We start from the raw sequence: 144179 nt of genomic DNA on the forward strand, positions 1-144179 counted from the left end.
CCTCTTACTTTTTATCTGAAATCCTCTCCAATATTTTTCTAGTTTCTAGATCTGGACAATTTTTCCGTTGTCAAATAATACAAGCATTCACACTTAAACCGTTCAACAGAACACAACACAAAATTTCATCTTCATTCTCATCAAATATATTCATCACTAAGTTATTTAATATATTTTAAATCTTGATAAAGAATTTACATGTCAATTTATTTAATGAATAAATTAATTAAATAATTTAAATTCAACTTATTCAACTGTTGTGTGTCAAAAAAAATAAACATTTAAATACAACACATCATTATTTAATACGTTATTAATAAATATAAATAAAAATTAAATCATCATTTTTACGAAATCACGGTTTGAAGTTTAATTATTTCAACCCGACAAAACACCAGATTTATAAGACATTCCAGATGAAATTCGTCCAATTGTTCTAGGTTTATTTTCTTATGTACCAGAAAAAAGAGCAAAGATAATTGAAATTTGCAATACGTATAATTTTGGATAGAAAAAATGCATGTTCGAAGTTGAACTCAATGATGTTTAATCTATTATTATTATTAATCTATTATTATATTATATTTTTTCGCTGACTCATTTAATACGGTCAGTATTCATGATATTTTTTTTCTAAGCAGTATGTTTCCATAATATTGTTTGAGTATTGCAATTTTCAATTTTATACATAAGCATTTATAATTTTTTGAATATTATTTATCTACTACTTGTTTCAACAATAATACAGTACTTTTGAGAAATGCTTGAAAATATTGCTGAAATATTTGTAATGCACTTGTTCATTCATTACGAAGATAATGAAAACTATTCTTACTATTATTATAATATAATAATATAATTCTAATGACTTATTTAATTTGATACGGTCATATTTTTTAATGATCATTTTGTGATATTCTAAATTTTATTTTATTATTTTAAATTTATGTGATATTATGAAAATTATTTTAAAGAAATTAACAAACAAATTTATTAAATATAACCTGAAAATGTCTAGGTATTTTAAATAATATTAGCACCACAATTTATATTTATATTAATCAAGTATTGTTGTAATTTTATTAAAATAATTTGGTGACCCTTTTCGCACACATGCTCACACACACACACTATTCATACAATTATTTTACAACCTTGTTTTACGTGTTGCTCTGGATGATGACGGTGACAAGAATGATGATGTTGTCCGGGTTGATCAGACCCAATGATGACAAATTATATTGATTACTTCATTCCAAAGCCAGTTAACAAATATACCAGATGGTTCCAAATACTGTGTTGATGTTGTTGGTATGAACAAAATATTGGCGGTGAATTTTCACCAAATGGACACCGTCCTGAATGCCAATAATGTTGTTCAAATAATTTTCACTTGGACAAGTAAATGTAATTGTTGTTTTGTTGTTGTTGTAATAATGTTAATTGATACAATAACCTTCAGGTTAATTGAGAGATTTGTACGTACAATGTATATTTGATTTTATTCAACCACGTTTTCTTTGATTTATTTAATTTTACTTGTGATTGATTGTTACTTGCCGGCACGCCGGTAGTTGCACAAGTGACGGCAGTATGGAAAAAAATAGCACCGTCCCTTTAGACAGTCTCTCCGTCGCCATGTTATTCTCCTCTCTCCTCTACATACAAAAATTCACACATTACACACATACATCAGTCACCGATGTCACATAATGCCACCAATATACCTATATTATTATATGTGACTATGTTACACGCTACAATTTTTTTTAAGCTTTTATAATATTGCTCTAATACGCTGAAATGCAGTTTTTTATATAATAATTTTATGTTTAACAAAATTTTCAAAATAATGTTCGTGGCAATATCAAATTATCAAAAGCCGCATCTATTTATTTATTTATTTATTTTCATTTATTTATTTATTTGATATAGAGCCCAACAGAGCATGCTCCAATTACAGGGCTACATATACATGATTAAGTGATTCTTAATAATTTACAATTAAAACAATTTATAATTAATTAATACTTATAAAGTAATTTGTAACATCTTCCTTAAGTTGAGTATGAGGTAAATTATTGGTTTATATTTTATATTTTATACATAGCAACAAATTACAAACTTCAAATGTCTTTAATATTAATTAAATAATTGTTTTTAATATGAGGTAGCACAAGGACACAATGAGTAACATAGGTATTTGTTATTGCTCGATTAAAATCAATAATTCTGTATTGACACTATTTTCTATGCACTTGTTATAATTATCATAATCCAGCAATATCTTATTTCTTATTGCAATTTTAATTTGTTTCAGTTTATCTTTATATATTAACGAGTGTTTACCTTTAACTAGCTTTCTGATATTATCTTTTTGTTTGATGAGACACCTCAAGTCAGAGGAGTACCATTTGGGATATGTGTATTCAGTATTTTAATTATTGAGTACTGATAACTTACAGTTTTCAGACAATACAGATTCAATTGTTGAATAAAAAAGACCACATATTGTATTGACATCAAGATTATCTGTAACACTACCAATGATACTCCTCCAATTGACGAGCCTCAATTGCAATTTAAATTCCTTAGTATCTAATGACTCAAAATTATATTTACAGTCTTGAATATAAGTTGTTTTTAAATCAGTGCAGTTGGTAATCTTAGTCCTTGCCACTGTCATTAAATTTTAATAGGTGGATGATATTTATCCACAGGTATAACTCGATAGAAATTAACAAACATTAAATCCAGGATCCTCATATTGTGATTCAATATATTATTCAATTGATTTAGTTAAAAAGTGTTTATGAAGCTATATAATGCTAGCAAGTTGTTATCACAGTTAGCCAATTCATTTTTGTGGTACGCCCAATAATTAGGTAGATTAAAATCACCCATAATCATAAATTTCCCTTGAAGATTTAATAAATACATTATTGTTGATGCTCCTGGTGTTTTGATAATATGCCAAAAGGCCAGCTCCAGTTATTGTATGAAGATTAGTATTTGGTGGATTATTAGTTGACATTTTATAGTGAGACTTATTATTATTAGCTGAACTTGATGTTGAGTAGACAGTGGTTGTTGATGGTGTGATTGTTGTTGTTATTGTTGCTGTTGTTGTTTTTGTTGCTGTTGCTGGTGTTCGCCTGAATAAAGTGATTTTCTTGCAACTATTTTGAAGTTGCCACGCACGATTCTTACAGTCTTGTTCACCTCTCTTGATTCTCTCAGTTGACTCAGCAGCTCCTTCCTTCTCACCTGCTGTTGACGAGTGAGGTCGTTGTTGACAAACACTCTCTTGATCCATTGAGGGGCAGACTTTGCTCTCAGAGTCGTGCAGAAACACTGTTTAAACAAGTCACACATATAAATATTTTGAAAGTGTAGTTTAATCATTCTAGGCTTGTTGAAATTGTTGTTAAAATTGCCTATTCTATTAAATGTAAACTTAATATTATTCACTTCTTGACTAACAGACGATAATGATGATATGAGCTCATTTATCTTACTCAAATCACTCTGATAACGTTGATCAGCAGTAAGATTATCATTATCAGCTTCAGGTACTCCAATGATCATTATATTTGACATCCTGTCGAGTCTGTCACCTATTTCATCGTTAATATTATTCAATTGTTAAGAAGACAAATCTTTAATCGCAGAGACTTTGTTTGCCACACTGTCAATAAGATTACGTGACTCGTTAATGTCAGATTGACATTTATTAATACGATCATTTAGTGTGTCTTGTAGTTCAGATAATTGTTGACCAATGCTACTTATGTTATTACTAAAAAGTTCCAACTTATCTTTCATTATGTCACTTATCTCATTTTTTAACTCAACGTTTTTTGCTAGCATATTGTCTCTCAGTTCATCATTTTTTGACATATAACTATTTAATTTCACATCAATAGCATCAAATAATTCATTCTTCAGTTGTTCATTTTTCATAACATGTGTGTTAAGCTGCTCATCAATAATACTGGCTACACAGGATTTTTGTTCATCGAATAGTGCACTTAAACGTGCTAGTAAGTCAGCATTTTCCTTAGATGGTCTAACAGGTGGAAGTTTTAATATATCTCTGATGTTTTAGTTGACATTACTTGACATGTTATTGTTTTTTTTTACTGAGACCATATTAGATGTGGATAAAGAAGGAGTTGACTCATCCATTTTCGCTAGATCTTCAGCAGCGCTAACAGATCCACTGCGGCGCTTTGGTGAATGATGCAGCATGATTAGATGTATGAGACGTTAGCTTAGTAAAAACAAATTTGACCCCGTCCACAGCCAAGCAACAACACACACCGATGCAACAGACAACCAATATACCAAGATGATGCAATATACGTACAATTGAACTTCAAATACTCAACAACAATATAATTTATCTCAAATGCTCAAGAACAACACAATTAATTAATTAGATAGTGTAATGAATATATTGCCAAGATACCATGAACGATATGTCAGTATATCAATAAATAAGACAGCTACATCAACTGGTTACAGAAGTATCTAGAGTCACTGATTTGTACACTTTTCAGCACCACAATTTTAAAACATCTACAGTTCATTTAATGTTAAATAGAAATCAATAATTATTAATTATATCAAATCTGATTTGCTCACTCAATATATCGAGTGTCCCATTTTGATTAATCAATGGATTTTTTTCGAAAAATAAAGCTTAAATTGTAAAATGTTCCAATTAAAAGTTGTAGGGTTTAGAGGGGGAAGTAGAAAAAAAAAAAAAAAATTCGAAAAATCAAAAATGGTGGAGTTTCCGGTATAAACATAGTTTTTTTAAATGGATACTGCATTTTTTTTTTGCACCAAAACGTTTTCTACATCAGAACTAACATTTTTTATTTGAAAAATTTTTCGATAAAATCACTTTTTTTTCGGCCCGATTTTCTCTGTTTATGGATTTTCCTGAAAAAATATGGCTTTAATTAAAAAATGTTATTTAGAAAAGTTTTAGCGCTCAAAAAAACAAAAACAAAAAAAAAAAAAAAAAAAAAATTTAATTTAGAAATGGCAGAGTTTCCGGTATGAACATTTCTTTTTTTTCGAGGTTAGGTGTAATTTTTTTTTATTAAAAAATTGTTTACATCAAGGCTAACACTTTTTCTATATAAAATTTTCCGGTAAAATCGATTTTTTTTTACAGAACTTTGTTTATGCTTCTAACTCCGCCATTTTGATTTTTTTTCGGAAGTTATTTTTTTTTTTTTCGTTTTCGTCTTTCTGGGCGCTACAACTTTTCTAAATATCATTTTTTAATTAAAGCCATATTTTTTCAGGAAAATCCATAACTAGATAAAATCGGCCCGAAAAAAAAGTGATTTTATCGAAAAATTTTTCAAATAAAAAGTGTTAGTTTTGATGTAGAAAACGTTTTGGTGCAAAAAAAAAATGCAGTATCCATTTAAAAAAACTATGTTTATACCGGAAACTCCGCCATTTTGGATTTTTCGAATTTTAGATAAAAAACTGGATAAAAAACTTGAATCACTCGATTATCAAGGAGCTGTCTGAAAGACGTGTGTGCAGTCAGATGGCCATCTTACTCTTCTAATCTATAATCATTGAATAATATCTTGATTGATCCAGGTATCGTTTGAATATTGTTTTAATTGATTCAGGTATCGTGTGCTATTAAAAAAAAAAATCATTGAAGATATTGCTTAAGTACTTGAATTGCAATTCCTGCAGTATTTTATGTCAAAAAAAATATGAAAAGAATTTGATTGTGGCAATGGCAGGGTAACAAGTGCCTTTTTAGATTTATTTACCTGTATATTTTGACAAATGTATAGGATACTGAAAGTGTAGTTAAAATAATAGTCATTTCATATGTTAATTCATAAATCTTCAAATAGGTTAATTTAATAATCGGAAACAAAATAAATATAAGTATCAAAAAATAATGTATTGTTATTGCTATGATCATGATTAATATTATTATTATTGCATTAGTTGTTATATCGGCTATTTGACGAAAAAAATAACGACAAAAAAACAACCACAAAATTACAAAATCCAAAATAAATAATGACAAAATTACAAAATCCAAAAAAAATAACGACGAAATTACAAAATACAAAAAACAAAATTGATATATTAACATTCTTTAAAATTTATTTATATCTACATACAATTTATTTCAATATAAAAAATCAATATAAAAAATAAAGACTGAATGGAAATTGCTTTGGCAATAGAACGTAAATTTTTTAACATACGTCTGTTAGTCATATTATCGATGACTTGATTTACAACATTTTTTATTTGAAAATCCTTTTTTAATTAATTAGCACGTTTATTGACCCTATTATTGATACCAACTTCTAATTGACTTAAATAAACATCAGCTAAACCTTGCTCAACTTGTAAGGCATTTATAAATTTTCCAGTTGAAGCATTGTGTATGCGTACATGGCTATTAAAGTCATGATGCCAGCCCTCCATTCCATTACTGGTTTTTGGTAAATCATGGATACTTGCATCATAACAATTCCGTATCTCGACATCAAATAGTGGCTCATTACGAGACCCATTTCTTTTTTTTTACCAATCCAAGATTGCTCAAAATATTTCAATAATTCAACAAAATCATCATTGTTATTAATAAAAACACGAGAACTAATTATGGTATCGTATGCTCCAACAACAAGGTCAACAGGATTAAATGGCAAAGCTATTAACATTTCAACAGCAGTAGCAAATTCAACATCATTTCCATATCTTTCAGCCAATCCACGTTGATCCAAACGCATAATTGATAAAAAAAAAATGTAATGTTGTCGTTATATATTTTTGTTTCTGTAATTTTGTCGTTATATATTTTGGTTTTTATAATTTTGTCGTTTGGAAAAATATCGCGTTACCGTTATATCTAATAATATTAATAGCTATGTCTACTAATTATGATCATAACAAAAAAAAAAACCTAGTTTTTTTTACAAAAAGAAGCGTCAAGTATTCGAAATCGTTTAGCTATTTTATTGTTTTAATACAAAAAGATGTGGTACCAAAAAAAGTCAAGAATTCAATATATTTTTAATGCATATAATTAAGTCTTAACTGTTGACAAAATTTTAAACTTGACCTCACCTTTTTTTCCCAACAAGAGTGACCCCGCGCCTCCGGCGCGTCGTTGAATATAATATTATGTAATGATTATTAATACTATTTTCTTTATCATAATTGTAATTTTTATTAATCACGTGAAGTATTTTTCTTATTTTTCATTTCCATGAATTACTATATTTATTTCAAGTTTATAATCAATATTATAATTATTGTAATGAACAAAAATATCGTTTGATTATAAACAATCATTAAATCATTTTAGTGGCACCGTTGCCCAATCAAAGTATTGAAGTTATATTACAGCTTTTTATAAAGTCAATTGTATTATTATATTTGATAAAAAAATATAATTAGCAATCACACGTAGCAACCACATGCTAACTCTTTCTATTTATGTTTACTTATTTATATTGTAACGTGATGTTGTCACGTCAACCTTAAATTCTATTTCTTTTCCCCACATTTGTATTGAAAATAATTCTCTTTTCACTCGGCTTGCTGTTCTCACTCTTGCCAAAAGAGAGGAGAAAGAATGAGCCGAGGGAGTGGGAAGAGCGACTATATAGAGAGCTCAGCTCAGCACAAGACAGACAGCGTTAGAAAGCCTGAGAGGCCAAGTTACTCTCAGAGTCAGCGTTGGCCGTCCTTACGATGGACTTGTCACTTGGGGTTTTTCAGTTGCAAAGCCGAGAACCTTAATGTGAGTCCATTTAGGTCGTTCAAGGGTTCAATTCCAATGTTGGTCTCGTCAAGTCAATCCACCAGCTATTAGCTGAGGTTGGCCTGAGAGATTGACATTTGGATGAATTCACCTTTTTACGTGAGTCTCATGAGTACTTTCCACCTTTTGGCTGGAGATTCATGAGACGTTACAGTCCGAAAATTAGTATATAAGTTGTAGTAGTATTTAAGAGATAATTGAATAAATAACCAGTTTATTATTTTATTATATAAAATATCCTGAGTTCTGTCTATTATTTAAATTATTATAGTCAATTTCAGGTTAGATATTAGTGTTAAATTTACAGTAGATTCGAAGTCTTTACTCGGCCCTATCTACCATCACCAGCACACTGAGCGATTCTTGGGTGTCCTCGTAGGCTTTTTAATCATTCATTTCATTGGGGTTATTCGTATTTTAATTGTTTTTCTTGATTTTGTAAAATAATAAATCCTGGTCGTGTACTTTTAACTGAGCCTTTTGTTGATTTTAGCGTAGAAAATCAACCCCCAATAATGATATTTTATTTGTGTCACATGGAGAAAGGGTGACATTCGGTATTAGCCCGAGCAGGTATGTGCGTTTTCACATGAGTGACAATGTCATGTTACAAATGGCGCCCAAACAGGGACCTGACAAAAGAATTTACTCGTAGGTTGTTTTGCCGGGTTCCTAAAAATTAGTTTAGTTAGAATAGTCAAAAAAAAAAAAAATTAAACCGATACAACAGACCAACATTTAAATTTAAGATTTTTGTGGGGAGATATTGTGTGTAAATTTGTGATTTTGTGCGGAAGAAAATTTTGTGGAAAAACAACAAATCGGAAATTAGTAAGTAAGGTAAAATCTTGTTGGAAGTGAATTTATTTACCGATGCCTGGAGGTTTAACGTCATATTGAGCAATTGATCTTAGTCTTGGTCAGGTGAATTTATTTCCCATGCACCGACGTATAAATCCACCTCCAACAAGTAAAAGAAAAGTAGAAGTGACGAGGAGACGTTGGTTTGCTTGTTGGAGTAATGTTGTTGGAGAAAAATGAGATACTTTTCGTCCACGAGACATTTTTCCCAAGCTAACCAACGTAAAAGAATTCCATTGTCATCATTAAGTGTGAGGATTATTTTGTTGGAGAAAAATAAATTTATTTTTCCATCCACAAAACATCCTTTACACGATGACTAATAATTCTAAAAATCAGGAGAATTATTTTTAAATTTATCGAGAGGTCATATTTGACCACTGGTAAATAAAATAATTCGTCCCTCATGATGTGTTAGCCGAATAAAAATTATTTATTCGAAGTCACATACATGGGCGAGCAAAAGTAATTATATATATATTTTCGTCCATCCGAGTTGAGAGTATATGTAAAATAAAGAAAACATTCACATATACTTGTACACTGGAGTTGGAATTATAGAAAAAAAAAAAAAAAGAAGAAAACACACACACATACTTGTCCACTGAGATTGGAGGTACGTGTAAGAAAAAAAAAAAAAAAAAGGAAGAAAATATACCTATATAATTTCCACACGCGTGGAGTTATAAGTATACCTTGAAAAAAAAAAATGTTGAGATACGAGCATCCCTCACTATCCTCATGCGGGTGTCGGTCAGAGTTCATCTGACAGCGCTTAAGACGTGACAAAAAAAAAGGAGCTCGTATCGTGGTATATATAAAAAAAAAAAAACGTGTTTTTCAGTCGGGTACTATTTCTTTTAGTAGTAAAAGAAAATGACTCGAGAAGACGTGAGTATATATTATTAATAAAATTTTTTTTTTTTTTTTTATATATCATGTAAAAGTCACATTTGGAGATTATTAATTCGTTAACCGGTAAATAATTATCCATTGTGTAGAATGATGTTCTAAGGTTAAAATAAAACAAAAAAAAAAAGTCTAGTGGGTAGTATGACATATATAGATATGCAACATAGAAGTTGTCAGCGAGGGAGTGAGAGGGACAGACAATATGTTGAAAACCGGTTTCTTGTGCTGTAGTAACCAAGCGCGTAGTAGGGGAGCTTTGAGTATACAGTTGCCGTCGGACGAAGAGAGAGTTGAGAGAGGAATATGTATACATATACTTTTTTTTGTTTTGCTCACGCTTGCTGATGAAAAAAAAAAAAGTATATATATATAGCTGCCACTAAGAGTGCCACCGGGGTTCTCGGTTATTGTATACCACATTATATATTCTTGGAAAATGATTTTACTTTTATTTTAAAATTAAAATTTATTATAAAAATAAAAAAAAAAAAATAATATGTTAGAAAAAAAAAAAGAAGAGAAATAAAATTTACTCTGAGGGGAGTGTCTTAAGAGTGGACGCGCATGCGCTACCCCTCTTTTGCATCGTGTTCGGGGCCCTCACGACTGTTCAACTTTGTCTGTAACACCTCACTCGTTTGTAAACCTTAGACCAATTTAGTCGTGCTGTCAAGATTTTGTCATATTAAAAATTAACAATGGTAAATCAATGGCTTTAATTTTTTTTTTTTGTTTTATTGTAAAGATAAAAATTATTACAATCCAATAATTTCCAGAGTAATTAATGATAAAATTATAACCAGGAATTATCGGATGTAATAAAGTTTATTATCTAACCTTGGAAGATTTTTATTTCTTGTTCATAAAAATTATTTTATAATCCATGATGGCTGGATGATCGATCCAATGATCACTTCCGTCATCATTGGAGAAAATAAATTAAAATAATATTAATTCTTGTTTATAAAATTTATTTTATAATCCATGATGGCCGGATAACCAATCCATTGATTATTTCCGTCATCATTGGAGAAAATAAATTAAAATAAATTTAATTCTTGTTTATAAAAAAAATTTATTTTATAATCCATGATGGCCGGATGATCGATCCAATGATCATTTCCGTCATCATTGGAGAAAATAAATTAAAATAATTTTATTTCTTGTTTATAAAATTTATTTTATAATCCATGATGTCCGGATGATCGATCCAATGATCATTTCCGTCATCATTGGAGAAAATAAATTAAAATAAATTTAATTCTTGTTTATAAAAAAAATTTATTTTATAATCCATGATGGCCGGATGATCGATCCAATGATCATTTCCGTCATCATTGGAGAAAATAAATTAAAATAATTTTAATTCTTGTTTATAAAATTTATTTTATAATCCATGATGGCCGGATAACCAATCCATTGATTATTTCCGTCATCATTGGAGAAAATAAATTAAAATAATTTTATTTCTTGTTCGTAAAATTTATTTTATAATCCATGGTGACCGGATGATCGATCCAATGATCATTTCCGTCACCATTGGAGAAAATAAATTAAAATAATTTTATTTCTTGTTCGTAAAATTTATTTTATAATCCATGATGTCTGGATGATCGATCCAATGATCATTTCCGTCATCATTGGAGGAAATAAATTAAAATTATGTTATTTTTGGTTTATAAAAATTTATTTTATAATCCCTGTTGTTGAAGTAAATTCTTTTGGACTAATGAACTGATTTATGGTAATAGGTAGACGAGAAGAGGGTAGTTGAGGAGGAGAATACTACTGCAGTATTGTCTGGTAATTTCACTCCGCGAAGTGGACCGATGTTCAGTCCCTTTCCAGATTTTGAAGTGATTGATACATCAGAGCTGTTCAAAGAGATGGACAAAGAGGAGTTAGAAAAACGTCCGCCAACACCAACTATCCAACTGGAGGTTGATTTGAGTGGTCGCGAGTTGAGTGATTTCTCTAAGAAGTCCACCAACAATGAAGTTGTTCCGACATCGTTTCCGGAAGTAGAAAAGGCAGATACCAACTTGCCAGTAACACCAACCACTGTTGATTTGACCAGACAAGTAGTACTTGTTGGTTCAGTACCACCAGCCACATTACTGGCCAACTTACCAACAGACCAACATACCAATTGGCACACCAGCTGACCTTCCTGAGTTGACGGAAGAAATGATGGATACTTTGGAGGCCAGCTCGGTTGCTGTACCAACACCACCACCAATTGTTATTACGTCAGACATCACCCAGCCAGTAAATCTTGCAGCTCCTAGTAAAATACCAGTCCGTATACCATTGGAGAAGCTGCAAGACAACGCCTTGATGCAATTGAAGAACGCTGGTAGATATACTGTCGAGCCGGTCAATGTTGATTGGACAGACGGTCATATTGAACCAGCGGACGACTTAGCCAAGGCGTTGGATAAAGTCGTGCTCGAGGGTGCAGACAAGACGGCTTCTTCTTCCCTTGACACTCCCAAAAGGAGCAAGGCGCACTGCGTACTCTGCAAAGCAAGGGATCATCCCTTTTGGAGGTGTCATCTCAAAGATGAAGCAAGAGAGAAGAAGAAGTTGTTAAAGAAAAAGAAAGCAGAGCAAAAACGTCTGACTTCCAAGGCAATACCAGTGCCGGAACCGTCAAACACTCCTCCAGTGTTTGACGATACCAACTTGTATAAGCCAATTACAATACCGGTATCACCAAGGGTTGCCAGACCAGCTCATCAACGATCACGACGTGTATATGAGGCCAGGGGTCGTTATGTACCTCAAGTAGCACCATATCATCCACCACAACCACAGTATGATCCTTTTATATATGGAAATACATCTGGCAGTGATCAGACCTGGACATTTCCAGCACCAATGCCACCACGGGGTCATTGGGCTTGGATTCCAGATCTCTAAAATAATACAAAAAAAAAATAATAAAAAAAATAATAATAATAATATTTATTTAATTAAAAAAAAAAAAAGAAAATATATGAGGAAATTTATAAAATTTTTTTTTATATTTGAGTAAAGGCCAGTTGATCTGGTTAATTAAATATTAATAATAAATAGTATTACAATGTTTTTTTACACTGTTTAAATTCGGCTGTTGGAGTATTTTATTTTATAAATATAAATCCACCGATCTCCTATCCTTTATTTATCTATTTCAGGAAATTACTCGTAATTATTGTCAAATAATTTTACTTTGATACAAAATTTAAATTACAGCCCAAGATTACATCTGGTTGGGCCATTTACAACCTTGTTATTTCTGTGGAGTAAATTGGACGTGTTGAATATTCTACCAGAAAATTTTTTTTTTTGTGTTTGACAGGAGAGAGAGGGGATGACTGCGAAAAGAATGCCTATAACATTCTTGGGTGGGGGCGAGTGTTAGAGTAGGGATCGGCGCGCGCCGGCTTCCCACTCTAACTACTTTAGACTGGCTATATAAGCTGGGACACAGACAGCCGATGCTCACTCGCTCATCGTTCACTAAACTGCTCGGTTAGCTTCGCATTCAGTTACATTTATTTACTTCGGATATTCACTTAGTCTAACATGGCTGATGGAGTCGAAGAAATTGAACAAAATCCAAGTGGGACTATTCCTAAGACTAGATCGAGGACTCGCACTGATGAATCAGTAGATTTGCAAGGGCAGGCCTCGGGTTCTAGCCAAACGGAGGTACCACTGGATGACACATTAATTAAAACTCGTCGCGGTCGTAAAAAGAAAATAATTGAGCCACCAGTTAACATCTTTATTACTGAACCATCCCCGGAACATGCAGAGGTAGTTACTCGTAGACAACCAACTCGCAGTGTCTCTCCGGTGGAATCAGTACATTCCACGGTATCCGATTCGGAACTGATAAATCCACCGTCAAATAACCAATCAACTGAACCAGTAACTCGTGTTTCTGGTAAACCTACTATTACTTCTACGCAATCCATATTAAATGAACCATTTTCACTTAATATTGGAGGTAAGAAGAGATTGATTCACCAAGTAAATAACGAGCCGTCAAATAATATCACTGATTTCCATGCATTGCATAGGATTCACGGTTATCACGACAGCTGTAATTTATGCATCCAGGAGAGAATCTTCTCAGATCCTCCTCCGGTACAGAAACCGGCAATAAAGCAAGTAATTTCTGGTACATTGTCGTCCCAGGCTACTCAATCCTACGAGTTACCTCGTTTTGATGAGCAACGTCAGCGGAACAATACCGAAATTATTACGCGTCGTCAATATCAGCCACGTACTCCACCACAAGCATTAGAGAATTACCACCCACCTGACTCAGGTAGCATGTCAAATTTATTGAGAGTACTTGGAAGCTGGAAACTTACGTTTTCTGGCTTATCCGGGGAAGATGTGGAGGAATTTCTTTACCGCGTTGAACAACTAGTGACTATGATTTGATCCAGACTTTATCATTCTGTATGAAAGGTCCTGCGTTAACATGGTACATGACTCATGCTGGAGAATTTAACTCATGGGATTCGGCTAAGTCAGCATTTCGTGCAAGCTTTTCCGACCCAGACAAATGAACCTGTACGTGGATTTATCTCTTGTATGAGAGGTCTTTTCCAACGTACAGATCCACCATGGTCCGAAGATGAAAAGGTTCATTATACAATTCGAAATATGTTACCTCTCTTTCAACGTCAGATATCCGCTCGATATTTTCCTACCATGTGGGATGTCGAGATGGAAGCTGTCCGTCAAGAAAATATATCTCAATCATACCAAACGCGCCGTTTACCACCCAGGCCCGATCAATCACTCTGTCCAATTTTTGCTTGCCCTAGCAGTCGCGCAAACTGGTCGGTTTCGCCTCGTAAAGTACAATCCATGGTGGATGATCCAGAATGGACACCAGTGGAGTACAACGACGAGACGGATTTATTAAAAGATGATGATATCCTAACACTCATTCGTGAAGCACTCCGTATCAGGAGGAGAAATGTTGCAGATTCAAAAACCTCAGAGAGAAATAAATCTGTAACTTTCTCCAGTCCAGTGTCTGATTGTCATGAACAACATATGTCTCAATCAGTACAATACCCACCAGACTGTCACGGCTGTAATGTCTTGGAGTGTTGGAATTGTAAGCAACCTGGTCACTTATTCCGTAACTGCAAGGAACCACAGAAAAAATTCTGTTATCGTTGCAGGAAACCGGATGTGACCATGTCTACATGTCCATTTTGTAACTCGGGAAACGCCAACGGGAGCACATAGAGCCGACCTATGAGTCTCCCCAATCCAATTTAAATGACACCTCGGCAATTAACAATCACACGGGAATGAACGTGGCAAAAGTACCTTGGAGACTCGCTTCGAATCATAGGGCTTTATCCATGAAAGAGAAAGAAGAATTGACCAGAGAATTACTTCCTAAGGAGGAGACTCCTGAGGATAATTTATTGGTCAATCACGTCTCATCATCAAAACCCCTAGCTTTCCACCTGGACATAACAGTAGGACCCGTGGTAATCCGAGCTCTCGTAGACTCTGGAGCCAGTCGTACATTTGCCGGGTCGGATGCCATACGCTTGTTAACACAGACGGGTATCGAACAACACATTATACCACCGCGTCACGTAATGACTGCCAGCGGGCAAGTAGAAATGATAAATAAAGCAATAGCTGTGGAGGTCGTCATTGAGGGCAAATCCGTGGAAATGGATGCCCTTATTCTACCTACCTTGTCTGAAGATTTTATTTTAGGAATTAGTCTTCAGGCATGGTTATAGATTTTGGTGACCGATCCTGGCATTATAGAGACGACCCAGGACATACGTATTTATTCGTACCAATTGATAACGTTCGGCAGATAATATATATTAATGGTTTGAGAACTTTGGATCCATCAGAGCAGAGTAAGTTGGAGAGTCAATAGCCCTGCGACGATGCAGAGAATGGCCGACCGCCTGATTGGTCATCGCTATCCAACTGTCGTTTGCTTTACTCAGATGAGCCATCATCATTGCAACCGCAAGCATTTGATGAGCATTTAGAGGGCTGAAGAGAGTTTTAGGAGATCTTAAAGCGTAAAATCTTACTATAAACCGGAGAAGAGTCATTTTTAAGTTCTCCTCTACGGTACTTGGGATTCGTGGTAAATAAAGATGGTTTACTGGTAGATCCGGATAAAACAGCTTCGGTAGTCAACTACCCTCCACCAACCAATCTCCGTGAATTACGACGTTTTCTTGGAATGGCTTCATGGTATAGACGGTTTATCCCGGACTTCGCGTCAGTAGCGGAACCTCTATCCAATCTGACCAAGAAAAATGTAAACTGGATTTGGTCGGAGGAACAACAACGTAGTTTTGAAACACTTAAACATAGATTAACAACCGCACCAACATTAGCTTGTCCAGATTTCTCTGTTCCATTTACCCTCCAGACAGACGCCAGTAGTGTCGGTCTCGGAGCAGTTCTTACACAAGAATTGGGTGGAGAGGAAAGAGTCATTGCCTATGCTAGTCGTACCATGTCTGAAACGGAAACCAGATATACGGTAACCGAGCAAGAGTGCCTTGCTATGATCTGGGCTATTCGCAAGTTCCGTTGTTACTTAGAATGTTATTCATTCACAGTAATAACCGATCATAGTAGCCTCCGTTGGTTACACAACCTACGTAATCCAACTGGACGTCTTGCTCGTTGGTCTCTGGAATTATTGCAATACAATTATAATATCATTCATCGTAAAGGTGCTTTACACCATGTACCTGATGCTTTGTCACGTATTCCAGAAACAGAGCTTAGAATTTCTAGTCTCGAGGATATTGATGACAAATGGTATTGCAGGAAATTCCGGAAAGTTGAAAATACACCTGACTCTCACCCTGATTGGCAAATCGTGGAAGGTCAGCTATATTTTCATCGACCACTAGCACTGATAAATCACGAAATACCGGACCTTACCGCGTGGAAATTGGTGATGCCTAGACAATTCCGAGAACAGGTAGTTATGGAATGCCATAACCCACCGCACTCTGGACATCTTGGCATTGACAAGACGTATCGCAAGGTTTCCACTATCTACTTTTGGCCTAATATGTTTAGACAGGTCGCTGCCATAATTTCCCGTTGCGGAGTATGTCAGCGTACCAAGTCCGATCAAGCTACACCACGTGGCTTGATGGGAAAACGTAGGGTTCAAGAACCTTGGGCAGTAGTAGCCGCGGATATAATCGGTCCCCTACCGAGATCTAAAGCTGGTTATGTCTACCTACTAGTGATGCAAGATCAAATGACAAAATACATTGAATTGGTACCATTGCGTAACGCGACAGGCAAATCTATCCGTGAGAAACTGGAGGATTTGATTGTCTTTCGGTATGGCACTCCAAGAATACTCATTACCGATAACGGTACTGAATTTGTTAATAAAGAAATCAAAGCACTCGCTACATGGGCTGGCATTGAATTACAGCAAACACCACCTTACCATCCTCAGGCAGATCCCGTCGAGCGTGTGAACCGTAGTCTCAAGACAATGTTGAGAGCATTTCTTGACGGCAATCACCGAGACTGGGATGCCTATTTATCGGAATTCCGTTTTGCTTACAACACTGCTTTTCATGATTCCCTTCTAACTTCTCCAGCCTTTGCCAACTCCGGACGTGAGCCACGCCAACCTCACACTTTACGTAACGAGTTGGAGGGCGAGGTGCAATTGGAAAAAATTCCAATGGCCGGATGGTTAGAACGGATGAGAAGGTTAAATATACTGAGACAAGCTTTAATGTATGCTCGTGGTGAGGCAGAAGATAAACAAGCACAATATTACAACGCCCATCATCGCAAGGTTGAGTTTGAAGTGGGACAATTAGTACTAAAGAGGACCCATCCATTGTCTCATGGAGCCAAATATTACTCAGCCGGGTTGGAGAAACCATATGAAGGACCGTTCGTGGTATCACAAAAATTATCACCAAATCGATACAGCATAGCTGATTTCTCTGGGAAGACCGAAAGCCAAGTATCGATATCTGATTTAAAGCCATGGATTCCAGCCTCAACAACATCAAAGAAGAGCCCACCCAAAAATTTAAAATAAAAAAAAAAAAAAAGAAAATAAATATATTTGTTGTATAAAAAAAAATTGTAATTCAGACTTGTTGCAACGTGGTTATAAGTGTTTGTGCTGTTGTTCGATTTTGCAATCGTGTAAAAAAAAAAAAAAAAAAAAAAAAAAGAGAATATGTCATAGGTGGTCACCATACCTCAAACTGTGATGTTACTTTGGTTAAAACTATAAATAATGTACACTGCTGTTTAAGTCATTGAAAATCTGATAAAAAAAAAAAAAAAAAAAAAAACATATATAGACGTACACGCTGTTTAGTCGTCCAAAGAAAAGGGGTTTACCAAAGTAACATTAACTTCAACACATTCAAACCGAAGCCTATCATATCTCATCAATTGGGTTGCGATTGCAGGTTGAACACTTCATCATGAACATAAATAACTAATCATTGCATACTACGTCTGGAAAGATAGGAGGAAATAAGGAGGAGGTTGTAACGTGATGTTGTCACGTCAACCTTAAATTCTATTTCTTTTCCCCACATTTGTATTGAAAATAATTCTCTTTTCACTCGGCTTGCTGTTCTCACTCTTGCCGAAAGAGAGGAGAAAGAATGAGCCGAGGGAGTGGGAAGAGCGACTATATAGAGAGCTCAGCTCAGCACAAGACAGACAGCGTTAGAAAGCCTGAGAGGCCAAGTTACTCTCAGAGTCAGCGTTGGCCGTCCTTACGATGGACTTGTCACTTGGGGTTTTTCAGTTGCAAAGCCGAGAACCTTAATGTGAGTCCATTTAGGTCGTTCAAGGGTTCAATTCCAATGTTGGTCTCGTCAAGTCAATCCACCAGCTATTAGCTGAGGTTGGCCTGAGAGATTGACATTTGGATGAATTCATCTTTTTACGTGAGTCTCATGAGTACTTTCCACCTTTTGGCTGGAGATTCATGAGACGTTACAGTCCGAAAATTAGTATATAAGTTGTAGTAGTATTTAAGAGATAATTGAATAAATAACCAGTTTATTATTTTATTATATAAAATATCCTGAGTTCTGTCTATTATTTAAATTATTATAGTCAATTTCAGGTTAGATATTAGTGTTAAATTTACAGTAGATTCGAAGTCTTTACTCGGCCCTATCTACCATCACCAGCACACTGAGCGTTTCTTGGGTGTCCTCGTAGGCTTTTTAATCATTCATTTCATTGGGGTTATTCGTATTTTAATTGTTTTTCTTGATTTTGTAAAATAATAAATCCTGGTCGTGTACTTTTAACTGAGCCTTTTGTTGATTTTAGCGTAGAAAATCAACCCCCAATAATGATATTTTATTTGTGTCACATGGAGAAAGGGTGACATTCGGTATTAGCCCGAGCAGGTATGTGCGTTTTCACATGAGTGAAAATGTCATGTTACAATATAAATATTTATATTTTATACGATATTTAAATCTTTATATTATTTCAATTAAGTAATATTGATAAATATAATGACGTTCTTGATAAACGTAGTAACCGTAACGTATATAATAACCACACTAACTTTTTTTTTATTTAACTATTAATTTAACATAATATATATTAGTTGTATTCATAAATATAAATAAATATATAAATATAACAATACTATTTTTATTAAATATGAATATATAGAAATTAGTAAAAAGCTGTAATATGACTTTTGATCTAGGAATGACACAACTCAAATTAATTAATTGCCGAAAATAAGCAAACGTAGCGACCACATAACAACACGTAGCAACGTGTTAGTATAAGAGAGAAAATGATAAAATATTAGTTATAAACAAAGGCTAAAAAATTTCGACCAATCACATCACGAATAAAAAGCGGTCAAGTGTCTTTTTTATAATAGGATTTAAATATCATTTATATATTATATATATTGAACCAGGTGGGGTCAAGTTTGAAATTTTGTCAACAGTTAAGACCTAATTATATGCATTAAAAATATATTGAATTCTTGACTTTTTTTGGTACCACATCTTTTTGTATTAAAACAATAAAATAGCTAAACGATTTCGAATACTTGACGCTTCGTTTTGTAAAAAAAACTAGGTTTTTTTTTTTGTTATGATATCACATCTTTTTGTAAAGTTTAAATAATAATATATTTTTTTTCATACGTTGACGAATCAATTTATTATTTACAATAATTTTATAATGTTGTCGAATTGCTCAGGACTTGGAACTTGGAAGCCATATTGCTTTGATTTATTTTGGTTTCTAATGTTTGTCAGAGTGCCCTGAGTTTTTAAGGAAATATAAAAAAAAAACGCAATTTCTGAAAATGATTTTGAAGTTTAAAAAAAAAGTATACATCTAAAAAGTCTGTTTTTTTTTTTAAAAAAAAGTGTGATATTTAATAAAATGATCAGAAGACATAATATATTTATCTGATCAATCATATTTTAAAATAATTTCCCGAGGAATTGAAGGGTTAAGGTTAGCTCTATGCCGATAATATATAGGCACGGTAGTTAATCTCGTTTCTCCCACTTTTTTTTTTTCTCATACTTGACGCGAGGCACTACCGTGCCTCTTGATTAACGGTTCGTGCGTCACTATCTGCAATCATTTTGAGTTTTATATATTTTGTAACTTATATCGAGATATAAGTCTGTGAATTTTTTCAGATTTTCCCTAAGCTTATTTTCGCCACTATTATATCAGGTATTTTACGATTTTTCGGAAAAAATTCTTTTTCAGTCGATTTTATTTGATATTTTTTGCAAAAAAAAAATTCGATGAAGTACCGTGTCTCCTGTAAAAAAAAGTCAGCTTTTCAAAAAAAATATTTGTTTTTTCCGAACAATTTTTAAACCATTGAAAATGTACTTTTTCTTCTAAAAATCGATATTTATGAAACTGAGCATACGGTATCGCGTCAGATAAGCACATCCGAATTTAACACAGTCGAATTTTACACATTTATTAAACACGTAAATTTACACGTTCAAGAATTACACGTAAACACAATAATTGAACACACGTTATTTACACATGAATTATTTCATATTTTCGAATTACACATTATAGAATTTGAGTTACACATGATATTTGATATTAGCTTGCGAGTTACACATTAAATATAATACATATGATCGAGTTACACACCGGTGAAGAAGGTTTTACCTTGCACTTCTACCTCGTCGATAAAATGTAAGGAATTCCTCAAAGGCATTTCACGTGTAAAAAATTCCTCTTGTATCGACAAGATAAAACTGCACAGTAAAACCTTCTTTACCGGTGTGTAACTCGATCATGAGTATTATATTTTATGCGCAACTCGTAAGCTAATATTGAATATCATGTGTGACCTCAATTCTATAATGTGTAACTTAGAAATATAAAATAATTAATGTGTAAAATAACGTGTGTTTAATTATTATGTGTTTATTTATTTATGTGTAATTCTCAAACGTGTAAATATTTAATGTGTTAATTTTTAATGCACTGTAAAGAAAAATTTCTATATTTGATAACAAAACTTCTTGAAGAATTTTCGTTCTAGGAAATTTTAAGTATTAAAAGAAAAAAAGAGTTCTTGTTATGAATGGAAAACTTCTTGTTAAAAGACAAAAAAATTCTTGAAACATGACAGATTTAGATTTCAAATAAAACTGAATTAGTTTTGATATAAGAAAAATTATTCTTGTAACGACAAAAAAATTTCTTGAAATAAATGCTAAAAAGGTCTTGAATTTAGAGGCATACTTCTTTAAAAAAATGTTTTCGTTCTCACTCCAAGAACAACAGTTCTAAATTTTAGAACAAGGTTTCTTAGAAATAATCCAAAATGGTCTTGAAAATAGATGCATACTTCTTGAAATAAATCTTTTTGTTCTCACTTCAAGGAGAATAGTTTCTAAATTTTAAAACAAGGGTTCTTGGAAATAATCAATTTGTGTTTTAAATTGAGAACAAAAGGATTTCTATCAAGTCAAAATTAGATTCAATTAAAGAAGTAAATTTTTACTGATTGAAATAAAAAAAAAAATTTATTGAACATCACTTTCGTTATAAAACAGAAGCATATTGCAACTTCACTTTGTAAACAATGTTTTTTTTTTATAAACTAATAACCTATAAGGGAATCCGAACCCTCGACCGACGCAAACCACGATATCTTAAACCTAACGACTTTCCCACCGAGCCACGAGCGCATGACGTGACGGGACAAAAATTTCTGTTCTCATAAAGCATGACATTCACAAAGAAAGCTTAATTATATTTGAATTGAAAAACTAAAGTTTAATAACAAATACTTACGAAAAAATAAAAAACTAAATTAAAAAAAATTTAATAAAAAACTAATCTTTAGTCAGTATTTATTTTTTATATTATTATCATATTATTAATTATAAATTACCTATAGATAATACAAACATCGAAAAGGAATATTATGTCTCATAAGTTGTTTTATGATACATATAAAAAAAAAAATATTGAAAATAGTAGAATTTTATTAGCTTGTATAATCAGCTTGTGCGTATTCGTAGGTCATGTATTGTCCACTACGGCAACTATGAGAATCAGCGATAAATCGTCACCTGTGAACATGATTCTGAATCTCGTTATCATGAGTAATATATAAATTGAACATATAACAATCAGGATTTTGAATGATTTTTTCATGGATTTTTTTAGTTTTTAGATGACTGCGCGAATTTTCATGGAGATACCACCAACATTGAGACATATATAACGAAAAATTTGCTAAGCTTTTCGGAAATAATATTCAAAAAATTATCAATGTACCTCATTTTTATGCCAATTATTGAAAAAAAAACTAACAAATCAACTAGTTCTTTTAACACGATTGAATTATTTCTCTCAGGATTAAATTTTATCTGTTGTATCGTTTTTTAGAATATATAAAAAGTTTATCGTAATCAAATTTGAAAAAAAAATTTGATATTTTTCTGTTTTTTATTTACGGGTAACTCTTTCACAGGATAATGACTGGACAAAAAGAATAGTGGATCAAGAACAATTTCTAGAAGTACTTGCTAATCATGAAGTAGTAAGAAGAAATTCAAATGGTGAAGAGCAAAAAAATGTTGGACAAGAATTAAAGAATACCAATGCTGAAGAATACAAAGAAAAATTAATTAATGACAATGTTCAATATGGTGAAGATATTCCACCATATATTAGATCGAATACTGTATATCGTCAAGAAAACTCGAGCCTAATAAAATTACGAGTAGCCTAAATCCTAATGAAGAAAATGATGTACTTAAACGATTCCAAAACATAAGTTAAGAACATGAAAATATAGAAGCAGTTCGCAGCTTGGATGTCATTACATTTTCAGTTATTTATATGACTGTTGATCGAATTGATACAAAGAATACAAAGAATGTATACAAAGAATATTTACGAGTAATGAAGGAATCAGCATATATATCATGAGATGCTACTGGTAAATTAGCTACATCATTCAAGTTTCATACAGATCGTAAAACAGGTCATCTGTTTTATATACAGTTACAATTAATTTTAAATATGAAACCATTCCAGTTGGCCAAATATCGACAGAAAAACACACAAATGGTTCGAATAAATAATCAGATTTTATTGATTTTTTTGAAGCTCGTCACCTAATTATTTATTCCGAGAACCAGCTAAATAATAAATTTCGTTACGAATTATATATATCAGAATTTATGAATCTAATTTTCATACATACAGAATTATTTGTTGATGAAGACAATAATTTTGAAGGGATTTATTTTTCTACTCCTGACATGAAATCCTCAATGAGTAATTGGCCAGAAATTGTTTTTATTGATAGCACTTATGAGCTCTTAGAATCGAATTTAGCTGTTATGCTACTTGCAGTTGGAGATTCAGTCGGAGCGACAGAAATAGTTGAAATAGTGTTTTGAAGTTAATAGTTGGTTTACTTTTAAATGAAGATGCTAGCAGTGTATCTAAAGGCGTTCTAGACCAGAGGGCGGTCGAAAAAAGGTAGATCGGCGTGGGGACAGGGGACCGCAACTTGGCCGATAAAACAGAGATAGTGAAGAAATTTGTAACGTGAGATTTCCCAGTTGTCATGTGTCGCTAATGCAGATTTGACGAGATGGGACATATGACATGAGCCATAAGACATGAATAATGAGACATGAGACATGAGACATGAGACATGAGAAATTATATGTTCAAATGACAGAATTCAAATTTTTTTCACACTACATATGACATGTGCCATAAGACATGAGCCATAGAACATGAGCCACGAGACATGAGTTATGAGTCATGGGGTATAGAACGTGAAACATGGTGCTTAGGACATGGGACACAAGAAATTTCACTTTAAAATGACAAAATATAATTTTTCCTGGTCAAATCTGAATTAACGACCCAGGATAATTGAGGATGACAAATTCCTTTACCATCTCTGCATTACCGAAACATGACAATTGGGAAATTTGACGTTACAAATTCCTTTACCATCTCTGTTTTACTGACCGAGTTGCAGTCCTCGGTCCCCACGCCGATCTACTTTTTTTCGATCTTCCTCTGGTCTAGAACGCCTAGATACACTACTGATGCTAAATCAATGAGGTGGTTTCTAGATCTGTTTGGAAAGGATCATGAATCAGCATGTACTCAAATGAAATGTTTTATGAGTGACAGAGATAGGAACATGAGAGCAGAAATGGTCACATATTTGGAAATGAAATTCAAATGTATTTATGCCTTTTTCATACGCTACAAACATTTAAGCGAGAGATAAGAATATCGAGAAGAAAAATTACCGCTGAAGACAAGGAAGTGCGCTTGGAATGTCTTCATATGATGGCATATAGCCAAAGCCAAGATAAGTATGATGAATTATACTTAGAATTTTCAAAAACTGCTCCAAAATCAGTCGAAAATTATTATGACACTAATTGGCACAACTGTACTCATCAGAGGACTGTATTTAGTATGAAATGTTGTGACTTGGGTAATAAAACGAATAACCGAGTAGAATCATTGACTGCACAAGCAAAAGCTTTAATAATAAAACGTAGTACGTTGCCTGACTTTATTGTTCAATTTTTTTTTCTTCTTGAATCTTGAAAAAATCGTGTTGCAATAAGAGTAGCAAAAAATTTTACTACAAAACCAACAAAAGGATTGTACGTTGAGGGAACTGTTAAGCATTCATACATGAACTTGTTGGTTGAAATTGCATCTGACCACGTGTTGAAAGAATTAAGAGCACACATACATCTCACTACAGAAAAATATGATAATGAAGCAAATGTAAATGAGCGAAAACGCCAATTATAGAAGTCGGTTTGAGTGACCCATCCTCAGGACTTCTTGAAATTTTGACAGATTATAGTTCTCGACAAAATACACTTACGAATTTTTTTTTTATTTTCTCGTCATTTATTTTGGCAGTTATTGTATGGGGCATTCTATCAAAATTGGATTTTTTTTTTTTCGGTTCATTTTTTTAGTATTTTGTCGGTGAATCAAAATATAGAAGAAAATCATGTTCCATGTGAAATTTCCTTAGCTTTTCGAAAAAAATATCGCTTTTTTTTTTTTGGACATTTATATGATTTTGCTAATCTAGTTTTTCGCAGAAAAAGCTGTTTAAGTTGCGTTGCCCCAAAATTGACAAGTTCGAAAATATTTGTTTTGGAAAGCTGATAAATTTTACAAAAGATATGTAAAAAAACAATAAAATTAAATTTTCAATTTTGTTAAACCTGAAATTTAAAACTCATGACAAGGTTACGATATCCGTGGAGACAAAATTTTATAACCGATGTTATAACGTCATTTTGAGCCAAAAATAACGGCACAAACGGAATTTCGATATCTCGAATACTTTCCGAGATATTGAAGAAACAAGATATCAAACTTTTTTTCGTTTCGTTATTTTTGATATGAACAAATGGATGAAAGAAACATTAATTTATAAAGCGTTTCTAATAGTGATTTCTACGAGGAACTCTATGGATGAAACATCAATACCATATCTAGAATAGTTTTCGAGATATTAAGCTTCAAAGGTAAAATATATCGAAACTTTTCGGCAATCAAAAAGCACGGTAGTGTCTTGCGTCAAGTATGAGAAAAAAAGTAGGGAAACGAGAATTATTACTGTGCTTATATATAAGCGACATAGAGCAAATCTCTTACCCTCGAAAATCTTCACGCTTTTATTAATTATAAGATAAAAAAATTCAGTAAGATAGAAAAATACCTTTCTGTATTGATCCCGCATGAATCGATATCAAGCTTTTTAATGAAAAAAAAATCAACATTTTTAGATGTATACTTTTTTTTAAACAATAACATCAAATTGAAAAGTTTGCGTTATTTGCTGAAATTTATTTAAAACTCCAAAGCAATCTTACAACTTTAGAAAAATTGAGATTTAGGTTTTCAAAGTCCAGATCAACATTGCCAACATTATAAAATAAAGTTTAGCAAGGTAATAGTAAATAGTGAGAAAAAACCTTCATTTACATTAGTATTCAATATCGCATCGATGGTGCGCGCGCCATATATTGTTTTGTTAATATGGTGTAATGTCCGGTGGTAAAACTCCCGAACTTTCTTATTTTTTATTATTAACAAAATATATAAAATCAGGGTGCATTTCGGCAACCCTAACTCCATCTAACGCACAACAAGTGTAGTGCGCTGGGAGGATTTAGAGGCCTTGCACCCTCGAATAAAATCTAGAGCCGGCACTAATGTCAGTTGGCAACAATGCTTATTTGCATGAAAATAATTAATAATAAATTAATAGAATGAGTGATATCGACAAAATCCTAAAATTATAAGGATTCTGTCGATACCACTCATATAATATTCCAATTATTAGAAATAACATTAAATAATAAATTAAAGTCGGACCATATAGGCCGACTAATAAGACACAAGCGACATAAGGAAAACGGAAAATGAACCAAGGAAAACCGAACATCCCCGAACGATCCCCTCTCACCCTAAAGGATTTTTCCATCGATGAGGATTCTGAGGGATGTTCGATCGTTAGTCGACCAGGATACCGCTCTTCTAGCTCAAAAAGCTTTTTATTTTTTAAGAATGAAAACTTACAATATTTCATCATATTCACTGACCAATCACGTAAGTTATTTTATTACTTTATTTTATTTAATTGATTTGTGGCCAAAGTTATCTTACACGGATATAACATTTAGTTATATATTTTGTCATTTAAAACCATTTTAATATTACCATATTTTACTTGTGAGATTATCGGACCGCATTGAGCAAAAATAAAACAACTGAGCCCCCCTTAAAATGCCTTACCCGGGATTATAATAATAAGTACTATTTTTTTATAGTTCTTAAGGATACAAGAATACGTTTTCGTTGTTTTTTGAAAATTTCGATTATTTTAATTGTTATTAATAAATGAATTTTTTGCAAGTGTTAATTGAAAAAAATGATATCTATTGATTTGCTAGAAGGAAATAAATCATTTTTATACAGATTATTGAAAATAAACCGATCTTTTGAAAAAAAATAAAATAATAAATTTAAATCAAAAATAAGCAAAAGTTATTAACAATCTTTATAAACAAATGGAAATTCTACTACTTTCTCCCTCTTTTTTTACATTTTTTCGTTTACCTTTTTTATTCTCCATTTCATTACGCAACTTTTCACGTTAAAAAAACTCATTAACATTAATATTTAAAGAAGTTATCAATATTTTTCTAGTGCGTCGCGCGACAATTGAGGGTCTGGATGCAATAACACGTTGAGCGCTCGAAGACATGAAAACGCGACGTTGTTTCGGTGAAAAATTAAAATTGAAAAATTGAAAAAAAAAAAAATACAGTGATATAAAAAACTGAAAAATATACATTTTCATTCAAATAAATTTTTTTGTATCATAATTGGTTAATGCAATAAAAAATAAAAACAAAATTTTTTTTTTTGAAAAAAATCTTTTTTTTTAAACATATAACTCGTGATAACTTATTTAAAAATTAATAAATTGACTTGAAAATTTGACTGTAGCTTTATTATAGGCTAGCGATGGCAATAGTGATATTAAAAAACTTATTTATTTATATTGTTTAACTTTTTTTATTTATTGTATTGTGCTGATGGAAAATTTAATTTGTCTAACTTCGAATGAAAAAAAAGTCGAAGAAATTTTAAAATCGAGTAACTTGTCAGTGGCAATATTGTTGAGCAGTATATCAAGAAGTTTTATGCAAATTTTTGGGTATTTTTATTAATTATCTATTGAGTTATTAATTTAACAACAAATTGAGAGCCACCGTTAAGGTTTCCCGCGCAGTACTTTTCTTACTAATTGTCGCGCGACGCACTAGAAAAATATTGATAACTTTTTTAAATATTAATGTTAATGAGTTTTTTTAACGTGAAAAGTTGCGTAATGAAATGGAGAATAAAAAAGGTGAAATGAAAAAATGTAAAAAAAGAGGGAGAAAGTAGTAGAATTTCCGATTGTTTATAAAAATTGTTAATAACTTTTGCTAATTTTTGATTTGAATTTATTATTTTATTTTTCTTTCAAAAGATCGGTTTATTTTCAATATTCTGTATGAAAATTATTTATTTCCTTCTAGCAGATCAATAGATATCATTTTTTTCAATTAACACTATCAGAAAATTCATTTATTAATAACGATTAAAATAATCGAAATTTTCACATGAATTTACGCACTTAATGTGTACAGTGTAAACGGTAAATGCGTACACACACACACACACTTACACTTATTTACACTGTAGGGTTTGCAACCTGACTAATTGCTGGAGTGTTGATTTTAATACTTAAATATAATTGTGGCCATGTGACAGGTTGAGGTTATAAATAAAGTAGTCACTTTTAATCAAGTAATGTTGTGTCTAATAATAATAGTAAATGAATGTATGATATACAGTAATGTTTATTAACTAAGATAATTGTAACTAAATTGACGATAATTATTAATTGACTTTATAATTAGTTTTTTGACAATAGACAAATTTCAGACGTCCAGTCTAGACATGAGAGAATATAGTCGATGCAAGTCAGCGTCTGACATGAATGAAGTAGTCGTAGAAGCACTTAGTAACAACAACAATCGATCGTAATATCGATTGGCAATATGGTGGACTTAGTTACTAGAGTGCGATCTAGTGGGCAATAGACTTACTAAGCCTTAAGGCTTAAGTCACCATATAGTTTAGGCTTTGTGTCCAAACATTCTCCTCCTGTTGACGTTAAGAAAACGTCAACATTTAATCACCTTGAGCCTTGACTGGAAGAACACAAAGTTTGACAACTTGGCGTTTGAATGTAGGTGTAGCAGTTTTAAGTGTAACCACTCTTGGTAACCCATCATCTCCAGGGTGAGCATCAATGATATTGGCCAATGGCCACTTGGTACATGGTTGATGTTTATCAGTCAACAAAACAATAACTCCAACCTTGACAGGTGTAGCCTCAGTCCATTTAGCTCGTACATAAAATTGATGTAAATATTCTGTTGACCATCGTTTCCAGAAACTCTGTGTCAATTGTTCTACAAGCTGCCATTTATCAAGTCGACCAGTTTTTAAGTCAAATAAGTATCCGACAAAACACATAATGGCCTTGAGTTTAACACAGCTTCAACTTGTGTTAAAAATGTCACAAATTGCTCGTATGTCAACAATTGTTCTCCCACAACTTTTATGTGGAATTTAGCTGATTTGACAGCTGCTTCATGTATACCACTGAAGTGCGGTGCTCCTGGTGGATTGAATGACCATTCCACTTTGTCATTTGTTAATGCATGACGGATCTTTTGACATTCACTTTCAGCTGCAGTGAATAAACGTTTTATTTCAGCATCGGCACCAATGAAATTTGTTCCACAGTCACTGTACAAATTAGAACAAATTCCACGATGACTCGTTAATCTTCTAAATGCTGCCAAAACCATCTGCCAAAACCATAAATAGTCAGTGACCAGTTCTAAATGAATAGCTGATGTATAGCAAACAAATACAGCTAACTATGCTGTAAGTTACCCATTAATTGTTGAGCTCTTACTCCACGATGACGTATGCATACAACACACTTTCTGACAAAGTCTCGTACTGGTGAGCGTCCACCAACAATCCAATATTAACATCTAAATGCGTTTAATAATACTTGTGGACCACCATGTAAATTACGACGATGTTCGTAATCCAATAACAATGTTGTCAACAATGATTTTCTTGGTAAAATAATCAAGTGTTTTTCGTCATGAGTGAGTGTGCGTGTTTCAAATGTCCACTTACTCTCAATATGCCATCCATGTCAACATATGGAGTAAGTCTATGTATTGAACTGCTTCGTGAGACGGCTTCTCCCTTTTGCATGGCCTTTAATCCAGTACAAAAGTATTCTGATTGAGTTTGCTTAACCCAATACATCATGTATCTCTTGTAATTCACCAGCTGATAATTGTTTATCACCACATGTATGATGTTTTGTTTCAGGTATTTTCCGAAACGTCCGAGCCTGGCAGTTGCTCTCAACAACTGTGTCAAACTTGAATAATGTTCAATTAATTTGTGGGTAGGCGAAGTCTTGACAACTGATAATAATGTCACTGGTGTTTTCTTTCCCAGGTTTACATCATCACCAAATTCTCGATATGACAATTTTGACCAGTATTCAGCTGACTTTTGTAGCCACGCTGGTCCACACCACCATAAGTTATTTGAACTTAATTTCACGACTGAGCTTCCTCTTGAAGCTATATCTGCTGGGTTGTCTTCACCCGGTAGATGATGCCATGGAGCTTGTGGAATTTTTTTTTTTACCACGTCTTTAATATCCATGACTCGCTTCTTGACAAATTCTTTCCATCTAAATGGTTGCCCTTTTATCCAGTAAAAGGAGATGGCTGAATCGGTCCATAGATGAATTGGCACTTCACCAAGTTTAAGTGCTGCTTGAACATGTTCGACTAGACGAACAAGGCAAACAGCTGCAGACAATTCTAACCTTGGTGTGGTTAATTTAGTCTTCTTTTTGTCTTTTTTATCATTATGACTGAGTGGTACTGACTTTGCTGTGACAATGGTAATTCTTACATTGTTTCGATCATCAATGACTTTGATGTTCACCACTGCACCCAGTGCCACGTTTGACGAATCAGCAAAACCGTGAATTTCAATATTACTTTTGTTGTTTATTGATGTACCAAGCCAACGTGGTATTTCAATTTTTGACAAGTGACCGAATCGGTTTTGATAGTCTTGCCATAGCTTTAATTGTGCTTTATTTTATAAATTCAAATCTCATATTGAATTTTTTTTCATAAAAAAATGATGTAAAAGGTAACAATTCTAATCCTTATCTTCCTTAATCCTAAAATAAATAAATTAAATGCAGTTTACGAGGAGTCACAAATTTTTAGGGGCCCGGAGGATTTCATGTGTTATAAATAGCAATGTCACAATATTGGATCTAATTCAATGATAGCCATCAGAGAAATAAAAAGAAAGAGTAGTGATAGAAGAAAACAATATCAAGTCAACATGCATCAAAAATAGTTCAAGAGGGGTTCATCAAGCCAACACGCGCCCATGCTAGCTGGAGAGAAAAAGCATCGCATAATGTAGAGACAGAATTAAAATAATATATGAATTAATCTCTTGAGAAAAAAAATGTATTGTTACGTACCAAGTTGAAAAATTGAAATTAAACTATGAAATAACAAAAAAAAGAATATGTAAAACCAAAATTAAATAGGCATATAATCATAGAAAAATTAAAATAAATCAACTTGGTATTTCACGTGAATATTAAAAAATCCTCTTATTTTGTTATTCCCTACAGGGTAACGGGTTAGGAGGGAATATGTATGATTGTAGATGTACCTTGATGTAAGAATAATCCGAGACAATTGTTGTTGAGAGCGTGTCAATCTGGATGATCGCCTGTTGATGTTGGTAGTCTCGAATAATCCAAACGATAAAATAAACTCGAAGCACAGAAAACAACACCGGAAAAATGTCATAGTCAATAATTTTATAGTATTAGGAACAGTCAATTTATAAAAGAAAAAATGATAATTCTAGCGCGAAGATTATTTAATTTAAATTCACTTTTAAAATTTTATTTATTAAAAACGTAAAAGTTCGATTGATTTTATTATTTACTTAATTTGATTTGATTTATAAAATTTAAATTTAATAATTAATTTAGATACTGTCCAAACAAAAGTTGTCACAAGAGTGAAGCTCCTTAAATTATAAAATAATAATTCCCATAAAAATTAAATTAAAAAGAAGGGATGATTAATAGTGGGAACATCTTGACCAATTATATTTTACCTGTCCCACGATAGTCAGCATTTAATATTTTACTCAACGAATTATTAGTAACGTCCACGAATGTAAAATATCGAGTAGCTAAGGTGACTTTGAACTACGGTTTGCAAGAATAATTTAAAATAAAAAACATAATATTGTGAGAGAAAAGGTAAAATGTTGATTTTGCTAAAATAATATGAAAATAATTTGAAAAATAAATAGGAAAAAATTTAATTGCTTACTCGGTATTTTATATGCCCTTGAATTTACTTAATATTCAATTTATTTATTTATTTATTTATTATATCAAACAAAAAACAAAAATAAATTTTTGTAAAAAAAGGAGAGTCAAGTATTCGAAATTATTATTATTTTTTTTTTTAAACATACAAAAAAAGAGAATATCAAAAAAGTCAAGTACAAAAGTACCAATTTCTTTAAAAATCATTGACCTATATGAATGGTCTTAACTTTTGACAAAATTTTTATACTTGACCCCGCCCGGTTCTTCCCAAATAAAGTTTCAAGTCTACACACCCACGTAGAAAAATTATATCTGAAATAATTATATCTCAATTAAATCTCAATTTCGACAGATATGGAGGAGATATAAAAAAGATATCGAATATATCTAAATAATATATATTAAATATTATTTTTATATTCCTGGTAGAAAAAATTATTCAATTATTCAATTTAACATTTTTTTAAACAATAAATTCAACATTTTTTTAAATAATAAATTCAACATTTATTTAAACATTAAAAAAATGTTAAATTTATTGTTTAAAAAAATATTGAATTTAAATATATTTATAGTATATATATTTTATATCTCTTTTTTATATTCTGCAGATCTATGCTATATATATTGCATATCTTTTTTATATAGATTATGATATATATATCCAAATAGAAAAATATATAAAATCGGTTATTATAAAATCTAAAAAAAAATCCATAAAATATATATATATTCCATATTTTTTCGTTAGTTTATAATTTCGTTATTTATATTTTCCGACTTTACATGTATATATGAATAATTTTTTCTACCAGGAATATGAAAATAATATATAATATATATATTATTTAGATATATTCGATATCTTTTTTATATCTCCTCCATATCTGTCGAAATTGAGATATAATTGAGATATATTTCAGATATAATTTTTCTACGTGGGCACTTTTATAATTGTTTATAATATTGACGACGGATATCTATTCATACATATATGACATCTTCAGTTTTATATACCATGCAATATGCATTATTAGAAGGGGGATACGCTTATACCCACTCTACGCATTATACATTAAAAGCGCCCCTACATTTTACTTTTCGAACTATTTTACTGACGTCACTTTTTGCCGCTCACCAACGATTTCAGAAAAATTTGAAAAAAATTTTTCACACATTTCTCCGTATGGGTTAATTTTAAAGAAATTCAGACTAATCATAGAGAAATACAAAGTAATCGCGGAGAAATATTTTCACGAGTGGTTGGCTAGGTATGATATTTCAGTATTACATACATATGTTTCATATTCGTTTTAATCAATTTGATACAGATAAAGTGCTTCTACTTTTCACTTTTTATTGATGAGTCTATATTTGTGTGAAAGACTTGAAATTTTATTTTGGAAGAACCAGGCGGGGTCAAGTATAAAAATTTTGTCAAAAGTTAAGACCATTCATATGGGCCAATGATTTTTAAAGAAATTAGTACTTTTGTACTTGACTTTTTTGATATTCTCTTTTTTTGTATGTTTAAAAAAAAAAAAAATAATAATTTCGAATACTTGACTCTCCTTTTTGTACAAAAATTTATTTTTGTTTTTTCTTTGATATCATATCTTTTTGCAAAGTCTTTTGATCGTTTACAATTAAAAATAACAACATATCATACGTCTCGATCATCAAAATAAACAAGGTGTTCAAAGCTTGTCTATTTTAGACTACCCCATGCAAATTTTTGCAAGAAATCATTAATCAATATGGATAATATGGATAATAAATTATATAAAAAAAAACATATCAATTACAAGATGCTGAGTTCACAGCTTTTTTTTTATTTTAAATATGAATTTATATTAACTCTTGGATCATATACCAACAAGACAATGTTCTTTACCATGATCATGTTCTTTACCATAATTGGACGTGCTACGGAACTTGGTCGTGACCAATTACCCAAAGAAATAATAAACCTTCCTTTTGTAATGCTGGTATCCCTGGTAGAAATATTTCTACGAATTTTTCACGAATTTTCTACGGGCTGTCTGCGAATTTTAACAAATTTCTACGAAATTGACCCATGCGGAGAAAAAATTTTTAAAAATCTTCGGAAGGTTTCTCCGTACTCTTAATTATTTGTCTGAGCTTCGAGAAATATTTTGAGGTTTTTTGCCGAATAATTCATAGTGGAAATACTTCTACGAATTTCAACGAACTTTTTACAAATTTCTGAGAATAGTTCTTCTAAAGTTCGCAAGCAATCGAAGAAGCTTCTTTGAAGAACTTAAGAAATTTCGAAAAATGTTCAAAGAAAATCTATAAATTATTTCTACTAATAGTCCAACTTCTCTAAAGCTCAAAAAAACTCGGAGAAACATTCAGAGAAAATTTTGGAACTATGTTAACACATGGTTGACTTTTAGAGAAGTTCCCGAGCAATCGGAGAAGTTTCTCCGAAGGCCAAAAAACTCGAAGAAAAATTGAGAGAACTCCAAAACTATTTTCTCGAATGGGTCAATGTTGTAAAAATTCGTAGAGATTCGTAGGAATTCGCCATAATTCGTAGAAAATTCGAAGAAATATTTCCACCAGGGATACCCAACTGTTGCATTTCATCATCAGACATTGTACCATATGGTACTTTCATATGTATATCCCATGGTGGATTTTTATTACAACTATTTTATTCATCATAATTATGATTTTTATCAATCATTTTTCTTATTTTGAATTTTCATGAATAACCATATATAGATCAAGTTAATAATCAATATTTATTATCGTAATGAACAGAAATATCATTTGATTTATTTATGAACAATCATTAAATCATTTTAGTGGCACCGTTGCCCGATCAAAGTATTAAAGTCATATTACAGCTTTTCATCAAGTTAAATGTATTTTATTATATTTGATGAAAAAAAAAAAAATTAACAGTCACACGTTGCAACTAAACTTTACACACTAACTTTTTCTATTTATGTTTGTTTATTTATATAAATAATTACATTTTATACAGTAATAAATATGGTGACGTTTTTGATAAACATAGTAACCAAACTGACTTTTTTTATTTAAATATTAATTTATCTATATATATTATATGTATTCATAAATACATAATACTTTCTTGATATTTATAAGAAAGAAAATAATAAAATATTAGTTATAAATAAATGCTAAAAATTATTGACCAATCAAATCACGAATAAAAAGCGGTCAAGTGTCTTTTTTATAATAGGAAAAAAAAATATTAACAATATCATTATTATCATTTGATAAATCCAATAATTGACTTGTTGAATTATCAACTTCATACTGTACATATCTGTTGAAAATTAATTATTAAAATTCAGTACCACTATCAGGTACAAATTTTGTAATTTAATATGATTTCTTTTTTTGAAAAAAAAAAACCGATTATTTTGTGTAAAAGCTCCTGTTTTTATAAAAAACGTAATGAATTAATGAATAAATAATTTAAAGTTTATTATCATACAATTCATTTTTTGTTTAATTAATATTTATAAAAATTATTTATTTATTCAAATATATAAATTTTTAAAATTTCAATTAGTATATTTTATGAGGTTAAAAAAAAAATCAAGAAAATGTGAGTTCTACTGCACGTAGCCATTTTAGCATTATTTGAAAGAAAAAAAAATAATGAAAAAATAGACGCACATATGAAAATAAATTATTGACCAAGTATAAATAGCAATAGTCATTTTGAAAAAGAAAATTTCAGAAAGCTAAATGTCCACTTTAAATTTGTAAAAAGGGCACGGTAGTAATTAACTCTCATCAACACACATACATTTCTTTCTCATACTTGACTCGAGGCACTACCGTGCCTCTTGATTTGTATTTGGTAATTGTTGTTGTGATTCAATTTGTTGTTGTTTATCACCTTTAATCTGATAAAATTCAAGATTAATACAATGTGCAAATTTAGCTAGACCCTCTAAACATTATAGATAAAACTTGGCTATTTGGTGCTTGTTTTAACATTCTAAAATATATTGTAGATACAATACTTGTTATTTCAGTCAATATTTTTTGTTTTCCAACTTTATTCCAATAGCTCTTTTTCAACAGCTTTTAATTTTTTACTTTTTTCTTTTTTCACGTTTACTCAATGCAAGTATACGTTGTTTATGGCTCATTATTTTTTTTTGTTTCATTCCATCATCACATTCTTTATGAAGATCAATATCTTTTATTCTCGATGACAATTCTCAATTTGACAAGTTCAGTATGAACCAAGTGACCACGTAATTTAATATATTGATTCAATTTACAAACAATAACAAGTGATAATTCACCACGATTATTATCTTTAAATGAATTTTTTATACTATTAAATACTTTTTCACGAACTGATGGACGTTTATTGTCCAAAAATGGTACCAAAAAATTAGCTAAATTTGTTGAATAATTGAAATAAAATATTGATGTGCTACTAAAAGATCACTTATACATGTTAATGCTATTTCAGATAAAGTTATTTCTGGTAATGTCAATACTCTTCTGTCACCTTTTTTTTTTTTTCCTCAGCTTATGACATGTTACCCAATTTAATTGACGTATTCTGTTTTGTATAATTAAATCTTTTTCTTAATCATTTGTTGTTTGTAGACTTATGTAGATAGATTTATTTGATAAATTTGATATACTTTTAGTACTTGTGTTACTTGTCCAGATGGTAATGTAATATTGAAATTGAAATATCTGCATTAAACAAAATTAAATTAAAAAATATATTCCACCAATAATAATGTAAAATTTAATAAATTAAAACATACCCTTGCAACAGCAGCTTGAAATAAAAATAAAGTTAATGTTGTATTATTTAAATCAACTACCAACATGACTAACTTCTAACGTATTTGGTGTTTCAGATAGTTTTTTCCATAAATTACTCAAATAGTATATATTTTCCAAATGATTAATGGTATTTACAAAATTAATTTATGATCCAGTAATTGCAAAAAGATTTTTATCTTTAGGTACATCAACTGGTAAAACCATTTTGAATACAATAAAGCTCTTTATGTAATTCTTGATTAAGTCCAAAGTATTCTCTAAACCATGCTCAAGTGTTTCTTTTAATCCTGAAACTCCAGCTGGAAATACTTTTCCCAACAAGTATCTTTCTTTTTGCTTAACATTACCACCAAGATTTGATGCAACTTGTCGTGCTGCAATTCGAATATTTTTTTCTAACGTACGTATTTTTTTTTTTTTTGGTACAATCAATAGCTTTTGTAACTAATTTTTCCTGAATTAACAAAACATTAAATAACTGTTATTATTTTATTAGTATTTTAAGAAGATTATTTAATTTAATTTATTACCATCCAATTGATTATTACCAGTTGATTGAAATAATTGTGATGTTTGAATTCGTCCAGTATGTCTAGTATTATTATCATTTGTTATACCAAGATCAAGACCACCCAATAAATCAGGTAAATCATTACTACTTGATGTATTTATAAAATATTATTATTGTGAATATTGTTGATGTATTTAAATTCTAATTCTAATAATTAATATATATATATATATATATATTTTAATTATCAACAAAATTTATTTATTAATTATTTATATTTATAATTGTTGTTGTTTTTTTTTTTAACGTTTGACGTGAAAGAGTCAACGTGTTCTGGAGGTTATGTATAATTAGAAATAATAAAAAATTCTGCAGTGCAGCCAACATAGCAACACAAAAGTAAAGTTTGGTAAAGTTTTATACCAACTGAACGCACAAAATGTAGTCGATTTGAGAAAAACGAAAAGACCGTGAATATCAATTATGCTTTGAATATATATTACCGCAACGGAAAAATCTGATTTTTTTTTAAAAAAAAGCTCGACATCGAATTATGGGATCATTACCGAACCTCAGCATCCTCATTCAACTCATCTATCATATTTTAATTAAATTTCTGAAAGATTCGCGACGGAAGGGGACAAAATATTTGATGTATAATAAGGCACGGTAGTAGTAGTTAATCTCATCTCACACATATTCTCATCAACACTGTAACGTGATGTTGTCACGTCAACCTTAAATTCTATTTCTTTTCCCCCACATTTATATTGTAATAATAATTCTCTTTTCACTCGGCTTGCTGTTCTCACTCTTGCCAAAAGAGAGGAGAAAGAATGAGCCGAGGGAGTGGGAAGAGCGACTATATAGAGAGCTCAGCTCAGCTCGAGACAGACAGCGTTAGAAAGCCTGAGAGGCCAAGTTACTCTCAGAGTCAGCGTTGGCCGTCCTTACGATGGACTTGTCACTTGGGGTTTTTCAGTTGCAAAGCCGAGAACCTTACTGTGAGTCCATTTAGGTCGTTCAAGGGTTCAATTCCAATGTTGGTCTCGTCAAGTCAATCCACCAGCTATTAGCTGAGGTTGGCCTGAGAGATTGACATTTGCATGAATTCACCTTTTTACGTGAGTCTCATGAGTACTTTCCACCTTTTGGCTGGAGATTCATGAGACGTTACAGTCCGAAAATTAGTATATAAGTTGTAGTAGTATTTAAGAGATAATTGAATAAATAACCAGTTTATTATTTTATTATATAAAATATCCTGAGTTCTGTCTATTATTTAAATTATTATAGTCAATTTCAGGTTAGATATTAGTGTTAAATTTACAGTAGATTCGAAGTCTTTACTCGGCCCTATCTACCATCACCAGCACACTGAGCGATTCTTGGGTGTCCTCGTAGGCTTTTTAATCATTCATTTCATTGGGGTTATTCGTATTTTAATTGTTTTTCTTGATTTTGTAAAATAATAAATCCTGGTCGTGTACTTTTAACTGAGCCTTTTGTTGATTTTAGCGTAGAAAATCAACCCCCAATAATGATATTTTATTTGTGTCACATGGAGAAAGGGTGACATTCGGTATTAGCCCGAGCAGGTATGTGCGTTTTCACATGAGTGGAAATGTCATGTTACAACACACAGACATTCCTTAGTAGCAGTCACACTCAAAAAGTTGAAGTTGTAAGACAAAACTCTATAAAAAAAAAAAAACCCCAATCAAATATTAGAACAAATAAAAAAAAAAAAAAATACATATAGACATTATTCATCTTATGGAGATGCAAACACAAAAATAAAAAAAAATAATTATGGATATAGTAACAAGTTACGATATTATTGAAGTGAATAAATATTTATCATGGGAGGCAATAAACGAAATGGTACAACTCACGGAGGAAAAACAAAATAAGGTGACCATTGTGACAGACTCCAACTCCAAGACAAGGTTCGTCACACAGGACGGTTTGCTTTACGTCACCGTGGAGAACGTTGATGAAGAGAACATAAACCGAATAAATTGTTGAATATATTTTTTTAACGGAGTAACAATAATACGTAAATTGAGGCTAATTTCAATTATAAACTTTACGATAAAAATATTAAATATTTCTAGAAAAAACAGTAAGAATTAAAAAAAAAATATTATAACATTTTACAACAAAAAATGTATAAAATTCATCAAAAAAAAAATAAGATAAAATTTGAAAAACCAAAACAAAGAAATAAATTCTAATGTAACTTTAGATATTATTATTAAGTTCAATTTTAAAGAGGAACAAATCATTGAATAAAAAGTATAACATTTTTATCTATCTTAAAATATAAAATGCTACTTATTCTAATAAAATTAACCGAAAAAAGTTACAAAAAAATATAAAAAAATAATAATATAAAAATAGCATAAAAGTTTATAAGAAGAATACGAAAAAAAAACAAACAAAATATTATAATAATAAAATGAAATTAGAAAATTGTAAGGGAATTCTTACAGGGGCGCGTGGTGGGCAAGTTAATTTCGTGTAGGCAGGTGATTAACCAACATTTAATTCCATTGATAGTCAATATAAATAAAAAACGAATAATAACATAAAATCAAAACAATATTAAGAAAATATAAAATAATTTCATTCTACAACTCTGAAAAACCTTGGATAGCAAAAATATTGACAATTAATAAAGATTTAATAAATAAAAAGAATAACGAAATTTTTTTTTCCTCATCAGTAAACAAAAAAGAAACCACAATAAATTCAATATTAATGAATTTTCAAGGTAAGATAAAAGAATGAACAACTCAACACTATCACACTGAAATAACAACTTATTAAAAAGTAGGTTACGCTCGACTCGCACGGAGTAATTCTAGCCGTCAATCGCCCGTAAGAAATCTTAAATAGAATATAGGATAAAAATTTTTGTTTGGGATTAAATATTCATAATTTTGTGTAAAAAAAAAAAAATATGTGACAATAATAAATAAATCATTCTTTTTTCTTTTGATTTGCTGCTGTCGTTAAATTAACAAACAAAAATATAACAAAAAAATGAAGTCTACAATTTACAAATGAGTTACCAACTTTTTTTTGGTGTGTACAGTTTAACATAAAAATAATAAAATCATTGATTGATAAAAAGTAAATTACAAACGACAAAGAAAATTTTCGTTACATTTACATGCTTATAACTTAAAAATTAATTAAAGAATAGAAAAGTCATTTTCGGTAATTTCTTGAAAATCAAATTTGCCATAGTAAACGTTGCTCCATGCCATATTTATTTTCAACAGAATAAGCTGTAAAGAGATTCGACATTACATTAGAATTAGATCGTGAGTTTTATTAGTCGTCCATCTTATATTAAACCGATGATATTTTTTGCCAGTATATTTAAGTCAAAATTATCCACGCCAGCCAGTCACGGAGCTACTGTTATAAACAAAGGATGTTTTCTCAAAGTTTCTTGCTGTTATCAATTGCTATGGCAACTAGTAATTTTTTTGAATAAATATGATAAGCATTTGCTAGTTCACCGAGCACCGATTCTTGTTAGATGTAGCTTAAATGAATTCAAAAAATAAAACAACCAAATGAATCGTTTAAAATGTGGTAGATGGATTTACAGTTTGGTAGAATATAAAAAATTTATTTTATTTATTTATTTATTTTAACCCTTTTTCAAAAGAAATAATTCTCAATAAAACCTAACATTTCTTTTTAGTCCGTAGGTTAAACATTCGTCTGAACCTTTTTTTTATCATTGAATTCAATAATTTTTGAAGTGAAACTTCTTTAGAATGGGCAGTAAAAAAAAAAAAAAACAAAAGATGGATGCAACGAAAGTAACGGTATGAAGGTAAGCAATTTTAAATTATTTTTTATCTTGTTTTATTTATTTATTCCCTTGACAACGATACGAAAAAATTTGTTTAAAATTTCTTTTAAAATTTTAGTTTCATGAATGATTCAAGAGACAAAGGTGAATATTAAAGTTAAAACTTTTATCATATAGAATATATAATTTATTATGTTATTTTTGATCAAATAATGAGTATTTAAAATTAATCTGTTAAATAAACAAATAATACACAAGATAATGGTTATTCAAGTGCTTGACATGATACGACAGCAACATCATAATCACAATACCAAACAACAATAAATAATATGTGGATGAAATGTGGTACCACGTAAACGTAAAGATAGTAAAGATGGTATTTTAGATTGTATAGGATTTCAAGAAACAATCAATGACATTAAAATATTAGCAGAAAAATATGACAAATGTACTGGTAATCCTAAATGAGTAAAAATTAAAATACGACCAGGTGCTATACCAATGTCTGATAATTTTGATGAGACTTGTAATGGTGGTTATAATAATATTTTTGAAAAAATAATGAGTATCTAAAATAAATCTGTTAAATAAACAATTAATACACAAGATAGTGGTTATTTAAGTGCTTGACATAATACGACAGCAACAACTTAATCACAATACCAAACAACAATAAATAATATGTGGATAAAATTAGGTACCACGTGAACGTAAAAATAGTAAAGATCGTATTTCAGATTGTATAAGATTTTAAGAGACAATTAATGACACTGAAATATTATCAAAAACATCTGATAAATGTACTGGTAATCCGAAATCAGTAAAATTTAAAATAGGACCAGGTGCTATACCAATGTCTGGTAATTTTCATGAGACTTGTACTGGTAGTTGTAATAATATTCTAAATCAAATAATGAGTATTTGAAATAAATCATTTCAATAATCAAATGATACACAAAATAGTGGTTATTCAAGTGCTTGTGCTTGTTATGATCGTGCTTGTCATGATCGAAATAAATTCAAGATTTTTAATGAATTTGTTAAGGACAAAAAAATGGAACAGATGATTAAATATTGAATCATTCAATGAAACAACAACAACAACAGGAGTAAATAATAACCCGGGAAAAAATAAAAAGATCTTCTTATATATAAAAATATATCTTTAGAACTTATATAAAATTTTCTAGCAGTTTTATGTCGGGATATCTTCATAGATGTATGTATATATCTTGATATATGATGTTATGTCCAAATATCTCTCGATATTTACAGAAATATGAGTATATATCTAAAGATATCAAAACATATGAATGTTCTGTCTTATACACAAATATTATGATATATATAGAGATTTGAAGACATGAAAATGTTCATGCTGTAAATTTTTCTCAAAAAATGATAAGATCTTCTTACATATAAGAATATATCTTTAGATCTCAATTTGTCCGAATATCTTTTGATATATTTACATATATATTTATGTATCAAGAGATATGAAGACACAACAATGTTCATCCTCTAAATTATAAAGGTTTCATTTAAACAAATTTTTCCATACACAAATATCTCTTGATATATACAGAAATATACTCAATATATCTAAAGATATGAAGAGACAGTTCTTACCCGTGTAGGAATTACCAAGACTCACAAAACGGCCAAGTTTTCTCCCAACAGTCTGTATACATCCGTCACTGATCTATGACTGATCATAAAAGAGACGTTGTGCGTGAGTTACATGCTCCAGCAAGAAAAAATTTTTTACGACGTAAAGTTGACATTCGTGATAAGGATGAAACATGGCAAGCTGATCTTGTTAAAATGATTGAACATTCAAAGGTCAATTCTGGATCCAATTATATTTTAACAGTCATTGATATTTTCTCAAAATTCAGCTGGGCTGTTGGACTTAAAAATAAAACTGGAAAAAAGGTATCAGCAGCAATGGAATCAATATTCAAAAAAGGTCGAATATGCAAAAATCTTCATGTGGATCAAGGAAAAGAATTTTATATTTCAATATTCAAAACAATGTTAAAGAAATATAATGTTCATATGTATTCAACATTTACTCATTCAAAAGCATCAATAGTTGAACGATTCAATAGAACACTAAAAAACAAAATGTTTTTTGAATTTATCATGCAAGGGAATTATAAATGGTTAAAATTGCAGCCAGAATTAATTAAAAAAAATAATAATACAGAACATCGCACAATTAAAATGAAACTTGTTGAAGTTGTTGGTAAAAATATAGAAACACAAAAACAGACTGTATTCGAAAGTTTAAATCATTGTCGAGTTAAAATCAAATTTAAATTAAATCAACATGTAAGAATAAGTAAATATAAGCATGTCTTTGATAAAAGATATAAACCAAATTGGACAAACGAAATATTCACAATTACTAAAATTAATAAAACATCACCTGTAACGTATAAGCTTGAAGACTATCAACGAAACCCAATACAAGGAAGCTTCTATACTGAAGAGCTACAAAAAACTCGACATTCTGACATTTATTTGATTGAAAAAGTTTTGAAAAGACGAGGGAATAAGATGTATGTAAAATATCTTGGATTTGACAATAGTGATAATCAATGGATAGATAATCAATAAACTAATAAATGAAAAAGCAATGTGTATTTATTTTCTAACAATTATTTTTGAAGTGAAACTTCTTTACGGAGGGTAGCAAAAAAATTCGAGGCCCTGCTAGCGTTACGCGCTCGCGTTTACTCTCGCGTTTACTCTCTCGTATACTCTCTTGTAGACATTCTCCCGTATACTCCCTTGCTACGTTCTCTCGTATACTTTCTGCTATACGCTCGGTCGCAAGCGGATAAAGAGAGGAGAATTACATAGAGAGAAGGGAAGCCGGCAAGCATTATACATGCACTATATATAGCGTATAAACTCGGAGCGTCAGCTGCTATGTGTGTATGCGTGTGCGACTTTTTGTTTGTTTATTTATTTAAATATTATTAAACAGTTCAACTGTTTGACATATTTTTTGTATATCTTTCAAAGTTCTTGAAATAACATTAAAAAAAACTTAATGAATATAATTTTATGATTTAAACTTGTCTATTAAGAGTGCATTTGAAAGTAAATAGTGCTAATTTATCAAGAAGTGAAGCTTATTAAAGCCAATCACATATTAGTTTTTGTTCTGCTATTTATTTATTTACTTATATTGAAAAGTAGATCACTTTCAAATAATAATGTTTTTTTTTTTTTTTTTTTTAGTATTGCAAAAGAATTATTAAACACATGGGCAGATGAAATAACTGTTCTTTTTCCTGGCACATCAAAAACATCATTGTACACTCCATATCGTTCTAACAAGGTTCAAGTGTTGATGCAAGATGGACAGATAGTTCGACGAGTACAAAAAATTAAAGCCAGTGGATCTTTCATAAATCATTTATCATATGTCCAAGGACAACTAAAACAACAACATTTAACTACTGATCCTTGGGAACACATAACAGCTCCTGTCGTGAGAGATCCAACTGGTAATTAAATAATTTATAGTCAAAATTTTTAGCATTAATTTACAATAATTAATATTTTTTTTTTTATTTTTATGTAATAGAAGAAGAACAATCAGCTGTGGATTGGTTGTCAAGTCATTTAAATCCAGATGATGAAGTTAAAACAAAGTGGGATCAATCTTTTAACCATAGACAACAACAATTGAAAGGTGATTATCAGTTACACCAGTATTTTAAAAATTATCCTTGCCTGAAAGTAGCAATTGGTGCAGATTTACTGGTATCAGATTTTAACAAAATTCATCCTGATACTGCTGATAAATTATTTGATCGTTGGGAAGTTGCACGTCCACTATTGATAAATTCTTTGAGTAATTGTAAAGAAATTACTCAAGCTGATAAAAGACTTGTACAGGCACTGCCAACACTACTTCAGCACAATCAGGATTCTGTGATTTTCTACTTATTGCCATATTTAGTTCAAGCACTACCATCAAGACTTAAAAAAGGTGAAAAAAACACTAAATTTTCTATAGCTGAACGACGAGCTTTTTTTTTAATTCATGTACATACTGCTGCAGATATTCAGGCTGCTCTTAATCGTCAAAGAGCTAAACTAGTTGAACCTAACTTGACTTTTCAACCCATCCCAGTAATAGTTGGACCCATTAACAACATTCAATCAGTTTATGTATATGTTAACGAGACAATTGATTCAAGTGTTTATGTTGTAAATTCTGTTCTTCACGCTATTGATCTGACATTTAAGTTATTTTTTTCTTTACAATGTAAATTTTCAGAAAAAGCTGATCATTTATGGAATTTTATTCAAAAAGGGTTTTATGAAATAGATTTACCAATGGGTAGTAAATGCAGTAGACAAACATTAGACTTGTTAGGCCAAGTTGATCATGCTATAATACTTTCTAATGAAAATAATCCACCAAATTAATATTGAAATTAGACTTATCTAGTAATAATTGTTCTACGTATTTTATTTTTTCTTTTTTTGACTGCTGTTAACTATTAAATTTATTTGTTGTTTATTAAGTTTTGTTTACACTCTTAAAGAAAATTTAAGGTCATGTTGAAAGGTAATTGATGTACAATTTCCTTGAAGTTATAGTCGTGAAAAAATTTAGTTATTTATTTTAAAGCAATGTTTACGTGATCAAAATAATTTAATTAATTATAAATGAGATTGTTTTTAAATATATTTTCTTTGATAATTATTCTCAAGAAACATTGCATTTGATAACAACTTTTTGGAAAATTTAATTTTATGTTTTCTGTAGTTTTTTTTTTTTTTTCTAAATTATATGAATTAAAAAAAAAATTATTTTTCTTTTACATAAAAATCTTTAAAATAATTAGTTTTTTTAATTAAGTTTTTGTTTTTTTTTTATATATTTTTTTTCTATAAAAATAATTTTCGAAAAATATTAATTTTCTTTTTATTTTTTTAAAATTTACTACTGTATCCAAAAGCATTTGTTATACAATTTTCTTCAAATTAAAATAAGTATTGAAAGTGAAAAGGTTGCTATTTCTCAAATTTTCGAAAATCATTCTGATGTATTTAAGGAATTTAAAACAGAATATAAGTCTTTTAAACGTTTTAAAAAGCTTGGGACTTTTATACCACCGGTTTCATATTTAATAGGTAATAGAGAAGAATATTATGAGGAAGACAATAATCAAATCTTGGAAATGGTGAAAGTTACAGCTGAATTTATTCCTCTTAGAGATGTTTTAAAAAAATTTTTTGAGTTACCGTCCGTTTATGATGATATGATTAATTACATTCAAATTTTAAAAGATAGCCCGACAATTAAAAGCAATTTTTTACAAGGCAATTTATGGCAAAAAATATCTGCTCACGATGAAAATAGACTTACACTTCCTGTTTTTCTTTATTATGACGATTATGAAAATAATAACCCTTTAGGTAGTCATCGTGGTAGATCTAAGTGTGGGGCTGTCTACGTGTCATTACCATGCTTGTCACCACGGTACCAAGCGAAACTTGAAAATATATTTTTATTCGTACTTTTCAATACTGTCGACCGAAAATATTTTGAAAATAAAATTATTTTTTCAAAGATCAAAGATGAACTTGAATATCTGGAAAGTTCAGGTATCACTATTAATCACGCGTCTGGACCCATAACTATATTTTTTAAATTATCGTTGATTCTTTGTGATAATTTAGGCATGCATTATATGCTTGGTTATACAGAAAGTTTTAAACAACATAAATTTTGTCGTTTCTGTCATATTGATAAAGATGAAATAAATTTAGTTTTTTCAGAAAAAGATTGTATTTTAAGAACGGAGAATAGTTATAAATTAGACGTATTAAAAAATGATCCAAAGTCAACAGGGATTCAAAAGAAAAGTATGCTATTTGGGGTTAATGGTTTTCATCCAATAACAAATGCTTCTGTTGATTATGCTCATGATTTGTTAGAAGGTGTATGTCGATATGACATGGCATTAATTCTAAATCATTACATATTTGAAGAAAAAATATTCACACTGGATGATCTTAATACTCGAATTCAAGGGTTTTATTACGGACCTTTAAAAAATAAACCTTCAGAAATATTATTAACGCATTTAAAAAAAAAAAAACAAATTATAATGTCTGCTTCAGAAATGTTGACTTTTATTCGTCATTTTAGTTTAATTATCGGTCATTATATAAATGAAAAAGATAAAGTTTGGGAAATATTCCTACTGTTAGCAGATATAATTAATATTTGTACCAGCCCTAATCTTTATTGTGACGCACATTTAACATTGAGTGAAGTAATAACCGATTATTTAAGACTTTGTAATAATTTTTTTCCCGATCGCATGAAGCCAAAACATCACTTCTTAGAGCATTATCCCAGAGTATTGTCCCTAACTGGATCTTTGTCAAGAATATCGACGATGAGATTTGAGGCAAAACATCGTGATAGTAAAAGAACCTCAGCTGTGGCTATTAGTAGATTAAATGTATGTAAGACAATTGCAGTCAAGCATCAATTACAATTAAACTATCGATTTTTATTAAATGAATCTAGTAAAATGTTAATTTATAATAAAAATTTAGTGAAAAAATGTTTTATAGCTGAAATTAATACTTGCTCTGAAATTCAAGAATATTTGTTTCCCTTAAGTGATCCAATCACTGGATTGATATCATCAGTTAAAGAATTAACATGGGATGGTATGCTAATTAAAGAACAATGTATTGTTATGACTGCGACTGAAGAAAAACCAGTATTCTTTCAAGTTAATAATATTATTCTAGGAGATAATAGTAACTTTATATTAGTCGTTAAATTTTTACCAGATGTATTTTATGATTTACACACTCAAGCTTATAAATTATTAAGTTATTGTTATCATTGGAAAACTCTGACACAAGATGATCTATATGGTTGTAATATTAGCTATATTGTGCGTGCTTCTGGAGGGCATAGATTTATAATGAAAAACTGGTGGTAAAACGAAATTTAAACATAAGTATGTTAAAATAAGAATAAGAACAAATGTATTATGCTAGAAACTAAATAATGTAAAACTTGATTCATAAAAATAATAAAGGAAAGATTTTCTATATAAATTGTATTGATTAATAATTAATTAATTTTTTTTTTATTTACAGAGTTCATTAATTTTTATTCAGGTAGAAGACAAATTTTGTTTATCCCGTAAGAATTTTCATTAAAAGTTGAATAAATTTATTTTAACTGTACAATAAATTTTATTAAAAAATTAAGAAATTTTCTTTAATTCACAATAATTTTTATTGGAAATTAAATAAATTTTATTTTTACTGTACAACAATTTTTATTCGAAAAAACAACAAATATTGTTGACTTGGTAAGAATTTTTATTTCTGAAAGAACAAACTTTGTATATTTGATAAGAATTTTTATTTAAAGTTATATATATTTTGATGGGCGCCCAATAGATTCTGTGGTACAGAACCGTAATTTTTGTGTCCCCGGGAACCACAAAAATTGTGGGTCGGTAAAATAAATTTTGATATACCCACATCATATTTTATTGGACTTACATCTTGGTACTTTTTTTGTGGTTCTGTTCAACAATTTTTAAGTCTTTTTTTAACAATTTTTGTTGGATATTTCTCTCCGTGAACCTTTGATAAAGGATAAAGGGCGTATGTCCAAGGATTTACGCCTTTTTTTCCCGTTATCAAAATAATTTTTGATAAAAGATGAAGGGATATTTTCAATTTTATTTGAAATTTATCCAATGGCAGGATTTTTTAAATTATTGATTGTTTACTGATAATTATACATAATTTATTATCAATAAGAAAAACATAAAAATAATGACAAATCTTCATCTTTTATTAAAAATGATTTTGAGAATGGAAAAAAGGCGTAAGTCCCTGAACATACGCACTTTTTTTTTTTCTTTAAGCCTTAAAATTGGATGCAAAGATCGAAAATTTATAAATTCGCACTCACGCCCTTTTTCTTTTAGAAAAAAAAAAATTCCCGAAAATGGCACTCACGCCCTTCTTCCATTAATGTGACGATATAAATAATAAAATTTATAATAATAATATTCGAAATATAAATACTAATAATTATTATTAACTAATAATATTTATATTTGAATATTATTGTCAGTATTAATAATATTATTATTATTAATATTCAGCGTGACATGAAACTACTCTGGAAGAAGCTTCACTTCCCCCGCGCGTACCCGCAACACGCTAATTTTTTTTTCACACTGAATAAATTATTAAATTTAGTGTTCAAAAAATTATTTAAATTGTTTTAAACATTTATTTCAACGAAAAATTTAACATCTATTTGAACAAAAATTCCACATTTATTTCAATAAAAATTTGAACATTTGTTCGAACGATAAATTTAATATTTATTCCAGCAAATGTTTAAATAATCGTTCAAGTAAAAGATTCAATTTTTGTTGGAATAAATATCAAATTTATTGATTTAATGAATGTTGAATTTACTGTTTCAATAAATGTTGCATTCATTGTTTGAAGAAATCATAAAATATTTGTTGAAAATAATGTCGAATTCATTGTTTGAATAAATGTTAAATTTATTGTTTAAATAATTGTTTAAGATTTCATAAATGTAAATGTCGAATTCATTGTTCAAATGAATGTTCAAAACAATTGGAACTATTTTTTTGACATTATGTTCTACAATTCATTGAGTGTTTAAAAAAGTATCGAATTCAATGATAAAAAAAGGTTCAGACGAATGTTTAATCTACTCATTGAAAACAAATATTAGGTTTTATTCAGAAATATTCCTTTTGAATAATGATAAAAAAAAGTAACTGGATATATAACATAAATTTTTTATATTTTACCGAACTGTAAATCGATCTACCACATTTTTAACAATTTATTCGGTTGTTTTTAATTTTTTTATTATATTTAAGCTAACTAAGAAAAATCACCCCTTTCAGAACTTGCAAATGTTCATTCTATTTATCGAAATAAATTACTAGGTTGCTATAGCAATTGAAAACAGCGAGGAACTCCGGCAAACATCCTGGCTTTGGTCATAAGTAACTACAGAACGTCCGTACTTTTTACCGAATATAGACTTTTTTTGAGAATTTCTCTCCGTGTAGATGGAATAAAATTTTCAGCAGCATTGTTAGATAATTAATACTCATCATTTATTATTATTCTCTTGACTAATCTTTCAATAATCATAATAATCTATTTACTAAAAATAAAAAATTGACATCAATTTTGTAGCATAAGTCTTAGTACCGAAAAGAATGAAAACATCGACTTTACAACTGAAAAAAAATACAAATACTGTCAACTGAACAGTTCGTTTATTCAGGTGTAAAGAAAAAGTTAAAATTTCTTACCAGATTTAAAAGAAATCAAATTCATATCGGATAATTTACCGGCAGTTAGACGAAATGGGTTGTTACTCCGTATCATGATGAGTCTCATATCTTTAGCAGTACGAGACGACAGTTCATACCAAGGACAATTATAAATTGCAGTCTGTAATTTTTCAGTTTGATTCGATAAACATTCACCCATGAACTAGAAACGTAAGAAAGCTAATTAATGATTTTAAAATGTGTATAAATACTATATGTTCTTTATCCAAAATGTTTGACGTACATTGTAGATGAATAATTGCATCATAACCTGTTAAAAAAAAAAGAATTTTATGAATTATCTGTGGTTTTGCGAAAAAATAATATCGTTAAACTTGAATGATATTCACTTTGTAACTGCTAAGACAGTACAAACTTGAATTTTCTATGAAATTTATATGAATCATAGATAACGAATATGATATAAATCGATTATATTTTATGCAATCATTCGACGATGATCACCTACCTCGAGCCATAACCAAAGATTAAATTGGTTAGAGATCTCTTCCGTTTTTGAGCTTTCAGTCTCATTAAGGTTTTTTTTTTCTCATTTCGGAACTTTCAGCCTTAGGAAAATATATCTCGTTTATATTTCGTTCATACCGACTGCACCATTTTAATCTATCAATGGAACTTTCTCGAAAAATATGCCTTGAATTGAAAAATGTTTCAAGTAAAAATTGTAGAGTTTGGAGGATGACATAGAAAAATTAAAGATAAATAATAAAAAAATAAAAAAGGTGGAGTTTCAGGTATAAACATAGTTTGTTTGAATGGATACCATATTTTTGTTTGTGCCGAAACGTTTTTACATCGAAACTAACACTTTTTACTTGAAAAATTTTTCGATGAAATCACTTTTTTTCGGCCTGATTTTATCTGTTGATGGATTTTCCTAAAAAAATATGGCTTCAATTAAAAAATTTTGTGAGCCATCTAGACTCGCGGGTTTATTATGTGTAAACATCTTCGGCGTGTTTCTACGAAAAATTCCTACGAATGCGCAAAGTGGTTAAAAATGAAGTTGAAGTATGAAAAAACGGCTATTTATCGGTTATATGTCGTATAGTTATTGAAATAACGAATTATTCTCAAATTCAATAATGGCAATCAATAGAGATCGTCGGGGAGAAGAAAATGTTTTTAAAAAAATTTCAATATCTCGAATAGTTTTCAAGTTATAATATTTTTTAAAATTTCGATATATCGATTTTTTTTTATTTATTCATTTAATAATGGAAGTCGATTAAACTCATCAAGGAGAGAAAAAAATCGAATACAATTTTTTGATCGCGCGAATAGTTTTCGAATTATCGATATCTTTCTAATGTGAATGTTTCATAATTGATAATATAATAGAGCTAAGTAAAAAAATAAAGCTAAGTAAAAAATATAGCTAAGTAAAAAATATAGCTAAGTTAAAAATATAGCTAAGTTGAAAATATAGCTGGTAAAATTATGTAGATATTGTGTGTTTGGCTATAAATATATAGCTAAGTAAAAAAAATAGCTAAGTAAAAAATATAGCTAAGTAAAAGATATAGCTGGTAAAATTATGTAGGTATTGTGTGTTTGGCTATAAATATAGCTAAGTAAAAAATATAGCTAAGTAAAAAAATTAGCTAAGCAAAAAATATAGCTAAGTAAAAAATATAGCTAAGTAAAAAATATATAGCTAAGTAAAAAATATAGCTAAGGAAAAATATAGCTAAGTAAAATTATGTAGATATTGTGTGTTTGGCTATGAATATAGCTGAGTAAAAAATATAGCTAAGTAAAAAAAATAGCTAAGTAAAAAATATAGCTCAGTAAAAAACCTAGCGACCAAGTAAAAAAAACTTGGATATATTCATTATTTTCGAAAAAAAAATATATATTCGTGCTTAACAATACGTGACAATCAATAATTAGCAGTTTTTTTGAAAAAAAAAAACAAAAATTTCGACTTTTTTTTTGAGAAAAAAAAATTGTATACATTTTAAAAAAAATATCGATAATTTAATAACTATTCGAGATATAAAAATTTTTATTGGGCTTTTTTTTTAGCTTGGCGAGTTTTATCGATTGCCTTTATTAATATTAAAAAAAAAAACTTAATATATCGAAATATATAAGTTATTATAACTCGAAAACTATTCGCGATATCGAATTTTTTTATGTTGACTGTTTTTTTACTTGACGAGATTCATTGATGGCCATTATTAAATTCGAGAATGAATCGTTATTTCAATAACTACACGATTTATAACCGATAAATAGCCGTTTTTTCCATATTTTAACTCCATTTTTAACCACTGCGCATTCGTAGTAATTTTTTCCGTATTTTCCCGTAATCGTGAGAAAATTTTCTATAAAACCGAATAAAAACATGTTGTCTCGGTTATGATAATATCTTCTGAAATTCTTCTGTACAATTACAATAATAATTTTCTTTCAAACTAACACATCAGTCATCAATGTCTATTTCTCTTTTTTAAAACATAAAATTAGTCAATATTATAAATAAATTATTATTGTAATAATTCCATATTATGTTTTGTATTTAGGAAATATTATTTTATATAAACAATAATAATAGGTATATTAATCTTGTAAATGAAAAATACTTGCATATGCATGTATATACAATATACATATATGTACAATATGAACTTTACTTCGCCTAACAAATGCAAGTATAACTAATAAATGCAAATAAAATACTTGTATATTAATATATACAACGGCGCATAAATATATATAATAATAATAAATAAATTAAATATATAAATACGCGCATTTAAATTCATCTATACTACAGAACGGCTGATGGTAACGGTTACCGACCGATTACCATGGCGCTGCAAGGCGCAATGCAGACTGAGGGTGCGAACTCACGACACGCGTGCGTTTTATGGCTGCCATAATTCTAAACATGGCGCCTCCGTGATTTAATCCACCCGCTCGACAATGTCGAGCGGGTAAATTCACACGCGCGTTTAAATCACTCGAAATTACTATATATTGCTATATATTACCAAAATATCACTGAAAAATGTAGTTGTGTGTAATGTGTGTGTAGTGTATCTAGTGTTCAAAGCTTGGATCACGGAGGCGCCATGTTTAAAATTACGGCAGCCATGTTTAGAATTATGGCAGCCATGTAAAAACGCAAACAGAAAATGGATTCCTGCCCAGATCCGTTACCGGATCTGACGTCTAAACTCTATGTTTTTTCCTTTTACTCTAACCCAACCCGCGCCTAAAGATGTTTACACATCAAAAATGATATTTAGAAAAGTTGTAGCGCTCAAAAGACAAACACGGAAAAAAATGAAAAAAATTCTTAAAGTTTAAAATGATGGAGTTTCCACCATGAAATTTTTTTTGTTCGAGGTTAGATATAATTTTTTTTATCAGAAATTTTTCGCATTAAAACTAACACTTTTTCTAAATAAAATTTCCTGGAAACATAAATTTTTTTTTCAAAACTTTGTTCATGCTTCTAAATTCGTCATTTTGAATTTTTTTCGAAAAGTTTTTTTTTTTCTGTATTTGTCGTTCTATACGCTACAACTTTTCTCAATGTTATTTTTAAATTGAAGCCTCATTTTTTTAGGAAAATCCATCGTCAGATAAAATCAGCCCCAAAAAAAAAGTAATTTTATCGAAAAATTTTTCAAATAAAAAGTGTCAGTTTTGATGTAAAATACGTTTTGACACAAAAAAAAAACTATAGTATTTATTTAGAAAAATTATGTTTATACCGGAAACTTCCCTATTTCTAATTTTTTTATTATTCTATGTCCCCCTTCAAACCCTATATTTTTGACTTAAAACATTTTCCAGAGTGAGCCATATTTTTCAAGAAAAATCCATTGATAGATTGGAATGGGAGAATCGGTATATCAACTTTTAAAAATATCGGAAATATATCACACAGATAAAATATAAATTATTTATATATGTTTACATCAAACAAAAATCTTTATTTCTTTTTGTACATCAAAAAAATATATAAAATTTATAAGAAGTAAATCCTTAGAAATAAAAAACAATTTTATAAGAAAAACTTGAAAAAAATTATCATATTTTCCAGGTTAAAGTATAAAAATATTCTATACATCAAAGATGATTCAAATACATAAAGTTAGGAGAAATGAAAGAAAGAATGACTCTCATACCTGATTATTTCTGCACCTTCAATGTTCATCATTTATTATTTTACTGAGATAAAATGTTTCGAGATGATATCGAATTTTTTTATTTTTCTTGAATTAAATATATAATGAATCATCATGTATGTATATTCCAGATTAATTCGATACGCAAATAAAAAAAAATTTGACGATTGCTTTTGGAAAAAAAATACAACGAAATAAGCATTTCGAAAGCCAATTCGATCCAAAAGTTTATTTTTTATCGCAGAATAACAAAAAGCCACATTAAAAACGAAAACATAAGTGTGCCACGGAACACCAAAGAAAAAAAAAGGTTTGTTTTCTCGCAGTGAGTGATGCACACAGACGTGACACACACACAAGCATATATTGTAGCAGTATAATTTTTTTTACAAAGTCTGTGAGTATTGTTTTGCTTAACCCTTCTCAAAACACTTATTAAAAAAATTCTATCACAGCATACAAACCAATATCAATCTGATGACCATTGCGATAATTGTTTGACTGTCATGATCTCTAGAATATTGAAATTCAACGATCTATAAGAAATGTGAATATTATCTTCGTACATAATAACAGTGTTCTCGAAAAATAATAGTATGAAGCTTTTTCTACAAAACAATAAAAGGGGTTGTTTGTATACTGGAAACACTCTTTTGATGACATCATAAAGAGAATAAGTAATACATATTGATTGTTGCGACGCTTTGTACATAGTTTTTATTTTTCTTTCATAGTAATCTACCAATCGATTCGTCATGGAGGATATACAATCGCTGTAGGTACTTTTTCGAAGTAAGGGAAACTCCTTTGTACCTTTTAGAAAAGAATTAAAATGAAGTAACTGTATCAAGAATAGACTGTCACTGAAGCAAATGTTACACTCAGTTGCTACAAGAAGCCTGGACACATGATTGCAAGGATTGTCTGGCCGAATATATTATCCACGATAACTTACTAGTGGAATATAAAACAATCATAGTGCAAGGGTTCATCAGTATACCTAGAGAACCAGAACCAGAATTAGATTGGTTCGATGGTCCACTAAGTGACTGAAAGGTACAAGAACCTATACAGGTTCAACCTTCAAAAAAATACGTAATTAATATGAAGGAAAAAGACGGCAACTGGTGTCCTACTGCAACTCTCAATTTTTTTTACTGTGAATAGTAGAGAACAAAATCAGTTCAATTTTCGAGTTCCATCATGAGGTAACGATGGGTTCATTATACATTTTTTTATCATGTGAAATTTTCTAAAATCAGGCAAGATCATATCCAAGACAATGTTTTTTTTCTTGTTACTGATAAGAAATTTCCTTACGATTACGGAATAAATACGGAAAAAATTCTGGTGCATGCGCAAAGTCGTTGAAAATTGAATTGAAATATCGAAAAAACGGCTATTTATCGGTTATATGTCGTACAGTTACTAAAATTACGATGAATTCTGAAATTTAATAATAACGATCAATTAAACTCGTCGAGGAGAAAAAAATGTTGTAATAAAAATTTCGATATCTCAAATAGATATATCAAATTTTCGATATTTTTATAAAAAACATGTATACAATTTACTTAAACGCTAGATGTTTCATTAGCCTTAGTTATAGCTAAACAATCAATATATATTCGAGATATCAAAATTTTGATTATGACATTTTTTTCCTTGACGAGTTGAATTAATCGTCATCATTCAATTTCAGAATTAATCGTTATTTTAGTAACTGTACGACATATAACTGATAAATAGCCGTTTTTTTCGATATTTCAACTTAATTTTTGACGACTTTGCGCATGCGCTTTTTGGTATTTTTCCCGTAATCGTAAAGGAATTTCCTATAAGAAACAAGAAAAAAAAACATATTGTTTGGGATATGTTCTTGCCTGATTTGAGTAATTTTCACATGGTAAAAAAAAAAAATTATTATGAACCCATCGTTATCTCATAATGGAACTCGAAAATTGATATGATTTTGTTCTCTACTGATTACAGTGAAAAAATCAGAATTTTAAAAAATGTCGAAATGGTAGTTTACTTATGTCATAGATGTGTTTTTTGATATTCACGCAAGGGTCGTTGATCGTAAAAATAAGGAAAAAATCAGAGGTACATCTGACTTGATAAAGAATCCAAAAAAATATTTCCTTTCAAATCTGAGAGGGTGAAAAAAAACCTTGAGAATTGACGGGAATGCCCCATATATATATATATTTTCTTTGATAATTATTCATTGGGCACTAGTTGTACGAAGTAAAATAAAACAATTCAAGAGATATTATTGTTATTTTTCATATATTTAACATATTAATTTACTAAAAATATTAAAGTAAACGTATTAAAATTTTTATTTAACATCTGGATCTGGTGGTGACATGTTCAAGTAGAAGCATCCAGACATTTTGCCGTTATGATGTGTTACATTTGCTGCATTACGAAAACGTCAATTTCGAAAATTCTTCACATTCCCAGGGAAAAATCGTCAGATCGAATTTGACCTAGCTCAGATAAGATTCGATCTGATCAGATCTGGGTACAGATCAAACTTAATCTGGTTTCAGATCAAATCTTATATGACCAAATCTGACTAGATCAAACTCGATCTGGGCCCAGATCAAATCTTATCTGACCAAATCTGACCAGATCAAAATTGATCTGCGCCTAGATCAAATCTTATCTGACCAGATTAAACTCGATCTAACCAGATCTGACTATATCAAACTTGATCTGACTAGATCTAGTTTGATAAAACTTGATCTGCACTTAGATCGAACTAGATCACGGGCGAATGAATGTTTAAGAAGACAAATTATTCTTACGTTTTATAATCACTGCCGTGGTTAAGTAGGTAAAGCTCTGGAATTTCACATCAGAAGCATTGAGTTCAAGTCCGAGTAATGTCAATTAATTATCGTAAAAATATAGAATCCTTAATTGTATTTCATTAAAACTATAAGAAGAAAAACCATATTCTTTAATCGAGCATTGACTAATTGGAATATATTTTCATTAAATTAATGAATCAGAAATAAGTCAGATCAAGCTAGATCAAGTCAGATCTGTCCAACAATCTTTATCTGGCTTGATCTGAAATGTGCCAGATCAAATCAGATCTGATTTGATCTGATGATTTTTCCCTGGGTTTCGTCAAAGAAATGGTTTCATTAGGAATGTAATATATTTTTATTTATAACCAGGCTGTGCATTTCAGCTTAAATTGGATCGTATGGAAGCAAATGATCTTGAGGCATTACCAACGTCAAATCGGAAACTGCATTTATATCTTGGACAAGCTAGTTTTGATTATTTACATAATGAAGGTTCACGTGTATTACTGAAAGCAATAGATAAATCAGAAAACACGTGAAAATATATTAGTCCCAATGTATTATCGAGTTACTGACAATATATTGTATATAAAATAGTTATGGTACTGAAAGAAAAAACAACCAGATAAACAATTAGTACTTGAAGATTTTACAACTGCACATGTACTTTTTAAAGCTGGTTGTTTAGCACTTGCACCCAAGTACATGTTAATTGAAGTACTTTCGAAATAACCAAATAAAGTTATTGATACAAGTCTTGATGATTTATCAAGTTGTTATAATTAGAGTGTACATATGTTTAAAAAAACTGTTTTATCCGGTAGAAGTAGTGTTTGGTTTTTGGCCTTGGTGGTGGCCCGTATGATTGTCTTGGCTGTTGATTTGATGGGCATACTGGAGACATATGGCCCTTTCCACCACATGTGTACCAAGTTAGTCCGCTGCTTGGTGGCCTTTGTATGTTTTGTGTGACTGTTGGTCATGTTGATAGGAAAGAATTTCTTTCATCTTTTATTCTTTGTAGATCTTGGCACTCGTTTATGTGATGTCCGATCTTCAAACAATGTGTACATTTTAATCTGAGATTGGTTGTTGTATTGACGTTTGTATTTTTATCTATTTTGTCTTTGTTTGTTTCTATTGCATTGACATTTTGTATAGTCTTTATAGGATTGTCGTTTCTCCATATTGTTACTCTTCTCTCTTCTTGTTCTTCGAGCTCAAGTGCGTTCTTGATCATTTCTGTTAAGTCTCTTTCTTTTTTGAGTTGTCAACTTATTTCTGGTATGGCTCCGATAATGAACGTGTTTTGTAGTATGTCATCTATTCTATTCTTCCAGGTTTGTGCGGCTTCGCCTTCGACTGTTTCGTGTGCGTCGTTTATGGCTGCACCTGCAGCTCGTATCCTCCTGGCGAATTTTCTCACGCTTTCATTTGGTAGCTGATACATTAAGCCTAACTCACCGATTAACTGTGTTTCATTCTTGTGGCCTTTTTTCAGCCTTTTAAAGCATCCAATAATTCATTTATCGTTGCGTATCCTTCGTTCAGAACGCGAAGGTCATCCCTGGTATCTCTGTTCAATTTTGTTCTCACAATTGCTCTGGTTAATTTTGGTACCCAGTCTGCTTGTGGTAATTCTTCTTTTGCTCTCTTACATTCTGTCATAAAACTTTGGAGACTGTTTTTACCATTGTATATGTCGATTCCGCATGTAATATCTTGTATGATTCTTATTTGTTCGCCTAAGCTAGCGGCTGGTTGTGGAGGTGGTGGTTGTGCCATGTCTCTTTGATTATCGTTGTCTTCGTTGTCCGGTTCTTCGCTTTCGCTGTTGTTTGATTGTTCTTGTTTTCTGTCCTCTTCTGTATCCTCTTCTGTTTCTTCTGTATCCTCTTCTTTCTTTATGTGTTTCTTGATTTATATGTTGTCTTGATGTGTTTAATGTATGTATTATTGTATTATCTTGATTGCTTATATTTAATGTTTCTTCAAAAGAGTCTTCGCCTGTATAATATTCGTCGTCTGTAATGGTATTATTTCCGCGATCTGAGGTAAATGAGTCGTCAAGATTGCTTGTAGTTGCAAAGGTTTGGTCCGCGCTCACGTAACCTGACTCGTCAGCTTTTGGGAGTTTGGTTAATACTTTACGACGTAAATCGAATTGTGGTTTTGGGACGGGGCCTGAGCTTCGTAAAACGTATGGCGATCTAGGTGTGGGGAATTTTCTATCGGGCTTATCTGACATTAGATATCATTTTCTCAATAAATTTAATTTGTTTGTAAAATAACTTATGGAAAATTATTTAATTTTTCTTATAGAAATTGTTTGGAATTTTATTAATTATTCATTTGCGAGATTTTATGGGGTTTTTATTTAACTTGATTTCAAAGGGGGGTATTTATTATTACTCTAAGAATTTATAATTTATTTAAATATTTATAAAATTTGGATTATAAAAGAATAGGATTTACTAAATTGTTTTTTAAATTCTGATTTAAATTTCCTTTGAAAGTTTGACTTGAAAACTTGTTTGAATCTTTGTAAAATTTCTTGGGTTTTCTAATTTAAAATTTTATCTAAAAATTGATAAATTTCTAAATTTAAGATTTTATTTAAAAGTTGATACAATTATTTAAAGTTCTATTTATGAAAATTTATTTATTGGTTATGAAATTGTTTGACCATCTATGAAATTGTTTGAAAGTTTGATTTAAAATTTTATTTTAAAGTTTATTTAGAAATTTGCTTTAGAATTTTATCCGAATGATTACGAAATTGTTTTGAAATTTATTTGAAAATCTATCTAGGGAACAACACCCCGGAAAAATGTCACAGTCAATGATTTTTACATAGGATTAGGGAAGGTAAAATAACACAGGAATTATAATTTATCACAAATAATCATTAATTTTAAATTCACTCGAAAAATGTTATTTATTCGAAAGTTGTCGCAAGAGTGAAGCTCCTTAATAATTAAAAATAATAATTTCCATAAAAAAATTATAAATTAAGAAGGGATGATCTTAGGTGGTAACATTTTTGACCAATCGAACTTGATGGTTCTAATTTAATACAATTGTAAATACAATTACTCGTAATGTCTTTTTAAAGAACCACGTTCAGCACTATACAAAATTATTTTATATATTTTAATTTTTTAATTTTTTTTTTTTAATTTGTCATTATAATTATTTTCAATCTTTTCATTTATATTAATACATTTACATCACATTTTTACTTAAATTCAAATATTGTAATCAAAGCTTGATTAATTTTTATAATAAAGGATTGATTTATAAAACATATTCTTACAATTTTTATTATTTATTTAGCGTTTGATGTCTGATGATGTGAAAGAGTTCATTACAAACCTATTAACAAAAAACAAAAAAGGATATAGTGAAAAAATTCGTAGTTTTGCTCTAACATTACATTTCTATTCGCCAAAAGCATATAATTATGTTCGTACGGTTTTTAATAATAAGCTTCCTCATTCATCAACAATAAGGAAGTGGTACGAAGTAGTTGATGGATCACCTGGTGAATCTTTTTCAAAAAATGAATTGACGCATAGAAGGACGTCGGAGTTAATTTGATGAAACTTAGAAAAAATAAGAAGCCCTGTGGTCTAGTGGTCAAGGCGTTTGCCCGGAAAGCAAGAGACCCGGGTTCGATTCCCGGCGGGGGAACTTCGTTATTTTTTCTAAGTTTCTGGTTTTTTTTTTTTCAAAGATCACCTGGATTCACGAAAGAAGCACTTGATACTATTGAATTATGTGGATCGAAACAAGTAGTTGTAGTAAATGTTGTTATTGATGAAATTGCAATCAAAGAAGAAGTTCATTTCAACAAGTATTCAGGTGAATTTTCAGGTGGTATTAACTTTGGAAATTTGGAAGGTTCAATTGTCATAAGTACAAATGAGGATAATGACCCAGAAATGGCCAAAAATGCATTAGTTTTTGTGGCTGTTTCCATGACAGAAAATTGGGAAATTCCCATTGGGTATTTTCTAGTAAATGGCATAAGTGGTGCTAATCGTGCAAGTTTACTAAAAACAGCATTAAAATTATTATATGACCGTAAATGTAAAGTATATTCTTTGACTTTTGATGGAGCATCAACAAATTATTCAATGTGTGAAGAACTTGGGGCAAACTTTAATTATGGTACTCCTTGCTTTAAGCCTTTTTTTGATCATCCAATAACAAATGAGCCATGTTACGTGATAAGTGATTTATGTCACGATATAAAATTAATTCGTAACACTTTAGGTGATAAATTAGTTTTGAAAACGACTGCTGGAGCGACAATTGGTTGGTTGTTCATTAAAAATTTACATGAATTGCAAAGTTAAGAAGAGATAAGAGCAGCTAACAAATTAAAAGAAAAACATATCAATTATAAAAACAAGATGAACGTTAAGCTAGCAATGCAAACACTCAGCAGCAGTGTTATTAAAGCTTTACTTTATGTGCAAAATCATGAAGATTCATGTGTTCGTGATAAATTTCATCATTGTAAAGCCACTGCAACTTTTTGTCAGAACTTTAATGATATTGCTGACATGCTTAATTGTAAAAACCGTTTTTCTAAACAAGAATTCAATTGTCCTTTAGATCAAAAAAATTATGTTAAATTAAAAAAACATGCCATTTTTTTTATAAATTATATAGAGAATTTGACTGATGAATTTGGATGCCTTATTTTAAGGTTGTTTGTAAAAAACATCGTCGAACCAATATTTGTAGTTTGAGGGGCCCGTATATCGTAACGCTATATCTCATGCCCGGGTACCCAAAATTTTGTTGCGCTTCTGTCTTGAAAACCGGCTTTTAAGTGTGTCCGTGCATATACAGACAGACACTAACACTACTGCTAGCAAGCAAGTACAGTACACAGCTACATTATATGCTTGTGTGTGTCACGTCTGTGCGCATCACTTGCCGCGAGAAAGCAAATATTTTTTTTTTTTAAACTTGAATAACTTTTAAAATCCGTGGCAAACATAACTTATATTTTCAAATTATATTCGTTTTTTTCTTATCTACAATTTGATAGAAAAAAAAAAGTTTTCGAGTAGACAACGAATCTACGATATGCTGTTTAAGAAAAAAAAAATTATTTCGCACTATTCTCGTGTATAAAAGTTGTGAACTTTGACATTCATTATCTATAAAAAGCCGAGGCAAAAAAAATTGAAATAAATTGTCAAGATAGATAATTATTTCATTTAAAAAATAAGCCTAATTAGAAAAAAAATCGAGTAGAAACTCAAATATTTACAAACAACCTTAAAATCAAGAAGAAAAACTGGTTTTTTAGGCCTTGTTATTGACTTAATTAATATTTTTCCACTATATGATAAATTAAAACATGTAGGGTTGTTTTACCTTTTAACATTCAAATTATCACAAGATTATATTGAAACATTTTTTTCAGCCATAAGAAGTCGTAGTGGTTTCAATAATAATCCAAATGCCCAACAATTTAAGACAGCTTATAAACGATTATTAGTTAGGCATGAATTTAAAGAATTTGAAAATGGTAATTGCCTCTTTGAAAATAGTGATATTTTACATGTTTCGTCAAGAAGAGAAAACATCAAGTGTTCTCTTGGAGACTTTGAAAAGCTCAGTGCCCACTCGATTGAAGGGCATACTTGTTAAGCGTCCTCGAATCTGTGATAAAAAATTCAGCAAAAAAAAAGTGGCGTTTTTTGAGATATCTTGAAATTCGATGGTAAGTTAAAAAATATTTAAAATTAACATATCATGAGCAAAATCGCAGATTGCCACGAAGTTTCTAAGAACGCCACATATATATATGTAAATGAGGTAAAACAATTCGAAATGTTAGTTATTCATTATCATGAAACCTGGAATTTTCATTCGTAAAAAAAAAAAAAAGTTCCTGAAATCCCGAAAGCGCGGACTAACTTATTGTCTACCCAAGACTATTTTTGTTGTCAATTTAAGAAAAGTTCGAAAATTATTTACTTTCATTTGAATAATTTATAAAGAATAATACTTATATTATATCAGTAAATAATATAGGTAGTTTATTAACCTTTATTGTAATAGGAGCAAATCCAAATCATTGTACGCAAATTGAAATCATCATACCTGTGTTCAAATCCAGATAAAAAAAAGTTGTAAATAACTTTAATAAAAATTAAACCTTTTAATTTATTAATTTAAAAAACATAATTCTAATATTATATCAGTGCATGATATAAGTAGTTTATTAAATTTCATTGAAATAGAAACAAATTCAAATTATTATACGCATACCTGTGCTCAAATCCAAGTACGGGTGAAAAAAATTTTTTTTTTGTGAAAATATAAAAAAAAATTAAAAAGATTTGTGTTTATTTAACAGTTTAAAATAATACTAATATTATATCAGTGGATGATATGAGTAGTTTATTTAATTCTATTGAAATGGGATTATTTCAATTATTATACGCATGTGAGCGTTCGTATCCAAAAAGAAAATTTTTTTTTTTCTGTAAATAAATTAAAAAAAAAAAATTTGAAAAAATTGAATTTTAATTTAATAATTTATAGAAATGATACGAATGTTATATCAATAAATGATATGAATAGTTCATAAACTTTTATATAAAAAGGGAACCAAATTTGAATTGTTATATACAGGCTTGTGTTCAAATCCAGCTATAGAAAAATATTTGTGTATTTTAAAAAAAATGAAACAAATTTTTTTTTTTTTTTTTATTTGACAACTTTATAATAAATAATACTATTAATATATTAGTGGATAATGAGACCACGGTAACAGCACTGCGGTAACGGTTCGGTGACAGGGAGGTCACGGGTTTGATCCCGACCACTGACGCAATGTATCGAGTAGTAGGCGCAAGCCGGCTGTACTGCCCAGGCTTTTCATGGTTTCCCTGGGCTATAATAGGAATCGGGTATAGTTTAAACGCATTACAAAGTCGACATACATCTCTGTCGCAAAAATGAATTGTAGGAGTTGACGTTTAAAAATGTGTAAATAGTTTATTGATATCTATCGTAATGACAAATAAATTTGAATTATTATACGCATATCCGTGTTTGTTCAGGCGTGAAATAAGTATTATATTATTACACAAGTTTCGGTTAATTTTTGTTTATTTTAATTTTTATTTCTGACCTACACCAGATATATTAAATTTGATAGAGTTGTATTGCAATGACTGTTCGGTTTTGATTCTATTTGCTTTCAGATTTATTTTTCGTTTATTCGAATTAAGATGCAAACAAGAAGAGAGGGAGTAGTAAGATAGTATCATGCAATGGGGTAGATTTTGTGTGAAAAATGATTGGAGGAAAAACTCAGGGTTTATCCTCTTATTAGTTGATATCTTTTACTGTCAGGAAAACGTGGACCAGGTTTACAAATGAAAAAAGAAGAGTCAGACGCATGTTTTCAGGAGATGGCCTGTCTCACAAAAACATGCCTCTTGTACTATTTCAACGTGTAAAATATTTAGAAAACATGTTGAATTGGTTATAGTCACGATTGATGAGTGAGGGACGTTCCGTCCATCACCAACCGAGCCTTTGTTCCTAGTCATCCGAGCCGATCATATTGTTAATATTTACATTTTCTTTTTTAATTCTTTAAGGATATTTTTTTTTTGTTTGGCCCTGAGCAGTTTGAAGTTTTCCTTCATCAAAGCCCAAGAAAAAAAGAGGAACGATATTACCTTTCGCTTTAATAATTTTTTATAACCCTTGCTCTTTTTATCTGTTCCTACGGAACAGTGTTCAGATCCAAGTATAGGAAAAAAAATTTTTTTTTTTTTTTTTTTCGTAAATAAATTTGAAATATCACTAATATTATATTAATGGATGATATAAGTAGTTTATTAAATTTTATATGAAGGAAACAAATTTAAATTATTATATGCATGCGAGTGTTCAAATCCAAGTAGGTAAAAAAAAAAATTTTTTTTTTTGTGAATAAAATCAAAAAATTTTGAAAAGATTAACTTTTAATTATTTATAAGAACAACACTAATATTATATCAACGGATGATAAAAGTAGTTGATTAATTTTCTATAAAGGGAACAAATTTAAATATTTTGTTTGAATTTGCAACAATAAAATTTTTATTATTAAGCAATAGAATAATATTATTGTTTTCTATTATTATCAGAGCCGGGAAGTTCGTCTGTTATTTCAGCTTGTCGTAAATACCATGGCAACATAGTGAAATATAGTTTGAAAAAAAGACGATCTGAACCTCGTACATGGAAAAAATGGCCTCAAAAAATGGCCTTTTTTTTTTGGCCTCTTAAAAATGGCTCTTTAAAATGGCCTTATATTTTTGGCCTCTTCAAAATGGCCTTAAAAAATGGCCTTATTTTTTTTGGCCTCTTAAAAATGGCCTCAAAAATGGCCTTATTTTTTTTTTGGCTTCTTAAAAATGGCTTTAAAAAATGGCCTTATGTTTTTGGCTTCTTTTGGCCATTTTTAGGGCTTCTTTTGGCCAGTTTATTTGTGTTTTATACCAGTGTAATTTTAAGTAGAGTCTCGGCGATAATCAAGTGTAGTAATTACGTAAATGTAGAGTCAGTGTTTCATTCATTTCTTAACAACTAGATTGCTTCTCAATCTAGTTGATAATTCACCGGGTCGCGCAATATTTTATTAACGGGTCGCTTCTTTAATATTTCAAATCACTGACTCCGTAATTCGCTTGATGTTTCTCTCTCTATATTATCGACGCGTGGGGCCTTTATTTTAATGTAGTTTTGCGTATTTTATATTTTTATATTTTTATTAAGTATGTATGAATTAAGTGTGTTTTTATATGTAATTTTTAATTCAAATCATGGTGTTTCTTATAAATAAAATTGATGCTTTTTCCGAATAATAAATTTCGTGTGTCGTCTCAATTATTTTATTATAAAATTATATTTGTGTTTGTGTTATATTTTTCGTGTCCTTTTCAGGTGTCATTTACCCTTCCTAAATTACGCGTCTATCTGCCCAAACCTACCTATAGTTCGTCTTAAGTGCGCTGGGTGAATTGGGTCAATTAATTACGAATCATGCAGGATTATTTTATAGGGCAAAATAATTATGTCTTGTAAATAATCCGGCTACGATATTTCATTATAAAAGAAAGGATTAAACTCCGAATATTTGAACAAATTCAAATTATAATTGACAAACAAAAATTATTTTTATTGTTATTAGTATATGAGTAATAATTATTAAAACGGAAAATTAAATTTCAAATATTCAAACAAATTCAAATTATTATTGACAACCAATAATTTATTATTATTAATTTATTGTTATTATTAGTGTATAACTAACAATTATTGAAACGAGAAATTAGATTTTGAATATTTAGACAATTTCAAATTATTATTAGTTATTACTGTGTAAATAATAATTATTAAAAAAAAAATCTCAATTCTAATTATTTAAACAAATTTAAAATATGATTAATTATTTCCGTGTAAATCATTAAAGAGAAATATTAATTTTCTAAACATTTAATCAAAATTAAATTATTATTAAATATTACCGTGTGAGTAATAATTATCAAAAAGGGAATATCACTTTTAAAATTATTTGAACAAATTCAAATTGTTATTAATTATTAATGTGCGAATAATAATTACTAAGAAGGGAATATTAAATTCCCAATTATTTAAACAAAAACGGGTTTTTTTTTCATATAATTTGTAACATAACATTCCTGCCAGGTATCTTCTCGGACCGCTTGTTACTGTCATTTTACTTGTAAATTGTTCTTTTCAATAGACAACGCTAAAAATTTAATCAACCAACATAATACTAATAATAATAATTTCTATCCAAAAACGTAATAAATAAAATCAGGGGTTCTCAAACCATCTTATAATCGTAAAAAGGCATAACACAATCTCGCGCTCAGAACACAATCTTACCTGGACAAAAATACAATTGAACAAATGAGTAAATAAAAAAACCAGGGCCAGATAAAGCTGTTACAATATTTAAATCCTCATAATAATAATTAATAAATACCTCAAAAATAATAACAAAAGACACATTCATTTATTTTTCTCCATATTTATTTATCAAACATATTTCAATTATCAATGTAACTCAAATACCAACGTAACTCAATTTCTCCGAAATACAAAACAAACTAATCTAATATTATCTCAAAAATCCTAATCTAAAGGGGACCGCGTTCAACGAAATATTAATTATTAACTAATGAATAAACTAAATCTAATTATCAAAAGTATCGGAATCAACTCGAGAATCGGCCTTGAATCAAGCACTCAAATCGAAGCTAAAAAAAGTGGTAGCACATGGTGGTTGATATACCATGTCCAACATACGAAAGTAACCTCAAACTCACCGTCGCCAGAAGACTGGTTAAAACAAAGGTCCCGTCAGTCCGGGGTCTAAAAGACAAGAGATAACGTTTACACTTTTAATTATTTTTCTGAATTTGAAATACGAAAAAGAGGGGGGATTTGCCTTACTCTAAATGACTTGATGTTGATGATAATGTTAATTGGAGAGTCAACCCATTGTCTATGTGGCTCAGCCTATAAAACATTGAGAATCGTTACAGCCTCCTCCAGCAACAATCCACATCCTTCTTGGTTGGCCAAGCTCATGATGGCCTGCAACATAGTACTCCAAGGAACACAAATATATAACAGTCAAGAAAAAGTACAAAAGTCTTTATTAAACCTCGTTAAAACTAAACATAGTAAGTCTTTTGGTAACAGTCATGGCTTTAGTCAGGGTCATCCCCAACTGGTAACAAAATAATACTAAAAATGTCCTTCTCTGCAGTGTGGATTGCCGCACTCGCAGTGTTAGGTTGGTTAAGGTCCTGGATAGCCAGGTCCTCCACAGACTCTAATATTTTGACTATACTGACCTTGATAACCTGCCCAACCAGGATAGCCTGGTGAAGCAACGTTTCTTTCAACCCTGGTCTCCCGGGTAAATCCAGGTGCTGCATACCGAGCAGTACATACTTTACGATATGGATCCCTTGTTCTGCATATCCATATTGAATAGGTGGTTGATGTTCTACCATATTACCATCAACTGGTCTACCAGGAATCCAATCATTAGGTCCAACTAGTCGTAGTGGAGAATCAAACCTGGTTGTGGTAGCAGCTGGATGTTCACGAGTCGGCTGGTGACTAATTTGTTGGCTACGTGCCCATTGGTGGTGGTGATAATGGCTGATCAAACACAGCTGGAGTTGTTGGTGCTGATGGATAACCAGAATCAACATCCGTTGCTATGCTAGCACGTCTGGTTAAGTCAGGTGTCGTTATTGAGGTTACTTGGTCCTGCTTCTGGACGACCTCCACAGCCCCAGCAGTTGCAGTTGCTGGCTTGGCATCGGTTTGAACAACTATTGATTCCATCCTTGGACGGTCAGCTTCACGCTTAACAGATCCTCCAGCAGTTGGACTTTTTGAAGAAGTACCTGTCGATGGTACCTTCTTATTCTCTTCCGTGTGTTGGTAGGTAACGTGTCTTTGGGAACTCCAAGTCTTACAGTGAAGCTTCTTTATGTTAGACTGTTTAGCTGATGATGTGGTATTTCCGGTAGCGTCTTTGTTCAATGATGGTTTACTGGACTCGGCTGGCCAATAAGCTGTTGATCTTGCACTTCCAGCAGACGTGTTGTTTTTTGGTGGTCTGCTGGCTTCAGGTGACCAATAACTTTTTGATTTTGGTTCAGCTGATGATCCTGTTGGTGCTGAAAGTAGATAACTACTTCTAGTAATAAATGGTGGTCTATATCCACCTCTTGCACTTGGTGGTAGATACCCAGCTGGTCTGGTTACCACCGGTGTAGTACTCACAACAGATGGCTTTGGCTGGCTCATTAAAGTACCAGCAAGTAAAGGATCAGTTATTTCAGGTTCCTTCCTATATGAATATATCTGCATATCTGTCCATCACCTTTCTTACTTCTTGATTTCAGTTTTTAAAACTGGCTGATTATATACTGAATTAGTATCAACCTCTGGTGCAGGTGCCAAAGACTGTGGTCTTCTAACCATTACTGGAACAATTGGTTTTTCATTTGGAACCTGTACCGGTTCAGGTTTTTCCCTAGGCTGTTTTTTATGTAGCCTAGCTGTTTCCGGCATCCTAACTAATTGACCCCAAGTTTGGTGTAGTGGCAGCTGGACGAGTGATTGGTTCTTTCAGGTCTATTAATTCGATGTATCGAGACTGTGAGGCTTATGCAGGTGTTATTGCTCCAATGTGTTGTGATGGTAACTCATTGGTTTGGACAACCAATTCTCAATTCTCCATTAAACTTTGGGATCAGAGTTTAAGGTAATTTGATTTTGCTTTTCTTTTGAATGTTTTCTTGAGGAACGGGAGTTGCTTCGATTGATTTCCAGATTAATTGTACCTTAGTTGCTAACGTAAAGTATCGTTCAAGTATTATATCATATTCGATTTGATGGATTTCGTTATCCGGCTCAACGAGCGTTGATTCATCGTGGATTATTTCGTATTCTTTGTGTAATTCGGTAATTCGATTCATCCGTAAACGAATGTTAGTCTTTTCGATAAACTCGCTGTCCATTAAATTCTTAGTTTTAATTATCTGAGTTTTTAAAGTTGCGCTTTATTAGGCGATGTTCCTTATACTCGCCATGTTCAATTATTCTTTATTGGCAATACGATAACGCACGTCAAAAATCAACACACTCAACTCGATACAATTTCAAATATATATTTTATCAATTGTTCGATATTAAATTTGATTCCTGAGATGTCAATTGTTTACTGTGTTACGTATTGGTATTTTAAATTCTTAAAATAACTAATGATTAAATAATAATTATTAAAGTCAATGCTGATGAACAATATCGAGTAGCACACAAATTTTCTTTTTATTTATAATAATTATATTTCACTTTTAGCATCATTGACATTTTATTTGAATATTATTTACTTTTTCAATATTATTTTAATATTCAATATTATAACTTATTTTTCTGAGCCACAGTTGCATTTATATCCAGATTGACACGCTCTCAACAACAATTGTTAGGGATTTTTCTAACATCAAGGTACATCTACAATAATACACATTCCCTCCTAACCCGTTACCCTGTAGGGAATAACAAAATACGAGGATTCTTTCCATAAACGTTGTCTATCAAGTTGTTTTAATATAATTATTCTTGATTTATTATTTTGTTTAAGTTTTTGGTTACATATTCTCTCTCCCTTTGGTTATTTCATATTTTAATTTTATTAATCAACTTGGTACGTAACATGGCTTTTATTTATTAGAAAAAGATTATTTACTGATAACCCCGATTAGCAAAAATTTGTTTTTAATACGTTTCTAATACGTATCTTAAAACTGCTGAAACGTATCTAGAACGTTTCTTGATTGGTTACAGAAACGTTAAAAATGGACAGTGGTCAATGTCAGAAACATTTCGGATTGGTTTTCTAGAACTGTATTTGAACGCTCCGTAAACGTCTCATATACATTCTTATTTCAATACGAATCAGATGTGTTTACGAAGAATATTCAAAATGTATAGTAAATATTATTCGCTACGTTATGAATCCGTGTATACGCAATAATTTAAAAGCGTTTTTCAGATATTTATATTTATTTATTATTTAGTTAAATTGCAATCTATATTACGTGTATAATTGAAATGAATAAAAAAATGACCTAAACGATTTCATATTATAATTTCTTTAAAATACATTTAAAAAATTTACGAAGGATTGTTCCCACGTCTCTTGTGTGAAAATCAGATAGGCTAACCATTCAACCACATTCTCAATTGAAAATATTACAGGATTATTCAAATAACAATTCAAAGCAAAATGTTAAATTGCAGACATTACGAGGAGATCATTAGAGTTTCAAAGAATATATAAATAAAAAAAAATTAAACAATAAAGTTAATTAATAGGTGATAACAGTGACATGATAATAGAAAGTAGAAATCGCTTTTTTTTTTGTCATTTGAATAAGATTGTTCGTAAACTGTGAGCATCGTTCTTTTTATAATGTTTCCGTGAAACATAGTCCGTGACGTCTTTTTGAAAATTCGTTTTAAGTGTGTTTGCCAACATTGTTTCTAACACACATTTATTTCAACGGTTTAGAAGCCTATACAGTAAACGCGTGGAATATATTTTTTTACAAATTCATAAAAACGTTTTTGATTGTTACGTAAATGACGTTTTTCATACATATTCTATCTAATATAATAAATACCTATTGGCTCCAATGTATTGAATACATAAATTTTTTACATTTTAAAAACGTCTCAAAAATCTCTATTCAATAGCTTTTTTTTTAGTTTCGAAGAGAGGCAATACAACGATTCTCGATTTTTTTTTTTTTTTAATTTAGTTTTTTTTTTTAAATAAAAAAGTGACCGAACACATAATGCTCTTTCTCAAGATGGGCGATGGAGTTTCAGTAGGCGTCGTTTGAGCCTAATACGAAGTCTCTACTACAATTTTATCAAAAGTTATTGCTTTTCTAGTTTTCGAGTAATTTCTGAAAAACGCTCTAACTTTCGACAAAATCGTCCTAGATACTTTGTATGAGACTTAAAAAGCATGTGTGGTAAAATCCTACAACTTTTACTCGAAACTTTTTTCAAAAAAAAATTATAGTTTTTATAAAATTGTAAAAAATAGAATTTTTGAAATATTTTCGTAATTTTTTTTTTTGAAAATAGAAAAAAATTGACCATTTGAATCATGATAAACCCCTTGAGGGGCGATAGAGTTTTGAAAACCACGTTTTTTGAGCCTAATTTGAAGTCATTCCGTTAATTCTAACGTTAATTCTAACAATCGTGCAAGAATCACCTACTTCACATACTAGTTATATAATATACCATTCATTCATTTTGCTTGTTCTTTCTAATGGGTCATCTTCATGTTCGGAATCGCTTTCTTCTAACTTTTTAAATTCTCTGTTTTTACTCATTTTGTTGTACCATGGTTTTAGACTGTCAATGTCAAATATTTATTTATGAAATAGTCGAATTCGATTTTATTTATTTGATTTACTTTTTTCCCTCGGTCAAATCAGGATTTAACGTTTTAGTTGTTGTTAAAGTCATATTATTTTTTTTTTTTGCCAAAATAATTTTACCTGCAAATGAATTAATTAGTAGATGTATGATTTTTTGTATTTTTTTAAACTCGAAATTAATTTTTGGTATATTTTCATTTTCCTCATTGTTTTCGAATTTTATATTAGCTTCTACTGGTATCATTATTTCTTTATTATTTATTAATGAGTATTGTTCATTAACTTTTCTCACTGATTCTCCAGTGATCGTATATATTTTGTTTAACTTGAATGTTTAATAATTTATCATGTAAATAATTTTTTTTTTGAAACCTTTTTGTTTTATACACATATTATTGATAACGGTACCTCAATCGATCTTCGATATTTATTCGCAGCTTTTTCAAAAAAAATACATCTTATTTTGTCACTTTCATCGCATATATCCATCGTAAATTTTTCACCAGTTCTTTGTTCGTTTTTCCATTCCCTTATTTCACTTTTATGTATAATTCGTGCCCGAATTGTATCACTGTATTGAATTTTTCCTATATTTTTCTATATTTTCCTTTTTATTTCCTGATATTGTCCTATAATTATCGTATTTTTCTTTATTTTCAGTGATTTTTTCTTTATACTTACTGAGATTTTTCCATATTTATCGTTTTTATCTTGATATTCAAAGATTTTTCTATATTTTCCATTATATTTACTTATATTTTCCATATTTATTGTATTGAGATTAAGGGAGGGGGGGGGGTCCAGAAGAAAAGCGAAAACAATAGGAAAAAATTAAAATTCCTTAAAAAATGTACTATTATTGTATTGTTACTTTCAAAAATCCTTTAACAGAATAAATTTAACATGGCCCTAGCCGGAGTATTGAAAAATTTCAATTTTCAACGGTAACGCGGGCCACACGCCCCTCCCCCCCCAACAAACGATACCCGATCTTTTTACTTTTTGAATTTTTCAAGTAATCAAAATTCGTTTTGAGTGTGTTTACCTGCATTGTTTCTCACACATATGTATTTCAACGTTTTAGAAGCTTATCCAGTAAGCGCGTTATATATTATATATTATATATTTTTCTACAAATTCATACAAACGTTTTGAAATATTACGTAAATAACGTTTTTTATACATATTTTATGTAACATATTAAATACCAATTGGCTTCAATGTATTGAATACACAAATTTTTTACATTTCAAAAACGTCGTAACAAACTGTATTTAATAGCTTTTCTTTTAGTTTTAAAGTCAGACAATACAACAAGTAATCCTGAAATTTTTTTTCAACGTCTCAAATATAATTTCTTATTACGATGCACAGAATGATTCTCCAATCGTTTTAGAAAAACATATATAAAATGTTAAATTTGTAACGTTCGAGGAAGACTTCTTCGGAAACATATTAGACTCGCATTTTAGGTACTGGTTTACAATTGTAATAAGATTGATAGATTAAAAACGTTTATAAAGCATTTTTAAAATGTCTATACAGAAACATTTCTGAATCTATTCACTTGATATGTATCTTTAACGTTATTTTTACAACGTTTTAGGTCGATATCTGAAAAAGACTATAGAAACGTTTTTTTTTTGGTATTCAGTGAATTGAAAACCTTTGCTAGATTTTATAAACATTTTAAATACCTTTCTAAGAAACGTTCCAGAAAAAACTTATTGAAAATTGATTTCATAACGTTTCTTTGCTGATCGGGACAAATGATTTAAAAAATGGATGTGACTAAATATTAAGTTTGAATAAATCAATTCGGAAAAAAAAATGTTTAATTTAATGATTCTATTCTTCCATTTGCAACCGGAATGCAAGATTTATATGAACATGGTATCCGAAGGAAACTTGACGAAAAAGCAATAATTGAGAGTCGATTTGATGCACCGACTTCCACTGCTGATTCAGTTGCGCGTTAGGATGTCTCAAACATGACCCAATACAACGGAGCTGACGGATGTACATTTTGTTACAATCCAGGTCAACATTTATCACGAACACATGTATATCAAGCTGAACAACACCAAATACGTAAACACAGAAATACTATGCGATGGTGAAGCAGCTATTGAGGAAAATGAAATTATTCGTGGAGTCGAAGAACCTACAGTCATCGTACACAATCTGGAATCAAAATTAGATACGTCTATGATTCCTGGCGAAATGAATAGCGTATTTCTTGGTTGCGCAAAACAGCTCACAGTTTCGAATATACTGTCACGAAACGGCCCTTGGTTTAAGGAACTATTTAAAAGCCTTGAAAAGGTTCATAAAGCTATTGATGAAATAATGGGGCTGAAGTTGGCAGTCTAGTTAGCGGCGCACGCAGAGCTGTACAAAATGTCAGAGCCCCGGGCTTCAAAAATTTATAAAATATTTTAAACTGAATTAATTTTGGAGAGCGATAGTTAAATAAGGACAAAATACACCTAGAAAAAAAATATAAAAGTGCTGACCATGGTCACTCATGATCAGTTAACCCTTTTTTAGAAAAAAAAAAAATCCCAATCCCACAAAAAGGCTAGACCAGCAAATCTTGAAGCGTGGAAATTTAGTTTTCCTTTAAATACACTTAGAAAAAATATGTTACAGTTGCTGAAGCAACTGTGCTTTCCTTCCAGTGGGATTTTAATTTCAATTTTTAGTTTATTGAAAATTGAGAGAATGAATAAAAATGAAACGTGAATAGAAATATTTATTTTTCATTGTTACAATGCGTAAAGTTTATTCAATTTTCATTCATTTTGCTTGTGTCTTCTAATGGGTCATCTTCATTTCCGGAATCAATTTCTTCTTCCTTTTTAAATTCTTTGTTTTTATTTATCTTGTTGTACTATGATTTTACTCTGTGAATGTTTAATATTTATTTATAAAATTGCCGTATTATATTTTATTTCTTTCACTTTACTTTTTTCCCTCCGTTGAATTAGGATTGAGTGTTTTAGACGTTGTTGAAGACGTTGTTAAATTTTTAATTTTTTTATATTTATTTAATTTCAATTCCTTCAGTGCTACCACGTCACCCTTTTTTCCTTCAAAACTTTCTGCCTCTTCATTCCACATATTTAATTCAATCTAAATGATATATTTTTTCGTAAATTTAGTATCTTTAGTTAGTTTCAGTACTTTTTTTTTTATCTAAATTTGATTTTACTTCGTAATCACTGTCGTCTGCTATCGATATTGTTCTTTTTCTTAATAACCACTTCGTAATCACTGTTATCGTATTGCTCTTCCTTTATTGCTGTTATGATTGCGATCATATCTATAAAAAATTAGTACCAGTATTAATATTATTGTTTTTTTTTTATTTAAAAATAATTTGACCTGTAAATGAATTATTCGGTAAATGTACGATTTCTTGTATTTTTCTAAATTCGAAATTAATTTTTCATATTCGTCTTCGTCTTCCAAGTTTATATTAGACTCTACGGGTATCATCATTTCTTTATTACTTATCGACGAATAAGAGGGTGCATCTTTCAACCATATCAACATATGTACGTGTGGTGACCCTCGGTGTTGAAATTCGATTCTATAATAATAATGATCAATTTTATATTTACCGAACGGTCCTTCATAATAGTCAAAAGTTTTGGAAATACAATGCATTTTATGTTCAAAATAACTGGCACAAATTACAGGATCATTCTGTACCAATTTTGTTTTTTGCATGTATGTCATATTCATAAATTCATCATCAGTTAATTCTTTTCCATATGCAGCCTTATGTAGTATTTTTATCAATTCTTTCCAATGTATTGCGGCAGCAGACATAGTTAAAAATATTGTTGGTTTTCTAAATTGTTTAATCATTGCATTTACTTTTCTTTTTTGATTTTGCCAATAAACTGGTCCGTGAGGTAAATGTTTTAAAAAAGCTAAATCTTCATTGATATAATTTTCAATAGATTTAGGATTCAATGCATCCTGAGCTGATAAATTTGTTGATTTTTTCAAATGAAACATGATATTAATTGATTTCAACATTTTTTCACGTTGGACTTTTGCCCAAACATATAAGAGGCGATCATTCGATGCACCACGTCTATCAAATCGACGAATTTCATAATTCGCTATTTTATATGTACTTGGTTGTTTTTCAGTACTAAATACATGTTTTTGTCCATAATATATCTGTGGCAAGCTTAATTCTTCAGCATCGTCATCAAATATTGAACTTTTTGGCGTACGATTTTCTCCAGGAGCGATAGCATATGAACAATCAGAATTAAATATAACAGTTGAGGTTTCATCGATCGGTATATCATTTGTTTCCTCAAAATCATTATCATTCACATCGACATTCATGACATTTTCAATTTTCCATTCGCATGATATTTCAATTTTGTGATGAATGAATAAATTTTTAGTTTGTAGAAACGTTAGCCAGGCTTTTAATTTATCAGTATTCATGTAATCGCTTGAATACGATGACTGAAACGCTAGCCTTTTTTTTAAATGTATATTGATTGTGCAATCATTATCCATATTTCTCGGTAAACTACAAACTGTTTGATTGACATCAATTTTACATTGATGATATTTCCTTTTAATCCGAATTGGCCATCTGCTTCTAGTTTACGAATTTGTAAGAATGGTAATCGTGGAGAAATTAATCGTTCCTCTACTTTATTTATAAGTGGTAAATCAGGTTCAATCGGATAATAAAAACCATTGATTCTCGCTAATTCAGGAATTTTACCTCGCAGTAAACTCTTATTACAAGTGTAACATACTGTGTATTCATTTTGAATGTTTTCAAAGCATTGTTGAACTGATTTATGTATGAAGCACATTTCATCTTCAATCTTTGATTGAAACTCTTTAAATATTTCTTCCCATAATTTTTCTGAATTGACCTTTTTTTTTCTTTAGCATAATTATTTTTATTGGAATTATTTTTCCTTTTTTACAAACAGAGTCATCATAGTATTGATTTTTCATAAAAATAGAGTTTATTTTTCGTTTACGATTTTTGTAAATTTCATCATTATTTAAACGGTCACTTTTCCGGAGATCTTTCTTTTGCTTTTGTAATTTTCGATAATTTTCATCTTTTTTATAACGATTTTTTTTTGATAGTTCTTGAGTCTTTTTGTAGTCCTCTTTTTTAATTTTAGATTTAGATCATTCATCAGGCGTTTTTTTATTCTAGAAGTATCGGAGATGTATGTTTTCCTCCTGAAATCTAAATCATTTTGGAGACGTTTTTTCTTTGAAACATATTTAGCCTTATTTCTATGGATTTTGTAATTTGCATCTTCTAATAACCGTATTTTTTTTCGCTTATTTTTGTTTTCTTCTTTACGACGTTTTGCATCCGGATTGTGCTATCATGTTATTATTTCTACTTAATTTATCTATTTCTAGTAATTTACCTTTACTTTCAAATTGACCTCATATGATATTATTAATTTTTTTGGTAAACTTGAACCAAAAATTTATATGATTTGTGAGTAACCTGTAAAGAATTAAATTATTCAGTAAATCTATTTACATTTCAATAAATAATTACCATTTGATATTACTACAGAAAATTTAGTTTAAATTTATAATGTTGAAAATTTGCTACTTATTTAGTTGTCGCAAATTATGTTGACATCTCTGATATCAGTTTGACACTTTATAAATAAAAAAAAATTGAAGATTTTTGTTTTGGATTTTGGTCATTTCATTTTTTGGTCAAATATTTTCAGGGAAGGGAGGGTGAAAGAGGGTGAAGGAGGGGGGGGAGAATTTTTTTTTTTTTTGTAAAATAAATTATTATAATTTATTTTACTAAAAATTTAATCAATCAATGACTATAAAAAATTTAAAAATTATTTTTCTGTTTAATTTTATTAACTAAATTAAAAATAAAATAATTAACTGTAAATTTTTTCATGTGATGTTTAAATTCCCCAGGTAAAAAAAAAAAGAAGAAATAAAAAAAACAAAAAAAACTACCTGCAGAGCGAGAACACGAGACCGGTTCAAGCTACTGGTTAAACAAACAGCAAGAGCAAGAAGACCAGGTTGTGCTTGTGATAATAGTCTTGGTACATCAGCACATCTTTCAGCACATGCTGATAAACATTCAACACAACCAAGTTCATCAAGTGCTGCACGTCGTGTACCAATTCTCGCTCCATTTTGTCCAGATGGTGGTGTATTTTGTATCAATTGTACACCACGTAATGTTTCCAATAAAAGAGTTATTCCATCAGCTGGTGATGATGCAAACTCTTGTACAAAACTATATTTAATTTAAAATTATTATTATTCAAATTTTAATAACTCTATTTTCATGTACAACAAAAAATTTCATCAAATAGTTAATTAACTTTTTTTTATTTGTTACAATGAAATGAAAAAAAAATAAACGAAAAAATATTACGTATAGATGAAAGTAACAACTCGATTATAATTTAATTTTTTTTATATATGCTTGTATATATGGAGAATATATTAATGATTAATGATTGAATATTCAAGTGACTCATGAAAAATAATATTAGTAAATAAAAAAATTAAAAAAATCATTGTGTTACAGTTATGAGAGTACCTTGGAAATGCAAGTCTTAAATCAGCTCGTAGTTTGTTGAGTAATTCACTGACAGATGTAAATTGTCGTAGAGTCATTTCACCACTACCAGATACATATCCAGAACTTGAACTTGTTGTTGATGGTAATGTACCATGAAAATCAGGTATATTTGATATTGGACGTCTTCCCCATCTTCTCAATGCCATTGCATAATCTTCAGCATTATATGTTGGTGGTCTCAGTCTTTCCTGAGTTTAAAAACAAAAATATATAAATATACTTGTTAATAATTTTTAAAATATATATAAATCAAGTTTCGAGTAATTTTTTTCATTTTAGTTATTTGCAAATCTCTTAGACCGAAACCGGAAAATAATAAGCTAATCATAAACTTCCCATAAACTAATATTTTCCCATATTATCGTATTTTTCTTTATATTTACTCGATATTTTTCTATTTTTATCGTATTTATCTCTATATTCAATGATTTTATCATTGAAATTTCTCATAAATAATTTATATGTTCCCATATTTATCGTGTTTTTTTTTATATTCACTGATTTTTCCTTTGAAATTTCTCATATTTATCGTATTTTTCTTTATATTTAGTGATTTTTCCTCGATATTTATATGATATTTTAGCTAGTTATCGTATTTTTCTTTATATTCAGTGTTTTTTTCTCGATATTTTCATATATTTTTCTGTATTTTCCTTTAAATTTACTGATATTTTCCCATTTTTATCGTATTTTTCTTTATATTCAGTGATTTTCCCTTGATATTATCCCGTATTTTCTGTATTTTTTTTATATTTACCAAATTTATCGTATTTAGATTATTTAGATTAATTAAGGGACTTAGAATATTGTTGGTGGGGGTGGGGGGCTACCATGGTTGGGGGGGGGGGGGGGAAGATGAAAAGCGAAAACAATAGGAAATTGAAATTCCCTAAAAAAATATAAAAGTGCTAGTCATGCTCGTTCATGGGCAAGTGACATTTTTTTTCTTTTATTTGAAAGTAAGACAACCTAAATCAATATACACCCTAATATATCTGACAAAAGTTCTTAATTCGACAGTCATGGTCTCTGGGGCGAAATCGACTTTTCCAAAAACATTCTATTATTATTGCTACCTGAAAATTTAAATGACAAATCCAATTATTTCAGTAGTTGGAGTTTAGATTTATTAGGGTTCGATAATTTGTATTCTAATATAACAACAACATAAACATATCAAATAATCTTGAATTGCAAATAACGTTTGCATGCTCTACATGCTGTTTTTTAAATTTTTTTGCTCATTTTTACTGTAATTAATATTTTTTATATAAAACCCAAGTAATACTATATATTAATCATCAAAGTACCATGATCAGTAAGTTTTTCTTTTTTAACAGAAAGTTTGGTTTTTTATGAGAAAGTTTAATCTTTGGTCCACTCATTAATTTATCAGTATATCTGGTATGATATTCGTCTTGTTTTTTGCTTGTTTTACTCCCATACAACATCATTGCTATTCCTTGACGGACATAATTCATGTGTTTTTCGTTAAATTCCAATTTCATGCTGGTGCTTAAAACGTGACTCCATGAAATCACATAATTTCGGCAGAAGAATTTCCAATGAAGACATAAGCGATGCGCAATACTCAACAGTATTTGAATATCCTTCTGGTGGTTTTTTTTTCATTTGAATTTTTTTCACCGTCCTAGATGTTTTTCTAATTTTTATATATCGGTATATCGTCATTCAAGCGACCTGATGGTTTGGCTACAAATTTACCCTTTAAGAATGTAGCCAATGCCATCCGAACATTATCAATATCTTTTTCTTCGAATATGACTTGTGTCCCTGAACATGTTATGTACAATAATGAACACTAAAATCCGCTCTCAAATATGGCTTGACTTCTTATATGTACGTATCTGCTGACATGTTATTTTTTTTTCAAAAATATGACATTTGAGAAGCCTCCAGTTATTTTCAATGCTTGCGTCAGATTCTTGACGAATACCGAGCCTTACCAGGATTAAACTAGAATATAACGGAAAATAAGGTAATATGTGTTTGAAAGAATATTTATTAAATTTTTCAGAATAATATTTATTTTCAGTTTTGGTTACTATAATACTATAGAAATAAACAGCAAAAGGTGATTCTTTTAACTGACAAAAGTCTTCGCAGTTTTTAATTTCTGAAGGTTGGCTGTCTTCCTTCTCATCATTATCGCTATCAAGTAGACTTGACAAGTCTGATAAGTCTCGCGGAATATCATCAGATTTTTTGATATACGCGAAGGCTCTATCATAGTTCGTAGCTTTATATGTCAATCCAAAAATTGTCACCATATTTTTTACGATTTTAGCACCTAAAAAAATTAAATTTAAATAAATTATAGTATTGAAATAATTATGTGAATCATTTATACAATAAAAAAATTGTATTAATTCTTTCCAGTGATATAGTTTTAGAAATCTCTCTCATATTTTTAAACATTTTTTTTTTATTCTTGGACTTACGGGAAATTACATTTATTACAATTTTAATTTAATATTATAATGAAAATAAACGCCATCATTGCGTGTTACTATAAAAATACATTATTTTCAATCGAAATCAAAATCAAATAAAAAAAAAAAAAACAAAGTAGTTGAAACCTCAAAATAAACATGAAATATTACTGAATATTAAATTATTCAATGAATGAGTTTTAAAAAAATTTAACTATTTAAGAGAGTTCTTTCAACAATTTATTTTGAACAATAAAATCTAAATTCTTATTTGTCGTAAAATTAAAATTATGTTTTATTTAAGATCAATTTTATTGTTTATTTATAGTTTTCAACAATTGAAAATTGAATAAAAACCATATTAGATTAATTTATGTAGGTAAAATTATAATTCTCTAATTATACAATATAAATAATCAGTTTTAAATAAAATAATTTATATTAGTTTTGTTATGAAGTCGATTCATTTTTATTTAACTGTACGGTTATCAACATTTAGTTGAATGATAATTTTTTCTTATTATTAATATTTGAAATATATAATGATGACTTTTTTTATTTTTTTTCATCAATCAATTAATTTATGTATTTATGATATTAATGAAGCACGACAATAAATTTTATATACACCATGCAAATAAAAGAAACAAAAAAGCGTTTCATGAATTATCCATTTTTTTTTTAATGTAATTACCTACCTATTCAATAATTACAGATTATTCACATTCAAAAAGTCACTAAGTTTTTTTCACTTTTACACACTATCCGGCTTTTATTTTTTTTTATTTTTTATTGTTTTATTATTTTAGTGTCTTTTATGTCTACATTTTAAATAGTAATTAATCACTCTTTATTGAATATAATTTAATACCGTAAATAAATTGACAACAATTAAACGAACAAAGTTGTTGTTAATGAAAAGAAAAATGATAATAAAATTCTCTCTCCGGACACTTTGACACTCACACCCTCATTCATTGTGTCATCGCACTGTAGGACTCGTTGTTTTTTTTTTTTTTATTTTTTCGATGAAAGCATCGTACAGAACGAGGGTGCACGAGGGTATGCGAGCTCGCCGAACTTACACGAACAACATATATACTCATATCAAAGCCCGGGGCCTCTCAGTTACCGTATGAAACGGTGGCTCTAAAAAATCTGGCTGCTAACTGGACTGCCAGCTTCAGCCTCGTGATAAAATACTAGTTACTTTCAAAGCACCTACAAGGATTTCGCGCACACCAAGATCAATAAAAAAAATGCGTTTATGGAAAGCTTCAGAATGGAGGAATTGGCTGTTGTACTATAGTCTCCCATGCTATAGAAATATTTTAACTACTCAATACTTTAAACACTATTTATTACTTGTCAATTCTATTTATTTATTATATAATAAATGAATTTGAAAAAAACCCGAAACTCAGAAAAAATAACGAAGTTCCCCCGCCGGGAATTGAACCCGGGTCTTTTGCTTTCCGGGCAAACGCCTTGACCACTAGACCACAGGGCTTCTTATTTTTTCTAAGTTTTATCAAGTTAACTCCGACGTCCTTCTATGCGTCAATTAAATTTTTGATAATATGACAAAACTAAAATTTAAAAACAGCTGATCAATAATTGCAAAAGTAAACTGAGAAAAAAAAACTTTAAAAATTGTTGTGAGAGCACAATAAACTAGAGGCGGAATCCTATCCTGTCGCTTTTTGTTGTGCTGCAACAAAAATTGTTCTATCGTGCTACAACAAATTTTATTGTATCGTTGAACAAATTTTATTTAGCTGGATTGAACCGAAAATTCTGCAATAGTATTATTTACATTGATGATATTGATTTTTCAGAAATTTTGAAATATGTAAGAATGAATAATAATAATCAAGGAATCAAAGGATTCTTTGTATGTCAATTAAAAAAAAACAAATTGGTCTATGACAATTCACACATTTGGTATGTATCGTCAAGAAAAAGGACTCGATTAAAAAATCGTGCTAGTGAGTATGCTATTCAACTCCCAAACTATTGGGAATCTGATTAATAATATTACTTAGACTTAATTCATGTACAATGTTTTAAAATTATTACTATTAATTATTACTATTTGAAATGAAAATAAAATTTATGCATGAACACTTACAATGACAATTGACAATTTTTGAAGTGAAACTTCTTTAGAATGGGCAGTAAAACAAAAAAAACAAAAGATGGATGCAACGAAAGTAACGGTATGAAGGTAAGTAATTTTAAATTATTTTTTATCTTGTTTTATTTATTTATTCTCTTGACAACGATACGAAAAAATTTGTTTAAAATTTGTTTCAAAATTTTACTTTCATGAAAGATTCAAGAGACAAAGGTGAATATTAAAGTTAAAACTTTTATTATATACAATATATAATTTATTATATTATTTTTTATCAAATAATGAGTATTTAAAATTAATCTGTTAAATAAACAAATAATACACAAGATAATGGTTATTCAAGTGCTTGACATATTATGACAGCAACATCATAATCACAATACCGAACAAAAATAAATAATATGTGGATGATATGTGGTACCACGTGAACGTAAAGATAGTAAAGATGGTATTTTAGATTGTATAGGATTTCAAGAAACAATTAATGACATTGAAATATTATCAGAAAAATGTGACAAATGTACTGGTAATCCTAAATCAGTAAAAATTAAAATACGACCAGGTGCTATACCAATGTCTGATAATTTTGATGAGACTTGTACTGGTGGTTATAATAATATTTTTAAACAAATAATAAGTATCTAAAATAAATCTGTTAAATAAACAATTAATACACAAGATAGTAGTTATTTAAGTGCTTGACATAATACAACAGCAACATCATAATCACAATACCAAACAACAATAAATAATATATGTGGATAACATGTATATAATGAATGCGGATAAAATATATGTGGATAATATAGTAAAGATAGTAAAGATCGTATTTTAGATTGTATAGGATTTGAAGAGACAATTAATGACACTGAAATATTATCAAAAACATCTGATAAATGTACTGGTAATCCTAAATCAGTAAAATTTAAAATAGGACCAGGTGCTATACCAATAATCAAATAATACACAAGAAAGTGGTTATTCAAGTGCTTGTGCTTGTTATGATCGTGCTTGTCATGATCGAAATAAATTCAAGATCTTGAATGAATTTGTAAAGGACAAAAAAATGGAACAGATGATTGAATCTTGAATCATTCAATGAAACAACAACAACAGGAGTAAATAATAATTTAATAAATGATGTACCAAGTGGAAATCAAAATAACAACAACAATATTAATCATATATAAACAATAGCAATCATAATAGAACAAATACACGGTGGTGGTGGTGGTGGTGGCGGCGATGATGCACCATCATGTGTTTGTCGTTAATTCGCTCATAAAAAAGATTTTGAAAAAATCGATCAATATTTGACATTAAATTTTTTTAACATCAAATAGTTCGTTTTGTTTTTTGTTTTTTTTTTTTATTCAAATATTGAGGAGATAGCTACTAAATTAAAATCAAATTTATTTCCATTATAATTTGTATTAATTTTATTTATATTTTTTAGGCTGTAACTTGTCAGATTACGAGGCTGAAATTGACTCAATATTCAATAATATTGAAAGCTTAAGTCATCTAAAGTTGATATATCGGGAAAATATTAAAAGAAATCATCCCGACAAAAATCCTGAAGATAAAAGAGCAACTGAAAAAACTCAGTATTTCATGAATATATATATAGATACATAAAATAAAAAGTATACATGAAATAGTAATAGAAGTGTTCGGCTGACTAGTTGTTCAATAAATAAATATTTATATAAAACTAGCTGATTAACCCGGCTTTGCTCGGGATTATTTTGACAATTTTAATGTTATCATTTGTTTGAAAAAAATTGGAGCTAGCTAGCTTGAAATAATATTCCCAACTGACGGTTGAGAGTTGAATATATTTCCCGTTATTCAATTTTCGATTTTTTGGTTGCAAATGAAAGCCGGAAAAATCATCTATTCCGATGAATTTTCCAGAATTTTCGTGCTCATTTTTTTTTTTAGATAATTGATATCAAAACTGGAAACTTCAACACCTAGGAATAGATACAGAAAACATATTAACGCTTGTAGTTGAAAGAATTTCTATCAATTATTGCTGAGTCAACTATCAATTTGTTCTATTTAACAATACGGATTATTAAAGCAGTTATAGATCCCTTTTCTTCTAGGGATTCAGTGGACATATAATTTTAAATGGTGCTGTTCCTTGTTTCTCTGCTGTAGTAGTATGTGTGTGTCTATCCAGATAGATTACAGACACATATACTCCTAAGAACCTGCTAGTATAGTGGTTATACTTTGGACAGGGGGCATTGAGAATATTTTCTATAACCATATATGTACCATACCCCTCTCGGACCCAAACTTTGTTAGACAATGGAATTTACTTTCAACCTTAATTATTTGAATAAAATTAAATTTTTTTGAATGAAATAATACAGTATAATGATAATAATTAAATAATTTTGCACCGCCATTTTTATTATCATTGAAGACAGAATTAATGGAAAATCTAAATCAAGGTTATCCATTGAATAAATTAGTACGTACTCACTCACTGAATTTTATTATTCTTAACGTTAAAAATATTTTTATTTTAATACACAGTTCATTTTATATTAACATAACACATTTCCTTTGAACCGAATATTTACCAAAGTTTTTAAGCTTGCCCTGGTAGAAATATTTTTCCAACTTTTTCCAACTTTCTCGAAAAAAGTTGGAAAGAAGTTGGAAAAAAATTGTAGTAAATTTTTGGTTGGAAAAAAGTTGGAGTAAATTTCAGGTTGGAGAAATGGCGGAAAAAAGTTGAAGTAAATTTTTGGTTGGAGAAAGGTTGGAGAAATTTGGAGAAACCATGGGTCATTTTCGTAAAGAAGTGAAGAAATGGCGGAAAAAAGTTGGAGAAATATTTCTACCAGGGTGCATCTTTATTTTGACCTACACTTCTATTAATCTATTGGCTTGATGATTTCTAAGCTAGTTGGCTTAAAAATATTATCGTTAATTTTTTTTCAATTTTTTGATTATGTTAAAACACAAATAGATAAATCATTTGAGACTATAGGGCGTTATCTCTCTTTTTTCAACTCTGTGATTGTATCTATAAGTGCATAGCAGCCACTACCGAAACGCCGCTTGTTGACTTGGGTGCGTAACGGGCTATAATTAATAACTCGGTTGTTTATTAAGATAAAAAATTGAATAAACGCCTATAACGATCTGCGAGATAAGCTTTTTGATTTAAAAAAAAAATCACGATGATCGGTTGGGTAGTTGCTGAGATTATTTTTAATTTGGCTTTGCTTGGGATTATTTTTACAATTTCAGAGATGTTATCATTTGTTTAAAAGAATTAAAGACTTGCTAGCTCTAATGAATATTCCTATTCCGAACTTGACCCAGGTAGGAGTTCTCGGGCTTAAACAACTGTGCCAGGCTTGTGTGAGGGTCGTGTATCAAGCCTTGGGAGCACAGGCTTGACACAAGCTTGTGCCCATTGTTTTCCCCGGCCTTACACGAGCCTTGTGTCAAGCCCGTTTTACCAAGCCTCACACGGGACTTGACTTGTGCATATATTCAATTAAAAAAAAAAAATAAATAAATAAGATCTATAAATTGTAAATAGAGATTTTAAATAAAAATTATTAGGTTTTGACTATCGTGCCAGGCTTTTACAAGGACTGTGTATTGACCCTCAAATAAATTCATTCATATAAAAAATTTTGACTGACTCTTTCATGAATCCCCCGTGGTCGACTTGATAGAGCATCGGAGTTCCGAGTGAAACCTAGGATCGATCCCCCATTACGCCGTTTATTGTCGTTCATATAATCATCGTTAATTCAAATTGTATCGCGTAAAAAATAATAATGTCAAATTAATAAATTAATAATAATTGTTTATTTATATTTTTTTATAATTTTTTTTGCAAGCCGGTGTCAAGCCTGGGAACACAAGACTGTGTCGAGCCTGGGAAAACAAGCCTGTGTCAAGCCCGATACACTAGTCCGACACCAGCAAATACATCGTGAACATTCCAGACTTGACACAGGCTTGTGTCTCAGGCCCGACACAGGCCTGAGAGCCGGGTAATCAGGCTTGTCCCAGGCTTGTGCCCGTCGTCACTTCCTACATGGGGAGGTTGAAAGTTAAATAAATTTCCCGTTATTTAATTTTCGATTTTTTGGTGGTAAATAAAAGTGTATTTTTTTTAAATTTTCCTGCTAGTTTTTTTTTTAGATAATGAAGGTCAAAGTTGACAATTTCAACACATAAGAATAGGGGCAGAATACATATTTACGCTTGTCATTGAAAAAATTTTTACTACTACTATTTTTTAATTATCAGTTTGTTTTTCTTTACAATGTGGATTGCATACTATTGGATCCAAACTTTGTTAGACGATGGGGTTTACTTTCAACCTTGAACATTTGAATGGAATTTTCTTTTTCAATTTTTTGAATGAATTAATAATGTATGACGATATCTATTAAATAATTTTGCGTTGTCATTTTCATTATCATTCAAAACAGAATAGGAAATCTAAACCAAGGTTATCCAACAAAGAAATTATTATGTACTGACGGACTGAATTTCATTATTTTGAACGTTAACGTTTTCATTTTATTACACATATTCTATTCTTTTTATCTATCGGCCTGATAATTCCTAAGCTAATATTATTGTTAATTTTTTTTCAATTTTTCGATTATGTTTAGATGCAAATAGATAAATCATTTGGAACTATAGCGTGTTCTCTCTCTTTTTCCAGCTCTGTGATTGTATGAGTGTAAAGCACCCACTACCAAAGCGCCGCCTGATGCCTCTGCCGCGTAACAGGGTATTATTTATAATAAATAATAACTCGGTTGTTTATCAAGATATGAAATCGAATAAACGCCTATCACGATCTCCGTGATAAGCTCTTTGATTCAAAGAAAAAATCACAATGATCGGTTCGGTAGTTGCTGAGAACATTAGCAACGAAGTTTTTCATTTTCACATTTATATATATAGATTATAATATTCTGTGTTAAGTTTTTGAATTAGAATTTCATTTACATAGAACCTTAATATTATAACTAAATCAATAAATTTAAAAATTTCTATCATAATTGTTAATGACTGAATAAACATAATAGTTCACTCGGAAGGAGAGTGAAAAAGACAACTAATCAAAAATATATTAATGCAACGAGAGATCTTTCAATTACTATTTATTAGAATTACTAAAGGAGTTTCACTTCCCTGTGCGTACAATAACACACATCTTTTTTATTTTTTGTGTACACTTTATTTATTAGACTAATTTTTCATACGTCGAATAATATCAAAATTAAAATAAAAGGAAATATTCATGATCTGGAATTAGAAATCCTAAATAATATTCATGCCGATGGATTCTGAATAATTTCATCATTTTTAACTTCGATTTTTTTTTAGTATATTCAAATTGGCTCTTTCATCTGCTAAATGATTGCTCATTTGTGATTTCACTTTTTTCTTGGAATCATTGAATTTATTACTATTGTTAACTACCAAGTAACATTCAGCCTCATCTCGTTTGACTAAGACCAACGTTACCTCTGAAAAACCAAGAAATGAAACATTATTTAAATAAATATTTAAAAAAACTGTGAATTTGAATTTTCTTTTTGGAATATGCGAAGCGTCCCACCTACGTAAAAAAAAAAAAATAATGAAGTTTTAGTGTTATTGATATTGGTCCTATTATACAGTTTTTGAACCTGAAATTTTTAAAAATAAAATTCAATTTCAATGGCAAATAAATGTTTCCATCAATTTACTCAAGACATAACAAAAAAAATTGTTCAAATAATTGATTTTCACTAACTGTGTAATTACTGTAAGTGGGCTTTACGTCGCCTCCTATATCTCTAATTTTTTCAGCCCTCAACGTACGCTCATCGTACGGGCAACAAGCTCATCCTCAATCTCACTGTACAATAATTGTACAGTGAGCAATTTTCTTTTTTTTAACAACACCGTACAATAGTTGTACAAGGATTTTTTGCCCATTGTACGTTCGACGTAGTGCCAAAACTTACCGCGCTCCACCAATCCGCCAAGGTTCATATGCATGCTAACAAAGGTGGTGCACTTGGAGGTAGTAACAGACATGAGGGCGCAGGGTTTCCTTGTAGCTCTGCGACGCTTTATAGACAGAAAAAGAAACCACGTCACACATTCTCTGACAATGGCACAAACTTTGTCGGGGCAATCAATGAACTGAAGGAATTATATAATTCACTTCAGTCAAACAAACATAAAAGTACAATCAATAACTGCGACTGGTGTGCTTCCAGAACCTATAATGTAGCATTTTAATCTCCACTAGGATGACTTATGTAAGTCAATGGTGAAATTGTTCAAACACCACTTAAAAAGAGTTATAGGTGATTCATTATTTACGTATGAAGAATTCGGAACATTTACAATTGAGATAGAGGGTATTCCAAATTCAAGGCCAATTAACTTATTATTTTCAGATGTAAACGAAATCTCTGCTCTCATTTTTGCTCATATGATGATCGGTAGACTTATAGGTAAACTTCCAGAGCCAAAAAGAAATAGATCTCCGGTCTACACCAACGAATCGTTTGACCATCTTGCAACATATTACAAAGGTCAGACAAGACTTTTGGCATCGATGGTGATTATAGTATCTTGTGACGAGTCTCGCTTGCCTACCTTAAATTAAAATTATATTTATTTTTCTTTGTTCTTTTTCTTTATTTGTTATTATTGTTATTATTGTACGGTTGACCAGTGACGCTTTTATTATTTTTATTTTTGTGAGTAAAGAGGGGAAAAACCGGTTTGTACACCTAATAAAATCCCCTCTAGTACTACCATTCCCACCGTGTGCCCTACTATGCTTTTGACTGGTCAATTTGGGTAACTCAATTGAGATTGGTCCATATCAGTCATAGTGGGAATAAAATTGGAAAGGGTAGAATCACGGCTATTTAAGCTGTGGCACAGCACACACAACACACACTCCCTTGCCTACAGCCGCAGAGGGTCCAGGTTCTCTGGCGAGTCATCCCAGAACCTCGGACAATCCCTCCCTTGACGCCCTTGGAATTGGAGTCATCCATTCCATAGCCTTAGGAAGTGGAGCCATCCCTTCCACCAAGGTCTAGGAGTAGGAGTCATCCATCCTAAGATTCCCCCTTACCTTGGCCATAGTTAGTATTGTGTGGTTCTTTTGTTCCCCTTTTTTGAGTAAGCGTATTTGGTCAATCATTTATTGTGTTGTATTTGGATATTAGATAGGTTTTCGTATTTAATTATTAAATAAACTTGGTTAATTTTGAGTACATTAATTATCGTTTTGTTGAGTGATTTATTTTCCCATTGTTTTATCATTTCAAATGACGTAATTTTGATATTCTTTACCCGTCTCTCTCTCCACGAACCAGCATACTGAGCGACCCAGGAAAACCCCTCAACTTAGTTTTAGGACTATTTCAGGTCCGGATCAACATCTTTGGATTATAGTGCGATATTTGGATTATTTGGATTATTGTGCGATATTTGGATTATTGTGTGCTATTTGGTTATTTGGTTAGTTTTAAGGTCGTTTTGTTGCTTTAGCGGCGTAGAATAAAGCAACTGGCATATTTTAATTGTCGTTTTTGGTGGTTTTAGCGGCATAGAATAAAATCTCTGTAGTTTTAATGACTTTTCTGGTTTGTTTTAGCGTCGTTCATTTACTGTCCTCCCTTTGTCTGAAAAATTAGTTGATCCGAGCCTGTAGGTAAGGTCTGAGAATTGAGTGAGAAGGTAACATGTCACGTTACAATCTACACGAATTACAGTAACGATATAAATAGGTCAAGGTCGATCCAAATTTAGAGATAAATACTCTTGTTCTTATCAATCACAAAAATGTCTCATGTCTACAGTGGCCGATGGGTCGGGTGATTGCAGATTATCCAAGAGATGACGGCGTAGTTTCAGCACAACTCCTCTGTTCCATAAGATAAATCGACGCTACTAGACTTATATGACACTACTTAAATTTATCGAAAAAATATAAATTATTCTATTTATTTTCCAGACTAAATCAACTAACTTTTGTAACACTTGAATTCAACAAAAGAAATTGATACAATGAATATTTAGACATAGTTAATGACCGTTCGTACCACTTGAATTTATCAATAAAAAGTAGGAAAAGCTAAGTTGAACTTTTTAACAGATTGATTTAGCTGTATTATACTTAAATTATTAAAAGAAATTGATGAATCTATCTTAAATTCGACCAAACTAACTAGCTCCTATACCATTTAATTTAAAAAAATTCAAATTATTAACCAATTTATTTAACACTCAAACTAAATCAACGAGCTGTGGTAGTACCTGAATTAAAAGAAAAAATTTTTCATAATTTGTTTGAAAAATTCTTTGATCAATAAAATATGCTTGATTTTTTTTCATAACTAAATAATTAGTAATTCCACAAAGAAGAATCTGGAAAATAGAGTCTGCATGACAAGTATTGGTCAATGTTATTTTTTTCCCTTTTTTTTTGTTTTATTTTTAAATTCTCTCAAGAATCATTTTCATCACAATCAATCATGTCAGCGTTTGATGATGTCTCATTCATTGAACTAGCAAATAAATTATTGACATTATTCTTTTCTTCATCCAGCATGTGAGTTAAAACAATAGTTGTTCGGCCCTTAAAAAATTGCAATGCTTTTCTAAATCTTCATCAACTCTTATTTTCGATGCCAATCGATCTTCGTAAACACATTTTTTCTTATTATTGAACTCACTTTCAACACATGCTGATGATCCTGGATTAATAATATGGTAATGAATTTTTCTATTGGCAGTGTTGGACCACACCGTGTATAATGATATCTTCGAATGTATATATTCGGAAAGAGAATATAATGAAAAAAACCAGAAACTTAAAAAAAATAACGAAGTTCCCCCGCCGGGAATTGAACCCGGGTCTTTTGCTTTCCGGGCAAACGCCTTGACCACTAGACCACAGGGCTTCTTATTTTTTCTAAGTTTCATCAAGTTAACTCCGACGTCCTTCTATGCGTCAATTCATTTTTTATTATTTATTTATTTCATTCTTGACCAGTCTTATCCACTCCCATTTTTCCATTTCTTAAAAAACATTTAAATAAATATTCGATGCCTATCTATACAGTTGAATTGTGTGTAGTTTGTTTGGAAGGTTTATTAACAGTTAGCCGACTAGTAATGGGCCGACAAAAAAACAATAATTGTAGCTGATTGTACTTGGATTGTAGATGATTTTAATATATTTAGTTTTGTTTGTCAACCCCTTCATTAATTTTAATTAATTAATGAATATTCGGAATTGCCAGATAGCCGACAATTTATAATTTTCAAATGGCTGATATTTTTATAGTAATAAGATGCTTAATCGATAGCAAATCGTTTGTACATCATTATTCTTCGTTTGTCATTATTCAATAATTTTTATTTTTTTAAATATTAATTAAAAACTACTGTACTATTCATCCCCCTGTTAATTAGAACTTGCGCATGCGCGAGTAGACTGATAAAAAATGACGACCAAATGTCATGGTGGTGTTGGGCAATGTTGAGGATTAATAAAATGTGTACAATGATAAACAATAACATTTTTTAAATAATCAACAACTAAGTAAATATCAAATTACTATCTTATCAATTCATTATAGTATTTAATAAAAAAAAAAAAAATCAAACTTCAATATCTGTTATTTTTTATCACTGTAACCACGCATGCGCAAGTACTAATTAACAGGGGGATGAATAGTACAATGGTTTTTAATTAATATTTAAAAAAATAAAAATTATTTAACTATGACAAACAAAAAATATTGATGTACAGATGATTTTCTATTGATTAAGCATCTTATTACTATAAAAATATCAGCCATTTGAAAATTATGAATTGTCGGCTATCTGGCAACTTCAAATATTCATTAATTAATTAAAATTAATGAGGGGGTTGACAAAAAAAACTAAATATATTACGATCATCTACAATCCAAGTACAATCAGCTACAATCATTGTTTTTTGGTTGGCCCATTATTTGTGGGCTAACTGTTAATAAACTAATTTTTAATGAATCTGCGGTAATATCCACTAAGCCCTAAGAATTAACGAACATTCTTTTGATTTTTGAGCTTAGGGAAATTTTTAACCGCTTCGATTTTTTTTGGATCGGGTTTGACCCCGTTTTCACCAATCACGTGGCCTAAATAATGTACTTCCGGTTTTAAGAACTCGCACTTGTCTGGTTGCAAGCGCAGGTTAGCTTTACGAAGTCTTTCCATCATTTCAGTGATTTTTTCGTCATGTTCTTCAAGAGTTTTTGCGAAAATAACTATATCGTCTAGGTAGATGAACATAGAGATTCCTTGCATACCGACGAAGACTAAATTCATTAATCGCTGGAATGTCGCAGGTGAACTAGTCAGGCCAAAGGGCATGCGCGTGAACTCCCAGTGACAACGTGGAGTTGAAAAAGCAGTCTTGTGCGCATCTTTGGGATCCATTTCTATTTGATGGTATCCAGATGCTAAGTCAAATACAGAGGAATACTTTGATCCCCCCAACTGGTCTAATATATCCGTAATGTTGGGCAGCGGAAACGCATCCGAAATAGTTTTTTCATTTAATGGTCTGTAATCAGTTACCATTCTGTGTCTAATATTGCCTTTAAAATCAGGATTTTTAAGGACAATAAGGGCTTTCTGAAGGTTTAATTATGCCCTTCAAAACTCCCTCTCGTACCTGCCTTTCGACTTCTTCCCGCAAATTATGAGGAGGTCTATAAATTTTATTATTTATGGGGAGTTCGTCTGTCGTGGGGATACGATGACGAATCAAATGTGTTGAACTCAATGGTTCATCAGGTAATTGAAACCTGTCAAAATATTTCTTTATTATGTTACATACATGGTCCAACTCTTCCGCATTTAAGTGTTCGAGTCTCAATAATTCTTTAACTTTATCGTAACATGTCATAATTTTTACTTCATTTATTGTATATATTTTATTGGTTGAATTTATTTCCGCATATCCGGAAAAATTGGACTCTGTGTTATTTGGAAAAGTTAATTTGTTTTTTTTTTCAATTTAACATCAGAATTTCTTCGCCGATTTTCTTTTTTCTTTTTGATACTATTAAACGCTTCATTATTATATGGATTAAAAAATTTATTTTCATTTTTATTTTCATTTAAAGAGATTTTATTTAATTCAACATCATTTATTTTTACTAGTTCTTTATTTGAAACCCTACTCAAAGGAATTTTATTTAAATCAATAACATTTGTTTTTAATAATTTTTTCATTTGAAACCCTACTCAAAGGAATTTCATTTAAATCAATATCATTTGTTTTTAATAATTTTTCATTTGAAACCCTACTCAAAGGAATTTCATTTAAATCAGTATCATTTATTTTTAATTTTTCATTCGAAACCCTACTCAAAGGAATTTCATTTAATTTTAATAATTTTTCGTTCAAAACCCTACTCAAAGGAATTTTATTTAAATCAATATCATCTAATTTTAATAATTTTTCATTTGAAACCCTACTTAAAGGAATTTCATTTAAATCCATACCTTTTATTTTTAATTTTTCATTTGAAACCCTACTCAAAGGAATTTCATTTAATTTTAATAATTTTTCATTTGAAAACCTACTCAAAGGAATTTCATTTAAATCAGTATCATTTAATTTTAATAATTTTTCATTTAAAATCAATTTGGCACTCTCCAGAGAATTTCCGGTTCCGGATTCCATCGTTTTCTCGAGCGTGTCGTTTACAGTTTTGAAATCGACCATATTTATTTTTGGTCCTATAATAAACCCTTCTATTTTTGGTTTTTCAAAAACAATAGATTTTTCTTTAATTTCCAGTATATGTTTATCAAAGTTTATAATTGCGCCTGAAAAATTCCGAACCCAAAATACCTGCGCAATTAATAGGCACTTCATCAGGGATGAGTAGGCAGATTATTTCGTTGCCCAAAATATTTATTTTGGCTTTTCCCAATGTATTTATAAGGCCCTCCGATATGCCTTGCAAGGTTTCTATTTCACCTTCGTTTATCTCAAGGCCTGATGCCTGAGATTTTTTTAATAGATTCAGGGTTGCTCCCGAATCTAACATCATTTTAACCGTTTCATTACCGTTATTTAGCTTGATTTCTATATAGGGAATAGTGTTAAAATTTGTTGCATTTATGGTGATAACTGGTTTATTTATTTTAATTGACTCTACCTTTTTATTTATTTTTAGCATTTCATTGTTTAAATCATTATCTATTTCTTCAATAATTACGCAATCATTATCAGATATAAATCCAGTTGACTCCATAGCCGCAATATTTTATACTATTAATTTCATTAATTATTAGTTTACGCCGTCCCTCCTCGCTTAGAGGGACGGTTGCAAATTTCCCTGCACTCTTTGTTGGAATTTTTTCTTAACACAATTCATTTCTATATGATCATCGCCTTTGCAAAAATCGCAACCTCGAATTGAACCGTCTTTTCTATTATCTGCATATTTATTACCAACCATGTTACCATTATTATTACCCATATTATTACCATTATTATAACCATTCATATAATTATTGTTGTTGCCATTTTTATTACCATTATAATAGCTACTATTATTACCATTATTGTAACCATTATTATAACCATTGTAGTTTGGGCGACGTCGCTGATTGCAGTCTTTTGCTTTGTGACCAATTATATTGCATAATTGGCAGGTTGGGCGTTGGTTCCACATTGGTGTTGGCTTTTCATTGAATCTTACTTGCGGACGCTGTTGATTTTCTCGTTGCATTCCGCAGTTTCTTGCAGCATGTCCCCTTATTCCGCATAATTAGCATGTTGGTGAAGCATAGTTTTGTTGTGGTCTGACATTATTTCCAATTTTGTAGCACGTTTTTGCGTCATGACCTTTAATGTCACAAATCTGACATATTTTGTCATTTTCTGGTTTCGATACGATTGTTGGGCAGTTTTTTGCTATGTATTCCGTACTGTCACACAATTTTCATTTTTGTTGGTTCTTATTTTTCCAACAATCTTGGTTTTTACCATGACATTTTGTGCACTGCTTCAACGTGATAAACTCTTGAGTACTTTCACTGGCAAAATGTCCCTTTTGTCTATATTTGAAGCATACCTTCATTTCTTTAAACGTCGTGGGCTTTTCATTCCCTGACATTTGAAATTTAGCTAATTTCCATTGCGGTGCTACGTGGTCTTTTTCTTGACATAATTGGTAAAAATTAGTTAATCAGTTTTTCTTAGTTTCATCTCTGCCTAACGTTGCTCTTCTGGCCAATTCTTCTTTTTTCTCTGCTGCTTGTTGTATGATATTTTCATAATTTTCAGACCAGGTTATGTAATCACCAAGTTCAGGTTTGATTTCCGACCTTAGTACGTCTTTTGCTAATTCTTTCATTTCGTCTTTGATTCGTTTTGGTCTTTCATTTTCTGCGGGTGTATGCATTTCTTCGATAAAATTTGTGCATTCTCGAATTCTTTTGACGAAGTTTCTCACGAGTTTATATTTTTTTGAATGAGTTTGAAAGCTTCACCGATTAACACTTTTTCGTTTTTGGTTTTGCTTATCAATTCCCTGAGTGACTTCATCAAGTCATCAATGCTTTCGAATTTCTTTTTGGTCATGTCATCACGTACCTCTCTACTTACTTTGGTACGTACTATCATTTCAACCAAATTTTTTTCTAGGTCTTTACCCACATAGTCTCGACTTTCCTCACATTCTATTCTGAATCTTGTGAGTTCTTGAGACTGACCTGTGTAATTGGAAATACTTTTACATAATTTGTTCATAAGAGTCATGAGATGTGTTGTTTCTTGGATATCTGCTAATCTTTTTGCTGTTGCGTCCGCCATTGCGTTATTTATTGGAGTTCTTTGTTCAGATTCGATATTGAGATTATCTGTATTTTTATTATCGTTGGTCTTATTTCCCTTATTTGAATTATTAACTGCAACTGGACTTGTATTTAATTCTTTTTCTCCATTCTTTGTATTTTCAAGATCAATTCCAGCTATTAGTATTTGTGATTGTACAATTTGTTGAGCAAACTCGTCTTCCCAATATTGTTCTTCCAATTCTTCTATCAATATTTCTTGTTCTTGTTCAATTGATGCGTCGCTCTTGCTGTCGCTGGTGCTGCTGCTGTCCGGCAACCTGGTGTTTCTTGCAATATAATTACTGGGGCTGTTGTTATAATTATCGTCGTTGTTGGTTATAATGGAGTCGTTATGATGATGTATATGTATTGTGGGTGAATTAATATGAACTTTTATTGGGCCATTAAATGTAAATTTGTTTGATTCTGGTTCGTGCGTTTCAGTTACGTTTTCTAACGGCGATGGTATTTTTTCTAGAATTTCTTTGTCTATTTGATTTTTGATTTCTTGGCTTTGTTTACTGCTAAAAAATGATTTAGCTAATGAACCAAAACTTTGCCAACTTGAATTGGTCTTAACGTTCTCGCCAAACACTCCAATTTCTTGACTTTTTTCAAATTTTTCTTTTGCGAGACGGTCCACTTCGAGTTTTTGGCTCTAAAAATCGTTTAAATCTTGGTTTTTGCGTTCCAACTCAGATTTTTCTGATTCTACACGCTCTAATTCAATTTTCTGTTTAAATTCGGAAATTTTTTTGTTTTCCCTTTCTTCTACAAGCTCGAATCTTAATTTTTCTGATTCTTCTTGAAATAATCTTGTCTTGAAATTCGGATTATATGGATTTAATGGTTGTTACGTCTTGGTATAAATTAGAATAAATAATCAATAATAAATAATAAATTAACAAATTCAATAGATGTCGAGCAAGCAATAAAATTTTACTTTTTTATAATAAATTATTTATTTTTATTTTCACACGGAATAAAAATCCATATTTTGCATTTTTTATAAAACAATTTATTTTTATAATTTTTATATAAATTTTGGTAAGCAGTTTTCAAAGTCACCTCTGCAACGCGAGATGCCACATCTGTTGAAGTTGCTAAATTATTATTTATTCAATGTTGAAGTAATTACAATATGCTGACTACTATGGGAACCATTGTATTTCATTGGTGCAAGAAATGGCACCACTTTTCATCCCTACCTAATAATTAAATTTTATGGGAATAATTTTATTTTTAATTTTAAGGAGCGTCACTCTCGTGATGACTTTTATTCGGCCAACATCTAACTAAATTTAAAATCATTCTAATTGAATTAAATACTTAGTAAAATTTCATAAATTTATATTAAAAATTATTGATCATTTTAATTGATAAAAATATAAATAAAATAAATTTAATTCATTTAAAGAAATTAATAACAAATAAGTAATATTATCAGTGCATTAAAACTTAATTAAATAACTGTGACAAATAATTATTCCTACAAATTTTACCCTTCCTAAATCCTAACATTGACTGTGAAATTTTCCGGGGTGTTATTTTTCTGTGCTACGAGTTGTGTTACCTATTGGATCATTCTAAATTATCAACATCATCAGGCGACCATCCGGATTGACACGCTCTCTATACTTTAATTTTGGATAAACCACAACAACAAGGTAGAATCTACAAAAATTACACATTCCCTCCTAACCCGTTACCCTGTAGGGAATAACAAAATACGAGGATTTCAAATAAAACGTTAAATATCAAGTCGATTGAATTAAATTATTCCTAATAAATTATATTATTATTTTTCAAGTTAAATATTCTTCTTTTCTTTTGTTATTTCATAGACTAATTTAATTAAATCAACTTGGTACGTAACATGGTGTATTCAAGTTTATTAAATTAAAACTTTCGTTTACCCCGTTTTTAATTGTTGATTTTTTCGTAATACCAAATTTTTCAAGCTATTTCTCTTTTGAATTGATCGTGCTTCTACCCCTGACAGTTTTTTTTTGTCTGGGCCGTAATATAACTCCCCTCTTTGTCTAAGATTATATCTTTTTACGGGTGGGCTTGTTTCCGTTTTTTCACTCGACATTAGAGATTATTACAATTTTTATTCTATGCCAAAATTTATGTGGCTAAATAAGGACCACGATCCATTAAGGCAGTATGTCAAAATATTGAAAAAAAATTCCCTCTCACAGATTTTGATCTAAGAAGGGTTATTTTTTAAGTGAAATTAAGATCTATTTTATCAAATTTTTTTCGTAATTTTCTACCACGATTTGACCGAGATAATTAGGGTCAAAGTTGACAACAATTTAACACTTTAACACACAAGCATAGCAAGCATCGGCACGTTTCCACTTCTATTGAAAAAACGCTCTCACAGAAAACCTTTATTTTACTACAGCTTATACTTCTTTTAATAACAAAAAATAATTTTAAAAAAATCATCGATTTCTACCACGAATTTTAAAAGTTATTAATTATTTAAGACGGAAATTTAGGGTCAAAAACAGTCAAAAAGTACCAGGCGAAGCATTGAAAATCTGCTGAAATAGTATTAGTGTGTGTAAATACGAGGCGCCCTCACTCATACTTCTAAAGACGCGTCAGTAAAGTATACAAATTTTAGACATTAGAGGGCACTTATTATTTTTTTAAGCTGTGGCTACAAGGGTGTTTCTTTGAACCCAAAGAATTATCCTACCTTGGGATTTACATACTGCCTTAAATACGATAAAGGGAATGTCGTTGCAAGGTTATTGTTGTTTGTCAAAGTTCTTATTATTTATACCCCCCAAATTTGCAATTAGCTTATTAATAAAATGATGTAACCTTAAATTATTTTGTGTATATTTGCGTTATCGACTAATCTAAGAATAACTCTAATTCCGTATCGATAAATGATTTGAAATGTTCATTAATTGTGAAAGAAATGATTTCAATTCAAACGTAGGATCAAATCCCAATAAAAGCAATGTTGTTTTTTTTTTGTAAATAAAAAAAAATTTAAACAAGTTAAAGTTTAATTAATTAAATTTAATTTTAAAATTTATAAGAATAATATTAATTCTGTATCTCTAAATAATTTGAATAGTTCATTAATTGTAAAAGAAAATGATCTTAAGATAGACGTGGGTTCAAATCTCAGTAAAATCAATGTTTTTTCTTTTTTTTTTTTTCTGTAAATAAGTAAAAATTTAAACTATTTAAATTTTAATTAGTTAAATTTAATTTTAAAATTTATAAGAACAATATTAATTTTGTATCTCTAAACTATTTGAATAGTTCATAACTTGTAAAAGAAAATGATTTTAACATAGACGTGGGTTCGAATCTCAGTAAAGGCAATGTTTTTTTTTTTTGTAAAAAAGTAAAAATTTAAACTGTTTAAATTTTGATTAGTTAAATTTAATTTTAAAATTTATAAGAATAATATTAATTCGGTATCTATAATTCATTAATTGTGAAAGAAAATAATTTTAAGATAGACGTGGGTTCAAATCCCAGTAAAAACAATGTTTTTTTTTTGTAAATACGTAAAAATTTAAACTGTTTAAATATTAATTAGTTAAATTTAATTTTAAAATTTATAAGAATAATATTAATTCTGTATCTATAATTCATTAATTGCGAAAGAAAATGATTTTAAGATAGACGTGGGTTGAAATTCCAGTAAAAACAATGTTTTTTTTTTTTTTTTTTTGTAAATGAGTAGAAATTTAAACTGTTTAAATTTTAATTAGTTAAATTCAATTTTAAAATTTATAAGAATAATATTAATTCTGTATCTATAGACTATTTGAATAGTCCATTACTTGCAAAAGAAAATGATTTTAACATAGACAAGGGTTCGAATCCCAGTAAAGGCAATGTTTTTTTTTTTTTTTGTAAATAAGTAAAAATTTAAACTGTGTTACGTACCAAGTTGAAAAATTAAAATTTAACTATGAAATAACAAAAAAAAAGAAAGAATGTTTAAAGCCAAAATTTAATAAGTAAATAATCATAGAATAATTATAATAAATCAACTTGGTATTTCACGTTATAATTAAAAATCCTCTTATTTTGTTATTCCTTACAGGGTAACGGGTTAGGAGGGAATGTGTATAAATGTAGATCTACCTTTGTTGTAAGAATAATCCGAAACAATTGTTGTTGAGAGCGTGTCAATCTGGATGGTCGCCTGTTATTGTTGATAGTCTCGAATAATCCAAACGTAAAATGAACTCAAAGCACAGAAAAGAACACCGCGGAGAAATGTCACAGTCAATAATATTTTATATAGGATTAGGGAAGGTTAAATAACACAGGAAATAATAATTTATCACAAATATTAATTAATTTAAATTCACTCGAAAAATGTTATTTATTCAAAACGTAAAAGTTCAATTTATTTATTTAATTTTTATCAGATGTGTTTGATTAAATTTTGATTTTGATTTTTAAATTTTAATTTTATTTTAATGATTTGAATAGAACGAAAGTTGTCGCAAGAGTGAAGCTCCTTAAAATTATTAAATAAAAATTCCCATAAAAATTTAAATTAAAAGTAGGGATGATCTTAGGTGGTAACATCTTTGACCAATCAAAATTGATGGTTTTCATGATAGTCAGCATTTAATTGTTGCTGAGATATTATTCTAAATAATTAATAAATTCAACGGATGTTAAATATCGAGTTGATTAAAAATGCAACTGCGTCATGAGAAAATAAAATTTAAAATGAAAAATTATATTGAAAAAGTAAATAATATTTAAAAAATGTCCATGAGGCAATATTATTATTAAAAAATAAAAAGAAAAAATTTATGTGCTACTCGATATTGTACTATATTCCTCTAGTTCAATTTCCTCCCGCGTGTCGTGTTTTCCTTTTTTTTGAATTTTGTGTGTATATTTTGTTACCCCAAATATTTAAATAAATATTAATGTATAACTAATAATTGCTAAAAAATTAAATCCTCAGATATTTAAATTGAATAAACTATCATTTATTTATGATAATTATTGTTGAAAAGGAAATTGAATCCTCCAAATATTTAAATTGATGAAATTATTATTTATTTATAATAATTACTTTTGAAAAGGAACTTTAATCCCTAAATATTTAAATTGATTGTATTATTATTTATTTGTAATAATTATTGTTGGAAAGAAAATTCAATCCAAATATTCAAATTAATCATTATTTATTTATTATAATTATAGTTGAAAGGGAACTTTAAATCCTCAAAATATATAAGTTGATTAAATTATTATTAATTTATAATAATTATTATTGAAAAGGAAATGAAGTCCTCCAAATATTTAAATTGATTCAATTATTATTTATTTATAATAATTACTTGTTGAAAAGGAATTTTAATCTCCAAATATTTAACTTAATTAAATTATTATTTATTTGTTCTAATTATTGTTGAAGAAGGAATTTTAATTCCCAAATATTTAAATTAATTAAATTATTATTTATTTATAATAATTGTTGTCGAAAAGGAATTTTAATCCCTCAATTATTTAATTAAATTAAAATATTATTTTTTTATGTGTAATAATTATTGTGAAAGGGAATAAAATCCCCAATATGTATTAATTGACTTATTGTTAATGTGTGTATAGAGAATAAGTTCCAAATATTTGAATGAATTTATTTATTATAATGTATGCGTATTTAATTGTTGAAAAAGGGCAATAATTTGTCATTAATGTATGCGTAATTGAAAAAGTAAAATAAATTTGAATGTTTGGATTAATAGCTTTATTATTACAGTACGCGTACTAATTATTGAAATAGGAGAATAAATTCTAAATATTAAAATGAATTTGTTTATTATTAATGTATGCGTATTTGATTGTTGAAAAATAGCAATAGATCCCACGTATTTAAATTCATTAATTTAGTATTAATGTATGCGTAATCATTATCAAAATAGGAAAATAAATTCCAAATGTTTAATTAAATTAATTTACTATTATTGTACGCGTATTAATTGTTGAAAAAAAAGAATAAATTCCGCGTATTTGAATCCATTAATTTGATATTAATGTGTTCGTAATAATCATTGAAATAGGAGAATAAGTTCCAAATATTTGAATGAATTTATTTATTATAATGTATGCGTATTTAATTGTTGAAAAAGGGCAATAGATCCCACGTATTTAAATTCATTAATTTAGTATTAATGTATGCGTAATAATTATCGCAATAGGAAAATACATTCCAAATGTTTAAATAAATTAATTTACTATTAATATATAAAATAATAACTGTCGCCAAGGGCAATTTAATCCCAATTATCTAAGCTAATTAATTTACTATTAATATACGCATAATAATTGTCGGAAAAGGACATCAAATCTTTAATATTCAAACCACTAATTTATTGTTAATGTATGCGTAATAATTATCGAAAAAATTGGCATATCTTTAAAACAATTAAATTATTATTTATTTGTAATAAACTATTGTTGAAAAGGGAAATTCAATCCCAATTATTTAACACGATTAAATTGTTATTGCTGTATGTGTGATTGTTGAAAAAGGGAAATTAAATCCCAATTAATTTAAACCAATTAAATTATTTTTTAATTGTTGTTGAAAAAGGAAATTAAATCCCCAAATATTTAATTAAAGTAAATTATTATTTATCTATAATAATTCTTGTTGAAAAAGAAATTTAATCCTCCAAATATTTGAATAAATTAAATTATTATTTATAATAATTATTGTTGAAAAGGAAATTTAATCCCTAATTATTTAACACGTTTTAATTGTTATTGCAGTATGTGTAGTTGTTGAAAAAGGGAAATTAAATTTCAATTTATTCAAACCAATTAAATTATTATTTGATTGTTGTTGAAAAGGGAAATCAAATCCCCAAATATTGAAATTGATTAATTTATAATTAACATGAAATCAGATTTCAATTTGATAACAATAATGTTTGTTCGCACTCACTTACGAAGTTTGTTTGTTATCTATTATCATTTTGTTAGTTATTTATATGAAATAAAAATTATTTTATGTTATTAAATAATACATAGAGATAAATTATTTATTTACTACAAGCATGTTTAGACAACTTAATCCTAAGATTAGTCATGCAATTTTTCCTCATGCTTTATTTTATTTTATTTTATTTTCTTTTTTTTTTTATTTATCATTCGTTGGGCCCGGTTGTCGATTATCGTTTAGGTTGAAAAGGGGTACTTTTATCTTGTGAGAAAAAAAACATTAAAATTTGGGAAAACCCAATAACACCCCAGGTAGCCAAATAGAGAGATAAAAAGGGGCCGGAAACATTTTAAAAAAATAAAATTTTAACGTTTTTCCGAGAAGAAAAAAAAAACTATTAAATTTTATTGCCAAAAGCCGTGTTAAATTGTGTAATATTATTTGCCGACTATGGCAAATTTTATATTCTTTATCTTATTTATTTTATTTTATTTTATGTATTTTTCTTTTTTTTTTTTTTTGAAAAGCGTAACAAATTTTTACCTTGGGAAAAACAATTTTATTTGCCGCCCTTAGTCCTTTTTATTTTATTTATTCATTTTATTTTATCTCTCTTTTTTTTTTTGTTCAAACAAAACGTGCTAAATTTTACCTTTTTTTTTTTTTATTTCGCCGCCACAGTTAAATTTATTTTATTTAGTTATTTTATCTTTTTTTTTTTTTTTTTTTTTTTTAAACAAAACTTGTAAAAATTTTACCCTGAGATCGCAATAAAAAATTTTACATTTCCTTTCCTTAACAAAAATTATTCATTTCGCCGACAAGAGAGACGCCGAGTTAGCATTTACCCCCCAAAAAAAAATATTTAATTTTAAATATATTTTATTTTTATTTTATTATTATTTATTTATTGATTTTTTTTTTCACAACACAAAAAAATTTATTTCGCTTCTCCGAATTTTCCCGCGTGCATATTTAATTTTCTCGGCCTAAGTCTACCCTCCGCGAACGCGTTTTATTTTTTTAAAAGATTTGGGGTTGCTCTCGAATCTAACATCATTTTGACTTTGTCTTTACCATTATTCAGCCTAATTTCTATATAGGGGATAGCATTAAAATTTGTTGCAATTATGGTAACTGGTTTATTCATTTTAATTTGATTTATTTTTAATATTTCATTATTTGAGTTATTATTAATTTCTTTGATTATTACACATTCTTTATCAGATACAAATCCAGTCGCTACCATAGTTGCAATATTTTTTTTGTTAATTTTGTTAATTATTTGTTTACGCCGTCCCTCTTCGCTTAGAGGGACGGTCGTAAGTTTCCCTGGACTCTTTGTCGGAAACTTTTCTTGATGCAATTACTTTCTGTGTGATCGTTACCCTTGCAGTAATCGCATCCCCGAATCTAACCATCGCTTCTGTTATCTGGATATTTATTATCACCAGTGTTATCATTATTATTACCTTTGTTATTACCATTATTATTACCGTTATTATAAGCACGCATATTATTTTTATTTTTATAACCATTCATATTATTACCATTATTATAACTATTTTTATTACCATTATAATAGCTATTATTATTACCATTATAACAGCCATTATTATTACCATTATAATAGCCATTTTTATTACCATTATAATAGCCATTATTATTACCATTATAATAGCCATTATTATTTCTATTATTATAATTATTATAATTTCGCCGTTGTTGTTGGTTGCACTCTTTTGCTGGGTGACCAATTATGTTGCATAATTGGCAGATTGTGTGTTGAACTCTTCCAGATGTTGTTCTTTCGTTTAATCGTACTTGAGGACGCTGATAATTGTCTCTTTGGGTTGTACAATTTCTTGCGGCATGCCCTTTTATTTTACATAATTGGCATATTGGTGTGTCATAATTCTGTTGTGGTGGAACCTAATTTCTAATTTCATAACAGGTTTTTGCATCATGACTTTTAGTGTCTCAGATTTTGGATATTTTGTCATTTTCTATTTTTTTCACAATTGTTGAACAATTCTTTGCTATGTGTTCATTGCTATTACATAGTTGACAACTTTCTTGGTTTTCATTTTTCTTCGAATATATGAGATCTTGTGTGCAATTATTTGCGAAGTGACCCCTTTGTCTACATTTGTAGCATACTTCTCTTGTGACAATAGGTTTTTCTTGTATTGTAACTGGAGGTTTAGCCAATTTGCATTGGGGTCCTATATGGTCTCTTTCTTGACAAAGTTGACTAAAATTTACTTCAAAAGTTCTTTTCTTAGGTTCTTCTCTACCTAATGTTGCCCTTCTGGTCAACTCTTCTTCTCTATCTGCTGCTTGTTGTATAATATGATCATAGCTTTCAGCCCAGTTCATGTAGTCTCCAGGTTCACGTTTGATTCCTGACCTTAGTACATCGTTTGCTAAATCTTTCATTTCATTTTTTATTTGATTTGGTCTTTCATTTTCTGTGGGTATATGAATTTCTTCATTAAAATTTGTGCATTCCCTAATTTTTTTTACGAAGTTCCTTGAGAGTTCTTGGGACTTGCCTGTATAATTGGAAATATTTTTACATAACTTATTCATAAGAGTCATAAGATGTGTTGTTTCTTGGATCTCTGCTAATCTTCTTGCTGATGTGTCCGTCATTGTGTTATTTGTTGGGAATCTTTGTTTGGATTCAATATTGTGATTATCTCTTTCTTCTTGATAGCTATACTTACTCCCCTTTTTTAGATAATTAAATACAATGTGATTTGTATTCAATGCTCTTTCTTTTTCTTTATTCTCTTTGTTTTCAAGATCAATAGCGCTTATTAATTTCTGAGAATTCGCTATTTGCTGACAAATCTCGTCGTCTTCCCAATATCGAACGTCTATTTCTTCGATCAATATTTCTGGTTCTTGGTCTGTTGATGTGCTGCTCTTGCTGTCACTTTCGCTGTCACTACCGCTATCTGGTAATTCAGTATTTCTTGCAGTATAGATATTCAAACTATTGTTATTATTATCTTCATCGTTGCTTATAATTGAGTCGTTATAATGATGTATATTTATTGTTGGTGAATTAATTTGCACTTTTATCGGGGTGGTATATATAATTTTGTTCGATTCTGGTAAATTTTTTTGTGGTTCTGATAATTTTTCACACGATTCTGTTATGTTTACTAGCGGTGATGGTGTGTCATTTTAAGATTTCTCTATCTATTTGAGTTTTAATTTATTTGGTTTGTTTACCGTTAAAAAACGAAAACGCCAACGAACTAAAATTTTTCCAATTTGAATTGGTTTTAGCGCTTTCACCAAAAACTTTCAATTCTCGACTTTTTTTGTATTTTTCTCTCAAAAGTCTTTCTGTTTCAAGTTTTTGGTTGAAGAAATCGTTTAGGTCTTTATTTTTTTGTTCCAATTGGGACCTTTCCGACTCTAAACGTTCTATTTCGCTTTTTTGTTTAAGTTCAGAACTTTCTTTATTTTTCCTTTCTGCTTCGAGTTCGAATCTTAATTTTTCTGATTCGTCTCAAAATAACCTTGCCTTGAAATCCGAGTTTATTGTATTTAATGGCGTATTCCAGTTTATTCAATTGAAACTTTCATTTTTTTTGTTTCTCAATGATTGATTTTTTTTTAATACCGAGTTTTTCCATGAACTGACTGTGCTTCCGTGCCATTCTTGACAGTTCTAAGTTCTTTTTGTCTGAACCGTAGTACAATTTTCCTCTCGGCCTCAAATTATATTTCTTTTCAAATTTATTTACTTTTGTTTTATCAACCGACATTAGAGATTATTAAACTTTTATTTTATGCAAGAATTTAATATCAATTAAGTAAGGGACCATCCATTAAATACAATTAAATCGATCTGTTGTAAGCTTATTAATGCCTAACAGCACATTTAACTTTTATTCCCCCCAAATTTGTTTTATGTACTATTTTATTGAATTGTTTCAATGAAGGATATAAGTAGTTTATTAATTTTCATAACAACAGAAACCAATTTTAACTTGTTCTATGCACGTGAGCGTTCAAATCCAAGTGAGAACATTTATTCATTTCTTTGTAAATAGGTTTAAAGAAAAGTTGAAAATATTAACTTTAAGTTTAATAATTTAAAAGAATAATAGTAATATTATATCTATGAATGGTATAAATAGTTAATCAACTTTCCTATAAAACGGAAACCAATTCTAACTTGTTTTACGCACGTGAGCGTTCAAATTCAACTGAGAACATTCGTAACTAGATTCGAAGGAGAAACAATAAAATGAAAGGGAACTTTTTTTTTTTTATAGAAAAATATTTTTCGAATATTATATGAACAGCTGCTTCAACAAATTCGAAATATTATTAATTATTATAATATGAACAGAAATTTTGAATAAATGATATTAAAAAAATTGAAATATTTGAACCAAATTCTAAATATTGTTAAATAATATTATTTAAGTATTAATAATAAACGAGGGAGTATTGAAGAATTAAAATATTTGGAAAAAATTCTAAATATTATCGATTATTATTGTATAAATAATAATTATAAGCAAATAATATTCAAAAAAAATTTTTTAAATATTTGAAACAAATTCAAAATATTGTTACTTATTATCGTATAAATAAAAATTATAAGCAAATGGTATTAAAAAATTAAAATATTTGAAGCAAATTCAAAATATTATCAATTATTATTGTATAAATAATAATTATAAACAAATGATAATAAAAAATTAAAATATTTGAAACAAATTCGAAATATTATTAATTATTATTGTATGAATAATTATTATAAACAAAAGAAATATTAAATTTACAATTATTTATGCTAAATTAAAGTATTCTTAATTATTACTATGTCAGTAGTAAGTATTTCAAAGGGAAATCTTGAATTTTCAATTATTTAAACAAAATCAAAATATCATCAATTATTCTTATGTAAATAATTGATTATTCCAAAAGAAATATTAAATTTCCAATTATTTATGCAAAATCAAAATATTCTTAATTATTACTATGTCAGTAATAATTATTAAAAAAAGGAATCATAAATTTTCAATTATTTAAACAAAATCGAAATATCATCAATTGGTATTGTGTAAATAATTTATTATCCCAGAAGAAATATTAAATTTGAAATTATTTATGCAAAATCAAAATGATCTTAATTATTACTATGTCAGTAATGATTATTAAAAAGGGGAATCTTAAATTTTTGATTATTCCAACAAAATCGAAATATCATTAATTATCATTGTGTAAATAATTAATTATCGAAATTCAATCTATTTTGCCCCCACTCACTTACATTGTTTGTTGTATCATAATCATCATTGGGATCAGTGTTTGACTCAATATTAATGATAAATTAAAAAAAAATTAAATATTACAATTTTTTTTGTAAATATTAAAAGAACAAGTATTTTAAAATTATTTATGCAGTTAATCTCAAGAAAACAATAGAAGGGTAGGGAGACAAATTTGCGTAATGTAGGGAGAGGTAAAAAGGAACCTGAAAAATCCGCGATATATATTTCACAAAAATATCAATTTAAATAACAATCAAAAATAATTTTATCGACACTCAAAATTTTGTATATCGGAGCACAGTTTATTATAAAGACAATGTATATTACTTCCACAAAGAAACCCATTACAAAAATTATGAATGATTTATAATATCCCAAATACACAATCGCGCGTCGTTATTTAAAGTGAGAGAGACCTTGGACCATTCAGTTATTACGGAGTCAACGTAAGCTTTCTAAGAAAACGACCCAGCACATAACATGCTACGAAACCCAAAATTTGAGCGCCTGGATTGAGATGCAATCCAGCCGTTAATTCTTTTATTCACTGACTCTATTATCACGTAATAATGATGCGTGGATTCTATGTCAACTATCTTACATAATTGTTATACATATAATAACACAAGCACTTATTTAATTCAAACAATGGTACTTACATTAGATGTCTATTTAATAGCTTAAAACTGGTGACGGCGTGTACCTTGACCTCGACCTTGACCTTAGTTTCGTGTAGCGTGAATTATTGGTTGTAGCAACTATTTTATTTCCAATAAAATAATTAGTTAATTATTTATATATATATTTATATTAATATATAGGAGCGCAATCCAATATGAAAATTATTTGTATAGAAATCAACGGTATGACTACACAAGACCGTGTACATTCACTTGCACTGACTTTACGGATTACGGCCTGTCACTGGTACTTTTATTTAATTTACTACTTGTTTAAACGTGTTACTGACTCCTATAAAATGTAGTCAAACCAAATGTATGACCACGAGGTAGTTAATTTTTAAAATATTATATTATAAAAAATTTTTATAATATTATATTATAAAAAAATAAAAAGCTTTTTGAGCTAGAAGAGCGGTGTCCTGGTCGACTAACAGAGGGGATCGTTCGGGGATGTTTGGTTTTCCTTGGTTCATTTTCCATTTTCCTTATGTCGCTTGTGTCTTATTGGTCGGCCTATATGGTCCGACTTTAATTTATTATTTAATATTATTTATAATTACGAGATCACATTGCGCGCGTTGCGTTTAATCACGATGAAGAAATAGTTTTTCGAAAATAATTATCACACTCTTTCCATATGTATTACTTGCCTCATACATATTGGTTACCCCATACGTATAACTCGCCTCATACGTATTGCTTACCCCATACGTATTGCTTACTCGATACGTATTCGTTACCCCATACGTATTACTTGCCTCATACGTATTGCTTACCGCATACGTATTACTTGCTTTATACGTATTGCTTACTCCATACGTATTCGTTACCCCATACGTATTACTTGCCTCATACGTATTGCTTACCGCATACGTATTACTTGCTCTATACGTATTGCTTACCCCATACGTATTACTTACACCATACTTATCACTTGCCTCATACGTATTGCTTACCCCATACGTATAGCTTACTTCATATGTATTCGGTACCCCATACGTATTACTTGCCTCATACGTATTGCTTACCCCATACGTATTGCTTACTTCATACGTATTCGTTACTCCATACGTATTACTTGCCTCATACGTATTGCTTACTGCATACGTATTACTTGCTTTATACGTATTGCTTACTCCATACGTATTCGTTACCCCATACGTATTACTTGCCTCATACGTATTGCTTACTGCATGCGTATTACTTGCTTTATACGTAATGCTTACCCCATACGCATGGCTTGCCTCATACGTATTGCTTACCCCATACGTATTACTTACGCCATACTTATCACTTGCCTCATACGTATTGCTTACCCCATACGTATAGCTTACTTCATACGTATTCGGTACCCCATACGTATTACTTGCCTCATACGTATTGCTTACCCCATACGTATTATATATATACCTATATTCATTATCAGAAAAAAAAATAATAATTATAAGCTATAACATAAATACTTATTTTAATTCAAGCAGAAATCTGTCAAATACTAAAATAATGAATCTTGATTTCAAAATATATAAATGATGTAATTTGTTGATTTCCCTGACGACAAAAAAAAAAAAAATTTTGTAAGAGTGACTGAGAAAGAAAATTTGTTTATTTATATTTCATTAACAACAGACAAAGAAAAAATGACAAATGACATGAGAGTGACAGAGAAAACAAAATAACCACCAAATTTTCGGAAGATCGATGACAACTGTCCTTTTTATATAAAAAATCACTGGGCGCGCTTCGCGCGCCTTTTTTACTTATGAAAATGAGAAGATAGTTTTTTAAAAAATATTATCACAATCATACTTTCTCTTGATGTCATTATTCATTGAGCTATTTTGTAAAAATAGTAATTCACATTTATGTTTCAATTATTTTCATTGTTATTTAGTAATTATTTTAAAAAAAACAACAACACTCTGTTCACACGAATAAAAGACAATTTTTAGAAAAGATAGAGTTTAATCAAATTCGTACAGCCACTGTTGAAGCAAAACTCATTTCTTTATGACATTTTTGTGGATGTTTAGTTCGAATATTTTTTATTCTACTATTCAGTTTTTTATGGCTGAGTATTTTTGATAACTTAATCATTCAGTTACAAAAAGAGCAAACTATAATTATGTTTTCTTATGTCTTTTAAAAAACCCTTCTCATAATTTACCCATAATACTTTATCCATCAAAGTCTCGATCACTTTATTTTCGATTCTTTTATTTCTGTGATGCAATTCCCAAATAATTAATTAAACATTCATTTCAAAATTACTCATGTTCATAATAAAATATTTCTAAATAGAATTTTCCTGAAACCATGATTCCTATATTTAAAAAACACCTCATGAAAAAAACTACAGGAAAAAAAAAAAGGTAAATTTTATAAATTAATATGGTTAAGCTTGTGTTTTATTTTTTTGAATTGTAAAATTCATATTAAAAAAATATAAAAACACGTCTCCGTTTTTTCATTTTATTAATAGGTAATTTTCACTTGATTTTGTCCTTAGATTCTTCTTTTCCTCCGTAAAATATTAATTATACAATTTTTTTATGATAAATTTTACTTTTCATTTTTGTCCGTGCAGTACTTCTATCCTAAAAAATTTTAAAATCAATTTTGACTCTTTTTTATATTTGCTATAACTTGTACACGAAATACGACGTTTCCTGCTTCAAGTCATGTACATAAAACATATATTTCTGAATAGAATTTTTGTGAAACTATGAATCTGAGACTTCAAACTCACCCTCAATAAAAATCTCCGAACAATTTCATAAAATGATTATAACTCTTTATTTTATGCAATTTTATATTTACCACGACTTGTAGATAAAATAAATTCAAAAAGTGGCTAGTATTTCGTTTTTCTTGAGCCATTTGTCCAATCATAAACTAAAGATCTGAAAAATCATGCGCCTATTTTAAAATCTTCTTTTTCAATTATTTTTCATTAATGTTGATTATTAATTTTCAAAAAAATTTCGACATTATATTTTCACGAATAACATATAATTTATAAAACAATGAAATCAACCTTTGTCGAAAAAGCATCCATTTCTTTATAACATTTTTGTGCTTACTTCAAACATTTTCCATTTTACTATTCCGTTTTCAGGGGTATGTATATTTGTGATTAATTAATCATTTATTCACACAGAGCGAATTATTATGTTCTTAAGTATTTTAAAAGAAAAATTCTTCTTTATAAATATGATCCCGAGTGGAAATCTGGTCAGGCTAGCCTGATTTGACTTCAAGTCTTGATTGAGACTTGATTAATGTTCCCTTAACACTGGAAGCCTGATCGAAATTTGATCAATATTTGATCAAGATGCTTGATTAAGGATAACTCGATCAAGATTGGATCAAGGAACCCTTAACTCATCCTTATTAAGGCCAGCCTGATCGAAAATTGATCAAGGAAACCTTAACTCATCCTTATTAAGGCCAGCCTGATCGAAAATTGATCAAGGAAACCTTAACTTATCCTTAATAAGGCTAGCCTGATCAAGAATTGATCGAGAAAACCTTAACTTATCCTTAATAAGGCCAGCCTGATCAAGAATTGATGAAGAAAACCTCAACTTCTCTTTATTAAGGCCAGCCTGATCGAAGAACTTCTTCAAAAAAATTGCCTAGCTTAAATACATGAAAATCTTGTGAGACTAATAAATATTTTCCAATGAAATTTCAGTGAGATCATGACTAATATCAAGACGGCACCAACATATTATTACCTTTAAAGTTTCGAATCCTCATTTTATTTGTTTCAATTTCTTTTCATTACATAATTCACCACAACTTCTAAACAAAGTGTGACATTACTCATTTTCGTGAATTATTTATAAGATGTGAAAGAAGAAATTATAAAAATAAACACCTATGCCATTAATCATATCAACATGACCAGTTCCATCAATAAATTATAACAGTCATATATTTATCAATAGTTATACTGAAATAATCAGTTTTTTTACTTAAAGAGACATGTATATATATGGGGCATTCCAAGTCAAATCACCGAGTCATCGGCCTGACCCCTACCGATTCACTTGGAAATTTTTTTCTAGGTGTATTTTGGACCAAAAAACGAGCTTATTTTTTTTCAATTTTTTTTCCACCATTTTTACACCATAAAATAATTTTTTTTTTCCTACTATCGAGTATTCCTCAAATTAGACCAGGTTTAAAATTCTGAAATTTTTCCCATATCATCTCGAGGTAAAAACAAGTCACCCATAAAAATTTGGGAATGGGCCGAGAATAATTACTAATTTTTTTATAACTGATTAAGAAAAATTTTTTTTACCAATTTTAAAATAATCTAATTTTAGAATAATCTAATAAAGGTTTCTTGTAGAGAAATCAAAAATAAAAATAAATGATATCTGGGCAAATTTTGGTTCTTTCCATATTTCGAGGGTAAAAGCTTCAAAAATTGAATTTTAAGCATCGCAGTTTTTCTATCTTTCCATCCTTAAATATAGAGAAAAACAAAATTCATCAAGATATCATTTATTTTTATTTTTGATTTCTCTACAAGAAACCATTATTAAATTTTTCCATTTTTAAAATTCGTAAAAAAAATTTTTTTAATCAGTTATAAAAAAATTAGTAATTATTCTCGGCCCATTCCCAAATTTTTATGGGTGACTTGTTTTTACCTCGAGATGATATGTGAAAAATTTCAGAATTTTAAACCTGGTCTAATTTGAGAAATACTCGATAGTAGGAAAAAAAAAATTATTTTATGGTGTAAAAATGGTGGAAAAAAATTGAAAAAAAATAAGGTCGTTTTTTGGTCCAAAATACACCTAGAAAAAAATTTCCAAGTGAATCGGTAGGGGTCAGGCCGATGACTCGGTGATTTGACTTGGAATGCCCCATATATATATATATTCTACTTTTTTGTCAAAATAGAATGATTACATTTTCAATTGTCAATAAAATTGTGAATAAAATGATTCCCTTTTTTTTTTTTTTTTGTTTCTTAATAGAATGTATGTGGATATTATATAGATGGGGCATTCCAGGTCAAATCACCGAGCCATCGGCCTGACCCCTATCGATTCGGCTCAAAATTTTTTTTTTAGTGTATTTTGGTCTAAAAAACGAGCTTATTTTTTTTCAATTTTTTATCACCATTTTTACACTATAAAATAATTTTTTTTATCAAACTTTCGAGTATAAAAAAATTTAGACCAGGTTTAAAATTCTGAAATTTTTTCCTCATCATCTTCAAGTAAAAACAAGTAATTCATGAAATTTTTAGAGTGGGCCGAGAATAATTAATATTTTTTTTGTGACTAGTTTTATAAAAAAAAAAAATTTTTTTTATAATGACGGAAAATAAATATCGTAATAACCATTTCTTTTAAGAAAATGAAAAAAAAAAATAAATCTTCTCTTGGTAGTTTTTATTTTTCCTTATATTTTTAGGGTAAAAATATAAAAAATCTGCAATAATTAAAAATAAATTCAAAAAAATCAGTTTTATTGACGTAAACCAAACTTTCTGGAACAAAATTATATGATACTATTTGAAAATTGTGTTATAAAAATAAAAAAAAAGATTAAGGAAGAATTTTGAATTGTTTAGAGATCGTCGAAGCAGAGTAGTCTTTAACAATTACTGTTCCATTTTCATCAGGGATTACACAATGAATTTTTTGTAAATTTTGAACTTTACGGACATTCTCATACGACTCTGAGATAGCTGATTTTTTTTCTTCATAAACTTCTGCACTTGAATACACAACTTTTATGTTTGGAAGCCGTCCAGCTTCATTTGCCCAATCATATAGCTCTTTTGGTGTTGTTATTTGCCTATCACATTGCCGTTGTAAGCTCGCTCTTTCAGCTTCTCTTTTGACCGTTTCGCCAATTCCGTCACATGGACCTTTACCATGCGCAGTAGCAAAGTAGTGCCACTCTGCTTTGATACCATAGGATTTTTCATGGTAACACAAATTGACGATATTCTTATAATTTTTATACTGTTGTGGAGCCCCATCCGAAAAGTAATAAATTTTTTTGACTCCACAATTAATAGATTTTATGTATTCTATTATGATATCTGTGTAAATATTTACTGCAATTGCATCGTGATTCATATTATCTGACACAATCGCCAAACTTTTATGGAAATCTTTAAAGTAAATAACGACAGTGTATATTGTTGCCTGGTTATTATTCCAATGAAATCCAGGAGCTGCATCCTGAATTACAAAGGCATAATTTTCTGCAAAATCACTGATCTCTAATACTTCACCTTCTACTAATGAGTCTCTCAGAGTTTTCATAAAATGGCCTTGATGTTTAGCAATAAATGCATGCCGCAAGAGGTTTTGAGTCTTTTCACAAAATTCATTGACGAAATCAGAAGACTCTTGAACGACGGTTTCTAGAGTCGTCCGTGTTTTCGTTACCCATTGCTTATATGTTACTTTAGATATTTCATTGTCCCAGAATAACTGATCTAAATATTCTTTCAGATCATCTTTTAATGGGCAATTCAAGCAAGTTCCGAGATGACAATCATTAGTTGCTTCAGAGCAAACAATTACACTGATACAATCTTGATAATCGACTATCGGCAACATACTGTCTTTAGTTAACTCTTTAAGATTGCAACCTGAAATTTCATTAAATTTTATTTAAGTTTAGTTTAAAAAATAAATTTTTCAAAAAATGAATTGCTGCATAGAAGGACGTCGGAGTTAACTTGATGAAACTTAGAAAAAATAAGAAGCCCTGTGGTCTAGTGGTCGAGGCGTTTGCCCGGAAAGCAAAAGACCCGGGTTCGATTCCTGATAGGGGAACTTCGTTGTTTTTTCTAAGTTTCTGGTTTTTTTTTTTCAATTTTTAATCAATAAACAATTTTTAATATTATTTTCATCTATTTAAAATAAACAAATATATCACCTGATATCATCAACTTAATATTCTGATGGATAGAACAAACACACACAGTGTGAGTACCACAGGCTCCTGCTAAAATACAAAATTTTGGCCTCATAGCTGCGAAAGTTGAAAAACCTATCTTGATATCAGAATGCTCAACTTGAAAACTCTTAAATAATTCCTTCAGGTTGCAAAGAATCAATTTTTTTTGAACATGAATTCGTTTTCCATGAATATCTCGAACTGAAACATAGTCTTTTTTCCCCGGCATAGTCGTGCTGTTTCTTTCATCATTGAAAAAGTCTAACACAATTTTCTTTGTTTCTTCAGTAACTCTTTTCCCTGCAAAAAAAAAGTATTTCTCGTAACTGTTAACATCATATGAATTCAAATCGATGAATACTTTTAATATAAAATATATTCTGAGTGAAAATATACAAAAACGAACCTTGTTTAGGACCTGGAAGAGAAAGAATCCCTTTTTCTTTTACTAGTTTCTTTGAAGCGATTGCCATATACTCTGTAGTATTCATTTCCTGTGAAATTTTTCTAACGGTCCATCCTTGCGGAAGAAGCGTTAAAATTTGTAGCTTTTCTGCTCGGTCAGTATCGCTCGAGTTAAACTTCTCTTTTAATTTAGAGAGAAGATCTTCAAAATGATGAGCGTTATCATTGTCGGCAGCATTAAATGTGGTATAAAGATGACACGACCCAATAGACTCGATAAAATTTGAAGATACTTGACTAGCTTTTTCTTGAATGTAATTGTCATATCTAGCTTTTTTTTTGCATACTGGTGAGCAATTCAGAAGTTCTAATGCTTGATTTATCACAGGCAATTTCGTATCCAAGCTAAGACCAGACGAACTGCTTGTTTGTGTTGAAACGAACTCAGATGAATCAGTTCTGTGACTTAAATCCCGAACACTGGTATCTACAAATTTATTAGTTAATTATTTTGACAAATATGTTTCTTGAACAATAAAAAATAGAGTGAGAAAGCTATAATAAATGTTTCTTAATTTTATTTCCCGTAAACTAATAAAATAACATTACTAGGGAATAAAATTCAATATAAAACTAATTTCAACGCTCTGCGCAACTCCAATTCACCCCACTCATTTATATAGTTTTTTACATAACGTAATATACAGTATAAAGACAATTCTGTCCATTTTTATACAACCACAGCTTTCTCATCATCTAAGTTCTTAAGTATCTTCACGCGTTTCATATAATCTTCTAAGCTCAACTTGACCTGTCAAGCTTTTTCACTAGTTATCGGCTCATTAGTATAGATTTTTTTCGAAATTTAATATGCTGATGAATTGAAACTCCAATAAATTAATCATAACAATTTTTAACTCACCTGAAGTGACAGTAACTTGAGAACTGATGTTATCGGCTTGATCCAAGTCCATTGAAGAATTTAAAATAGTTTCCGAGCTGGAATCATTATCAGAAGCACAAGCATCTGAATTTTCATTATCTTCTTCTTCGTTGCACTTCATTGTACTCTCATCACTGATTACCTCTTGTTGTGGAATAAATATTGGTTGAATGGCTGTCAATTTTTTTCGACACGATGAACACACAAACAATGAACCATTGATATTCCATTTGGCTTTAATTGCTTCAGGCACTGCACGTAAGCCCGTAGTTTTTCGATGGTTATTCTCTCCATATGGATTGAAACAACGATCTAGCCATTTATTAGGCATCATGAAAACTTGAATTAATTAATGTAAATCTAACAATGTTAATGACGCCCTGTTGTCCTGTTGAGCTGTCTAACGTTTTAACAACAATGCTACAATGACACCGGTAATGTAAAAAAAATGTAAATCAATCAATGTGCACTCTAGCGGATGAAAGTTGAAGTTAAAGTTGACGCGCGAGAAATTTGAATAGCTTCTCTTTACTTATTTCAAATTATTGCAGATTTTTCATATTTTTACCCTAAAAATATAAGGAAAAATAAAAACTACCAAGAGAAGATTTATTTTTTTTTTTCATTTTCTTAAAAGAAATGGTTATTACGATATTTATTTTCCGTCATTATAAAAAAAAATTTTTTTTTTTTATAAAACTAGTCACAAAAAAAATATTAATTATTCTCGGCCCACTCTGAAAATTTCATGAATTACTTGTTTTTACTTGAAGATGATGAGGAAAAAATTTCAGAATTTTAAACCTGGTCTAAATTTTTTTATACTCGAAAGTTTGATAAAAAAAATTATTTTATAGTGTAAAAATGGTGATAAAAAATTGAAAAAAAATAAGCTCGTTTTTTAGACCAAAATACACCAAAAAAAAAATTTTGAGCCGAATCGATAGGGGTCAGGCCGATGGCTCGGTGATTTGACCTGGAATGCCCCAGATACATACTTTCATTTTCTTGTACATAAGCCTATTGATTTTTCCATCATCATATTAATAAAGTTATATATAAATCAGTTCATTTATTATCCATAAAAACAGTTATTATAATTTAAAGACTATTTTTTGTTCAAGCGATCTGTCAAATCTTGATTTGAAAATATATAAACAAATAAATTTATTGATTACCTTAACGACGGGAAAAAAAAAAAATGTGAGTGACTGAGAAAAAAAATTTGTTTATTTATTTCATTAACAACCGACAAAGACAGAATGACAAATGACATGAGAATGACAGAGAAAACCAAATAACCAATCAAATCTTAGGAAGATCGATGACAACTGTCCTTTTTATATAAGGATGATGATTGGAAAATTATATGAGTGGTATTGACAGAATCCTTATAATTATAGGATTCTATCGATATCAATCATTCCATTAATTTATTATTAATTATTTTCATGCAAATAAGCATTGTTGCCAACTGACATTAGTGCCGGCTCTAGATTTCATTCGAGGGTGCGAGGCCTCTAAATCCTTCCAGCACACTACACTTGTCGTGCGTTAGATGAAGTTAGGGCTGCTGAAATGCACTCTGATTTTATATATTTTGTTTATAATAAAAATTAAAAAAATTTGGCCGTTTTACCACCGGACATTACATAATAATTTGAAACAAAAAAAATATTTATTATATCTGTGTGCGCGTGAAATAAAATAATGAACGTGTTGTTCGTGAGTTTAGAGGATACTTTCTGCACGGCTCCAGAAGATAAAATGGCTAATCTTGGAAACACAAACCTGGTTAGTAACTCCATTTATATTCATAAATATAAATATAATCCTAATAACAATATTCTTTCTGATAATTAAATTAAAAGTAAAGCTTAGTCATTCATTTTTCTGATTTATTTGTCCAATTTATAAGATTTATTTTTTAAAATATTTTTAAAGTTCGTTCGATTTAATGTAATTTTATTTTTTTAACCATTGTGTGAGCTTTTTAATTCATTCAAATTATTTTTACTTTTAGAATTGGGATGATTATTAAACACATGTCTTTGTTCGCTCCCAATACTCAAATGTTTATAGACAGTTATCAACAAACTGCTATCGAATGGATTCATAGAGATATATCATCTATTATCTCATTCCTAGAATCTCGCCTAAGAGTTATTCGTTGTTCGCAATTACAAATATTCAATGCAACTATTATACATTTATCACCGATTTTAAGAAAAATACGAGATAATAACTCTTGAATATCAGAATCATATTCCTTGTAGTTTAGGATATTATTTTAAATGTTCTTACGACGATTCCTTATCTGAATTTAAATTCAAAAGAGATGAGAATTGTGTTATTTGGTTTGTTGATGAATTGTTCGAAATTGCTGTCAAAGTTGATAATATTCTTTCAAATATTAAACGAATGAGCTTAACAAATGATGAAAAACATCTATTCCTACGGTCTAAAAAATGTCATATTTGTAATACAATATTTACCGAAGCATCTATTAAAGTTCGCGATCACGATCATATAACTGGGGTCTATAGAGGAGCAGCTCATCAAGCTTGTAACTAAATTATTAGGATTCATGTATTATTCCAATAGTTTTTCATAATTCATCTGGATATGACGCTCATTTTATAATTAAAAGTTTGGCTCACAGATTCCCAGGTACAATAGATTTACTTCCGCTGAATAAAGAAAATTACATTTCATTCACTGAATATGTTGATAACACTAGAATTGGATTAAGATTTATTGACTTCTTTCGATTTATGGCTAGTTCACTTGATACTTTAGCTAAAAATTTGGAGAGTAGTAAAAAAAAGATTTCAATGAGTTTTTGTAGAGATGATATTTTTTTTCCTACGATTATTTAAATGATTGGAATAAATTTATTGATGATTGTCTTCCATCAAAGTCAGATTTTTACTCGAAATTAATGGATGAAAATTTATCTGATGAATTATATAATCATGCTAAAAACGTTTGGGAAAAATTCAATATTCATTCGTTAGGTGAATACTCTGATTGATATTCACGTAGTTTGGAACTTTTTTTAAATTGATGAATAATGCTATTTATGGAAAGACTATGGAAAGTGTAAGAAATCATAGAGAAATAAAATTGATTTCAAAATATTATGGACGTTATGGTGCACGAAGTTTGATAGCTGAACCAAATTTTGCTTCTTCGAAAATAATAGATGATATGATAATTATAGAAATAAAACGATGTAGTATACTCTTTAACAAACCAATTTATTTAGGGTTTAGTATATTAGACATTCCGAAAACTTATTTATACGATTTTCATTATAATTACATTCTAAAAAAATTTGGTGATAATGCAAAATATCTATGTGGTGATACTGATTCATGTATTCATCTTATTACAGTACCTAATGTTTATAATCATATAAAAAAAGATATCGAGAAGTTTGATACATCAGATTATGAATTAAATAATCTTTATGGAATACCTCCAGCGAATAAGAAAGTTGTAGGATTGATGAAAGATGAAAATAATGGTAATATAATGACCAATTTCATAGGATTAAGAAATAAATCATATAGTTATAGAGTTAGGATAAAATCAAGTGATGATGAAAATAAAGTTCATTCAAAGGCGAAAGGCGTTAAGAAATCTGTTATATAAACGATCATAAATTATAGACGATGTCTTGGAAATGAAATAGAAATATTTAAAAAACAAAATCTAATTTGCTCTCGCAATCATTATGTTAAAACAATTACAGTTGAAAAAAAAGCTTTAAGTTGGCAAGATTATGAACGTATTTTACAAAAAGAAAGTACTAATACTTCACCGTGGGGATATATCACGATATTAGATTAAGGTTATATCAAATTAATATTGTATCACATTGTATATAGTGATTAAGGATACAATTCATAATAAAAAACCAGCATATTCCAATTTTATTTATGTATTTATTTATGTATTTATCTATCCATTGATTATGTGAGCCATCAAAATCTAACGATTTGACAAACATTTTATTACCACGAGTCTTTATAACTTTTTCAACTAAAAATATATCTGGGTGTTCAACTTTCATTAATTCTTCTTTATAAAAACAAGCTTCTATTCTCCAATTTGGAATAAGTCCTTTTTCAAATATATGTTTATATTTGCTTATTCGAACGTTATCATTAAATTTGAACGTTTGCAAATTATTCGGTAAAATTGATGATGAATAAATATTTTTTTTTTTAATTCTCAGCATTTTTTATGTTTACATCTTTAGGTTTCTTTTTTATTGTTCTATGTTTTGTATTATTATATTCCAATATAAGCTCAGATAATAAATTAATCCATTTATAGTTTCCATAAAAACTGAATTTCATCCACATTTTTCTTTTAAGTGTACGATTTAATCTTTCACAAATCGAAGCTTTCAAGTGTGTGAATGTTAAATTTTTTCCTGTTTTTTCCAAATTTAATTGAATACGTGAATGGCTGTTATTCATCTAAAATAAACAAGGTGATATTAATAATTATTATCTTTAGAAAAAAATAAATAAATTTTTTCGAATCGAATAAATAAAAATTATATACTTACTCTTGTACGAATACTCATTTCATATGCTTTCAGAGAACCAACATTTGTTGCACGTATTTCAGACATGTTGAAACTTGTTAAAAATTGTTTTGACTAGTATAATAGAAAAAAATATTTTGCAACAAGAGATTTTATATAAGAAGCTGAAAAAAAAATATTCTACTCCTGCTTTTATATCATCCTTCCCACCACTTTTCCTCACTCTTTTTCTCCCACCAATAGAAACAGGTTTAGTTCTTATGATAAAACAGATTATGTGAACTGTTCTTCAAAGTTAACTTGATACTATCATTTTTTAAAAGAGAGTTCTTCAATATTTCTTCTTTACCTACATTTCTTTTTCATACAGACCCGACTTCATGAAGTACAATAGACCCCCCACAGCAAAGAACAATAGAACACCACAGGAGGGTAATCCAGAACTCTCATTGCTATACCACTCAAGTATACAACTTTTTCTTTACTTTGATTGAAAAAGTATAAATAATCTATATTGTAAAATTATTGTACGATCACGATGATAATTTTCGTCTTTAAACTCACACATCAATGTGTTCTCCATGATTTAAACATAAATTCAATGATTCAATATTTTATGTTTTAAATTTAGGAAATATTACTCCATATAAACGATAGTAATAGGTATATTGGACATGTAAATGGAAGTGCTCTGAAGAAAATAATTTAATGGATTACGATCCGGTGAATTAGCTGGCCAATTTCAATCCGGCGATTGTTGAATTGATTTCTTATTCCAGCAACACTTTCACGAGCCCCGTGAGCTGGAGCACAGTCCTGCTGCCACCACAGTTTCTCGGCATCCATTCGATGTTGCACACCAGCATCTTCTAAATAATTACCAAGGTCATTTTGCAAGAAATTTGCATACATCTCAGCATTTGAATTTTCAGGAAACTCGTGTGGCCCCATCAACAATGACATCAACAATAACAACAACAAAAAACGTTATATATTTAAATCAATATTTTAAAAATTTATTGAATATTTTATTCAGAAAAATTAATAATTTAAAAAAAATGAATATATATTGATGATGGTGCGATAATTATGATAAAAAAATTAAAAAATTTAGAAGAAGTTGATAATTCCTGGAGGAATCGTGCAACATAATTTTTTTTTGTCATTGAATTTTAATAAATGTATTTTCACAATGAAAACTACCCATCATTAAAATTTGATATTTATTTATCTATTTATTTATTTATTACTTACCAGTCTGTCACCAACAATTTCAATTCAAATATTAATACTAAATTGTTCTTGATCATTTCTATTGGCGATACCTAGATGAGGATTTTCGCTGACGTAAAAATGATTATTCCTGCTGTTCCAGCACCCAATTCTGCCAAACGAGGATTCATCTGTGAAAAATATTCTATCATTAAAATTTTTATCTTACTGCTCTATTTGCGAAATCCACTGGCAGAATTTCACTCGTGGCTCATGTTGTCACTGCCTTAAACTATGTACATATAGAAAGTGATATGGGTGCAGTCCATCACTCCAAAGGATCCGAGATACTGTGGATTGGAAAATGTTGAAAGCTCTCTCAATTTCACGAGTTCTTGCTGTAGACTCTTGTGTAATAGATTGGAGCACTTGAGCACGACGATTATCATAGTCAGGATGTCGTGAGTGCACTTGATTTACACGAGGTCTTGGTGCTTGATCTCCAAATTGTTCTTAACGATCAACAGCATCTCGGACAACTCTTGCAGATGGACGCCGACCGCCTGGATAATTCAATTGGTATTGATGCGCTGCCTCTTGAGCATTTTCAAATCTTCGAAATAACAGCAAAAACCCGATGTAATCGTGTCTCAGAGACTTTGCCATTACAAAACACTTAATAATTTTAAAGATGAATTTTTATATTGTTTATTAACAAATGTTAATTTCATTATTGTTCGACGTTTATCTTGTATATTCTTCTATTTATTTAATTTGATGTTCATTTGGTACGTAAGTACTAAATAGAAGTTGCCAACGAAACAACACCTTTAATGTTTTTCGTTTGTTTACAGACTTTTCCATAAATAAACTAAATTTTTTACGACCCATAATTAAAAAAAAAAACAATTGAAAAGAGCGTTTACTTGTATATTGATGAATAAAAAGCAAATATCTATTATATTCTATCTATTATGTGTTGTAACGAAATTTATTATTTTGCTGGTTCTCGAAATAAATAATCAACAGAAAAGAGCTTGTTAACGTATAACGAGTTCTGATTATTTATTTGTTGTCATGTGAATTATTAATAATTAATAGGAGTTGATTATTAATAATTCCAAGGGTCACTGCTCTTGCTCTGTCTAATACGAGTGATGTCAGTGTGGCACATGTTTCGTATATATTCGAGGTCCCGTAGCAGGCTTGATACTTTAAACCTCATCATGGTAAAAGTCTCCCCTCCATCCGTCGAGAAGACGAACTCTCCGAAGGCTACGGGCCGGATCGTATACCTATTCGTGTTGCGGGCTAGAAAAGCGTGCTGCGCATGTCCGGGGCGATAGGTGGGAGAGCGCGAGAGTGGGAGAAGAGAGCCCTCAGTAGCTAAGCACTCAACGCTGTCGTAAAGCGACACAACTTGTCTGGCTCTCGAACTGATCACTACCTTCTCTTGACTGGCTCTCTTGGTTCACTACTGGTTTTCTCGACATCGTTTGGATCTCTCGTAAAGGCTCTCTAGGTATTAGAAGTTAATTCCTAGTGAAACTCTGTCCGAATTTCCAGAGACAGACTGATACTTATGATCACGCTATATGGCTCTCTTATTATAATAATAGGAATTATTATATTCTCGCTACATAATGTGTATGTGATGGTTAGACCGTCATCACACATAAATGTATGTGTGAGTTCACGAATTGATCGCTGTAAATAATAACAATAATAATAATATTGAGATATATTATTATTGCAATGGCAACGTATGTGTAAGACCTGGTCGCGATGGATCGCTATATGGTTCCTTATACAAAATACTCATTTCATATGTAGAATATTTGCTCCTACACTTATGATACTTATGACGTCAGTATTTTACTATAGTATAGTTTCAATGTGATATAGGCGTTTGTAACACATTATACTTGGTTCACGATAGTCCCTTCAGGTTTGGTTACGTATTTCATAGTCCGATCAGGTGGACCGCGCCCCTCTATCATTTCTAAGACTGAGTTAGGTTCTCGTATTTTGTTCTCGTTACTCGGCTGTACCCAAATTCAGTCCCGTGATGGTCCCCATCCAGTTATTTTTTTGACTCATTTCGTCTATTTTTGCCAAGTTCAAAATAAGGGACTTAGCTGGATTTTATTATATAATTAAATTTTATAAAAAAAAAACTAAGTCAAAAATTTCACTGATAAAACAATGTACAGGCGAGCTGCTGAATGTTTGGATCTGAGTTTTTTCTCTTCAAGTCTATATTTCCCTTTTCATGCATCCCTCAAATCACACACACAATTAAAAGAAAAATAAACGATGTGATCCGAGTGAATCAGCTGAAATTAACATGCTCGGCAGCACTCGGTTTACATCGTTTATTTTTTTTATAAATGTATGTGTGACTTAAGGGACGAATGGAAGGGGAAATAAAGGCTTCAAGATAAAATACTCAGATCCAAACATTCAGTAGCTCGCCTGTAAATATTGATTGTTTGGCTATAATTACAGCTGAGTAAAAAATATAGCTAAGGGAAAAATTAAGTTGGTAAAATTATGTAGATACTGTGCTTGGCTATAATTGAAGCTAAGTAAAATATCTAGCTAAGTCCAAAATCTAGCTGAAGAAAAAATGTAGCTAATGAAACAATTAAGCTGGTGAAATTATGCAGAGATTGTGGGTTTGGCTATAATTAAAACTAAGTAAAAAATCCAGCTAAGGGAAAAATTAAGCTGGTAAAATTATGTAGATATTGATTGTTCGACTATAATTAAAGCTAAGTAGAAAATTTAGCTAAGTAAAATAATGCAGACAATGGTGTGTGGCTACAATGACAGCTAAGTACAAAATCTAGCTAAGTGAAAAATCTAGCTGAGTAAAATAATGTAGATATTAATCGTTTGGCTACAGTTACAGCTAAGTAGAAGATCTAGCTAAGTAAAAAATTTTGCTCGTAAAATAATGTAGATATTGATTGTGTGGCTACAATTACAGCTAAGTAAAATAATGTAGATCTAAGTTTTTTTGTTTTTTAAGGGACTTAAGTTTTTTTTGTAAAATTTAATTTTTTTTTCCATTATTTTGAACTTGGCAAAACTAGACGAATCTAGTCAAAAAATAAAAATGACTACGGATGGTTATGGAAACCAGAATGGATGCTAAGTCACGTCCCTTACCGTGGGAGTGCCACGGGACTGAATTTGGATATTGCCTTTAGGGGAGCTAGAGGCATTGCACCCTCAATAAATCACTTGAGCCGGCACTATTGCCAAGCGGCCAAACCGCCAATTTTAATAATAAAAATTAAATATAAATTAATATAATGAGTGATATCGACAGAATCCCAAAATTACAAGGATTCTCTCGATACCACTCATGTCATAATTAAGAAATTAGAAATAATTATAATCAACGTCGGAAAATCATACGATTTTCCCGACCAATAAGAATTGATCTATACAAGAAAATATACACTATACTATGAGGAAAAATCGAACATCCCCGAAGGGTCCACCCCTACTCTGAGGATTTACGGTCATCGACCGAGATCCTGGATCCTAGGTCGTTCACTCTTGGGTTGTAAGTCAACCTGTTCGTCGCTCTTCAAGCTTTAGCAATTTTGGCACTTGGCCTCAACGCATTTTTAAGTTTAAAAACTTAGAATATTTTTCTATCAAGCAACACAAATTGTAAGTTATACTTAATCATTATCTTATTGATTATTTAATAAATTTATTGTTCCAATAATAATTAAATAACATTTGGTTATTTAATTTATCAATTTAAAGTCATAAAATCATTTACAATCTTAACTTGTAATACATTACGACCGCATGGTCTGAAAGTCTCTCTCTTGCTTGTGTGAAGTAAATTTAAAAGCGTTTATTGTCTAAAATTGTTTAATCAATTAAATAGTGGATAACATAAATTACAATTTGTTGTATTAAAAATAATTATATTATTCAGTAAAAATAATTAAATATTTTATTGTACGAGTTACGACCGCGTGGTCTGAAAGTTTTTCTTACTTGCATAAAATAAAGTTCAAAGCATTTATAATATTAAATCAATTAATAAATTGAACAGTGAATAAAATAAATACAGTTTTTTTTATCAAATAATTGCATTAATTGACGAAAAATACGTCAAGATTTTATTGTACAAGTTACGACCACATGGTCAAAAATTGATGCTACTACGGAATACGCCGCAAAAAGCGCTCCTTCCATAGCATACCAGTGTAAAGTCAGTGTCACCATAAAACTATATATATATATATATATATTGAAATATATATATATTCTGTAACTATACAAAAAGTTACGACAATACCCGTACAGCTACATACGTAATTTAGCAGCAATTATTTTAATTGTAATAAAATAAGTATTACAACCTGTCAATTAAAGAACCGAGGTTCGCATAACGTTCAAGGTACACGCCGTCGCTAGAGTGCTAGACTAACATTTCGACAGCCAATGTAAGTACCTTTTATTTTAAATAATTTTTAACTCAGTGTTTGCTCATCGACTTTATAACCAGTGTGAAATTATTGTTACTGTAAAAGCCAAGCGTCACCGTAGTGTTAATGTAGAGTCAGTGACTTATTAATGCAATCGACTGGATTGCTTCTCAATCCCGTCGCTAATTACTCAGCCGTCATAAATTAATTATTGTTCGGGTATTCGCAATTTTAACAAAGTTTAGTCTCTGACTCCACCACGATCGCATGGCTAAAATTATTTTGTCGTATTACTGTGTTGCATTTTCGCGTATTTTTCAGGTTCCTTTTTACCTCTCCCTACATTACGTAATTGATATCTTCCTACCCTTCTTATGCGCCAAGGCCGCGCAGGAAAAACAGGGTTAATTAAAATATATGTCTAGTTGGATTATTTTACCGGGCAATATTGATTGTCTAATGAGTAATCCGGCTACGATATTTCAATAGTAATGTTATTTAAATATTTATATGAATGACTTTTGTTTTGTTTTACCACCTATGCTACTATGAAATGTTATACTTGTGATACTGATTGACTGATAAAACTTGTTTTGACAATGGATAAGACGTATTGTTACAATGAATTGACTCGTTTTTACTGAATCATAATTTTAAACATCTTTTGTTAATCCATAACGTCAAAATTCACCATTACGTCCACGACTGATTGTTCTATAACCAATACCAATTAGAGCACCTGAAAAGTTTAATTATCTATGAAAATAAAGATAATTTTTTTTTTTTTTTGAAGTCAAATAAGAATGTAAAATAAAACAAAAATGTATCTTTGAGGGATAAACTTGTAATCAATGAAAAATGATAATAATAATGACGTCTTACTTACGTATGATCACCATCAATAGATATACTGGACCTGGGTAACTTGTCACATGCATATGTTCGACGTCTTTAATGAATGTGTGGACTAATATCAAAAAGAGTTTTAATATTTTGTGATGTTTCTGGTGTACTATGTACTGATAAATTATTATGAACAATTTTCGTTAGATTCTTTTAGTATCTGCACTTGAATCATAATTATAACGATCAATTTGTACATGAGAACAACATGTATTTTCTGAATTTGTTAATTGTGGTACAAATTCACCCTTATGACAAGGGAATGTATTCCAATTGACATTCAAAAAATAAGGATTATCTTTAACTACATTTGCACCACCTTGAGTACCAAGTCTATCACGTGGATTTTGATAAAGTCATGGTGCTATAATGTCTTCAGCTTCTGGTTGTACTTATGGTTGTACAAAACGTTGACCTGGTATTTTTTCTTCAACCAAATAAACAGCTCCATATTCACCATTACTAAATACTTCATAATCATTTCCACGATGTACACGAGTTGATGTTGTTGCTGTTGTAGTTATTGCTGTTGTGACGATTGTAACTGATGTGAATTTTTATCATTCATAACTCGAACCTGATAATATTATTTCACGATTATGTTGCCTGTCAAAATAAATTTTAAACAAAAATTATTTATTTTTATTTTATTTTATGTAACTAGGGTGCGGTCACTGCTGCCCCTGCATAGGCAATCAGACCTCCGGTCCATTTTGCCGTCCACTCATTCCCCTTCAGCCACTGATACCCCCAATCTCGCAGCGAACGCCGCGATCGCGCCCATTGATAGCTTTATGATCTATTCGGTTTCACAAAAGTGCTTCTTAAAGCATTGGAATCTAAGCTCTTTATTTTGCAATGCCACTAAATTCAATTTCTCCCGGCATTCCCTTATCAAGGCTGATTTGTCTGCGTCAATTGCCAACAGCGCTGCTTGACTATCGGAACAGATACAGATTCTCTCGTTCCTATAGCCACGTTTTGAGTTTATCTCTGCACATACTAACATCGCAAATACCTCCGCTTAAAAGACCGTACAGATTTCGCCTAGAGTAAAGTTAGTGCCCTTGGTCGATCCTTGGAGCCAGATTCCTGCCCCAGTGCCCTCCTTGCTCTTGGATCCATCTGTGAACCAAGTTTCGGATCATTCACCCTGTATTTCCTTTCAAAGTATCTTTCTTCCAAAAGGTCCTGCCTAGCTAATACCGCAGAATTCAACTTTATCTGCTAGTGCAGTGTCCAATATCACCTACGCGTCCCACCCACTGCTTTTTTCTCATAAGTCTGCTCGCGACCCTCAGTGCTGCTATCCTCACTATTAGATGTAGTGGAGGCATAGCATATCTGATAGTGCTTCCAGAGCACAAATAAGGGCCGATTTACCCTCTCAGTGCTAAGCCTCTGACCTGTTCTAGAAGATCCGTGGCTCCTACCTGCCCGGTTCTCTTCTACCAAACAATAGCCCTATGCACCACTGCAGGTACATCCAGGCCATAATGCTTGGGTTGATACCTCAGTCTTTACCGCAGATCCTTCTAAGCTTGTATAACATCATAACGGCCATGTTTCGAACTCTTTCTACGTGTAGTCCTCAATTCAGTCTTTTATCTAGTATAACACCTAGATGTTTGACCAAGTTTGAGGGTACAATCTCCTTGCCATAGAATTTTGAATTTTTCCACCCTTCTAGCTTTTTTTTAATCGTGAAGATTACCAGTTTTGTCCGGATTGACAAGTAGCCCTGTGCCCTCACACAATCTTTCCACTATAACTAGTGCAATTTGAGATTTGCTAAAGGCAGTATTCGCATCCCCTGCCTGTATTACTCATAAGTCTATATCGTCTGCATATCCCTGAATGTCCCAACACCCTTGGTTTACCCCAGGTATCCATCAGAGTAGTCTCTACATACCCGGGAAAATGTTTGTCTAGCAGTACCCTAATCTCTTCACTCCGGTCGGAGGCATACTCACCCCCCACGGAAATTGGAGTGGTCTACCTGCTGCACGACCTTCCTTGGCAATACATTTCTTAAGCTTGGCCGCGTCTGGCACACCAGAGGTTTCTCCACAGAATCTCCTCCAGAAGTCCCTGTTGGCCATCCTTACCGCCTGCTTAAATTCTTTTTGCACAGCTCTGTAATGCTCTGCAGCCCCCGGTCTACCTTTAAGTGCCTCATTCAGGGCCTTACGTACAGTGGATCTTAGATTCTGTAACTCGCTACTCCACCATTCACTCTTATCCCTAACAACGCTCAGAGGACAATTATTTTCATACGCCTCCACCATTGCATCCCGTAAAAATTTCGCCGCGCCTTCGATTTCAATCGAGGTTTTCAAACCTCGTCAGGAAAAACTCAATTTTTTTCTCCAGCTCAGCTTCATACGCATGCCAGTCTGCTTTACGTGGATTACGAAAGGTTTGCGCGCCCTCAGCAGTAGTGTACCTAATAGAGTTCTTTGACAAGGGGTGGTCGAAAAAAGGTAGATCGGCGAGAGGACAGGGGAATGAGATCGTGTAGGTAATGTAGAGATGAAAAAAGAAATTTGTGTGCATTCTTACCCTGGGCCAGTAATACAGATTTTAATTTTCCCATTTTAAATTGCGATTTGTCATGTCCCATGTTCCCATGTAGTATGTTCCCAAATCTTATGTCCCATGTAGTATGATCCCATGACGCTGAAAATTGTAAAAAAAAGTCATAGGGGTAACAAAAAAGTAAATGATGTGAGTTATTTAATTTTGATATTAATCAATTTTATTAATTATATATATATATATTAGAATTATTTACAAAATTTTAATGTCTTAAAATGAGATGTTAAAAAAATTCAAATACAAAATCTCATCCTCTTAGCATTAGAAATTTTTTTTTTTTAATAAATTCTTTTGTACAGCAAGTGATGAACCAGATATGTCAACGTAATACTTTTATTATCAATTTCCAAAACACTGGCCCCTCTGGCAGCACATCGTGATTGACAGCTGTAACACAGAAATAAAAAAATACATAAGTTTATTTATTCATTTATTCATTTTTTTTTTTTTTTTTTCACAAATATAAATTTTAGTTTATAAAAAATATACATACTTTTTTTTTTTTCAGAAAAACGGCCTGTTATTCAAATATATCACTATCGCTGTCAATAGTGATAGATTATCATTGGAATCCAAATTTTGTGTGCCAGCATCATCATTGTGCTCGATATTAACCCGATGATTGAACCTCTTCACTTTATGATCTGCATCATCATAAAATTGGTAAGAATCAATCGGATGTCTGCATACCGGACATCTGACGTCGTCCGATTCCAAAAGTCTTTCCAAACGAGTCTGTCTACAAAGATAATGTTTGCAAGACAGTTTTGCTGGAAATTCAATCGGTTCTTCCAGACATATCGAGCACTGATGATCTCCCCAGTACCACAAACCACTCTTTTCTGGTTAACATGAATTCAGTTTTTTACAATACTCTCGATATTTCAGATGTCTTCGATATTTTCGGTTTTGTATATCGAGAGCATTTATTTTTTCATCTTTAATTTTTATCTGATCTGAATTATTTCTTTTACGGTTCTTCAACCGCTTCACTTTATCGGTCAACTTTTTAATTTCCTCCCTTTTGGATTTAATCATATTATCAAAGGATTCATTATCCTTGGATCCGTAAAGCTACAGCGGTCGAAATCGTATCATTATTTTTTTTTATTAATTCATTTAGGTCCCCGGTGTGTGATGAAGAGGGTTGAGACATAATAGTTTTTTGAACACACACACAACAAAAAATATATTGTCACAATTTCACAAAAATATATAAACACAATTTCACAATGATATAATAAGGCAATACGCTATCAAAATTTGTGAGATCGAAAGATTATTTTTTTGAAGTGTCAACGACGCTGGTTGACAGCACAATGCAACTTAAAGTGCATAAAAACCTTGGGTGGTAGCAAGAACAGCGTCAGCTCATTCCTTTGTTGCAGTCAAATCATCTGATTAAAGTTTCAGTAACATATATGTGAAACAAATGTGTTGAATATCATAGAATGTAGTTTGTTTCATCATTTATTTCAATGTTAATGTGTATGTATGTATGATTATATGAAAAATGGAATTTTCGAAACTACAGTCCTAGTCATGTTGTCAAATTTACAACGTGAGTTGAAGAATGAATAATAAAATAATACTATACTTATATCATAATACATTGTTTATACGTAAATTATTTTTTACCCTTATCATCAAAGTTTTTTTCTTATATGTCAAATATAGAACAAATTGTGCAACTCGATCAAAAGTGACATTTTTTTTTTTTTTTTCAATAACAATTAATTCGGTTTGCAGTAATAATATTTTACAAAACCTGAATTATTATTTTTCTTTCAGAATATTTTTATTCAGTATATATACAGATATATAAAATGTACTTATTTCCATTGGGTATTATATATCCATCAGAGTTTATGCATACTTTTCTATATGTTGCATGTGTAGTCAAACTGCCCGTCGCCAAGTCAACCACTTACAATTAATATGTGTGTATTTTTTGTCAAATATATATCACAAGGTCATGATATTGACACATTTGACCAAGTTTTTGAACTGAAATTTTTTACCCTTATCATCAAAGTTTTTTTCTTATATATCAAATATAGAACAAATTGTGCAACTCGATCAAAAATGACATTTTTTTTTTTTTTTCGATAAAAATTATTTCGGTTTGCAGTAATAATATTTTACAAAACCTGAATTATTATTTTTCTTTTAGAATATTTTTATTCAGTATATACAATATAGTAGGGTGGTCCTTAAAAAGGCTATGGTGGAATTTGATCACTCTCACCCCCTCATTTGGTTAGAAATATATAAAAAAAAATTCTCTCAAATTTTCAGAATTTTTACTCAACATTAACCCGTGCCGCAAAAGCTTTTTCTATTTTCGATTTCGGGATTTTTAGCAAGATTACGATATTCATAGAGACAAGATTTTATGAGTAATATTAGAACGTCATTGCGAGCAAAAAATATTGGTCGCAACAGAACTTCGATATCTCGAATACTTTTCGAGGTATCGAAGAAACATGATATTGAATTTTTCTTTTTGTCATTTTTTTAGTAGATAAATAGTTTAGTAAAAAAAAAAAATTTTTAAATCGATTTTCTTAGTATTTTTAACGAGGAATATTGTGGTTCAAACAGAAATATCGTACCTTCAACAGTTTTCGAGATACTAAGCTTTGAAGGTAAAATATATCGAAATATATTACTATTTTTTCATTGATTTGATATTTTTAAATAATTATAAATTTAAAAAAAATCAATATTAATAATGATTCTAGTAAGATTTTTCACGGAGAAAAACAATAGTGATAATAAAAATTTAATATCTTTATCCATTTTCGAGACATCGATTATTGAAAATTAAATAAAAGGATATAACTTTCGTTTTTAATGAAATAATGTAAAAGCCAACTGGCAAGAGTTTATGATGGTGAAGCTGCTCCTTCCACATTTCTTTTCATAAGAGCCCACCAGAGTGGGTGAGTGAGAGCTATGCTTCCCCACCATAAATTCTTGCCAGTCGGCCTTTAGCTGATGAAAAGATGCAGCTAAAGAAGCAATTATGCCGGTAAAATAACGTAGATATTGTCCCTGGTAGAAATAATCTCTCCAGATTTTCTCCGGACTTCTCATGATTTCTCCGGACTTACTCCTGATTTTCTACGTAATTGAGACTTTCGGAGATATTCATGGAGTAATCTCCAGACTATTTCTATAATATCTCCGCATTTTTCCCGGAATTTTTGCTTTAAAAACAAACACAAAAAATCGGAAAAATCAATAAAGAAACTAGAAATAATAGTTTACCGACGAAAAATAAAAAAGGAATTTTGTCTGAAAAAATCCAGAGAAAATCTGGAAAAACTCTGGAATAATATCTCCGGAAGTCTCAATTGCGTAGAAAATCCGGAAAGATTATTTTTACCAGGGGTGTGTTTGGCTATAATTAAGACTAAATAAAAGATCTAGCGGCTAAGTGAAAAATCCAGGTGAGGAAAAGATGTAGCTAAAGAAAAGAACGTAGCGGGTAGATATTGTATGTTCAGCTATAATTAAGGCTAATCAAAAGATATAGCAAAGGTCAAGATATAGCTGAGAAAAGATCTAGCGGCTATAAGCAAAACATTTTTATTTATCCAAGTTGGAATATGACTATAGAATCTAGTTTTTTCTAGTTACAACTCGTCATCTTATGAATATATCGATATTTTTTATTTTCAATAATCGATGTCTCGAAAATGGATAAAGATATTAAATTTTTATTATCACTATTGTTTTTCTCCGTGAAAAATCTTACTAGAATCATTATTAATATTGATTTTTTTTAAATTTATAATTATTTAAAAATATCAAATCAATGAAAAAATAGTAATATATTTCGATATATTTTACCTTCAAAGCTCAGTATCTCGAAAACTGTTGAAGGTACGATATTTCTGTTTGAACCACAATATTCCTCGTTAAAAATACTAAGAAAATCGATTTCAAAATTTTTTTTTTTTTACTCAATTATTTATCTACTAAAAAAATGACGAAAAGAAAAATTCAATATCATGTTTCTTCGATACCTCGAAAAGTATTCGAGATATCGAAGTTCTGTTGCGACCAATATTTTTTGCTTGCAATGACGTTCTAATATTACTCATAAAATCTTGTCTCTATGAATATCGTAATCTTGCTAAAAATCCCGAAATCGAAACCAGAAAAAGCTTTTGCGGCACGGATTAATGTTGAGTAAAAATTCTGAAAATTTGAGAGCATTTTTTTCTATATATTTCTAACCAAATGAGGGGGGTGAGAGTGATCAGATTCCACCATAGCCTTTTTAAGGACCACCCTAATATATAGATATATAAAATGTACTTATCTCCATTGGGTATTATATAATATCCTGAACTTGTTTACGATGCAGTTACTAGCAACAGTATTTTACTCAACAGGACAGATATCAAACAAATAAGTAAGATATTAGCTTGCTTTCAGCCAGAACATGGTGAAATATAGTTTAAAAAAGAGACGATCTGGACCTCGTACATGGAAAAAATGGCCAAAAGAGGCCAAAAACAGAAGGCCATTTTTTAAAGCCATTTTTAAGGAGCCAAAAAAAAAAAAATAAGGCCATTTTTTGAGACCATTTTTAAGAGGCCAAAAAAAATAAGGCCATTTTTTGAGGCCATTTTTTCCATGTACGAGGTTCAGATCGTCTTTTTTTTAAACTATATTTCACCATGTTGCCATAGTATTTACGGCAAGCTGAAATAACAGACAAACTTCCCGGCTCTGGTTATATATATACAAAAGAAGTAGTTTTGGTTATGTACATAGATATAAAATGATGAATAGCAATAGTATATATAAACAATATTTGTACAGAATAAATAAATACGAAAATACAGAACGAAGGTTTATTTAATATGGTATTTATTTATTTGTTTATTACATTTATTTATTTTATTTATTTATTAATAATTATTCAGGGTCGTATTCCCAAGGCAAAGTATCTGTTCCATCATCGTTATCAAGAGCTCGTTTGTCATCAGCCCAGCTGAGTGTAATTTTACTCTGCACAATTGTCCTCACTTGATGATCTTTACTTCTGATTAAATGTTGATTCTTTTTTTTATACAAGCAATGTCATCTTCATAAATTGAGCAGCTGTGAAAATTCGGCTTTGCAATCAATGATTTTGCTCCATAGCGACCTTCCCATTTTGTCACTATTTTAACATCTTTTTCTTTTCTTACATTTTGCATTGTTTTTCCATATACACTGTTGTTCATCAATTTGGAAAAATTTTTTCCAAAATCTGTGGTCGCTTGCTTACGCATACCAGTATTAAGATCAATATATTTTTTCAGCCACGAGCTTTGTTTAAATTTTAATATACGATGAATTTTGTTCAACTTCATGCGAGAGTCCCAAATATAGTTTTAAATTTCTATAATGTATGACATAATTTTTTTTCGGATATAATGTTGTCATTAATTTTGATTGCTTTGAATTTGGTGCTGTAAATTGCTCTGGAGACAAGGGCAAATCTTTATGCCATTCATGTAAATATTTTGGATATTCCAAATCAACCTCTAAGATATATCCGATATAAGCTTTATCTGATATATTTGTCACATCAATATTTAAATTGTCTTCCCATTGGAAACCTCCATAAGGCAAATATTGACTCATGCCTGCACCATATAAATTATTTACATCAAAATACATGATGTATAATTCTTCTTCTTCTGGATTGTAGTTATCACCCATATGTCGGTATGTTGATAAACAGCTCAATCAAAAATTTTCAAAGATATCTGCCAACAAAAGCATATCAGTTTTCGAATATAAATCTAAATATTCACCTAATGTCTTTATTTGAAATTTTTCCCAAATATTTTTTGCATCTGATATATCGGAATTATTTAATTTTGAGAAAAATTCTTTTTTTGGTGGTCGAGTTGTTTCAGCTAATTTTTCCCATGAGTCAATATATCCGTATGGAAATACTCCTTTTCTACACAATAAATCAAAGTATTCACTATTGCATTCACTACGTGTTATAATTTTTCGATCATTGCTCAAATCAGATGATAATTTATCAATACTACTAGACATAAATCTAAGAGAGTCAATGAATCTTCAACTTACAACAGTATTATCCACTTATTTGTGAATGAAATGTATTTTTCTTTGTCTATTGGTAATATATGTATGCGACCATCGAATGCCTTGCAAAGTTCTTGTATTGAAAAGTGTGATTCGTATCCCGACAAATTGTGCATAACGACGGGTATGTTGTGAGACTTTGTTCACTTAATATTGCATCTAGCATGAGCTGAACCTCGATATGATCCCCGAAAATGGTCTGATCATGGTGCTTAACGTCTTGCTCTATGAAAATCTCCTCACATATATGACAAATTGCAGCATTTTGAAATTCATGCTCCTGTTGTGCAGTCAATTTTTCCATTGGTATTGGATTTAAAAGTACATCATTGACCTGGTGAGCTAATTTTGCCAATTCCCCAATAAACCATTCAATACAATTTTCACGACGTATATAATAACGGAACGACGCCATAATGATAATAATTTTCGACGCTCGATTCTGATTAGTCAACTTGAAACGTTAATAACTCAGGCACAAAGCGTCGTAGACCCAAAATTTGAAAACATTTACTATTCAAAATTTCACGTACGATCTCGTAGTATACCTACTGTTCGCGACTTACGCTTCATCCTGTACATAAGTAACTACATCACCGAATAATTTTTCTTTTAATATAGTATCTATGAATATTTTTTTTTTTTTATCAAGAACTCTAGGAACAATGTCTGGTCTACCTGATGGGATTTGAGATGGTAATGAATTTTCTATAATTTCTCGCTACTTTGAATTACACTTCATTGTTATAAATAAATCAGGTTGCATATGACGCAGTGAGCCTGTGAAAGTTGATAGTGATATAATCATTCTTCCTACACGTTTGTTAAAATAACTTCTCACTATACGAAAATATATGATTATCTCTTGTCGCCATGATATATTTTATATCAGCTCGTGATACTTTTTTATTCGTATTTACACAGGTATATAAATATTTTATCTTGCAAGCCTCTTGTACCAAATAGATAGAATAACGGGTAAATCATCGGTTCAACATGAAGGTCTATTAAACTAAGGTACTCTAGTATTTTGGTTTGTTGACTACGTATCGTCACATACGATTCTCGATTATTACCATCTGACTTGTTCGTGGTTATTAACCATTAATTGTATTAATTTTCTATGCATTATTGTATAAGACTGAGCAAAAATATTACACTTTCTAAGTGTATTCCCCATTTCTGTTACAGTTTCTTTATTCAATTGATTACAAATACCAGGTATACCAGCACACTCAATAGAAACAGCTTTATCTGAATCAACAATAAAAAGTTGTTCCATAATAAGGAGTTTCATTCGTAGTTGGATATAAGGATGTGTTGATCTTATAATAAATTTGACCTTTAATTTTAAAGCAATATATACCAGGTTAGTTATTTGGCAGAAATTGGATTGAGTTTGCATTGAATGAAGCTAAAGCAAATATATTGTTATAATATAACGTCGTGTTCGTAAACGAAAATCATCAGAGAATAAACACCTGTGAATGAATCATAAATTATTTTTGGTGGGTCAGATAATGGATCAAGAGCACATTCCCCATGACTACAAAAATCATTAAATGAATATTTTTTATCTGAGAGTTTCACTCAGATTCAAAGTGTTGAGCACTACAGTATTAACAAACAACATTCATTTCACCTATATAATGTTCGTCAACACCATTTAAATCAAGTAAATGAATACGTCGTTCTAAATTTCGTTGTCGTGGAACTCGTCTTCGCTCAACTTCCCTTGACTCCTCGGCACGTAGCGACAAATTTAGAGGCCCCACTAGCGTCACACACCTTGAATACTCTCTGTTATACGCTCTGTTACACGCTCGGTCACAAGCGGATAAAGAGTGGAGAATTACATAGAGAGAAGGAAAGCCGGCAAGCATTCAACATGTACTATATATATCGTATAAACTCGGAGCGTCAGCTGCTATGTGTGTATACGTGTGCGACTTTTTTTCATACTATCAAGAGGCACGGTAGTGCCTAGCGTCAAGTATGAGAAAAAAAAAAAAGTGGGAGAAACGAGATTTAACTACTGTGCCTATATATTATCGACACAAAGCTAACCCTAACCCTCCAATTCCTCGGGAAATTATTTTAAAATATGATTGATCAGATAAATATAGTATGTCTTCTGATCATTTTATTAAATCAATATCACACTTTTTTATAAAAAAAAAAACAGATTTTTTAGATGTATACTTTTCTTTTAAACTTCAAAATCATTTTCAGAAATTGCGCTTTTCTTGAAATTCTTATAAAACCTTACCGCACTCTGACAAACATTATAAAACCAAAATCAGATCAAAGCATTATGGCTGCCAAGCAGTGTTGGGTTTGTATAATACCGCGGTATCATACCGGTCGTAAACCTCGGTATAATACCGGTATTATACCGCGGAGGTTTCATACTTTCATACCACGTTAGTAACGCCATCTGTAGGCATTTTCGTATATTACGTCACACACCATTTTGAATTGCTCATAATTTAAATTTAAGAATATCATTCCTTTAATTATAGCATAATAGTAATAATCTTCATCCTTTTCTCAGACTTTTGTCAGTAGTAATAAATTTATTGAATATATTAAAAGCTATTGACAAATGTCTAAGGAGAGGATGTGGCTTACCTGTTAATTTCTTTGGCTCAATTAATTCTTTATAAATCAACATGTGGCAACACCCTTCCTTAGTTATTTTTTCCATAGTTTTTTATTTATTCATTTATGTAAAAACCTATTGGAAAAATGTCTATGGACAGAATGTTGTTTATATGTTAATTCATAAAATATTAATTTAGCCAAAGAAATTAATACGTAGGCAACATCCTTTCCTTAGCTCATACTTTTCCCATAGCTTTTTATTAATTTGAATAAATAAAAAGCTATAAGGGAAATGGTAGCTAATGGTAGCAATAAAATTTTTAGTGGAAAAAGAAGTCTTCATGCTTATACAAGTTGAATTCATAAAATTGAGCTGGTTAAGACAATAACTGAAAACGAAACTTGTGTATACTGTGATGAAGAATATGCAAATAAAACAAACTTGGATTATCACTATTCACATTGTCATCAAGTCTCAGATTATCAAACTATAAATTGTCCATTCGTAGGTTGTGATGAATCTGTGAATATAGAAGTATACTTATTTAAAACTGAGAAAACACATTTGAAACAAGCATCATTATCCAGTGAAGATGGAAGAATTCGCTTTTCTTAATGATGATAGTGATTACAATGTTATTTGTTCATTTATTCTTTTAATTAATAATAATTAGTGTGATATTTTCTAATATGAATTATATTTATTCATTGTAAAATATATTATCTATACAGATTTCATGGATTGGAAGGGTAGAGTTAAAACTAAAAAGGCTGCACCTTTATAATAAAAGATACAAAGAGCAGAGTTTTGGTAATTCCAACACCAAAAGACAATACATCTGCAACTGCAACTTTAAAAAATTCAAAACCACTGTATGTCCATCTATGATGGATGTTACAGGTGTTAAAGATCCTGACAATAATAATCAAAGTAAGGGTGCGAACTCACGACAAGCTAAAATTTCCGCTTATAAACATGGCAGCTATAAAAATAAATCACTGAATTAACTACTATTTACTGAATTAACTGCAAATCCGTGGTGTCTCTCCGTGACTGCAGAACAAGCTTGACACCACCAACCTTGTTCTAAAATCACAGATTCGCGATAAATTTAGTAAATTTAGTTACTTTTTGGTGATTTTTATAGCCGCCATGTTTACAAGCGGAAATTTTAGCTTGTCATGAGTTCGCACCCTAAAATTGATGTCAAGTATTGGTTATTTGATTGTAGAAAACCCTTAATTTTCGAAAAAAAACTGTTTTTGAAATATTTCCATGTTAAATTAAGTGTATTTTATATTTTGTTATTTTTGGCTTATTAATATTTTGTGTGCGCTTTACAAGCAAACGTTAGCTTGTCGTGAGTTAAAGCTCTAACTTGTTACACATGCTAGTGCGCTTTACAACCGAAACTAGGCTTATCGTGAGTTTAAACCCTCAGCTTATTAGCATTGTAACTGAATTCAACTATATTTTTTGGTGATATTTGGGAAAATTGCATAGTGGACACCACCTTTTACACTGTAAAATATATATTCGGCGCTCGTGTCATATTGTGTCATACGCATTCATTATTGAATTGTTGATTGACGAAAAAAGTATATATATTTTTTTTTAATTATGCCGGCAAGTTAACAAGATTGTACGCTGCCAGTCCTAAGCCTAGATAAAATGTGAAGGGTATATATATATAATGAAGGATAATTGGAAAATACCATCAACTCTGTTGTCGAGACGTGTGTAGGCTTTAAATTTTATTTGGGAAGAACCGGGCGGGGTCAAGTATAAAATTTTGTCAAAGATTAAGACTTAATTATATGCGTTGAATATTTCCTTCTTGACTTATTTCGGTATTATATCTTTTTGTATCTAAAAAATTAATAAATATCAATATAAAATAAAATTACTATAATCACATAATTAGTGGGGATTTCGAATACTTGACGCTCCTTTTTGTAAAAAAAACTGTGTTTCTTTTTTTGTTTAGATAAATATATATATAAAAATGACAATAATTATAACAACAATAATTTCGATAATATTATCAATTATTCAAATGCAGTCAATATGTTCACAAATTGAAATAGTTTGAAATTTCCGTCTACATACTTCGTTTCATTTATGACCAGTTGAATCGAAAGAAAACATGTCAAACTGGTCAATGCCAAATCAAAAATTGTTCAAACCGATCCTTGAAGAAATGTTTAGACGGAAAGATTTTGAGGCATTTCAATGTCATTGCAAGAACGAATAAAACAAAAAAATAGGATGTTTTAGAAGTAGGATGGACAGATGCATTGTATGATCAACTCCGGAAAAAGTTAAAGTGACCATGTCCCTTTGCTTTTAACAATGCTAAAGTCAACACTGAATGTCGTAACGATTATCTATCTATCAAAGGAACATATAAAATTAATATATATGGTAATTTAAATCAGGAAAAAA

The sequence above is a fragment of the Aphidius gifuensis genome, linkage group LG6, assembly GCF_014905175.1.
Source record: "Aphidius gifuensis isolate YNYX2018 linkage group LG6, ASM1490517v1, whole genome shotgun sequence".
NCBI classification, from domain to species: Eukaryota; Metazoa; Arthropoda; class Insecta; order Hymenoptera; family Braconidae; genus Aphidius; species Aphidius gifuensis.